This window comes from Heteronotia binoei, chromosome 2 (assembly GCF_032191835.1).
Source record: "Heteronotia binoei isolate CCM8104 ecotype False Entrance Well chromosome 2, APGP_CSIRO_Hbin_v1, whole genome shotgun sequence".
Classification (NCBI taxonomy): domain Eukaryota; kingdom Metazoa; phylum Chordata; class Lepidosauria; order Squamata; family Gekkonidae; genus Heteronotia; species Heteronotia binoei.
In genome coordinates, this window is record NC_083224.1 from 24,007,797 (window position 1) to 24,117,573 (window position 109,777).

Sequence of the window (109,777 nt, forward strand, 5' to 3'; positions counted from 1 at the left end):
ATCTATTTTCCTTCCTTTCTTCTCTCAAACATCTGAGGTTTATGTCTTGAGGCTCTCAAACATCTGACATTTATTCTATGTGGCTCTTACATTAAGCACATTTGGCCACCCCTGGCTTAGAGGGACCATTGGTTGCCTCTTCTGTTTTGGAAGATACCTGGAGACTTTAGGGGTGGAGCTGGAAGATGGCAGGGTTGGAGAAGGGAGGGACTTCAGTGGGGCATAATGCCATAGAGTTGTGTGTCATTTTTTCCCAGGAGAGCTGATCTCTACCAGCTGGAGATCAGTTGTAAAAGCAGGAGATCTCCTGGCCCCATCTGGAGACTGGCAACCCTACTTCCCAGGTCACTCATACATCTCCCAAACCCTTCACCTTTTGCTACAAACACAAGAGATTGCAGTTTCCACGTGCTGCAGTTTCCAGTATTCTCTGCATTGTTTTTAAAAAAGACCACTAACTTGAGGCCATTCATTCACAGGGTTCCCGTAAGTCAGAAGCGACTTAACTGCACATTCCATAGATGTGCCCAAGAGGAACCAAGAGGCTTATAAAATTTCATGTGGAGTGAAGAAAATGGAGTGGAGTGGAATGAAGAAAATGGGTAGGGAACAATGTTCCCTCTAAGCTGCAGAGTCTTGTGAGCAAAAATTCTACTTTGTGAGTTACTGGTATTAAAGTTGTGAGCTGCTGCATAAATTAGTGTGCTCTGGGGTCATCCATCCTGAGCTAAGACAAAAATGTGTGAGCTGGGGGCTAAAAATCTGTGAGCTAGCTCATACTAACTCAGCTTAGAGGGAACACTGGTAGGGAAAACTCTTTGCCCCATCTGGTCATCTTCCAAGGAGCCACTGAAGTTGATAGACAAGGACGGACAAAAGGATGTACTTCTTTAGTCAATTAATCCCATTGTTTAATGAACTGTGGACTAACTCTCTGGGGGTATTCACTGTTGGCAAGGAGGAGGAGGAGGCAAAGAAGAAATTGGATTTATATCCCACCCTCCACTCCAAACCTTAGAGTGGCTCACAATCTATCTTCCTCCCCCACAACAGACACCCTGAGAGGCAGGTGGGACTGAGAGAGTTCTCACAGAAGCTGTCCTTTCAAGGACAACTCTGTGAGAGCTATGGCTGACCCAAGGCCATTCCAGTCCTTACGAGTGAAGTGAAGTCTTAGACTCTTTATATAGATTTCTTTGCAATAGGGGTTCTTTAGCTCTGTCCCAAGGGTTGCCAACCTTCAGTTAATGCCTGGAGGTCTCCCGCTATTATAACTGACCTCCAGAGGCCAGAGAGCAGTTGAGCTGGAGAAAATGGCCTTTTTGGAAAGTTGACTGTATGACATTACACTTTGCTGAAATCCTGTCTCTCCCATGCCCTCCTCAGACTTTGCTCTCCCCACCCCCTCCAGATCTCCAGGTATTTCCCAACCCTGAGCTGACAACCTGGTGTAGCCCTGATATGCCTATTATGTGATTCGAGGGTGGGGTGGGGGGAAGGTTTTCTGGGCCAATGGACCTTTGGTATAATCCACCAAGGCAACCGTTCTGTTTCTAGATGCTGGAATGTCAGAAAGGAGGAGAGAAAAAGATATAAGAACATAAGAGAAGCCATGTTGGATCAGGGCAATGGCCCATCCAGTCCAACACTCTGTGTCACACAGTGGCCAAAGACATACAAAAATGTAGGGAGATCTATTTAAACAAGCTTACCTTTGGCAAGTAGAATTACCCTTGTCTTTCTGATAGGCTCTGTAGATTTAACAGAGTGCTTTTCCCCAGACAAATGAGTCTCATCCTAATCTAAGGTGCATCCTTCCAGCAAGGGTTGCCAGTTCTGGAATGTGAAATTCCTAGAGATTTGGGGGTGGACCTTGGGGAGGTGAGGGACCTGAGTGGAGTATAATGCCATAGAGTCCACCCTCCAAAGCAATCTTTTTTTTTCTCCTCCAGGCAAACTGATATCTGTCATCTGGAGATCAGTTGTAATTCTGAGAGATCTCCAGGCTCCACCTGGAAGTTGACATCTATACCCAGATCCTTGTCTGCCATTCTAGTCACTACACAACATCGGCTCTCATATGTGGATACAGGTTTTTAATAAAAATAAATTGTATTAATAGCTTACTGACCCCATAGCATCTTTACTGAGGCTTGTAGAGAAGTCACCAAAAGCCACACATAAATGTTTTCCTTTAGTGCGCTTGGTTTGGAAAGGCCAAAATGTGAAATAGTGTCCAGTTGTATCATTAGAGTTGCCAGTTCAACATTAGGAAGAACCTCCTGACCGTTAGAGCAGTTCCTCAGTGGAACAGGCTTCCTCAGGAGGTGGTGGGCTCTCCTTCCTTGGAGGTTTTTAAACAGAGGACTGCTGATCCTATGAATTTAGGGGGAGGCAGGGGTTTTTTTGAGCAGGAAGGCACAGGAACGCAGTTCTGGCTGGCTTGGCATCAGGGGGTGTGGCCTAATACACAAATGAGTGCCTGCTGGGCCTTTTCTTTTTAAAAGCTCTGTGTGAAACTAAACTATGGTGATATCAGTGGGTGTGGCCTAATATGCAAATGAGTTCCTGCTGGCTTTTTCTACAAAAAAAAGCCCTGGCGGGACGTATTTGTGAGTTTCCTGCATCGTGCAGGGGGTTGGACTAGATCAGGGGTGGCCAACGGTAGCTCTCCAGATGTTTTTTTGCCTATAACTCCCATCAGCCCCAGCCAGCATGTCTAATGGCTGGGGCTGATGGGAGTTGTAGGCAAAAAACGTCTGGAGAGCTACCGTTGGCCACCCCTGGAGGTCCCTTCCAACTCTATGATTCTAGAAACCACCCTTCTGTAATAACCAGGTATAAGTTCTGCTTCTGCCCAAGCTTCCAGTGTGCCAGGAAAACTAAATTCCAAATATAATTTTAGTGGTCACATCAAGTAGACTAATAGGGTTATATGCATTAAGGTCACCCTTAGTTACCTTATATCTCTACGTTCCTACCTGGATGGAACTTTAGCAGTACAAACTGAAGGCCTACAAGGACTTGCAAGGGGGGTGCATGCTGAGGAACAATGTGTGGATCCCACCCTTCCCCCCCAAACCTCCCTTCCCTTACCAAGGTTTTCTAGACCCTCGGGTGATTGGGTAGGGTAATTGTTCACTAGTGTTTTCTCGGAAATCATCCCAAGATTCCCAACAGTATTTTATACTAAATCCAAAATGCATGGTGAATTTATGAATTACTTATACACTTCTGTACTCACTGGTCACAGGTTGCCAGCCTCCAGGTGGGGCCTGGAGGTCTCCGGAATTACATCAGATCTTTAGAGATCAGTTTCCCTGGAGAAAATGGCTGCTTTGGACCGTAAACTCTATGACATTATACTTCACTGATGGCACTCCTCTCTCAGAGCCAGGGCTTTTTGTATAGCAGGAACTCCTTTGCATATTAGGCCACACTCCTCTTATGTAGCCAATCCTCCAAGAGAAGATGATGTTGGATTTATATCCCGCCCTCCACTCCGAATCTCAGAGTGGCTCACAATCTCCTTTATCTTCCTCCCCCACAACAGACACCCTGTGAGGTGGGTGGGGCTGAGAGGACTCTCATAGCCACTGCCCTTTCAAGGACAGCCTCTGTAAGAGCTATGTAAATAAAAAACCGCTAAGAGACACCATAAATTTTAAACAACAAAACAGTGTAATGTAAAGGTCAGTGATGTCCTGACAAAGCTTGCACATACAACTTCAAATAGACAAGAGCATGTAGCAAGAAGACATTAATGGAAGACAGTTCAAAAGCAGTCTTTCCAATCACCAAGGAGTGACAATTTTCCAGTATTTAGTTCATGGAACTAAAGAAGCCCTTCCAAAGATGTCTGCTCTAGATATCAAGATGTTTCGTCCATCTTTCTTCAGTTCAGAGGCTTATTTATCAATGGAACCCAATCCTTACAATACATTAACAGGAGACCAACAAGGTTCAGAACATGTCTATAAGATTTCCAGGTTCTCCTAATAATAGTAGTAGTAGTAAGATATTGGATTTATATCCTGCCCTTCACTCTGAATCTCAGAGCAGTCACAATCTCCTTTCCCTTCCTCCCCCACAACAGACACCCTGTGAGGTGGGTGGGGCTGAGAGAGCTCTCACAGAAGCTGCCCTTTCAAGGACAACTCCTGCCAGAGCTATAGCTGACCCAAGGCCATGCCAGCAGGTGCAAGTGGAGGAGTGGGGAATGAAATCCGGTTCTCCCAGGTAAGAGTCCACACACTTAACCACTACACCAAACTGGCTTACAAGGCTCTTATTACAGGGCCTACTGTAAGCTCTTGGAGGATTGGCTACATCAAGGGGTGTGGCCTAATATGCAAAGGAGTTCCTGCTACAGAAAAAGCTCTGCTCAGAGCCCTGCCCTCCCCGGGCTCCACCCCCAAATCTCCAGGAATTCCCAAACCTGGAGCTGGCAACCCTACCACCCAATGACACTGATGGCTAAGTAGCAATAGGCAACTAAAGAACCTGATCTAGAAATAAAACAAGATTTGACGTTTTGAAAACTAAGATTTACAACTGTTTTTTTTCTCATGCAATGAACTTTACTTGAAATATTTCAGATTATAAATGGAATGGTTATGTATCATTTTCATTAAATTTGCAATAAAATTAAAAAAAACAGACTTCAAACATGATTACACCAGTCCTTTTAAAAGTCTTTCCATTGTACGAAAAAGTCTCATTACTTGGCTTCACAATCCATTCGTTTTAACCTAAAAACCATTTTTTCAGACATTCTGTATTACAAAACAAAAATATGATAACAGTGAATGGAAAAAAGTCCAAATGCTGGCATCACCTTTTTTTTTTTGTTTCCACATCAATACATAAAAATGGACAACACCATTAAATATTTCATTATTAACAGTTAGAAATATTAACACTAAAAATCATGTATAAATTAGGAAATAATGTACAAACTATTTTCCAAAGCGCTCTTTCAAATACAGTATATACACAACATTCAAGAAATTCTTAATGTAAGACATTTCCAACTGATGCAATGTGGCTGTTTTGCTTTATTAAAAACGCTTGTGGTCTTTCGGAATTATTTTCGGCACTGCTAAAAAAACACACACACACATGAAAAACTAATATCAAAGCTGGCAAAGAGCAATTATGCAGGGCACAGTTTTGTTTTCTTTAAAAAAAAAACATGTTTAGCTATCTGTTAACTTCAATGTAACAAAGGCCGTATTTCTTCTAATGCTTTAATGGCACAGTCCGTATAAATTCTCCAGCAAGCTCATTGGATCTGCTCTTCCGTTGCTTGCCCTATGCTAGAGATAGCAGAAATCAGACCAATGAGCTCTGTAAGAGCCCAGCAATTTAAAAATTATTGCGCCACTGCTGGACGGGAAACAGTGGGTCTTACAACTACTCCCATCAGACAGCTGCCAATCATTCTGCAGCAGCTGGGCTATACCATTTCCTGAGACAGGTACGGTTGCTAGTCTCCAGGTAGGGCCTGAAGGTCTCCTGGAATTTCAGCTGATCTCCAGAGAGCAAATGACTGCTTTGGAGGGTGGACTCTATGGCATCTTACTCCATTAGGGCTGCCAAACACCGGGCTGGTGGGGGGAACCTCCCCCAACATCGCTGGCATGATGACATCACCAGTGAGTGATGTCATTGCACCAGCCACTCTAGGAGTTTCTGGGAAAACGCTATGGTTTTCTCAGATACTCTAGCATTTCGGGAAGCAAAACTCTATGCTCTGGCAGGGAGGGCAGGATATAAATCAAATCAAATAAATACAAAGAGATCAAATAAATAGAGCATCCGGGAAAACCATAGAGTTTTTCTGGAAACGCATAGAGCAGCTGGCGCACGACATCCCCCGCCGCCTCCAGCAACCCTCTATTCCCCTCCTGAATTCCTACACCTTTAGGCTCCACCCCCAAATCTACAGAAATTTCCCAACCCAGAGCTGGCAACCAAAGAGGCACAACTGAGCAAGTCAGAAGCCACCAGCCTAGAGTTGTGGATAGTGGTGGGCCTTTAATTCCGCTTAGTTGTATGGATATTTTAAAAAAAGGAAGACCAGGAGTGGGGAAGGTTTATGCCATATGATATTAGGGATGCCAGATCTCCCTCTATAGTAGGAGCGCTCTAAGCATCCCAGCGCTGAGGCAGCGATGGGAAGAAATGAAGCTCATGCCAGCATGCTGACATCCAGAAGTGACACGGTGGGTGCTCTCATGAAAACTCTATGGTAAAACCACAGACTTTTTGTAAATGCTAGAGCAGGGGTGTCAACCATGCGGCCCAGGGGCCAAATCATTAAAAAAAAATTATTATATTATATTTATATCCCGCTCTCCCCTGACAGGATCAGGGTGGCTTATTTATTTATAAATTATTATAAATTATAAATTTATAAATTATTATAAATCAGACCCCCGGAGGGCTCCTGTCAGGCCCCCGAGCAACTGGGTGTCATCTGCTTTTTTCTCCCTTTCTCTTGCTTCCTACTGCATAAAGCCTGCTTTGCAAGGCTTGCTCAATCGCACAGGAGCTACAGAGCAAAACCTCTATTTTCTCAATTGGCTGAGGCTCTTCCCTGGGGGAGGAAGGGGGGAGGCAGAGCTTGCTTTGTTAGGCTCTCTCAATCCTGCAGCACAGCTACTGAGCAAAGCCTCTCTTTCTTCTATTGGCTGAGGCTCCACCCCCTTCTGGTTCCCTGGGGAAGGAAGGAAAGAGCCAGAGCTTCCTTTGCCCAGTTCCCTGGATCCCATGAGAGAAATACAAAGAAAGCACCTTTAAGACCAATGAGTGCTAATGTTTTAAGCATGTTTAATTTTTTTTAAGTTAATTGTGTTTGTGTCATAGAATCATACGAGTTGGAAGGGACCTCCAGGGTCATCTAGTCCAACCCTCAGCACAATGCAGGAAATTCACAAATACCTCCCCCTAAATTCACAGGATCTTCATTGCTGTCAGATGGCCATCTAGCCTCTGTTTAAAAACCTCCAAGGAAGGAGAGCCCACCACCTCTCACGGTGTCCTTTATAAGGTTTATATCTCTGCTACCTAATCTTAAATAGGTACACATATGGCCTGGCCCAACATGGCTCAGTCCAACAAGGACTCATTTATGTCAGATTCAGCCCTCATAACAAATGAGTTTGACAGCTCTGTGCTAGAGGATCTAAAAACGTCACCTCCAGTTTTTACAGGAAGTGACATCAGCACACTGGTGTGACACCGGTGCACCAGGTCCCACCCCCAATTTCTCATGGGAGTCACTGGCTGCCACCTGACAACTCTACTTGATTGGCAGTCTAAACAGATTTATACCTTTCATCAAAACCCATAGTGGACAGAATATAACTCTCCACAGGATTGCTTTGATAAAACTCCTAGTTCTGAACATATACATACTTCTAATTCTGCCTCTGTCATTGTTTCCATAGGCGGATGGGATTTTATAGTGGGATTATCTTCTGGAATATATATATATATATATATATATATATATATATATATATATATATATATATATATATATATATATATATATATATATATATATATATATATATATATTTTAATCGGTATTTTGGCATCCAGAAATTTGGACAAAGATACAATGAAAATATCTCATAAAGTGTAAAATATTCTACATTCTTCCGCTCTGATAAAATAAGCATGGTCAGCTTCTAGAAACAGGTTCCTGGATGCCATCTACTGTACCAAGTGAGCAAGAGCTCTTTGCACAACAGTTTGTTGCACTCAGTAACACATGCACAAATGGCATGCATCGTTCGTCAAGCGCAACTCATGGCCCTGTTTACTTCCATGCACAACATCTTCCACATGGACGTCAGCTGTCCCCACAATCCTCCCGTTTGTACCAATTATTTAACGTCTTGGCAATTCTGTGCCTTTTAAATCTCTTTTAATCACAGGCAATCTTAAAGAATCATGCCAACCATTAAACATAAATTTATACGCAATAAAATCAAGCACAAAGTTACTTATTTGCAATTGGGAAGACAGGATGGAGTCAGGTAGCGTCTGATAGAGAAGGAAGGAAAGGTAGGCGAGTCCTCACAGCGCCAGAAAGAACAAGTGCAAAGTAATGCACATTGGGGCCAAGAATCCCAGCTACAAATACAAGTTGATGGGGTGTGAACTGGCAGAGACTGACCAAGAGAGAGATCTTGGGGTCGTGGTAGATAACTCACTGAAAATGTCAAGACAGTGTGCGTTTGCAATAAAAAAGGCCAACGCCATGCTGGGAATTATTAGGAAGGGAATTGAAAACAAATCAGCCAGTATCATAATGCCCCTGTATAAATCGATGGTGCGGTCTCATGTGGAGTACTGTGTGCAGTTCTGGTCGCCGCACCTCAAAAAGGATATTATAGCATTGGAGAAAGTCCAGAAAAGGGCAACTAGAATGATTAAAGGGCTGGAGCACTTTACCTATGAAGAAAGGTTGAAACGCTTGGGGCTCTTTAGCTTGGAGAAACGTCGACTGCGGGGTGACATGATAGAGGTTTACAAGATAATGCATGGGATGGAGAAAGTAGAGAAAGAAGTACTTTTCTCCCTTTCTCACAATACAAGAATTCGTGGGCATTCGATGAAATTGCTGAGCAGAAAGGTTAAAACAGATAAAAGGAAGTACTTCTTCACCCAAAGGGTGATTAACATGTGGAATTCACTGCCACAGGAGGTGGTGGCGGCCACAAGTATAGCCACCTTCAAGAGGGGTTTAGATAAAAATATGGAGCATAGGTCCATCAGTGGCTATTAGCCACAGTGTGTGTGTATATATAAAATTTTTTGCCACTGTGTGACACAGAGTGTTGGACTGGATGGGCCGTTGGCCTGATCCAACATGGCTTCTCTTATGTTCTTAAGAGAAATGCACCAAACTGGCATTTAAATTGGCTATGATGGAGAAATTTTTAAATAACACGGGATCTCGATTTCTCTGCCCTCTCTCTAAGGGTTGCTTTCAGGCCCGGCGTCAGCAATCAGAACACCAGGGCCCAGGTATTTTGGGTGTGCCCACTGCCATTACCCTCACTCTGCACCATCATAGAATCATACGTCTGGAAGGGACGCCCCAGGGTCATCTAGTCCAACCCCCTGCATAATACAAGAAATTCACAAATAACCTCCAATGCATTTGGTGCATACGGGTGGGAGAGCATGTGGTAGGAAAGCCTGCAAAGTAAGTGAGCTGGTGGGGAAGGACATATGGGAAATGAAGTTGTGGAAGGGCACACAGACAAGTAGATGAGATGAGAGGTGACGTGGTGGGGAGGGGTGGAAGGGTCAAGCACTCTCTCCACCCAGGGCCCCACGAAACCTGGACCCTGCCCCTGATCAGAGCCACTCTTCTGTTAAGAGTAATACAAATCCACAACGAAATCTGGATATCAGAAACAAGGGGTAGCACTCCTGAAGTACTCTTTTGCATATTAGGCCACACCCTTCTGATACAGCCAATCTTCCAAAAGCTTACAGGGCTTTTAGTACAGGGCCTACTGTAAGCTCCAGGAGGATAGGCTACATCACGGGTGTGTGACCTAATATGCAAAGGAGTTCCTGTTACAAAAAAAAGCCCTGGCCAAAATATCAAGGAAGATCTATAGAAGGAGAGTTTTATCACCTGATTTTTGTCTGTAAATGTACTTGGAAGCAACCTGTGCCCATTTGTAAGGCATCCCAAATTTACTTCGCGCAAACATCCTAATGAACGTAGTTCAATCTTGGACAATTTTGTATAAAAACTGTGTCCTGGCCTGACCACTATGGTCATCTTTGAAAACCCAGCTTCTGCCTTCTGAGATCCAGGAGAAGGCCTTCCTGGTCATGGCACTGAAGCTCTGGAAGATTTGTCTCTCTCCTTCTGTTGCCAATGGCCGCCATTGGGCGAAGACTTTTTGGATTCATTTGACACCCTCTCAATGATTCCTTCCAACCCTAACCATTGTTTTAATTGAAGAAGAAGAGAAGAGATTTGATTTATACCCTGCCCTTCACTATCTGAAGGAGTCTCAGAGCAGCTTACCATCTCCTTCCCCTCTCCACAACAGTCACCCTGTGAGGCAGGTGGAGCTGAGAGAGCTCTGACAGAAACTGCTCTTGAGAGGAACAGCTCTGTGAGAACTTGTGATTGACTCAAGGTCACATCCGCAGGTGCATGTGAAGGAGTGGGGAATCAAACCCAGCTCTCCCAGATAAGAGTTTGCACACTCAACCACTACACCAAACTGACTCCCAAAGATTGCTCTTTGAATGTCTTCTATGTATTTTAACAAGGGTTGAGAGGACAGCCAGTGGGGGATGGGGGGGCTTACTGGGAGCAGGGAGTTTCATCGCACATTTCATATTAGGCCACACACCCCTGATGTAGCCAATCCCCCAAGAGCTTACAAGGCTCTTTTTTGTAAGGTCTTGGAGGATTGGCTACATCAGCGGTGTGGCCTAATATGCAAAGGAGCTCCTGCTAGAATTCCACCCCTGGTAATCCCTACTTTTAACTCTGTTTTTAATCATTTTAATGATGTGTATTTGGGGAGAGGTTGGTTTTAATTGCTTCAAAATGTGATTTTTTGTGTGTTTTAAATTATTAGCCACTTTAGTGGCCCTTGTAAGGGCAGAAAGGCAGAATACAAATTTTGTAAATAAACAAAATATAAAATCTGTCTTGGATCTTAAGCAGCACCAACACAGCTACGCTCCAGGAAGGCAATTTCCTTTCCATTTTCCTTCCCACTCCAGCTTTCTGTGCCCTCCTCTGTGCTCCTGTCAAGCATTGGATGCCCAGCATGGGGGCGAAGTGAAAATCTATATCAGGACTGGGAGAAATTGGCAATAAATAAATAAACCCACCCTCCCCTCCTCCATGAATGGAAATGCCATTCCATCACAGGAACAGGATAAAAGGAAGTACTTCTTCACCCAAAGGGTGATTAACATGTGGAATTCACTGCCACAGGAGGTGGTGGCGGCTACAAGCATAGCCAGCTTCAAGAGGCGATTGGATAAACATATGGAGCAGAGGTCCATCAGTGGCTATTAGCCACAGCGTATTGTTGGAACTCTCTGGGGCAGTGATGCTCCGTATTTTTGGTGCTTGCGGAGGGCAACAATGGGAGGGCTTCTAGTGTCCTGGCCCCACTGATGGACCTCCTGATGGCATCTGGGTTTTTTCGCCACTGTGTGACACAGAGTCATAGAATCATAGAGTTCAAAAGGACCTCTAGGGTCATCTAGTCCAACCCCCTGCACAATGCAGGAAACTCACAAACACCTCCCCCTAAATTCACAGGATCTTCATCGCTGTCGGCTATCTAGCCTCTGTTTAAAAACCTCCAAGGAAGGAGAGCCCACCACCTCCTGAGGAAGCCTGTTCCACTGAGGAATCGCTCTATCGGTCAGGAAGTTCTTCCACTGGAATGTTGGACTGGATGGGCCATTGGCCTGATCCAACATGGCTTCTCTTATGTTCTTATATTGTGCTGACAGGATGGTCCCTTGGGATCCAACCCAACACACCTTTAGTGGGGCCTACTCAAATAAGACACCCTCAAAGTGCCTCACCGAATACCTTCAGTTTATATTCTACGGTACAGGGCTGAAGCCAATGTGGAGAAGTTTCTAAACCTACATAAAATACTCAGGGATGTACTATTCTATAGGGTTGCACGTCGTCTCAAGAAAGATGGATGTTTACCCGCCTCAGCAGGTGCATTATGGGTATGAAGGGACAGTTCTTCCCCTTAGCGACTGCAAGCTTCTTGGCCCATGCTCCAATACACGTTTGTCACATTCCCAGTGCAGCTAAGATAAAACAGTCCCTCCTCTCTGGCAGTTTAAGGTGAGCTCCTTGGAATTCCGGCTCACCTTTTTCCAATTTAATACTTTATTACTGATCTATTAATAGGAAACACGTGCATCTTATTCAGAACAGGATCTGTTTCCAGGTTAAATAGACAATAAACCCTAAAGGAAGACAACTCATTTAAAAAAGCTCCAACCTTTAACAAAGTTCCAATCGCTGCCATACGAGACTGTCGCTGGACACTGAAATACTCTGGCATGGTCGGCAGGAACGGAAGAACCCTCCCAATTAATCATATTTCATTGTTCAACGCAATTTATTTATCTAATTGTTCCATTTATATCCTGCCTTTTCTCCCCAGTGGGGAACCAGTGCAGCTAGCATCATTCTCCTTGAACATATGACGCTGACTAACATAGGGTTGCCAACCTCCAGGAGATCTCCCATATTAAGTTGTCCTCCAGATGGTCAAGGTCAGTTCCTCTGGAGAAAATGGCTGTGTTGGAGGGTGGACTCTATGGCACTGTACCCTGTTGGAGGCCCTCCCCTCCCCTCCCCAAAACCCACTCTCTGCAGGCTCCCCCTCCAAAATCTCCAGATATTGTCCAACCTGGAGCTGACAACCCAAACCACAGTTCTCCGGGGTCTCAGGAGAGTGCTTTAATATTGCATGATTGCTTTCGCTGGAGATGCCAGGGATAAAGTGGGGACCTTCTGCATGCCAAGCAGAGGTTCTGCTACTAAGCCACGATCCCTCCTCCTCAAGTTTCCCCTTTTATCCTTACGACCCTGTGAGGAAGGTTAGGCCGAGTGTGTGACTGGTTCAAGGTCACCCAGTGACTGGTCCAAGGTCACCCAGTAAGCTTCCATGGCAGAGCGGGGATTCAGATCTGGCTCCCTCAGATCCAAGTCCAACACTCTAACTGCTACACCACACTGGCTCTGAGCGTAAGCCACCTCTGGAGACCCTTTTGGGTTAAAAGGCAGGGTACCAATCAGTTAGTCAACTAATCAAAGCCACGCCTTTTTTTGCAGCAGGAACTCCTTTGCATATTAGGCCACACACCCCTGATGTAGCCAATCCTCCAAGAGCTTACAGTAGGCCCTGTAAGAAGAGCCCTGTAAGTTCTTGGAGGATTGGCAACATCAGGGGTGTGTGGCCTAATATGCAAAGGAGTTCCTGCTACAAAAAGAGCCCTGATCAAACCTATGCCAAATATGCACGATGCAGAACACAAACCCCAAACAAACAAAGAGAGAGAGGATCCTGTTTGCAGGGTGGCTCAGTTAAAATCTTTGGGTTTCAAAGGCAAGAATCTGCAAAATGCAGGACACACATCTGGGCTGATGTTTCATGCTCACCACTGAGGCCTCAATGAAGAATGAAGATGCCGCCGATGCGCATGTCTGATGTATTGCAGAATATTGTAGCCTTTTCCCCCCAAAAGAGGCAGGGGGCTAGGCACACCACTCTGATGACCTCTAAAGCTATTTAAAAACAACAAAGGGGTTGGGGGAAAGAGCCTCTGCATTGTATCAATGTACGATACTATACACAGCACCAAAAATATATCGAACCAGTAAAGCGTTGCCTCGTTACCAGAAGTGGATTGCTTCATATCCAGCGTGAAATGAATACTAGTTCACATACAGATGGTCCTTTGTGCTAAGGGGTAACCGACATATTACGAAGAACCAAAAACTGTCCGTACATCCAAAGTTCAAAAGACGGACATCAATATTGGGACAAATCCAACACAGGTGGGTGTTTTTTTTTTGTTTTTGCCTTTTATTGCTGATAGTTTCCATATTGGCCCTGTTAAATGACGACAGAAAAGGAGATGTTAGGATAAAGAGCAGTGCAATCATTTCTGCAGATCTTCAGAGCACCATGACAAATCAAACACAGGCTGCTTGTAGATAAGGGTTAATGGCCTGGGTTTCCCCCAGAGAGCCGTAAGAACCGATCTGGCAAAGGAGCTGGGAATTATTTCTTGGCTAGAGCTCTTTCAGAGACTCTGACAAACTACATTTCCCAGGCTTCCACAGGAAGGGGAAATGAATGCTACATAGGCTTAATTCTATAGTACTGTGAAGAAGAAGGAGGAGGAGGAGGAGGAGGAGGAGGAGGAGGAGGAGGAATTTATATCCCCACCCTTCACTACCCAAAGGAGTCTCAGAGAGTCTTTCCCTTTCCCTCCCCACAACAGACACCTTGCTAGGTAGGTGGCGCTGAGAGAGCTCTAACAGAAACTGCTCTTGTGAGGAACAGCTCTATGAGAACTTGTGAATGACTCAAGATCACATTAGCAGCTGCAAGTGGAGGAGTGGGGAATCAAACCCGGTTCTCCCAGACAAGAATCCGCACACTTAACCACTACACCAAACTGGCTTAGCAGGGTATATAATTCCTTAAGAGTCCAGCCTCTGATAGATAGGTGAATAGCAGTGTTCCCTCTAAGCTGGGCTAGTGTGAGCTAGCTCGCAGTTTTTTTAGCCTTTGGCTCACACATTTCCATCTTAGTTCAGGAAGGCTGGCCCCAGAGCAAGCTAATTTATGCAGCAGCCAAATGACTCACTCACAACTTTAATGCCAGTAGCTCACGAAGCACAATATTTGCTCACAAGACTCCACAGCTTAGAGGAAGAGTTGGTGGGTAGCCATGTTGGTCTGAAGCAACAAAACAAAGTTTGAGTCCAATAACACCTTTAAGACCAACAACGTTTGATTCTAGAGATAAGCTTTTGTGTACATATGAAGCTGCCTTATACTGAATCAGGCCCTGGGTCCATCAAAGCTCTCCAGGGTCTCAAGCTGAGGTTTTTCACACCTATTTGCCTGGACCCTTTTTAGTTGGAGATGCCGGGGATTGAACCTGGGGCCTTCTGCTTACCGAGCAGATGCTCTACCACTGAGCCACCGCCCCTCCCCAATCTGAAGATTGTATCTGAAGAAGTATGCCTGCACACCAAAGCTTATACCCAGAATTGGTCTTAGAGGTGCCACTGGACTCAAACTTTGTCCTGTGATCCCCTAATGTGGTGCTTGCAGATGTGTTCCATTGTGCCCACTTGCTTCTTTCCCCACACATCTCGCCCCACAAACAACCAGCTAATCTAATCATTCCTCTTTCCTTCAGAACAGTCCTGGGGGTGTCTTGAAGAAGCCCCCATTTGGAAACAACTGCCCGCTCCACAGGAAAGTGCTCGCCTTGAGATCTCCTCTGACATTTTGAGAAACATCCCAGTGTTTCTGTGATAGGACCCAGACCTCGTAGCACCCATTTTGTAAGCAGTCCCACCCCCCCTTCCATGGCAGCTATTTTGTTACAGGGCCCATTGCCTGCTCTCAGAATTCCAAAAGTGCCCACAGGTTCAAAAAGAGTTGGGATCCCTGCTGTAGTGTATATAACTCCTATAAAGGCAGGGTCAGCAAAACTCCTGGAATAAAACTGAGACACCTTTCCATTACGGAGCAAAAACCTTACACACACACCCCTTTTTACACGACTGCAAAAATGCCATTTCCCACTGGCCATTCTATCAAGACCTTTTTTTGGCGTAGGGATGCCACTAACCTGCACATCAGTAACCACCAGTGTTCTCTCTAAGCTGTGTTAGTGTGAGTTGGCTCGCAGTTATTTAGCCTCCGGCTCAGACATTTTTGTCTTAGCTCAGGAAACATGGCCCCGGAGCAAACTAATTTATGCAGTAGCTCACACACTTTAATGCCAGCAGCTCACAAAGTAAAACCTTTGCTCCCAAGATCCCACAGCTTAGAAGGAGCATTGGTAACCGCATGAAAGCGGTTGAAACTGCATCAAGACTATTGTCAAGGTCAGTATAGTCTATGCAAACTGACAGTTGCTTTCCAGGGTTTCTGGTGGAGGTCTTTTGTATCACCTGCTACCTGATCCTTAACTGGATATGCTGGAGATTGAACCTGGGGCCTTCAGTATGCCATGCAGATGCTCTGCCACTAGGGATGCCAGCCAGGGGGCACCAGGAGATTTCCTGCTATTACAACTGATCTCCAGGTGACCAAGATCAGTCTCCTTGGAGAAAATGGCCACCTCAGAGGGTGGACTCTGTGGAATCATACCCTGCTGAGAACATAAGAGGAGCCCTGTTGGATCAGGCCAGTGGCCCATCCAGTCCAACACTCTGTGTCACACAGTAGCCAAAAAACCAGGGGACCTATTGGAGGTCCACCAGTGGGGCCAGGACACTAGAAGCCCTCCCACTGTTGCCCCCACCACCACCAAGAATACAGAGGATCATTGCCCCAGAGAGAATTCCAACAATACGCTGTAGCCAATAGCCAATGATGGACCTCTGCTCCATAAGTTTATCCAATCTCCTCTTGAAGCTTGTAGCTGCCACCACTCCCTGCAGTGGTGAATTACACCTGTTAATGACTCTTTGGGTGAAGAAGTTAGAACATAAGAACACAAGAGAAGCCATGTTGAGTCAGGCCAATCACCCATCCAGTCCAACACTCTATTATCACAAAGTGGCCAAAACCCAGGTGCTATCAGGAGATCCAGCAGCAGGGCCAGAACTCCAGAAGCCCTCCCACTGTCATATCCCCAAGCACCAAGAACACAGAGCATCACTTGGCCCAGACAGAAAGTTCTCTCTATATCCTGTAGCTAATAGCCACTGATGGACCTCTGCTCCATATGTTTATCCAATCCCTTCTTGAAGCTTTCCCCTTCCCAAACCCTACCCCTCCTTAGGCTCCACCCCCAAAATCTCCAGGTACTTCCCAGCCCAGAGCTGTCAACCTATCCACCTCCCGACAGCCACATGCCTAACTTACCTGTTCGTAGCCGTAAGGCCTCTGTTGCTGTGCAGATGGTCCTGTCTGTGATGCTCTGTAAGTTCCGTACTGTTGCCCCTGGCCCTGTTGGTAGCTGGAATATTGCGATGAGGCTCCTTGGGTGGGGCCTGTGAAGAGAAGAGGCAAACCCTTGACAATAGTTCAAGAGGCAGAGCTTTCAGAATTATTGCTGGAGATTGAACCTGGGGCCTTCAGTACGCCATGCAGATGCTCTGCCACTATGGGTGCCAACCACCAGGGGGGACCCGGAGATTTCCTGCTATTACAACTGATCTCCAGGTGACCAAGATCAGTTCCCCTGGAGAAAATGGCCGCCTCAGAGGGTGGACTCTGTGGAATCATACCTTGCTGAGAACATAAGAGGAGCCCTTTTGGATCAGGCCAGTGGCCCATCCAGTCCAACACTCTGTGTCACTTAAAAACATAAGAGAAGCCATGTTGGATCAGGCCAATGGCCCATCCAGTCCAACACTGTGTCACATAAGAGCAGCCATGTTGGATGAGGCCAATGGCCCATCCAATCAAACACTCTGTGTCACATAAGAGAAGCCATGTTGGATCAGGCCAATGGCCCATCCAGTCCAACACTCTGTGTCACATAAGAGAAGCCATGTTGGATGAGGCCAATGGCCCATCCAGTCCAACACTCTGTGTCACACAGTAGCCAAAAAACCAGAGTTCCTGTCTACCAAGCAACTGTCTACCTAGCAGAGAGCTAGTTTCATAGAATCAAAGAGTTGGAAGGGACCTCCCAAGGTCATCTAGTCCAACCCCCTGCACAATGCAGGAAACTCACAAACACCTCCCCCTAAGGTCACAGGATCTTCACTGCTGTCAGATGGCCCTCTAGCCTCTGTTTAAAAACCTCCAAGGAAGGAGAGCCCACCACCTCCTGAGGAAGCTTGTTCCACTGAGGAACCGCTCTGTCAGGAAGTTCTTCCTAATGTTGAGTTTGGTGTAGTGTTTAAGAGCGCGGACTCTAATCTTGGAGAGCTGAGTTGGATTCCCCGCTCCTCCACATGCAACCAGGTTGTTATCCAGGATTCACGGAAAATGGGGTTGCCGGCTCATCAAATGTGCTGTCCTTCCTTCTGGCCTCATGTTTCCCTTCGTCACACGATGCCAAACTTCTCCATCTTGGCACCATGAGAGCAGGATGTGAATCCTGTATTTCCAGTCATCTTAGTTAGTTAGACTAGATTAGAATCCTGTCTCTCCGCTATCCTGCCTAGAATGGAGTTCCTGAAATAAAGGGACTCAAATGGATTTTGCAAAGATAAAATGGCTCCATGTAACTTTGCTCCTGGGACAGATGCGCTATGCCCAGAACATGCTGCTAAACTACTGGAAGTAATTCCAACAACCCCGCATGTTCCAGGCTTCACCCTCCAAAATCCCCAGGTGTTTCCCATCTTGGAGCTGACTATACCCCCAAGCCATGCTCATAGATCATTTTAGACTAGCTAGGCTGCTGCCTAAGAGCACCGAGGCACAGAGTGGTGAAGCTGCAGTACTGCAGTCTTAAGCTCTGCTCATGACCTGAATTCAATCCCGGCAGAAGCTGGGTTCAGGTAGCCAGCTCATGATTGACTCAGTCTTCCATCCTTCCGAGGTTGGTAAAAGGAGTACCGAGCTTGCTGTGGGAAAAGTGTAGAGGACTGGGGAAGGCAATGTAAAAAGTCTGCCATGAAAACGTTGTGATGCGATGTCACCTCAGAGTCGGAAACGACTGGTGCTTGCACCTTTACCTTTTGAGGCTGCTGCCTAGTCACAATGTCTACAAAGGTCCCATCTCCTCTCTTGTCCTAACTAGGAGATTCAGCACCGAGCAAGGGGACAGATCAGCAGTAGTGGATTCTGGGCCTTCCTCTCCTTCAGGGTGCATATGCCATGGGCATCCTGAAGGTGTGGCTTACCTTAGGCTGGCTTTGCTACTGCCCAACTAGCCCTGCTGTGCTCCACCTGTGCTGGTTCAAAGCTGCCCTCTCCCACAAGCAGCAGTGCCTTCAAAAGGCCGGGCTTATTGCTTGCCCTTGATGGAAGCTTCAGCACTGAGTGCGAGAGAGTAAATCAGCAGCAGTGAGCCAGTCAGAGAGGGGATCTCTTGTTTGCCTGCCCACAGCAACTGGTAAATAAGTATGCAGATAGGTCTTCTGCCCACAATGGATATTGCAAGCTGCAACAGGCAATGGTTAACTGAGTTGTCTGGATAAAAAAGTTTCGGCTAACACGGCTTTTACTGTACTTAGAGAGAGCCAGTTTGGTGTAGTGGTTAAGTGTGCAAACTCTTATCTGGGAGAACCGGGTTTGATTTCCCACTCCTCCACTTGCAGCTGCTGGAATAGCCTTGGGTCAGCCATAGCTCTCGTAGGAATTGTCCTTGAAAGGACAGCTGCTGTGAGAGTCCTCACAGGGTGTTTGTTGTGGGGAGGAAGATAAAGGAGATTGTGAGCCGCTCTGAGATTCGGAGTGGAGGGCGGGATATAAATCCAATATCTTCTTTCTTCTTAGCCAGACACACAGCATATTTTGGATCTAGATATAATTTGGCATGAGAACAAGTGATAAAATTGAGAATGCTTTTAAAATGTCAGCATGAAACATCAGCTATTTGCCTTCCCATGCATATACATGGGACTGTGACTGCAAAGGATGGAATGATCCTTGCATCATGTCTAATCCTAAAAGCTGCATTATGCGCAGGGTCCTAATGGTGTACGAGGGCACGTAGGGGAGAGTTAATGCTCAAACTTCCATGCTCAAAAGTGTGTGTTTGTGTCAAGTGCCATCAAGTTGCTCCCAACTTATGGCAATGCTATGAATTCAATGACCCTCCCAAAGCCCTCTTGTTAACAGCCTTGCTCAGGTGTTGCAGATTGAGGGCCATTGTGACTTCCTTGATGGAGTCCATCCATCTCATGTTGGGTCTTCCTTTATCCCTGCTGCCTTCCACTTTCCCCAGCATTATTGTCTTTCCCAATGACTCTTGTCTTCTCATAATGGGACCAAAGTCTCAGTTAAGTCATTCTGGGGAGAGTTCAACCTTGATTTTGTCATTTTGGCAGTCCACAGAAGCCATGTTCCCTCCAAGCTGCAAAGTCTTGTGAGAAAAATTCTACTTTGTGAGCGACTGGCATTAAAGTCCTGAGCGATTGCATAAATGAGTGTGCTCTGGGGTCATCCTTCCTGAGCTAAGACAAAAATGTGTGAGCTGGAGGCTCAAAATCTGTGAGCTAGCTCACACTAACTCAGCTTAGAGGGCCGGATCTGACATAAATGAGACCTTGCTGGGCTGGGCCATGTCAGGTTGGGCAAGCCATGTTGGGCCAGGCCATGTGTGTACCTATTTAAGATTAGGTAGCAGAGATAAATTTTATAAAGAACACAGACAAACACAAATATATATTTTTTAAACTTAAAACAGGTTTAAAACGCTAGCACTCATTGGTCTTAAAGATGCTTTCTTTGTATTTCTCCCATGGGATCCAGGGAACTCGGCGAAGGAAGCTCTGGCTCTTTCCTTCCTTCCACAAGGGACTGTGGGGAGAGCATCAGCCAACAGAAGAGAGACTTGGCTCAGTAGCTCTGCTGTGCAATTGAGAGAGCCTTGCAAAGCAAGCTATTCCTCTCCAAGGGAGGAGCCTCAGACAACAGAGAAAATAGAGATTTTGCTCTGTAGCTCCTGTGCAATTGAGCAAGCCTTGCAAAGCAAGCTGTGACGCAGAAGGAAGCAAGAGAGAAGGAGAAGGAAGCAGATGACAGCCAGTTGCTTGGGGGCCTGATAGGAGCCCTCCGGGGTTCTGCTTTGGCCCTGGACCACATGTTTGACACCCCTGGCTTAGAGGGAACACGGTATAGAAGTACTGCAGTCAACATTCTATTTTTAAACCACTGCTGCTCTACAAGAGGGACCCCACCTATTTTATTTTATCTTCTTGGAAAGCGTCTATGCTGCTGCCTCTCTAGGGAACTTGTCTGAGGAGGTCCTGATGGCTTCCATCTCGCCCTTCAGCGTACTCAGCCATAGCCTGTGCCAACTAGACTATCCCCCACCTTTGCTTTTGGGGTCCAGTAAAGGAGTTGCTGTGCCTAGCAAAGTAGTCTGGTGTGCTACTGTGTTGCATGTGCAGTGCAGGTTGCCTCCCCTGCAACAGTCTTTGCCTCAACATTACCTTTATATTCAGAGAACGTGCCAAAAGTAATGATGCATTCTTTTAGTTCTTTCAGCAGCTCCTTTATAATGAACTGCAAAACCGGGTACAAGATCATTCTGTCCTTCTGCTGTGCTTAGTGCGTGGACAAAGAACTGCTTTATTAGATTCAGGGACTGGATGGCAAAGGCATCCGCTTCCCAAACTCACACAAAGAAGAAGGAGAAGAGGTTGGATTTATACCCTGCCCTTCACTACCTGAAGGAGTCTCAGAGCGGCTTACCATCTCCCTTCCCTTCCCCTCCCCACAACAGACACCCTGCGAGGAAGGTGGGACTGAGAGATTTCTCCCAAGAACTGCTTTTTGAGCAAAAGAGTTCTGAGAGAGTTATGACTGACCCAAGGTCACTCCAGCAGGTGCATGTGGAGGAATAGGGAATCAAACTCGGTTCTCCCAGAGAAGAGTCAGTGAACTCTTAACCACTACACCAAACTTGACTCCAATAATTATGATCGTAAAATCAGAGTTGGAAGGGACCTCCAGGGTCATCCAGTCCAACCCCCTGCCCAATGCAGGAAACTCACAAATACCTCCCCCTAAACTACTGGATGATAGGGGACATCTGATAGGAAGGACTAGATATTTCTTTGAAATCTCTTGATAGCATCGCTTTTATAGAGTCAGACGCATACATTTGTCGTCCACTGTTTGGATTCCCCCAGTGGAAACGGCTGCGCCTCCAAGCTCCAGACACATGGCTGGATCCCATCTGTTACAATTAATATTCTGGGTTGGACATGAATTTCCATCCAGGTGTCTGTGGAAACGGACTCCTCAAAGGACTGACCTAGCAAACCCAGCGCTGTGCCAAATGAATTTGCCTATGCAAATCATCAGAAGAACAGGTACACATCCATTTGCATATATTTTCCTTACAACAGAGGGTTTGTAAGCCCACTGGAACACACCCAGTTGGACCAATCAACAGGCTGGCAGAGAGATCTATGAAGAACAGTGGATGGGATCTGAAGGACCAACCGAAGAATTTTCTTCTGGCGTAAAGACCCTTCTGCCAGTAGAAAGAGCCTCCGGCGCTAGAGGAAACCTTTGCAATTCGTAGAATGGATCCAACTCTCTGATTTATATTGCTCAAAAACTTTGAGGAAAGTCATCTTCACTCTCTCCCTTTTCCCTCTAGGACCATGAGATGCAAAAGAGGAAACTCTCCTGTGTGCTTAATGGCTTTATAGGGAAAAGGATGCCAGCAGATGCAGCTGGTTCTGGACAGGGCGTGAAAAGCGATACTTGTTGAAATTCTGCCTTCTGCACACCTGTCAGAAACCCAAAGAGACCTGTCCCGGTTTGCATCTGGTCACCCTTCCTCCCTCTCTCTTACAAAAAAAAAATATATATATATATAGCGGCAATGCTGTCCCAGTATGACCCTCTTTTAAGGAAGAGCACAACTCAATGGCTGAAGCCCAACCAAATAAATTCTAGCAGATTTACTTTAAAAGTATATTTAAAAGAGTCCCGTGGCGCAGAGTGGTCAGCTGCAGTACTGCAGTCCAAGCTCTGCTCGTGACCTGAGTTCAATCGAGGCGGAAGCTGGGTTCAGGTAGCTGGCTCAAGGTTGACTCAGCCTTGCATCCTTCCGAGGTCAGTAAAATGAGTACCCAGCTTGCTGGGGGGAAAGTGTAGATGACTGGGGAAGGCAATGGCAAACCACCCTGTAAAAAGTCTGCCGTGAAAACATCATGATGTGACGTCACCCCAGAGTCGGAAATGACTGGTGCTCGCACAGGGGACTTTTTAGATGTACTTAGGGGATGTGTATATGTAGGAAACAGTGGCTATTCTTCACTAAGACAGAGCTCTTCCGCCAGGCTTTTCTGCTAGGCTTTTAATTGATCCAGCAGGTGTTCCCTGAAATCATTGCTTCCCCCAGCACCTTTACCATCTAGGTGTTTATGCTATGCTGAACACTACCAGCCTATATGTGGTTTATGATTTCTTGCCAATGGTGTGGATCATGGCTTCTGTTAATTCTGTAATCATGAGATTATTTCGTTGGACGTTGTTTGTTTGATGTTTTGTAAGGTTTTTTAATGTAAGCCGCCCCGAGTCTGCTTGCAGGATAGGGAGGGGTATAAATTGAAAAATTAAATTAAGAGTGCCACACTAGGTGTTCTAGGTGCTTTCAGAGATACAAGATGGCTTTTTGCCTACCTAAGAACTGGACTCAGCTGCTGGGGGGGAAGACACATGAAGACGCGTCTCCTGGCTACGGTTCCCAGGTCTGGGTTGGGAAATACCTGGGGGTGGAGCCTGAGCAGGGTTTGGGGAGGAGAGGGACTTCAGTGGGGTTTAATGCCAGAGAGACCACCTTCCAAAGCATCCATAGGAGAGCCAGTTTGGTGTAGTGGTTAAGCGTGCGGACTCTTATCTGGGAGAACCGGGTTTGATTCCCCACTCCTCCACTTGCAGCTGCTGGAACGGCCTTGGGTCAGCCACAGCTCTCGGAGTTGTCCTTGAAAGGGCAGCTGCTGTAAGAGCTCTTTCAGCTCCACCCACCTCACAGGGTGTCTGTTGTGGGGAAGGAAGGTAAAGGAGATTGTGAGCCGCTCTGAGACTCTTTGGAGTGGAGGGCGGGATATAAATCATCATCATCTTCATTTTAGTATCATCATCGTCTTCATTTTCTCTAGGCAAACTGATCTCTGCAGTCTGAGGAGCTGTAATTATGGGAAATTCCCCAGGCCCCATCTGGAGGCTAACAATGCAAAATGGGAGATTCACGGAACGAAGCTACAATACAAAATAGTCCCGTGAATATTTAACAAACACACAGTTTCACCACATTACAAATCTGTTCTCCAGTTCCAATTCCAAAACCCTTAATGGCATAACAATAACTTCACAAAAAAGGGAATAGAATAAAATCTAGTATAAATACAGTGTAAAGTACTAACATGACATAATGTAGTAATAGTAAAAGACAACTCATTGATCTTAAATATTACAGTAATTGGCACAACACAATACCATAAGAAAAGCTAAACATGAATTTATTCTCAACAACATATATAAATCTATCTCACATGTATACAAGTCTATCTCCAAATATCTTAAAGAGTGGCATCATACATTGTTTCCTCGAGATACGTCATCTATAGGTGACTGAAGGTTCTATCTGGAATTGTTTACACTACCAACTTTGGCATAGACTGCAATGCCAGGACTTTGAAAGGTATAAAAGGTACAAAAATATCAGCGTATTTGGCAATTTGACTATGTATCACTATGAAGCAATGTATGATGTTATTTGGATATAGACTTGTATACATGTGAAATGGATTTATATATGCTGTTGGGAATAGATTTATAGCGTGGTGAAACTGTGTGTTTATTAGATATTCATGGGACTATTTTGTATTGTTGTACGCACCTGGAGACTGGCGTCCCTGTTTGGGGGTAACAGCCTAGGGAGGGCGGGGTTTGGAGAGGAGAGGGCTCTCAATGGGATACAATACCATAGAGTCTGTCTTTCCTAGCAGTTATTTCGGAGCGCTTTGAAATTTATCCAGGAAGAGACTTTTTGGCATTTGAAATTTATCCAGGAAGAGACTTGAGTAATAAGGCACAAGCCATTTTGCTGAATTGTGGTATGATACAGACTTTGAGAATAAGTGACTTGAGTGGACTTTATTTATTAACACAAGTTTATATATCTTGAGGTTTATGAACACAAGTTGATACATACTGAGGTTTGATTTATACTGAGATTCAGGACCTTTTTTTGTAACAGGAACTCCTTTGCATATTAGGCCACACACCCTGATGTAGCCAATCCTCCTGGAGCTTACAGGGCTCTTAGGACAGGGTCTCCTGTAAGCTCCAAGACGATTGGCTACATCAGAGGGGCGTGGCCTAATATGCAAAGGAGTTCTTTCTACAAAAAAGCTCTGCAGATTGCTACAGTAAGGGAACTGGAAGCCCTTTGTCCATCTTTGGGTCCAATTATAGACCACTTCAACCATCGCTCTCAGGAAGATGTTGACAGGATCCTGGCTGCAATGAAGCTCACCACTTGCCTCCTTGAACCATGACCTTCCTGGCTTATTAAAGCATGCAGGGATGGCATCTGGGAACCCAAATGGGAAAATTCTTGGAAATTTGGGAGTGGAGCCTGGGGAAAATGGAGTTTTGGGAGGAGAGGAACCTCAGCGGGGTATAATGGCATAAAGCCCATCCTCCAAAGTAGCCATTTCCCCCCCCCCCCCAGGAGAACTGATTTCTGTACTGGAGAGAGAGGGTTGCCAGCCTCCAGGTAGAACCTGGGGATCCCCCAAAATTACAGCTCGTCTTCAATCTCCTAAAGAAAACGCACCCCACTGAGGTCTTGTCCTTCCCAGGACAACCCCCAAATCTCCAGAAGTTTCTCAATGTTGATCTGGTAACCCTACATGTCCTCCCATGCCCCACTGGTGACCAGGAGGGATCCAGAAATCCTTTATGGAGATCAGTTCTAATTCTGGGAAATCTCCAGGCCCCACCTGGATGCTGGCAACCCTACATGGTACTCATGATGACACCATAGCCAGCCCGTGCAGTGAACATATGAGCATATGAAGCTGCCTTCTACTTAATCAGACCCTCAGTCCATCAAAGTCAGTATTGTCTACTCAGACTGGCAGTGGCTCTCCAGGGTCTCAAGCTGAGGTTTTTCACGCCTACTTGCCTGGACCCCTTTTAGTTGAAGATGCCGGGGAATGATTGAACCCAAGCAGATGCTCTACCACTGAGTCACCGTTCCTCCCCAGTGTGCCTAGGGGTTGGCAGCTTACCTGGAGAAAAATGTCCTGTCCCTTTACTAGAGGCTTTCTCTGCACCAACAGTTCAGACAGAAAGTCCCTGACAAGACAGAATTCCTGAGAGGAAACTGAAACTCCTGTGCCAATGCCAATGAAGGCTCTTTGGCTATTGTTCAAGGTATTTTAGTTCAGTCAAGGTGCACTTAGACACATCACTCTGTTCTCTTGCTGTAATCCCTTTCTAACAAAAGAGGTGTTAGTGACATGAGCCTTTAATTAATAAAGTACTATGTTTTATTTGTACCATTCACCTCCTCTTAATTCCTGGTTTTGCAACTAATACTACATCTCTCTCACACACCTCCTTCCCTTCCCACCTCTAAGAAAAGGGCTTCTACTCTCAAATCTTGGTATCTGGAAAAACCACCTGGCTTGAGACAAACAAAAACACTGAAGGAGGAAGCAGTGCCTTTCAGCAAGAAAATATCAGGGAAGGAAAGGGTTAAAGGGGCTTCATGTAGGGCTGCCAACCTCCAGGTGTGGCCTGGAGAACTCTCACTATTACAAAATAGTAAAGCGTCCAGTAGCACATTTAAGATCAGAACTTTTTTTTTTAGCAGGAATGCACACAGAAATGCCGTTCCAGCTGGCTTGGTGCTGGAGGTGTGGCCTAATATGCAAATCAGGTCCTGTTGGGCTTTTTTGTAGATTGGCTACATGGGGGGGAGTGGCCTAATAAGCAAAGGAGTTCGTGCTTTTTTGTTGTTGGGCAAAACAACAGTGATGTTGGGGTGTGTGGCCTAATATGCAAATGAGTTCCTGCTGGGCTTTTTCTAACAAATTTTGTTGTAGCATAATCTTTTGAGAAACACAGCTCTCTTTGTCAGATGCATCTTTGGTTATTGCTCAAGGTATTGCATCTGACGAAGAGAGCTGTGTTTCTCGAAGGCTTGTGCTGCAACAAAATTTGTTAGTCTTAAACGTGCTACTGGACTCTTTACAATTTTGCAGCAACAGGCTAACATGGCTTTGGATCTCTCACTATTACAGCTGATCTCCAAAGAACAGAAATCTGTTCTCCTGGAGACAATGGCTGCTTTAGAGGGTGAACTTTATGGCATCATACCCTGTTGAGGAGTGCCCACCCCCCAACTCCCTAAGCCATGGCCTTCCCAGGCTCCACCTAGATTTGGCCACGGATGCGAGATGGGGGAGAGATTATGTTGCCAGATCCAGGTTGAGGAACTCCTGGAGATTTGAGGATGAAGCCTGGGGAAGAGAAGGTGGGGACCTTAGTGGAGTGCAATGATCTATGCAGAGCTTTTTTGTAGCACGAACTCCTTTGCTTATTAGGCCACTCCCCCCCCATGTAGCCAATCCTCCAAGAGCTTACGGTAGGCCCCCTGTACTACGAGTCCTGGATGCTCTTGGAGGACTGGCTACATCAGGAGGGTGTGGCCTAGTATGCAAAGTTCATGCTACATAAAACTACAAAGTTCATGCTACATAAAAAGCCCTGCGTCTCTGTAGTCTAGAGATGAGGTTTAAGTCCATGGGACAAAGAAGATTGATGATGATGACTGATGGTGATTGATGATGATATTGGATTTATATCCCACCCTCCACTCCGAAACTCAGAGTGGCTCACCTTTATCTCCCTCCTCCACAACAGACACCCTGTGAGCTGGGTGGGACTGAGAGGGCTCTCACAGCAACTGCCCTTTCAAGGACAACCTCTGCCAGAGCTATGGCTAACCCAAGACCATTCCAGCAGCAGCTGTAAGTGGAGGAGTGGGGATTCAAACTCGGTTCTCCCAGATAAGAGTCCACACATATAACCACTACACCAAACTGGCTCTTTTGTTCACTGAAACAGGCAATTCTCCAATCTTTTCTCATTTTTTTTTCTTTTGTGACCAAACTAACTACGGCCCTCCACCCTTTCCCTCAGACACTCCACAGTCAAGCACGCTGGCCACCCATTTCCTCACCGTATGCTTGCTGCTGCCCAGGATAGCTTTGCTGATTTGGGTACTGCTGCTGCGTGTACGTCTGCTGTTGCGCAGCTCCCTGTTGGTATCCCGCTTGCTGCTGGCTGTACTGGGAATTTCCTAAAGAGAGAAAACAGATAGTATTTATTGATTGGCTCAGCAGAATCCAAGAGAGTCGGCTGGTTGTCATCAGAATGCCAAATTTGGATCTGAGGGTCCTGAGTTCAAATCTGCATTCCGTCAGAAAGCTTGCTGGGCGGGCCTTCAGCTAACGCCCCTGTCTTAACCTACCTTACCTGCTGTAAAGACCAAATGAAGAAGAAGAGGAGGAGGAGGAGAGAAGAAGAGATTGGATTTATACCCTGCCCTTCACTAGCCAAAGGAGTCTCAGAGCAGCTTATAAATCTCCTTTCCCTTCCCCTCCCCACAACAGACAGGCTCAGGGGAGTGTGGGATATAAACCTCTGTGTCTTTACCAACAAAACAAAGGAAAAGAGGGTGTAGCACCAATTTCTGGAGGAAAAGAACAGGCAAAGCTATAAAGGATAGAATGAAAACATTATTTTTAACACAATAACACCCTGTCTCTGTCAAAAACATGTAATACAAATCCCTAACACATCCTTCACGTGTGCTGCCTCGTTTCCTCTTTCCTCCTACGGGTATAGGAGCTTAGTCATTATTGTCGTTATATAAGGAAACAAATAGATTGGGTTGGATCCAACAGATCTGTTCTGCTGATAGTGGAACTAGAGGCTCCCCTTAGTGCAGGGTGCCAAACTCATGAGGGCCAGATCTGACATAAATGAGACCTTGTCAGGCCGTGCCATGTGTGTCATAAAATGTAATGCCAGGTAGCAGGGATATAATCTTTATAAAGGACACAGATAAACACAATTATTTAAAAACCAAAATAAAATATGATTAAAAGACTAGCACTCTTGCAATATTTTGTTTATTTAACGGTTTATGATCATTGATACTTCTGAATCGCTCTGAATTATTGCATCGAAAACTGGAGACAATGTCTGTACTGTAGCAATCTTGAGTATGCTGTTCTGGCGTTCAGATGTGTGACTGTAAGTTGGAAACCTACTTTTGATTTATTGACATTCATTACAGAAATCTCAGTCAATGCTTTGAGCCTAAGACCCGGGGGGGGGGACATGAAATGGCTGAGCATTGTGAGCTTTCGTACATAAGTTGCTTCATGTGCTGGTCAGCCAATGGAGAAAACAGAGGCTTTGCTCTGTAGCTCTTGTGCAATAGAGCAAGGCTTGCAAAGCAAGCTGTGATGCAGAAGGAAGCAAGAGAGAGAGAAGGAAGCAGATGACAGTGAGTTGCTTGCAGGCCTAATAGAAGCCCTCCAGGGGCCTAATCCAGCTCTCAGGCCGCATGTTTGACACCCCTGCCTTAGTGCAACAGGGAAACTCAGCTGCAAATTTAGCCTGGAGAGGAGATGACTGAGAGGTGATATGATCACCTCATATAGAGGATGGTATGGAGTTGCTTTCTGTTGCCCCAGAAGGTCAGACCACAACCAATGAGTTGAAATTAAATCAAAAGAGTTCCTGGCTAAACATCAGAAAGAACTTCCTGACAGAGTGGCTTCTCCGTGGAACAGGCTTCCTTGGGAGGTGGTAGGCTCTCTTTTGGAGGCTTTTAAACAAAGGTTTGATAGCTCTCCAGGAGCCCTTCCACTGTCATCTCCCCAAGCACCAAGAACACAGAGCATCACTTGCCCCAGACTCCATCTGTACCTTGTGGCTAAGAGCCACTGATGGACCTCTGCTCTGAACTTGTTCAGGTTCCTCTTTATTTCATCAAAAGCCATTCCCTATAGCTGCTGTGTGGCTGGGAGAAACCTGAGCTGGGCCCAGGGAACCCAGACCCAACTCTTTAAAAATGCAAGCATCTAAGTTTGACCTCAGAAACTGTCTTGGCATGGGGGTAATGCAGGGCCAAGGTATTCATGCCTGGTCCCCACCTCTGCACCTACTGATTTCAACATGCATAGTGCTATGTACAGGAGGGGAGGTGGCATGACACACCTCAAGTTGTGTGGGTACCTCAAGTCTGACACAATCTGCCAGAAATGCTCCCTTGATGCCTCCTTACCTCCCTCGTAGTAGTGCTGTGTAGAATCCTCAAACGACCTGTCATAGCTTTGCTCTGAATAAGACGACTGTTGATACGCGTAATCAGTGTGACCTACGCATATAAAGAAGGGAGGCCCAAAATGGAGTAAGGACAGTTATGTGAGGGTTTAAAACAACAACAGAACAATTAACTTAAAACCAAAAGGGAATGTTGATACTACAAACATATATTGGCTCAATATCCAGTGGGCCATCATGGGTTTCCTCAAAGAAGCCAGGGAACTAGTAAAGTTCTGACATTTGCTTAAGAATAAACCCCTAGGGAAATGAAGAAGAAGAAAGAAGAAGAAAAAGAGATTGAATTTATGCTCCACCCTTCGGTACCCAAAGGAGTCTCAGAGTGGCTTACAATCTCCTTTCCCTTCCCCTCCCCACAACAGACACCCTGTGTTCCCTCTAAGCTGAGTTAGCATGAGCTAGCTCACAGATTTTTAGCCTCCAGCTCAAACATTTTTGTCTTAGCTCAGGAACGATGACCCTAGAGCACACTAATTTATGCAGTAGCTCACAACTTCAGTGCCAGTAACTCACAAAGTAGAATTTTTGCTCACAAGATTCTACAGCTTAGAAGGAACATTGTGAGGTAGGTGGAGCTGAGAAAGCTCTGACAGAAACTGCCCTTGAGAGGAACAGCTCTGTGAGAACTTGTGACTGATTTAAGGTCACATCAGCAGGTGTATGTGAAGGAATAGGGAATCAAACCTGGCCCTCCCAGATAAAGAGTCCGCACACTTAACCACTACACCAAGCGGGCTCTCAGTAAAGACTGCTTTTTTCATTCCATTCTAGATGGGAGAACCTTCTGGCGCTTCAACAACACAGGTCTGCCAGCTCTGGTTTGGGAAATACCTGGAGATTTTGGGGGTGGAGCCTAAGGAGCGTGGGGTTTGGGGAGGGGAGGGAGCTCAGCAGAGATAATACCATGGAATCCACCCTCCAAAACTGCCATTTTATCCAGGGATACTGAGCTCTGTTGTCTGGAGACCAGTTGTAATTCGAGGAGACCTCTGGGCCCCTCATGGTGGTTGTCAGCTCCACCATGGCATGAGAAAAAGAGTGACCCAAACTAAGCAAAATTACCGTCGGGATAATATTGCTGATTCATGGGCTCTGAGGAACTCTGCCCGTGACTGTACTGTTCACTGTAGTATTCTTCCTGCCCCATGTATTGCTGAGAGGAACCTAAGAAGCAGAACAGCAGTATCTTCGTTAAATAAGAAGGTGTTGATTAATCGTACGAGCATTCACTGAATTAACATCTTCGCAAATCTGCATACCAATTAAAAAGAAAACACTCTGGAGAAAACAGCATTCTCCATTTATTCTGAAGGGGGAAATGAAACAAAGACGTCTCACAGAAAAAGATACGCAAGGCCTGGCCTTCCCAAGCATAAAAATGAGATGGCAGAATTCTGAGGTGGTAGTGGGGGATGTATCTCTTCAGATGGTTTACGGCCAATCTTCTCCACACATCCTCACAAACCCAATTACTGTACACAACATGGGTCCTGTGAGAAATCTTGTGTGAAGTAGACTATTTGGACATGTATGCCCCAATCTCCCTCTGAAAGAGTCTATAAGCTCTCAGCTCAAGAAAACTCACTTCTCACCCTTTATTCATTTTTATCATTTAACTGACTCACAGCTGTTCTCACCATTCTGACCATCTGGAGCATGTTCAGTGTTCAATCGGTGAGTTTTGAGGGCCTCCCCTTTCTTTTGGTTAATGTTCAAAGGCTTTTTTTTGGGGGGGAAGGGGATACCTGGGGATACCACAGAGAAACAATCCTGTCTTGTTTGTGTGTGGCGCCACTGCATTATCCTCACAGAAGGAAGAGGACTGGCCTCTCTCTCATTCAGTCTAAGCTGCATCACAGGGTTAATGATGGTGATATTGGATTTATATCCTCCCCTATACTCTGAAACCCAGAGTCTCAGAGCGGTCACAACCTCCTATACCTTCCCCCCCCCACAACAAATATCCTGTGAGGTAGGTGGGGCTGAGAGAGCTAGTTTGGTGTGGTGGTTAAGTGTGCAGACTCTTATCTGGGAGAACCAAGTTTGATTTCCCCACTCCTTCACTTGCACCTGCTGGAATGACCTTGGGTCAGCAATAGCTCCAGCAGAGGTTGTCCTTGAAAGGTAGCTGCTGTGAGAGTCTTCTCAGCCCGACCCACCTCACAGGGTGTCTGTTATGGGGGGAGAAGATATAAGAGATTGTGAGCTGCTCTAAAACTCTGAGATTTGGAAAGGAGGGCGGGATATAAATCCAATATAATCTTATTCTTCTTCTTACAGCAGCTGCCCTTTCAAGAACAACTCCTATGAGAGCTATGGCTGACCCAAGGCCACTCCAGCAGCTGCAAGTGGAGGAGTGGGAATCAAACCCAGTTCTCTCACATAAGAGTCCACACACGTCACCACTACACCAAACTGAAGAGCCCTGCCAGATCAGACCAGTGGTCCATCTAGACCAGCATCCTGTCTCACATAGTGTCCAACCAGTTCTTCTGGAGGGCCAACAACAAGGCATGGAGTCTGAGGTCTACATAAGGAGGTTGTTGTGAGGACAAAAATGAAAAGAAGGGAGGACCATGTATGCTGATCCAAGCTCCTTAGAGAAATGGTTGGATTAGATAGACAGTCTGAAGAGGTAGCAAGCACAATACAGACCAACAACTTGTATCAATGATAGGCAATGCTATACTATATGATAATAATTAAACACCATCAAGTTGCGACTGACTCATGGTAACCCATGGTGACCAAGGCAAGTGATGAGCAGGGGGTTTGCCATTGATTGCCTCTGCATAGCAAACACCAGTCTTCCTTGGTGGTCATCCATCCATGGCTGACCTAGCAGTTTTCAAGACATGATGAGATCAGGCTAGTCAGAGATATTCAGGCTGCTATGAATTACGATACATAGTATTTAAAAACACTACTTACAAAAAGATGGTTTTGCAAGCCACCACAAATGTTCTGAGAAGGGAGATTTTTGTTGTTGCCTAATAACATAAGAAGAAGCCTGCTAGCTCAGACCACTCATCCATCTAGTCCAGCATCCTGTCCCACACAGTGGTCACCCAGATCCTCTGGAGGACTGACAACAGGCCTTCATAAGAACATCAGAAGAGCCCTGCCAGATCAGACCAGTGGTCCATCTTGACCAGCATCCTGTCTCACATAGTGGCCAACCAGTTCTTCTGGAGGGCCAACAACAGGGCATAGAGACCAAGGCCTTCATAAGAACGTCAGAAGAGCCCTGCCGGATCAGACCAGTGGCCATCTAGTCCAGCATCCTGTCTCACACAGTGGCCAATCAGTTCTTCTGGCGGGCCAACAACAGGGTATAGAGGCCAAGGCCTTCATAAGAACATCAGAAGAGCCCTGCTGGATCAGACCAGTGGTCCATCTAGTCCAACATCCTGTCTCATACAGTGGCCAATCAGTTCTGGAGGGCCAGCAATGGGGCATAGAGGCTGAGGCCTTCATAAGAACATCAGAAGAGCCCTGCTGGATCAGACCAGTGGTCCATCTAGTCCAGCATCCTGTCTCACACAGTGGCCAACTAGTTACTCTAGAGGGCCAACAACAGGGCACAGAGGCTGAGGCCTTCCCTTGATGTTGCCTCCGGGTTCTAGTAGCCATTGACAGACTTATTCTCCACAAATCTATCTAATCGCCTTTGAAAGCTGTTTATTCCTGAATCCATCGCTACATCCTCTGGCAGCGAATTCCACATTTTTATCACTCTCTGTGTAAAGTAGCCTAGTGAGCTATTTTACTCCCTCCCTTTTGGAACGTGTAGCAAAAGGAGTCAGGATCTCATACAGCAAAATCTAGTTGCAAAGTGCATTGAAAGTGGATTATTTAGTGTGTGTGAAAGATACTGACTAACGTTGCCTTTCTGGGCCCAGGGAAATCTTGCTGTTTTTGCAAGGACATGCCCATCTGCAAAAGCAAGTCCAGGCCTGCAGTTTAAAACTTTACCTTGCTGCGAGGGTCGGTAGGGGCCCATCGGTCGCTGGCCCATCATGCTGTTGCCTTGGTTACTCTGACTCATCATGGCGATGGAAGACTGGCCTTGGTAGTGTTGGCTCCCTCCTTGTGCTGAGTTGTAATGCGACGTGGCTGCTTGCTGGTGCATCATGGAAACTGCAGATCACACATAACACTGGGGTATATTCTCAAATACATGAATCTGAACACAAGAAGGTGCCCCTATACTGAATCAGACCATAGGTATATCAAGGTCAGTCTTGTCTCAGACTGGCAGCAGCTCTCCGGAGCCTCAGGCAGAGGTCTGTTGCCAGAACCATCACCTGTTGCCAGAACCTCAGTGGAGATGCCAGGGATTGAATCCAGGTTCTTCTACATGCCAAGCAGATGCCCAAACAATGGGCAATGCCCCCTCCCTATATAACCCCCTCACACACTGCTACCACCCAACCCCAGTTAGCCCGAAACTTCCAATCAGGTACTTCCTTTTATCTGTTCTAAGTCCATTGCTTATTAATTTCATTGAGTACCCAGTAGTTCTTGTATGGTGAGAAAAAAGAGAAAAGGACTTCTTTCTCTGTCTTCTCCATCTCATGCATAATTTTGCATCCCTTGCATACTTTCTGGGCCAAGAAATCAATTCTTGCCCAAACCAAAGCAAAGAACTTCCAGAATTATAGAGGATTCTTCATTGACCTGAACCTGACATCCTACCCCTGCCCCAGTCCCACAAATTGCTCCGGTGTCCCCAGCATGTTCCCCCACCCCCATCCCTGTAATGACATATCGCTAGAACAGGAGTGGCCAAACTTGCTTAGTGTGTCACATAGCATAAACATCCAACGTTTAAGAGCCGCAAGACATGAATGTCAGATGTTTGAGAGAAGGAAGGAAGGAAGGAAGGAAGGAAGGAAGGAAGGAAGGAAGGAAGGAAGGAAGGAAGGAAGGAAGGAAGGAAGGAAGGAAGGAAGGAAGGAAGGAAGGAAGGAAGGAAGGAAGGAAGGAAGGAAGGAAGGAAGGAAGGAAGGAAGGAAGGAAGGAAGATGAGTGAGACAAGTGGAAAGAAAGCAACTTTAACTTCAAATGCATTCTCCAAGCTGCCAGCTGGTTAGGCTTGGAGAAGTGATTTCAAGAGAGAAATGCCTGCTCCAAGCTGGCTAACAAGGTGGTGGGGGCTTCAAGAACTGTAATATGTGTGAAAGAGCCACATGTGGCTCCTGAGCCACAGTTTGACAACCCTCATGCTAGAACAACCATCCTACCGGGATTCGACTGCATGTTGATATTTGTTCGTGCGACGTAGTTGCCTATGGATCCCTGGCTTTGCATTGGTACATTCTGAGATGCAGGCACGGCGTGGCTGTAGCCGGGTCCGCTTCCGTGGCTACTGACGGTCATGCTCAAGGAAGTCGTGGGCATGGTGCTCTGTCCTGACACTTGCATAGACACATGATTGGGACCTAGCAGGAAGTAAAGAGGGAAACAAAAGAAATTACGTACACAGGCCTATGAAGCTGCCTAACAATGTATCACGCCCTTGGTCCATCAATGTCAGTATTGTCTACTTAGACCGGTAGCAGTTCTCCAGGGGCTCAGGAAAGAGGTTCTTCACATCATCTACTGGCTGCTATTTTTTAAAATGGAGATGTCAGGGATTGAATCTGGGACTTTCTGCAGGCTCTACCACTGAGTCACAGCCCCTCCCCACTATAGACCATTACTCAGATGTTATAAGGTTTTCTTTTTTGTAGCAGGAACTCCTTTGCATATTAGGCCACACACCCCTGATGTAGCCAATCCTCCAAGAGCTTACAGGGCTCTTAGTACAGAGCCTATTGTAAGCTCCAGGAGGATTGGCTGCTTCAGGGGTGTGTGGCCTAATATGCTAAGGAGTTCCTGCTACAAATAAAGTCCTGGATTTTATACTTCTTCACTCTCAAATTGCTTGCATCTAGGGAGCATTGGTCATGCACGTTCTATGGATTTAAAGCTGCTTACTTCTGAGCAAAATCCAAAACCAGAAGACAGACACGTATGTGTTAAAAACACACACACACACAAAGATGTTTTAGGCCCTGATCCTGAGGTCACTTTCCCTGAAGAGTAAAGAAACATGAATTTTGTCCAGTGCCTCCTAAGTCAGTGGGAGCAGACATCAAAGCTCAATTTCTGGCCAAAATGCACAACCCTTTTTTGTATTTTTTGTATTGTTTTAGATATGCGAGTGTCAGTGTTCCCTCGAAACTGAGCTAGCTCACAATTTTTTAGCCTCTGACTCACACATTTTTGCCTTCGCTCAGGAAGGATGGCCCCAGAGCAAACTAATCTATGTAGCAGCCCAAGAGATTGCTCACAACTTTAATGCCAGTAGCTCACAAAGTAGAATTTTTACTCACAAGACTCCACAGCTTAGAGGGAACATCGGTGAGTGTGTGTGTGTGTTCACCTGGAAGTCATGGCAACCTCTAATGACTGACCCCTACTGGGGGCCTGGAGGGCATTCAGGGAAATGGCTGAATAAAAACTGCCCCTGCCTCCCAACTGCTGGTATTCCAAGGAGGTCTCCCATCCAAATATTTGCCAGAGTCGACCCTGCTTAGCTTCTGAGATCTAAGAAGATTGGGCTAGCCTGAACCAGCTCAGAACATCCGCACATCCCTTTTAAATACCTACCCTGATGAAAAGTTCTAGAGAATCTGAAAGCTCCCACTTTGTTTTCTCGCCATCTTGATTGGTCCTAATGAAAGGTATTATATTGGAACCCGTTTTCCTCTTGAGTGAACACGCATAGGATTGGGCCATGCGATTCATTGAGGGAAAGACAAACACAGGCTCAGCTTTTCCTCTGGAATCACTGGTGTTTCAAAGGGCTCAATCATGTCCTTTGAGTGACTGTAAGGCTCGGAGTTCCCAGGGCCAGCTATCAAGGCGTGCCTGCTTGAGAAAGGCTCCAGAGGGATGCAGTCTTCAGAAAAAGCTCTCAGGATTGGGTTGCTGCTGCAAAACTTTTAAACCAGTGAGGTTGCTCCATAGCTTCTCCCTCTCTTCAGCAACAACCACGCTCTCAGGATCTCCTGCCCAACTTCAAAATGCTCAAAGGAAAATCAGAGCTGATAGAGCGATGATATGACTCTGGCATCCCCAATGCTTTTATGCAGCCTGAATCCCATCCAAGCCCTCCCTGGTCTAGAAGAGCACTGGTGTATGCTAGGGTTGTGAGTCTCCAGCAGCAACCTGGAGAGCGACAGGAATGACAACAGATCTCCAGGGTATGGAGATGAATTCCCATGGAGAAAATAGCTGCTTTGGAGGGTGGACTCTATGATGCTATACTCTATAGGGTTCCTTCTCCAACCTAGGCTCCACCCACAAATCTCCAGGAGTTGGCAACCCAATAATCTACTTCTCCTAGTAGAGTTGTCAGGTCTGGGTTGGGAAATACTTGTAGATTTTGGGTTGGAGCCTAGAGATGGGAGGGTTTGCATGAGGAGAGACCTCAACAGAGTATAACGCCATACAGCCCAGCCTCCGAAGCAGCCGTTTTCTCCAAGGGAACTGTTTTCGCTCGACTGGAGATCAAATGTAATAGCAGGAGATCTCCAGGTGCCACCTGGAGATCTCCAGGTGCCACCTGGACATTGGCAACCCTACGTCCAAGAGACACCACCCCGTTGCTGGATACAAGTAACAAACGCACCAATGGGAACCAATCTCTGCATGTGGAACCCCCTGCCGGGGTTCTCCACAGGCCCAAGCAGCCCTATAAAGAGCCACAAAACGGCTGCTTCCGAAGCAGTATTTCATGATGCTGCTGTTGCCAAGCAACCGTGAAAAGCTCACCATTGCTAATTTGACTCTGCATGAGGGAGGAGGGAGGGAGGCCTGTGCCGATGGCATCGCTAAGGTTGCTCTGTGCGTGAAGAGACTGGTTGGATGCGCTCTGATTCATTCCTCCAGGGCCCAGGTTCATGTTTTGCGTCGGCGGCTGCAGATGGGAAACAAGGAGGGAGGTATTTTCAGCAAGAGGGATTTGAGCGGGGACAGGCCGGGGTTTTGCGTGTTGGGGGAAAGGGGGGGAATTTTCAATCTGGCAGAATTTGGGCTGCTGTTATTGTTATTTATTCAGGTGTGAATCAGAGCGAGTCCGCTCACAAATTCCGGAAGGCAGTAATGGGCAAATCAACAGCTCTGGTAATAGAGCACATATGACCACCTCTTTTACCAAAGAAGGAGCGCAGGTAGAATCCAAGGTTGGGAGAAAACGTGCAAATTGGAGCTTGGGATTTGAAAGGTCACATCGGACTGTAAAGACCTGTCTATCTAAGGGGCCGCCTTTCCCATATACACCCCAGAGTGCTGCGTTCGGGAGCCCAAAATCTGTTATCCATCTCCGGACCAAGGAAGGCCAGGCTAAGCTCTACACGGGTCAGGGCCTTCTCAGTGGCAGCACCAACAAAATGGAATGCTGTCCCAGAGGCCACAAGAGCCCTGCGGGACCTCTCCCAATTCCACAGGGCCTGTAAAACTGAACTCTTTCAACAGGCCTACAACAACTAATGTGGGATGAGGCTGCCACTGCTATGCCGCTGAGTAATACTATCTGTAAGACCGCTAAGAGATTAACAGAGGAACTGAGAACGCAGATATTGATATAAACCGCTGTGTTACAAAATCTCTTTTATAGCACCAAATGTTTAATTTTTTTAAACTGCTTATGTATGTTTTTATTCTTTATAACCATAACTTAAATTATTTTATCATGACTGTTAGCCGCCCAGAGTCCGTTTGCGGAGTGGGCGGCATATAAATCCAAAGTAAAGAAAATAAATCAATAAATAAAAGGTTGAATGAGCGGTGGATAAAGGTGGCTGTGCTGTTTTAGAATCTATTTGAATTTGAAGGAATGTTGTTGGGGGACGTAGAAATGCACAAACGAAGCCCCGAGTTGGTTGTTTTTTAATCACAGGTGGGACTTTGCTAGAATTTAACCAGGCAGTTCACAAAACAGGCAGAAACATTCCATGTTCGGTTATCTCTTTGTTTACTTTATACCCCGCTTTTCTTCTTAATGGAGACCTAAAGCGGTTATGTCATTCTCCTCTCCTCCATTTTATCCTCACAACAACCCTGTGAGGTAGATTAGGCTGAGAAAGAGTGACCAGCCGAAGGTCACAGAGCAAGTTTCTGGCAGAGCAGGGGTTTGAAATTGGGTTTCCCAGATCCTAGTCCAACACTTCAACCGGTATACTACACCGGCTTTCTGTTCAACCTCTCAACCTGAACCCAACTCAAAAAATGAAATGTGTAGTTGGCCCATAGATTTTTTTCTCCCTCTTATCCTTTGCTTTACATTTTAAACTTCACTGACAAATAAATAGCTATATCAGTCAAGTAACAATGTCATAAGACTTGGCAGATCATGTGTAACAGCACAGACAATATCTGTTTTCAATAACTCCAGGGAAGGGAGGCCTACTTACCCTCCTTTGCCACCACTGCGGAGCAGTGCCACAGTCTATCACAGAGGCAGAAAAAAACTGCACCGTTGCAAGATCATCAAGGAGTTGGCTGCATCCCAGCAGTGCCTCCTTACCCCGAATTCTTTGTGAAAAGGAACAAGCCCTAACTCCAGGTAAAGATGTGTCTAGTAGTTTCCCTAACGAGCAGTGTTTGGGGCTCAGGCATGCCCCCCCACCCTGAAATCACATCCCCTTCACTCGTCCAGGTACATTCAGACGATTGCTGAGGGAAAGTACTTTGCATGTCTCTAGTATAGTCCTTAATAATGACATTTTTTTCTGGGTCTGTGTGGTGCAGTGATTAGACTAGGCCTGGAAAGGTTCAAATCCCCATTTTGCCATGAATACCACTGGCCAGTCTCAACCTAGCCTACCTCACAGGACAGTTGTGGAGATGAAAGACAGAAGATGACCTTCTGTGTTTCCTGAGGAAGGGTAGAGAGTAACAGGAATTTATTTTTCTCCATACAGACATTGGCGGAAATGGTTTTTGCTCCAAGTTATTAGCATCTTTAAATTAAATTAAATTAAATTTTTAGATTTATATCCCGCCTTTTCCTGCAGATGGGTTCAAGGAGGCCTTACAACAAAATTCAACACACAGATTAGAATATAAAACACATTATAAAACACACAGTGTAAAAGTCTGAGGGCAGTTTAACATATCAACAACAGGCTTAGAAAGGCATGGCAACACAGCAGTATGGAGGCCAATAACTGGCAACATAACATGGTCACAGTGATGGTAAAAAATATTGGGGAGTTAAAAGCCTGGCAGAAAAGCCCTGCAGGCCCTGCTAAACTTTAATAAGTCCCACCCAGTTAACTAATTTTTATCCCATCCTTCCACCAAAGAATTCAAGGTGGCTGGCGGGTTTCTCTCCATCTCACGTGATTAGCACAACAACCCTGTGAGGTATGTTAAACTGAGAGAAAATGACTCGCCGAGGTCATTCAGCTGACCCCCAGGGTGGTCATTCAGCTGACCCTCAGGGTGGAGATTTGAATTTGTCTCTCTCCATTCCTAACCTTACGCTTTAGCAACCAACCAATATATGAACACTCATTGGATTGCATTTGGTGTGTTGTACTTACAGCTGGAAGCAGTGACTGCATATTCTGGTTAGAATCTGCTATCGTTGCCAAGTAAACCAGGTTTCTGTGCAAGATTTGTTGATATCTACAGGCAAGAGAAAATAGCATTTGGAAAAGATGAACCATGTTGGAAAGCTTCTCCATCCTTTCATAATTCTTATTATTTCTCTTTCTCCTCCGCATGATATCAGTTTATTCTAATTTACCTTGCCTTTGGTATTCTGTACTCAGATGCTAAAGTTTTGTGTAGATTCAGAAGGAACTGAGCTGCAAGCAGGCTGTACCACTTCAAACACTCATACTTCTTCACAGGAAAACCCCCAATTATCCGAAATTGCCAGCCCCCAGGATGTGACTAGAGATCTCCTGGGATTACAACAGATCTCCAGACAACAGAGATCAGTTCCTCTGGAGAAAATGGCTGCATTGGAGAGGGGGACTCTATAGAATTATGCTCGATTGAAGTCCCTCCCTCCCCAAACCCCACCTTCTTCAGGCTCCACCCCCCAAATCTCCAGATATTTCCCAGCCTGGACCTGGCAACCCTACCCTGCACTAACATGTCAAGCAGAAGAGATCTAGCCTCTTTCTCCTTGATAGGCTAGGTTTCTATGAGGAGGGGAAACATTTTGTATGGATGAAAGATCTGCTGCAGTATATTTCCTACACCTGAAGGCCGTACTGGTGAACAAGACGAAAAAGAAGGAGATGAAGAAAAAGAAGGAGAGAAGGAGGAGGAGAAGGAGGATGAAGAAGAGAAGGAAGAAGAGATTGAATTTATACCCCGCCTTTCACTCAGAATCTCAGAGTGGCTTATAATTGCCTTCCCTTTCTCTCCCCCCAACAGACACCCTGTGAGTTAGGTGGGGCAGAGAGAGCTCAGAGAGAACTGCTCTTGAGAGGAACAGCTCTGAAAAAACAGTTCTGAGAGAACAGTGACTGGCTCAAGGTCACCCCGCTGGCTGCATGTGGAGGACTGGGGAACCAAACCCAGTTCTCCAGATTAGACTCTGCCACTCTTAAACACTACATCTCTATGTGGAGGTAGAAGACAAATAGAAGGGTAGAAGGCAGATTTTTGTATGGATGTGTCTGGCTGATCTGCCTATGGGGCAGAGCTCTCAGTAGGAAAAAAAAAGTAGGCAGGCCCGACTTGGGATTGGTGGTACATGCTGTAAACTTGGTAGACAAAAGGGCACTGAGCTGCGCATGACTACTGCAACTGCTAAGCAAACAGTGGCATGCATAAGAGAAGCCATGTTGGATCAGGCCAGTGGCCCATCCAGTCCAACACTCTGTGTCACATAAGAACATAAGAGAAGCCATGTTGGATCAGGCCAATGGCCCATCCAGCCCAACACTCTGAGTCACATAAGAACATAAGAGAAGCCATGTTGGATCAGGCCAATGGCCCATCCAGTCCAACACTCTGTGTCACACAAGAACATAAGAGAAGCCATGTTGGATCAGGCCAGTGGCCCATCCAGTCCAACACTCTGTGTCACACAAGAACATAAGAGAAGCCATGTTGGATCAGGCCAATGGCCCATCCAGTCCAACACTCTGTGTCACACAAGAACATAAGAGAAGCCATGTTGGATCAGGCCAATGGCCCATCCAGTCCAACACTCTGTGTCACATAAGAACATAAGAGAAGCCATGTTGGATCAGGCCAATGGCCCATCCAGCCCAACACTCTGAGTCACATAAGAACATAAGAGAAGCCATGTTGGATCAGGCCAATGGCCCATCCAGTCCAACACTCTGTGTCACACAAGAACATAAGAGAAGCAATGTTGGATCAGGCCAATGGCCCATCCAGTCCAACACTCTGTGTCACACAAGAACATAAGAGAAGCCATGTTGGATCAGGCCAGTGGCCCATCCAGTCCAACACTCTGTGTCACACAAGAACATAAGAGAAGCCATGTTGGATCAGGCCAATGGCCCATCCAGTCCAACACTCTGTGTCACACAAGAACATAAGAGAAGCCATGTTGGATCAGGCCAATGGCCCATCCAGTCCAACACTCTGTGTCACATAAGAACATAAGAGAAGCCATGTTGGATCAGGCCAATGGCCCATCCAGCCCAACACTCTGAGTCACATAAGAACATAAGAGAAGCCATGTTGGATCAGGCCAATGGCCCATCCAGTCCAACACTCTGTGTCACACAGTGGCCAAAAAAACCAGGCACCATCAGGAGGTCCATCAGTGGGGCCAGGACAGTGGAAGCCCTCCCACTGTGCCCCCCCACCCCCGCAAGCACCATGAATGCAGAGCATTTGGCAAAGGGATTCGGAATTTCTCAAAATAAGAGGATCTTCCCCTGCCACTCCCAGACGACAACCAACAAAGAAACAGTAGCCCAAATAGCAGTTCAACAAGCATAAATACTCACTGAGTACATTCCGCTGTCTTGCCCTTGCTTTGATAGTCCATAATACATTGTATTAGGTGGTGGTTCTCATCCAACATCTGCATTAAAGGGAAGAGGGAAAAAATAAAGATCAAAAGATCAAAGAAAGGGGAGAAAAGATCAAAACATAGAGGTTTTTATCCTTTCATTATGCAAAGTTTTCTGCCATCTTTCTCTCTCACATGATCTTTATGCAAGCGTAATCAGGGCTTTTTTGTAGCAGGAACTTCTTTGCATATTAGGCCACACCCCCGTGATGTAGCCAATCCTCCTGGAGCTTACAGTAGGCCCTGTACTAACAGCCCTGTAAGTTCTTGAAGCATTGGCTACATCAGATGGTTGTGGCCGGATATGCAAAGGAGTTCTGCTACAAAAAAGCCCTGCTGGTTACCTTATTGACAAGCACAAGAACATCAGTTTTTCCACTGGGTAAAAATGTGTAAGTGTGCATTCCTCTAGAACTGTGTGCCTGAATGGCCAGCTGCTTCTTACAACAAGCAGGAGCTGCAAAGATCAGTCTTCTTACTGCAGAGATACTTCTCCATGGTATGCATAGGGAGGGGAGGGGGGGGTTAGTGGTCAGAGGAGCTGCCATATTGAGAACAGCATGAAATCTGCATCAATGACTATACTGATGCTGCAGTCCAAAGGAGCATTACATTCTCAGTGCGTCCTTTCCTCCTTGGAGACATTTCCCCCCTTTTCAGAGAGAGAGAGAGAGAGAAGAAAGGTTTTGCCGAACTGTGCACTGGTAAAATGGCTCTTAGGAGCAACTCAAAAGCTATGATTGTCTGATTTCTGCCTCAGGCCAAACTTACTGTTTCCAGGTATTGCTGCTGGAAGGGGGAAAATGCAAAGGAAACCTAAGGCAATGGAGTCAGGATATTTTTATTTGTCTAATGTCTAAGAACGCAGAAAGCCCCAACATTTGTTTTCTGGCTCTTTTCTTTTTTAAGATTTAGAAGTATGCAGCACAGCTGCAGATTTTATACCTGGAGAATTTGGGGGCGGAGCCTGAGGAAGGCAGGGACATCAATGGGATCTGATGTCATAGAGTTGCATCTTCCAATGCAGCCATCTTCTCTGAGCAAACTGATCTCTGTCACCTGGAGACCAGCTATAATCCCAGGGGAACTCCAGTCACCACCTGGAAGTTGGCAACCTAGAGATTAGGGTTGCCAGCTTCCAAGTGGAAACCAGTTAACAGAACTGTGGGAACTATAACAAACAGCAATAATGTAAAGGTAAAAAAAGGTAAAGGTAGTCCCCTGTGCAAGCACCAGATGTTTCCGACTCTGGGGTGACATCGCATCACAACGTTTTCACGGGAGGTTTTGTATGGGGTGGTTTGCCATTGCCTTCCCCAGTCATCTACACTTTCCCCCAGCAGCAAGCTGGGTACTCATTTTACCAACCTCATAAGGATGGAAAGGCTGAGTCAACCCTGAGTCGGCTACCTGAACCCAGCTTCTGCCGGGATCGAACTCAGGTTGTGAGCAGAGAGCTCAGACTGCAGCTTTACCACTCTGCGTCACAGGACTCCTAAGTAAAACTGTGGAATCACTCAAATAGTTACACAGTATTCATAGCCAAAATTTATATCAAGCACAATAACCACAATACCTACACAATTACATATATCATTCTAAAAGTGAAATGGACACAATTTAAATACTAAGTCACAATACTAAAGGTACACAGTTCAGTATTACTTAAAAAAACCCAGTCTTTTCAGTCCTTTAGCATCCAATCCAATAAAGACCTTCAAAGGAATAGAAATTCATTGCTGACAATCTCACCTGCAGAATGATTTAAAGTGCAAGTGCAGATGTTGGTTCTGTTGACAAATTCCTGGAGAGGGCAGGGACCTCAGTGGGGTACAATGGCATAGACTGAGCCCACCCCTTTGTAATGTCTCCCTTTGGCTGTCGGTTCCCAGGTTCCCCCCTGTAATGTCTCCCTTTGGCTGTCGGTTCCCAGGCACCCGTTCTTGGGTCCATTCAGCAGAGACAAGCTGGCTCAAAACGTCGGCCATTTATTTGCAAGGAGACAGCTCTAACCACTAAAAACATCAGCTAACATACAAAACTGGAAACTGAAACAAGAGCTCCACCCAATAGGACCAAACCAAATCACACAGATGTTAGGGGAGGAGCAGACTGTTCCGTTACCAGGGCCGGCGGCGCTACCCAATAGGCCAGGTAGCTATCTTGAGCTATCTTGCACAGTCCCTTTGAATTCTAAGGACAAAAAAAGTCCATTCTATGTAACATCATCTCCTCAAGGCCTACAGAATGCCAAACTGTTTGGAAAAGAAATCAGATCAGACCTGAGAGGGAGCCGGGAAGACAGGAGGAGGTGGATAAACAGGACAGCTGAAAGACCAGGAGTTGCACGTGCTCAGGCCAACCATGGAAAACAGCTCCAAAACTTTATAGTAGGCTAGGAGCACCCCTTCTCCCTCTGGCACTTTTCTGCCAAAATGACCACATAACCAAGAGGAAGGGTGCTACTCCTTCAGTTCTCCTGCTGCAAAGCGTTTCTCCATTTTTTTCCCTTCTTGATGCTGACATTTGTTTCTATTGAAAGTTTTGTCATCAACAGCCTAGCTTCCTTGCTGAGACTCAGCATGAATTACAAAGTTATGAAACCTTTTGAGCTGTTGGCAACAGATAACTAATTCTGTTGTCATGTAATCAGCAGTGGTTTGTAGCTGAGGTTGTGTGTATTAATGTTCCCAATTACTTAACTAAATCATGAATGTTAACTATTTAAAACTGCCATGTAAGACCATAAGAAGACAACAATGGCCCATCCACTCCGGCATCCTGACTCACACAACGGCTGGCCGACTAATCCCTCAGGATGGCAAAAACAGGGCATAAAGGCTGAGGCCTTCCCCAGATGCTGCCTCCTGGCTCCAGGATTCAGAGGCTCACTGCCTTTAAATGTGGAGGTTCCCCTCAGTCACCATTGCTAGTAGCCATTGATAGACTTATCCTTCAAAAACCTATCTATTCCCCCTTTAAATACCTGTGGCCATCACTACATCTTCTGGCAGATAATTCCACATTTTAATCACTCTCTGTGTAAAGTAGTCTTCCCTTTTCTCCATCCTGAACCTACTGCCCGCCCATCGACTTCATTGGATGCTCTTGAGTTCTAGTATTTTGGAAGAGGGGAGAAAAATTTCTCTTTGTCAGCTCTCTCCGCCCCATGCAAAATTTTACAAGTCTCTATCATGTCCCCGCTAAGTCATCTCTTTTTGAAACAGAAAACTCTCAGGCTCTTCAGCCTTTCCTCATAGGGAAGGTACTCCAGCTCCCTGATCATCTCGGTTGCCCTCCTCTGCACATTTTCCAGCTCCACAAAATAAAGCTCTGCATAGAAAGAAGTACTGCTCAAGAACCTCTGGACTCAGTACAAGAAGAATGCTATACTCTTTCAAGGCACTTTTCTTCAGTGTCTGAATTGTTCAACTCCTGACCCGCTAGTGTCAATTTTTAGGCAAGAGCTATGGTCATAGCTAGGAAAACAAAATCCATACAAATTCCCAAGCAGCAACATCCCGTTTTTCTCCTAAGCAGGTGATCAAGCCCTGGGGATCCTTCTACTCTGCAGCTCATCAATTACAAAGACTTTCCTAACACTGAAAGTCAATCTACCCTTCTGTGATTTAAATATATTGAGTCTAGCCCTATCCCCAGCGGAGGCCGCAAGCAATTTTTCTCCTACTTCCGCTTAAAAATATTTTAAAACAGTCACGATGTGCCTCCATCATTCGTCATTTCTCTTGGCGGTCCCCCCGGGTCATATTTTTAAAGTGAGATCAAAATACAGGATCTATGCTAGTGATGCATTAAAACGAGGGCTTTTTTTTTTGTATGCAAAGGAACTCCTTTGCATATTAGGCCACACACTCCTGATGTAGCCAATCCCCCAAGAGTTTACAGGACTCTTAGTATAGGGTCTACTCTAAGCTCCAAGAGGATTGGCTACATCAGGGGTGTGTGGCCTAATATGCAAAGGAGCTCCTGCGGCAAAAAAAGCCCTGATTAAAACTGACTCTGTTCTTCTTTATACCTCGGCACAAAATGCCAAGCTAAACTTCTAAGAGTCTGGAGTTTGCTCAGATTTCAAGTCTGCCCTATTGGTCAACTTCCTATTTGTAACCTTCCTGGGATCTCCAAACATCCAGTGTTTGTGGCCTTCCTCCATCATTGGAGGGGACATGATGTATTTTGCCTTTGCGAAATTCACTTCTAGCTCACTTTTCTCCCCAGTTGGGACTCCAAGTGGTTCCCCCCTCCTCCATTTTCTCACAGCGACAACCCTGTGAAGTAGGTTAGACTGAGAGTTTGTGACTGGCCCAAGGTCACCTAGCAAGCTCCCATGGTAGAAGTGAGATTTCAAAACTAGTGGGAATTCAAATCCGGAGCATAAGCAGGACCCTGTTGGATCAAACCAGTCCATCTGGTCCAGCATCCTGTCTCACACAGTGGCCAAACAGTTCCTTTGAATGGCCAACAACAGGGCATAGAGGCAGAGGCTTTCCCCTGGTGTTGCCTCCTGGCCCTGGGATTCAGAGGATTACTGCCTCTCTATATGGAGGTTCCCCTCAGTCACCCTCGCTAGCAGCCATTAATAGACTTATCCTCCATGAATCGATTCCCCTTTTAAAGCTGTTTGTTCCTGGGACCATCATGACATCCTCTGCCACATCGCCTACAGCCTGATCCACATTTTAATCACTCTCTGTGTAAAGTGGTATTTCCTTTTGTCTGTCCTGAACCTACTGCCCATCAGCTTCATTGAATGCCCTCAAGTTCTAGTATTTGGGGAGAGGGTCAGCCGGAGAGACCACAGAAGAGAGGGAGCAAAAGGAGGTTAATAGAGAACAAGTTAAAACATGGAGGTATAATGTAGAAGCCAGTGTTCTCTCTAAGCTGACTTAGTGTGAGCTAGTTCACAGTTTTTAAGCCTCCAGCTCACACATTTTTGTCTTAGCTCAGGAAAAACGGTCCCAGAGCAAGCTAATCTATGCAGTAGCTCACAACTTTAATGCCAGTAGCTCACAAAGTAGAATTTTTGCTCACAAGACTCCACAGCTTAGAGGGAGTACTGGATGAAACAGTAATAAAACTGCTTGCCCGTGATTATGAACGTAAGTACAGCCATGTTGGATCAGACCAAAGGCCCATTGAGGGCAGCATTCTGCATTCTGTTCACCCAGTGGCCAATCAGATGCCAGAAACCCATGAGCGGAATCTGGAACAGCATCCTCCCACTCACGCTCCCCACCGATATAAAGAGGCAAATGCCCTCTGCTTCTGGAGTTGGTAACAACAGACAATTTAAGTTGCGCTCCACAGTCTACATCAGGGGTCCCCAACCCCCAGTCCGTGGCCTGGATCCGGTCCGTGGCCTGTTAGCAACTGGGCCATGAGTTGTATAATTATCTCATTGTATATGTCACGGCTGGGGCCGGGTCAGGCAAAGTCCAGAGGCAGTCCGAGGTCTGTAGCCAGTAAGCAGGAGGGTCCGAGGCGCCAAATCCGAGTCACTGTAGAAGTATCGCAGGTCTGAGGTCCAGAAGCCGAGGTCAGGGAGTCCAGAAGTCCAAAGCCAAAGTCAGGGAGTCAGGAACCAAAGTCAAGCCGGAGTGGATGCTAGAATGTCAGGGAGATGACTAGTTGCTTCCACAGAGCTTCCTCCCAAAGCCCACAGCTATATAGCCCTCTGCTGGCTGTTGCCCGTTTGGGCTAATTGCTGGCTCAGGGAGGCAGCCAGGATCCTGTTACCACTCAAGCATCCTTGCTCTTAGAAGGGCCAGAATCCTCTCAGAACTCAGGGCTCAGGGAGCGTCTTGCTTGTGAGCGTGCCGCCCTCCTCCGATCCCTGAGGTCCTGCCGGAGGCGGTCACGCACACGAGCCACCCGAGAGGGCGAGGCAGGGGGGCTGGGATCTTCTCCAGCAGGAGGCAGGGGCACTGGTGCAGGTGGCAGGGGCACAGTTTCCTCATCAGACTCAATTTCCTCTGAAGGGTCCCCAGCACCCATGACACTATCCCCCCCCCCAGGGCCCCCCTCCGTCGAGGGACCTGGAAGGTCGGGGTGGTCGTTGTGGAACTGGTGCACCAAGTCCGGGGCATGAAGATTGTCCTCGGGCTCCCAAGACCGGTCTTCTGGGCCGTATCCCTCCCAGTCCACCAGGTACTGGAGGCCTCCACGATGGTACCGGGAGTCCAGGATCTGGCGCACCTCATATTCTTCCTCGTCATCCACCAACACTGGTGGTGGCGGCGGTGGGGAAGGAGTCCGAGCTGGGTCAGGGGGTGCAGCCGGAACAAGGAGGGAGCGATGAAACACGGGGTGAATGCGGAGGTGGGGTGGCAACTGGAGCCTGAAGGCGACGGGGTTTATTTGTTCAACGACGGGGTAGGGTCCAATGAACCGTGCATCCAGCTTGTGAGACCGACCAGGCCGGCGCAGGTAGCGAGTTGAGAGCCACACCTGATCCCCCGGCTGCACTGGAGGGCCTTCTTGCCTCTTTCGGTCCGCAGCCCGTTTATATGCCTCCTTGGCTTGCTGTAGCTGCTCTCGGAGCAAGTCTTGGCTGGCACGGAGTTCTTGCAGGTAGGCATCGACGGCGGGGACATTCGTGGGTGGTAGGATCGCTGGGAAGAACCGAGGGTGGTACCCGTAGGTTGCAGCAAACGGGGTCATTTGGGTGGATGAATGGACCGCGTTGTTGTATGCAAACTCCGCTAGGGGCAATAGAGTGGTCCAGTCATCCTGCTGGTAACAGGTGTAACAGCGGAGATATTGCTCTAGCGTGGCATTGGTGCGCTCTGTCTGGCCATCTGTCTGTGGGTGGTAGGCCGAGGACAGGTGCACTCGAGTACCCAGGCTGGAATGGAGGGCTTGCCAGAACCGAGAGGAAAACTGAGGGCCCCGATCGGAGATCAGATGGGCTGGGAGTCCATGCAGACGAAAGATGTGTTGCAGGTAAAGCTGGGCCGTCTCCTGAGCTGTGGGGAGTTTCGGGCACGGAACAAAGTGGGCCATCTTGGTAAATAGGTCGACGACCACCCAGATACAAGTCTGACCCTTGGAGCGTGGAAGTTCCGTGATGAAGTCCATCGAGATGGTATCCCAGGGTCCTGAAGATGTGGGCAAGGGCTGCAGCAACCCTGAGGGTTTGGCTGGGATGTCTTTGGCCCGTCGGCAGACATCACAGGAGCTGACATAGCGGGCAACATCAGCGCGAACTCGTGGCCACCAGAATTCCCTTGTCAGCAAGTGGGTGGTCTTATGCTGTCCAAAGTGCCCGGCGGGTAACGAGTCGTGGGTCAGGCGTAGCACTTCTGCCCGCAAGGGCCCGGGCGGCACATAGAGGCGTTCGCGGTGTAGCAAGAGGCCGCCTCGAGTCGTGAACTCCCCTGTTGGGTCATCTTGGAGAGCCTGGAGGTGTTGCTGGACCCAGGGATCATTGGCCTGGCTAGCCCGAATGTCCTCCACGAGTGCTGGTGAAGTGGAGGTGGCTGCAAATACTGAGGGCGGCAGGATTGGAGCAGCGGGCGCGGTCTCAGTTGAGGCAGGGGCGTATTCCGGTTTCCGGGAGAGCGCGTCTGCTTTCCGGTTCTGGGTATGGGGGATGTAGGAGATCCGGAAGTCGAAGCGAGAGAAGAATAGGGACCACCGGATCTGGCGCTGGTTGAGACGGCGGGTGGTCTGGAGGTGTTCCAAGTTCCGGTGATCGGTGAGCACTTGAACAGGGTGGCGAGCCCCTTCGAGGTAATGTCGCCAAACCTCAAACGCCGCCTTGATCGCGAGCAACTCCCTCTCCCAGATGGTATAGTTCCTCTCTGCAGCAGTGAGCTGCCGCGAGTAATAGGCGCAGGGCTGTAGTGGCTGGGACGGCTCCTCGCGCTGGGACAGCACTGCTCCCAGGGCCACGTTGGAGGCATCAGCTTCCACCGTAAAGGGAAGCTGGGGGTCGGGGTATCTCAGGAGTGGCCCGGTGGCAAAGCGAGTCTTCAGGGTGGAGAAGGCGTTATCGGCCTCTGGGGACCAGTGGAAGGGTTCTTTGGGGCGGAGTAGTTGAGTCAGGGGTGTGGTCAGGGATGCGTAGGCCGGGATGAATTGCCGATAGTAGTTGGCAAAACCGAGGAACCGCTGCAGGTCTTTGCGATTCTGAGGAGCCTGCCAGGTCAGGACCGCTTCTACTTTTTTCGGGTCCATGAGGATCCCCTGCGGTGACACGATGTGCCCAAGGAACTCGACGGAGCGCAGGTCGAAGTCGCACTTCTCCAGCTTGGCGTAGAGACCATGGGCTCGTAGGCGCTGCAGGACCTGGCGGACGTGCTCGGCGTGCTGGGCAGGATTGCGGGAGTAAATTAGGATGTCATCCAGGTATATGATCGCGAAGCGGTCGAGCAGGTCCCGGAATATGTCATTCATGAACCTCTGGAAGACAGCGGGGGCATTGGTCAGTCCGAAGGGCATTACCAGGTGCTCGTACTGCCCGTATCGGGTCCCAAACGCGGTCTTCCATTCGTCTCCGGGCCGTATGCGCACCAAATTGTACGCTCCACGGAGGTCCAGCTTGGTGTAGATTTGGGCCCCCTTTAGGCGATCCAAGAGTTCAGGGATCAGTGGTAGAGGGTACCGGTCGCGGATGGTGATCTTGTTCAGGGCCCGGTAGTCATTGCACAGCCGGAGCTCCCCACTTTTCTTCTTCACGAAGAGCACTGGAGCAGATAGGGGAGAGGTTGAGGGTCGGATGAATCCGCGTTTCAGGTTCTTGTCCAGGGAGTCTCGCAGAGCTGCCAACTCCGGCTCCGACATTGGGTACAGACGCCCCACCGGGAGTGGTGCCCCAGGTACCAAATCAATGGCACAGTCGTAGGGCCGGTGAGGGGGAAGCTGATCAGCTCCTGTCTCTTCGAAGACATCAGCAAAGTCCACATACTTCTGAGGGAGCTGAGGACCACCACTCGGGATGCCAGCTGCTAGAGTGGTGGGAGGAGTCAGATGGGGGCATGGGTCTCGGAAGCGTAGTTCCTGCTGGGCCCAGTCCACGATGGGGTTGTGCAGCTTCAGCCAGGAAAGGCCTAGAATCAGCGGGAAGCGAGGCATGCGGGCGACATCAAACCGCAGCTGTTCTTGGTGCTGCTGGACGTGGAAGGTGATGGGACAGGTCTCCTGGGTGACGGGGCCAGAACGGAGGAGGCGCCCGTCAATAGCCTCCACCAGCGACGGAATCCCTTTTGTCTGCACAGGGATCTGGTGCTGCTTCACAAAGGCGGCATCTATAAAACAGTGGGCCGCTCCCGAGTCCAGCATGGCATACACGAACAGCCAGCGTTCGTCAGGCAGACGGAGTTTGACTGGTAGCAGGAATGGCCCTGGGGTATCAGCCCGCTGTTCGGAGGACCCAGCTAGTCGCCCCAGGCTGGGGGGTCCACTTACGCCTGGGGCTGCCCTTTTGGCGGCGGTGGCAGCGAAGGTCCAGGTATCCGATGCTTAGCAGGGCAGCCAGAGGCATAGTGGCCTGCCGTGCCGCAGTAGAGGCACAGATTCTGCGTGCGGCGTCTGGTCTTTTCCTCTGGGGTCAGGCGGGGTCGAGCAGCTCCAAGCTGCATAGGCTCATCCTTGGTGCTGGTACTAGCTGGGGACGGGCGAGGAGCCAGGTAGCACGGCGCAGGGAGCTGGCGCCCTCTGGTCTTGGCTTGGCGGCGACTTTCCAGGCGGCCATCGATGCGGAGGCAGAGGGTGATAAGTTCTTGGAGCGTGGGTGGCTGCTCCACCCTGGCCAGTTCATCCAGGACCTCCTCTGCCAACCCCTCAGTAAACTGGTCCATCTGGGCAGCCTCATTCCACGCCAAGTCCTGGGTCAGGAGCTTGAATTCAGTGGCATATTGAGCCACCGAGGAGTTGCCTTGTTTCAGTGCCCTGATCTTCCGGTTGGCTGTGGCTGCTTGGACTGGGTTTGAGAAAGCAGCAGACAGGTGGGCCTCAAACCCCTGGTAATCAGTCAGTAGGGGAGAGGACGCGACCAGTAAGGGTGTGGCCCATTTGGCCGCCTGCCCCTTTAACAGACTGATGACGAAACACACCTTGGTTTTGTCATTGAGGAAGTCCCGTGCTCTCAGTTCAAAGTACAGCCGACACTGTGCTAGGAAGGCAGGAAATTCTTCCACGGCACCCCCAAATCTGTCAGGTGGGGGAACTGGGCACTTGGCTGGAGCACTGGCCGCAGGTTGTTGCTGCAAGTGCACTACTGCCTGTGTTAGCTGCTGTACCTGGGCTTGGAGCGCAGCCAGTAGTTCTGTGGTTTCACTTGCTTCAGCATCCATCCTGTGGAGTGGGTGGTTGTCGGTGGAAGCAATCTGTCACGGCTGGGGCCGGGTCAGGCAAAGTCCAGAGGCAGTCCGAGGTCTGTAGCCAGTAAGCAGGAGGGTCCGAGGCGCCAAATCCGAGTCACTGTAGAAGTATCGCAGGTCTGAGGTCCAGAAGCCGAGGTCAGGGAGTCCAGAAGTCCAAAGCCAAAGTCAGGGAGTCAGGAACCAAAGTCAAGCCGGAGTGGATGCTAGAATGTCAGGGAGATGACTAGTTGCTTCCACAGAGCTTCCTCCCAAAGCCCACAGCTATATAGCCCTCTGCTGGCTGTTGCCCGTTTGGGCTAATTGCTGGCTCAGGGAGGCAGCCAGGATCCTGTTACCACTCAAGCATCCTTGCTCTTAGAAGGGCCAGAATCCTCTCAGAACTCAGGGCTCAGGGAGCGTCTTGCTTGTGAGCGTGCCGCCCTCCTCCGATCCCTGAGGTCCTGCCGGAGGCGGTCACGCACACGAGCCACCCGAGAGGGCGAGGCAGGGGGGCTGGGATCTTCTCCAGCAGGAGGCAGGGGCACTGGTGCAGGTGGCAGGGGCACAGTTTCCTCATCAGACTCAATTTCCTCTGAAGGGTCCCCAGCACCCATGACAGTATATTACAATATAATAATAACAAGAAGGCGTCGGCGATGACATTGGATTTACATCCTGCCCTCCAAATTTCAGAGTCTCAGAGCGGCTTACAATCTCCTTTATCTCCTTCCTCCACAACAGACACCCTGTGAGGTGGGTGGGGCTGAGAGAGCTCTCACAGCAGCTGCCCTTTCAAGGACAACTCTGCGAGAGCTATGGTTGACCCAAGGCCATTCCAGCAGCTGCAATCTCTCAGAGAAGAGTCTGCACACTTAACTACCACACCGAACTAATAGAATCTCTCAGATAAGAGTCTGCACACTTAACTACCACACCAAACTAATAGAAATAAAGTGCACAATTGTATCATTCCAAAACCATCCCTCCCCCACCCCCACCCCGGTCCCTGGAAAAATTGTCTTCCACAAAACCGGTCCCTGGTGCCAAAAAAGCTGGGGACAGCTATATGAATTTCAGCGAGGATCGCCAATTTCCAGGGGGTGGTTGGAGATCTCCTGCTTTTGAAACTGATCTCCAAGAGACAGAGATTAGTTCACCTGGAGAAAATGGCCACTTTGGAAGTTGGACTTTCTGGCATTATATCCCAATCCCTGCCCTCCCCAGGCTCCACCCCCAAAAGCTCCAGGATGTCTCAACCCAGAGCTGGCAACTTGGTGATGGAAAGTGCCACCAAGTGGCAATCAATTTATAGTGATCCTCTACCCCATAGGGGTTTTAAGGCAAGAGACCAACAGAGCTGGTTTGCCATTACCTGGCTCTGCATAGCATTCCCTGGACTTCCTTTGTCTTGTCTCCCACCTGAATACTAACCTGGGCTGACCCTGCTTATTTTTCAAGACAGGGGTAGCCAAATGTGCTTAATGTAAGAGCCACGAAGATTAAATGTCAGATGTTTAAGAGCCTCAAGACATGAACCTCAGATGTTTGAGAACCACAAGACGGACGGACGGAAGGAAGGAAGGAAGGAAGGAAGGAAGGAAGGAAGGAAGGAAGGAAGGAAGGAAGGAAGGAAGGAAGGAAGGAAGGAAGGAAATAGATGGGGAGGGAGCGATGAAAAGAAACCAAACTTTAACTTTAAATGCATTTGCCAAGCTGCTAGCTGGCTTGGCTTGGCAAAGTGATTTAAAGAAGAGAAAGAAGACTATAGATTTATACCCTGCCCTTCTCTCTGAATCAGAGTCTCAGAGCGGCTTACAATCTCCGTTAGCTTCTTCCCCCACAACAGACACTCTGTGAGGTGGGTGGGGCTGAGAGAGGTCTCACAGCAACTGCCCTTTTATGGACAACTCTGCGAGAGCGATTTCTGACTCAAGGCCATTCCAGCAGGTGCAAGTGGAGGAGTGGGGAATCAAACCCGGTTCTCCCAGATAAGAGTCCGCACACTTAACCACTACACCAAACTGGCTTGTAAAATGCCTTTTACAAGCTGGCTGATGGAGTGCGGGGGGCTTCAAGAGCCACACAATATGTGTGAAAGAGCCATATGTGGCTTCTGGGCCACAGCTGGGCCACCTTTGTTTCAAGATCTGACAGCATCAGGCCTGAGCCGCTCCAGAGCCATCCAGGCCAGGGCCGTTTACATTTAGCCCAGTTATCCTAATGAATGCTTAATTACACAGTACACTGATCCAAATCCACTCCAGGGCCTCTGTGGATCTGTCAAGCAGAGGTATGCTGAGAGCTCCAAGCTGGAACTTAAGATTATTTGGCATTGATGGGCTACATTTGCCCAATGAAGACAGATGGGTAAATTTGCCCAGTGATGAAAACAGCAGTTCCCCTGCACAGAAGGAAGGGAAGGTGTAAGCCCCAGGGTCCCAGCTATTGCAAACACACAAAAACACATGAAGCGAGCTTCTACTGAATCCGACCCTCAAGGTCAGAATTGCCTGCTCAGACTGGCAGTGGCTCTCCAGGATCTCAGTCACATCACCTACTGCCTGGTCCTTTTAACTGGCAATGCTGGAGATTGAACCTGGGACCTTCTGCATGCCAAGCAGATGTTCTACCACTGAGCCGCCGCCCCCTCCTTTTGAGACAACAGGTGTTGTGTAGTATGTCCAGGACTGAACTGTGAGCCAGGATGTCTCACTCTCTACCTCAGTGTCAACTCTTTAAAAACATAAGAGAAGCCATGTTGGATCAGGTCAATGGTCCGTCCAGTCCAACACTCTGTGTCACAAAGTGGCCAAAAAAACCAGGTGCCATCAGGAGGTCCATCAGTGGGGCCAGGGCACTAGAAACCCTCCCACTGCTGCCCCCCCTAAGCACCAAGAATACAGAGCATCACTGCCCCAGACAGAGAGTTCCAACAATATGTTGTGGCTAATAGCCACTGATGGACCTCTGCTCCATATATTTATGCAATCCCCTCTTGAAGCTGGCTATGCTTGTAGCCGCCGCCATCTATCCTCTACCATGAGCTTGCTATCTCTACTCCCACTAAGTAGGGACAAATCAACAATGTATCAAGTAATTATACACATTATGGTTATGATAAACTTAAAGTGCTTTGAAGTGCTATTAAACCCCTGCAAATATTATTATTATCAACGACTCCTGAGCTGCTTGCATATTTACGGGACAAATCAGAGACCGAAGGGAGCTGAAACAGATTTTGGTTTTGGACTCTCCTATATCCTGGAATCGCAACTCTAGAAGTCTTACATTGCATGCCCGGCAGGTGAATCAGAAGTTCTAGTGAGAGGATAGGGTGTCTCCAGGCTTTCTCATTTATCTGCTTTTTGCTCGGGGATAAGCAGCCGCAGCCCAGAACCAATCCAGAGTCAAGAAATACCTGCATGTCAAGCGTATTCTTAACACTCCAAATCAGCGGGACTTAAAAGGGTTTAACTTTGGCTGGGTCATGCCCCACGTAAGCCGTTATGGCCTTGTTATCTCTTATTAGTATAGTTGCAGAGAATCACGGTATCACATGAGCTGTGCTTGCATGGCTCAAATTCTGGAAAACCTTGGTTGTGCATATTGGAACCAATGTTCCCTTTAAGCTGCAGAGTCTTGTGAGCAAAAATTCTACTTTAGGAGCTACTGGCATTAAAGTTGTGAGTTACTGGTATATAAGTTGTGTGCTATGGCATAAATTATTGTGTAACCTCTAGACACAGAATCATAGAGTTGGAAGGGACCTCCAGGGTCATCTAGTCCAACCCCCTGGACAATGCAGGAAACCCGTAAATACTTACCCCAAATTCACAGGATCTTCATCGCTGTCATATGGCCATCTAGCCTCTGCTTAAAAACCTCCAAGGAAGGACAGCCCACCACCTCCCAAGGAAGCCTGTTCCACTGAGGAATCGCTGTAATGGTCAGTAAGTTCTTCCTAATTTTGAGTCAGAAACTCTTTTGATTTAATTTAACCCATTGGTTCTGGTCCTACCTTCCGAGGCCACAGAAAACAATCCCACAACATCCTCTATATAACAGCCCTTCAAGTACTTGAAGATGGTGATCATATCACCTCTCAGCCACCTCCTCTCCAGGCTAAACATGCCCAGCTCCTTCAACCTTTCCTCAAAGGACTTGGTCTCCAGACCCCTCACCATCTTCGTCACCCTCCTCTGGACCCGTTCCAACTTGTCTATATCCTTCTTAAAATGTGGTGCCCAAAACTGAACACAATACTCCAGGTGAGGTCTTACCAGAGCAGAGTAAAGCGATATCATCACATCACGTGATCTGGACACTATACTTCTGTTGATACAGCCCAAAACTGCATTTGCCTTTTTAGTCACCGCATCACACTGTTGACTCATGTTCAGCATATGATCCACTAAGACCCCTACATCCTTTTCACACATACTACTGCTAAGACAAGTCTCTCCCATCCTATAACTATGCATGGGATTTCTCCTAGTGAATTGCAGAACTTTACATTTATCCCTGTTAAAATTCATTTTACTGGTTTTAGCCCAGTTTTCCAGCCTGTCAAGGTCATCCTGTATCCTGTTTCTGTCTTCTACTGTATTTGCAACCCCTCCCAATTTAGTATCATTGGCAAATTTAATAAGCATTCCCTCTACTCCTTCATCCAAATCGTTTATAAAGATGTTGAACAAAACAGGTCCCAGGACAGATCCTTGAGGCACTCCACTTGTCACTCCTCTCCAAGAGGATGAGGAACCATTCACAAGCACTCTTTGGGTGCAATCTGTCAACCAGTTATAGTCTCCATTTTAAGATGTTCCCTCTAAGCTGCAGAGTCTTGTGAGCAAAAATTGTACTTTGTGAGCTACTGGCATTAAAGTTGTGAGCTACTGCACAAATTAGTGTGCTCTGGGGTTATCCTTCCTAAGCTAAGACAAAAATGTGTGAGCTGGAGGCTAAAAATCTGTGAGCTAGCTCACACTAACTCAGCTTAGAGGGAACACTGGTTACAGCGATTCTTGCTTTTTTGTAATAATAATAATATGACCGGCAGAAGTTCTTCAGAATTTCAAGCAGCAAAAACTCAAGCCCCAAACCAGCTGAGATCTTTTCAGCTGGAACCTGGAATTCTCTGCTTGCAAAGTTCTACTGCTGTAAACAGGGGCCCTGGGATAACCACTAGACATAGCAGCCTCTTTGGTGCAGAAAGCCAGTTTGGTGTAGTGGTTAAGTGTGTGAACTCTTATCTGGGAGAACTGGGTTTGATTCCCCACTTCTCCACTTGCAGCTCCTGGAACGGCGGTGGGTTAGCCACAGCTCTCGCAGAGCTGTCCTTGAAAGCGCAGATACTGTAAGAGCTCTCTCAGCCCCACCTACCGCACAGGGTGTCTGTTGTGGGGGAAGGAGATAAAGGAAATTGTAAGCCGCTCTGAGACTCTGATTCAGAGAGAAGGGTGAGGGATAAATCTACAGTCTTCTTCTCTGATTATTTCAGTACCCACGTTGGTCTGCAGTGGTTTCAAGCTTGCCAGAGGGAGCTTTGACTCTTGAAAGCTTACATAGAACTATCTTGTTGGTCTGTAAGGGCTACTGGACTCAAATTTAGCTCTAGCTTCTCACTGTGTGCGTGAGAAATGCATCATTAATAACTGGTATGGAAAAGATCGGTATTAAGGGGTGCAATGGGACACAGTGAAAAGCTTACACTGAAGCAAGAGTGCCATTATGTCAGTTTATATGGAGAATGAATCATGACAGTGAAATGGAACCTCCACATACAGGGACAGTATATCTTTGTAAACCAGATGCTGAGGATACTCAACAGGTAAGACCCAGCGTCTGCAGACTCCGTTTGGGTTTAAATCCACAACTACCGATGGCTCAAAACTCTCACAGTCCCAGCAGCCTGAGTTCTCACTTTCTTCAACTTTAGACAGAAGAAAACAAGCTGTACTCACCTTACAATAGATTCAAAGTATAACAGCGAGCTGTTTAAATGAGCAAACTGTTTTCACGAGGCCCTGTGGCACAGCTGTGAAATATTTTGCACTACAATCCAAGAAGTGTGTTGATTTATATCCCGCCCTTCTCAGAGCGGCTCACAATCTCCTTTATCTTCTTCCCCCACAACAAACACCCTGTGAGGTAGGTGGGGCTGAGAGAACTCTCCCAGAAGCTGCCCTTTCAAGGACAGCTATGGCTGACCCAAGGCCATTCTAGCAGCTGCAAGCGGAGGAGTGGGGAAATCAAACCCGGTTCTCCCAGATAAGAGTCCGCACACTTAACCACTACACCAAACTGGCACAATCCACAGAGCTTCATGTCACAGATGAGGCCATTCTTGTCATACAGCTCATTAAAAATACTAAACACTTTGAGAACCCATAACACCCAGTATATGCTGAAAAGTGTAAAGATCTGCTTCCCAGAGTTGACACACAAAGCTGCCTTTAGTGGAGACAGGCCCTTGGCTCTACCAAGATCAGTCTTGTCTGTCCTGGCAGAAGTTGTTTCCTTCACCTATTATCTAATCCTTAGAAATGCCAGGGATTGAATCTGAGACTGGAGATGCCAGGGACTGAACCTAGGGACTGGAGATGCTGGGGATGAACCTGGGACCTTCTGCATACTACGCAAATGCTCTGCCACTGAGCCACAAGCGGCCCCAAAGTCTTGTGACAGTACTATATCGACTTTACCAGTAAGCCCTGGCAACTAAAACTCCAGCGCAATTCCTATTCACAGCAAACTCAGCCCCATGGGAAGCATTTTTCTCCCCCTGAGTTCAGTGAAAGAGTAAAGCATGCGCTCAGACTTCTCTCAAGGAAGTCTACAGGCTGGGTGAAAAGCTCTTGTGGTGACTATGTAGTTTCCCAGGCAAGGGGCTTTCGGAGATGGTTTGCCATTGCCTGTCTAGCGAGTCGACCGTGGAACTCCTTGGTGGTCACTCATCCAAGTACTAACCAGGGTTGGCCCTGCTCAGGCTAGCATGGGACCTGCAGGTCAAGGCACTATAGGTTTACTTGAGCCAGTTTGATGTAGTGGTTAAGTGGGGGACTCTTATCTGGGAGAACCAGGCTTGATTCTCCCCTCCTCCACTTGCACCCGCCGGAATGGCCTTGGGTCAGCCATAGCTCTGGCAGAGGTTGTCCTTGAAAGGGCAGCTGCTGTGAGAGCCCTCTCAGCCCCACCCATCTCACAGGGTGTCTGTTGTGGGGGGAGAAGATAAGGGAGATTGTAAGCCTCTCTGATTCGGAGAGAAGGGGCGGGGTATAAATCTGCAATTCTTCTACTTGGAAACACACACTTTCAGCAATCTATCCTACCTCTTAAGTAGGGGTGACCAAACCGTGGCTCAGGAGCCATATGTGGCTATTTCACAGTTATTGTGTGGCTCTCCAAGCCCCCACTGCCCTGTCAGCTGGCTTGGAGAAGACATTTCTCTCTTTAAATCACTTCCCAAGCCAGTCAGCGGCTCAGAGAATTTATTAGAAGTTAAAGTTGCTTTCTTTCCACCTCTCCCTCCCCTTTCCCACCATCTATTTGTCTTCCTGCTTTCCTTCATGTCTTGCGGCTCTCAAAGAGCGGACGTTCATGTCTTGCAGCTCTCAAACATCTGACATTTATTCTATGCAGCTGTTACGTTAAGCAAGTTTGGGCACCCTTGCTCTTACACATGTCCAGAACTGGGATCTTTTCCAAAGTGTTGGCTGGCCCTTGTACCCATAAACACCCATACCAACGATGCAAGCCCCAGAGGCAGTCAGGGACATCCTGGAGCCAAACCCCTCCCTGCCACCCCCAAACGACTCCCTGGCATTTTGCAAACGCCAGCCTCCCCCCCCCCCCCCCCCAACCTAGGTGGGAGAAAGGCCTGAAGACTGTGCCCCGGATTTCTGCTCCACCATCCCATTCTGGCACTCTCCATCCCAACTGACGCTTAGATCTCCGAATCCAGGGCCCTGAAAGCCAAACTCTAGCAGCAAACGCACCTTCTTCTTTTGGGCTAGCGCCTTGCCTTGGAAATGGAGGGAAAGCTTGACTGGCATTGTTTAGGCGTTTAAGCACATCAATTACTCGCGACGGAGAGCTCCACACCTCTCTCATTATTTACGGCTCCCGAATTGGGAGGATTTCATTCCCGGGGAGGGGGGATCCTTCCCAGAGCGGCGCTGCCAACTGGCCCATGGGGGAAACACCTGCCTGGCTTTCCCCTCCCAAAGCTGGCGAGGGTTACTGCTCATGCCCACCGTCAGAATAAAGCCCATCGGCGTTTAGGGAATACCCCACCCCCACCCCCGGCCGCGCTCAATTAAAACCGAGGGAGGGGGCGTTCCAAAGCAATCCCCCTCCCTTCCAAACCTTCGACCTTCGCATTTGCTTCGGATTAATAAACTGGAAGGGAGGGGGGTTGCATAGAAAAAGCGGCGATCCTCCCAGATCCTACTTTCTCACCCCACCCCCCATTTCCATTTGGAAAACTGCCCCCCTGCAGTTCCAAGCCTTCGACCTTCGCATTTGCTTCGGATTAATAAATTGGAGGGGGAGGGGGAGTTGCATAGAAAAAGCGGCGATCCTCCCAGGTCCTACTTTTTCACCCCACCCCCCATTTGCAATTTGCAAAGCCGCCCCCCCCCCCCCCCCCAGTTCCAAACCTTCGACCTTCGCATTTGCTTCGGATAAATAAATTGGAAGGGGGGGTTGCATAGAAAAAGCGGGGGTCCTCCCAGGCCCTACTTTCTCATCCCACCCCCTATTTGCAAAGCTACCCCCCCCCGTTCCAAACCTTCGACCTTCGCATTTGCTTTAAATTAATAAACTGGAAGGGGAGGGGTTGCACAGAAAAAACGGCGATCCTCCGAGGCCCCACTTTCTCGCCCCCTCCCCATTTGCAATTTGCAAAGCCCCCCCCCCCAGTTCTAAACCTTCGACCTTCGCATTTGCTTCGGATTAATAAACTGGAGGGGGGGGGTTGCATAGAAAAAGTGGCGGTCCTCCCAGGTCCTACTTTTTCACCCCACCCATTTGCAATTTGCAAAGCTGCCGCCCCCAGTCCCAAACCTTGGATCTTCGCATTTGCTTCGGATTAATAAAGGGGAGGGGAGGGGGTTGCATAGAAAAAGCGGCGGTCCTCCCAGGCCCTACTTTCTTACTCCCCCCCCCATTTGCATTTTTTTTTAAAGGTGACAACCGATGCGCAGGATCAAGGAGAAAAGGCGACGATCCCGCTGCCTTCCCCTCTCCCCGGGGGCCTTTGCAAGCGCGACCTCGCTTCTCCGTGCCACCCTCCGCCCCCCCCCACTCCCCCGGCCACGCCAAAGCCGGGTCCGCCGGCGACCGGAGGGTTGATCGAGGGTGCCAGGCGGAAAAAAATGTCACGCGCGTCTCGGGGGTCGTGCGGCTGCTGATCCCTCTCCAGCCCGCCTCCCCCCCCCCCCCCCTTGCCAGCCGGGATGGGAAGGAACACCTTGGCTTTGTTTCTGCCGCCTCCTTCTCGCCGGGGACCCCCTTTGCAAGCCTTGGCAACAATCACGACTTCGCAGGAGCAGCAGCAGCAGCAGCGGAGGGGGGCTTCATTCAGCCTCTCTCGCCTCGCAGATCGTGCAGGGATCAATAGATCTCTCTCCGTAGATCGATCGATCGAGCATGCGCTTTTTTTTTTTGCACCCTCTCCATCCATTCCCCAGCCCGCTTTCGACCCCCTTTTGAACGTTACCTTCTGGATAGTTTGCTGGGTGACCTCTCCTTTGGCTCTGGGTCGAGCCGAAGCAAAGGCAACCGACATGATGGGCTGGTCTGCGCGCCTCTCTCTCCTCTCCTCTCTTCCTTCCTTCCCCCTCCCCTCCTCTCCGATGTCAATAATCTAGCGGCTTCCCAGCCTGCAATAATATTGTTATTATCTGGCTGCTATCGGCTGTGCAATAGAGAGGCACAGCCTTCGCCGCAGTGCACGGGGAGGGGAGGCCCGGCAGATGGTACGATCCGCGCCTTGCAAGAAGCCGGGGGCATTGCAGCAAGGCACACCGCGCACCCCCCCCCCTCTTTTTTGTTTTTTTACCTGGACGGGTCTATTTCCCCAGTGCAAGGCGGAGAACTTGCACTGGAGAACCGGCCCTGCCGCTAGGCAAATGAGGTGATCGCCTAGGGCGCCAACCTTCTGGGGGGCAACAAATTGGGCAGCCCCATGTGACTTGGTGATGTTATCAGTGCTGGGGGGCTTCAGAAGTTAGCCTTGCCTAGGGTAACAGACAGTCTAGGGGCAGCCCTGGGAGAAGCCGGCTGGCGAGCTTTGGGGAGGGAGGAGGAAGCGGAGCCACCTGAGCCGCTTGGCTTGCATTCTCTCTCTCTCGCCCCCTCCTCCCCGCTCCCAATCCGCCTCCCCCTCCGCATTGCACATGGTGCATCCCTACTGCTGAGTTTCCCCTCGCAAGCGAATCGCATCTCTCGCGCTCTCTCCCTGGCTTTGGCCAAGCTAGAGCATCTCGGTGCGCCAAGTGCGTAGGAAAAGGCGATCGTTCGCCAAGTGCGTGGGAGCAGCAGGTGGAGGGGAGGGAGGGAGAAGCCGCGGGCGAGGCGGGCGCACGTCAGCGGCGTTAGAGAATGCCGTCAGTTGGATGGGAGTGACCCCCACACGCGCTATCGGCGGGTCGAGAGGCCCGATCGCTTCCTTACGCATTTGGCTTAAGCGGAGAGGAGGAGGAATGGGTGTCGCCTTGGCGAGCTGACCAATCGGAGCAGCCGCAGCGTTGCGCTAAGAGCGCAGGCTTGTCCTACTTTCGGCGTTGGCCCCGCCTCCTCCCCGCCGAGCTTAAAACCGAACTCTATGGTAAAAGCGGGCCGGGTCGGCGTAAAGGCGTTACGTGAATTGAGGCGGAAGGAAGAGCCGCGCGTGCGCACTAAGGGAAGGTGACGGTGCTGTTTCGCTCTTTCTGAGGGGAGCGGAGAGGACTCTTTTCGATCGCTCTTTCTCGCTTAGTCTGGCCGCGGCCATGAGCTACGACCGGGCTATTACCGTTTTCTCCCCTGACGGGCATCTCTTCCAAGTCGAGTACGCCCAGGAGGCCGTGAAGAAAGGCTCTACCGCGGTACGCGGAGGGACAGGCCATGGAGACCGGGGGGGGGGGGGGAGGCCGGCGGGCGAAACCAACAGTGAGGGAATGGGGGGGGGGGATGGTTGGGTAGGCCTACGAAGGGAGCCCAGAAGTTTGCTTCATTCTCCCTCAGCCCGGCTGCTGTCGCCTTCTCCAGGCTGGGTCATGGTGAAGGCCGGGCCGGGGGGGAGGGAAGCAGGAATAAAGGATATTCCTCATTTTTTGGGGACGGGGTCTCGTTCTCTTGTCTGGCGAAAAGTAGGTGTGCAACTTTTACATAGGCTGTGCCACACTGTGCATTTTGTACAGTGCCAGTTTGGTGTAGTGGTTAAGTGCATGGACTCTTACCTGGGAGAACCGGGTTTGATTCCCCACTCCTCCACTTGCACTTGCTGGAATGGCCTTGGGTCAGCCATAGTTCTTGTAGGGGTTGTCCTTGAAAGGGCAGCTGCTGTGAGAGCCCTCTCAGCTCCACCCACCTCACAGGGTGTCTGTTGTGGGGGGAGAAGATATAGGAGATTGTAAGCCGCTCTGGTTTGGAGAGAAGGGGCGGGGTATAAATCTGCAGTCGTCCTTGTTCTCTTCTTCTACATGTGTTTATGCCCAAGTGGCAGAGGAGTGTGGGTTACATTTTGACTCCATACATGGCTTTGGCAAGAGGGGAGAGAACACTTCTAGGGTTGCCAGCTCCAGACTGGGGAAATTCCTGGAGATTTTGAGGGGGGTGCGCTCAGCAGGGTATAATGCCACAGAAGTCCGCCTCCCAAAGCAGTCATTTTCTTCTGAAGAATAGATTGGATTTATATGCCACCCTTCCTTTGGAGTCTCAGCAGTTTACAATCTCCTTTCCCTTCCCACAACAGACACCCTGTGAGGTGGGTGGAGCTGAGAGAGCTCTTGCAGCAGCTGCCCTTTCAAAGACAGCTCCTACGAGAGCTATGGCTGACCCAAGGCCATTCCAGCAGGTGCAAGTGGAGGAGTGGGGAATCAAACCTGGTTCTCCCAGATAAGAGTCCGCACACTTAACCACTACACCAGGTGGGGCTGAGAGAGCTCTTGAGAGAAAATCTCTGAAAGAACTGTGACTGGTCCACAGTCATCCAGCAGCTGCATGTGGAGGAGTGAGGGATCAAACCCAGTTCCCCAGTATTAGAGTCCACTTATTTAATCACTACAGCAAGCTGGCTCTCCAGGGGAATCTATCTAGATTGCCTAGAGATCAGTTGTAATGTCAGGAGATTCCCAGCCACCACCCGGAGGTTGGCAAGCCCATCTGTTTCACTTTTCCTCAGGCTGGGGGAATGAGAAGGAGGAGTGGGGGGGGGTGCATGACTAAGTTTTCTTTTTCCCCTTAAGAGTAGAAGGAGTGCAGGGGTGTCTGCTTTTTTCTGTCTCAGTGACATATAATATGTTAATTGGCGTTATTTATATTAATATATGTAATGTAATAAGTGAGCTTTACTGAAACCATACCACTTTTCTCTAGGCTGGGAGGGTTTTTTTTATTAAACTAAACTTCCTTTCAATTATTGAGGGGGAAATGGCATTTAGAAAGTTAGGCTTTTCAACCTGGGATAGGAGGTGGCCTTACAGAATAATATCAACCCTCCTCTTCTCCCCCCCCCCCCCAGCCTCCATTTTAAAGAGAGAAATGGTGTGACAATTAGTCTCCCCACTCCCCAGGCTGCCCTATCTTTTTGTTTCCAGGCTGGAAGTGGGGTGGCTTACATGATTGCATCCTCTTCTCCCCTCCCTTTTCAAGTCCTTATAGAAATGAGCCTTTATTTGGTCTGTACCACTTTTTCTTTTAGGTTCTGCGTGTCTTTAAAAATATTTTAGGCAAGAATTTGTTTTCTGATATGATGCTCCAACTACATTTTTATTAAAAAAAACACTTTACAGAAGTGTTAAGGCATTATATGCGAACTAAAAGTGCTGAGCGTGCACAACTGGGAGAGACGGTGGCTCAGTGGTAGAGCATCTGCTTGGTAAGCAGAAGGTCCCAGGTTCAATTCCCAGCATCTCCAACTCAAAAGGGTCCAGGCAAGTAGGCATGCAGAACCTCAGCTTGAGAGTCTGGAGAGCCACTGCCAGTTTGAGTAGACAATACTGACTTTGATGGACCCAGGCAGCTTCATATGTTCATATAACTCTAAAGCAGTAGCAGAGTCTTGTTGACTTCAGTGGGTTATAGCTGCATTACAAGTCCTTAGTCCAGCCTGAGAAACTCTTAAACATACAGTGATTCTATCAGGGTAGTGTTAAATGTATTGGTCTCAAAAGATGATTTCTAATGTAGGGTGGGGTAAGTGCCATCAAGTTATGCATGACTTTTGGTGATTCCATGAATTAATGACCTAAATGAATTAAAGGGGATTGGGTAAACACATGGAGCAGAGGTCCATCAGGGGCTATTAGCCACAGGATATATATGGAACTCTCTGTCTGGGGCAGTGATGCTCTGTGTTCTTGGTGCTTGGGGAGGCAACAGTGGGAGGACTTCTAGTGTCCTGGCACCACTAGTGGACCTCCTGATGGCACCTGTTTTATTTGTTTGCCACTGTGTGGCACAGAGTGTTGGACTGGATGGGCCATAGGCCTGATCCAACATGGCTTCTCTTACGTTCTTATGACCTCCAAACTATCCTGTCGTTAACAGCCTTGCTCAGGTCTTGCAAACTGAGGGCTGTGGCTTCCTTGATGGAGTCCATCCATCTCATGTTGGGTCTTCCTTTATCCCTGCTGCCTTCCACTTTCCCCAGCATTATTGTCTTTTCCGTTAACTCTTGTCTTCTCATCGTGCGATCTCTAATAGTTTATCTAATATTAAAGGTTGGCGTACGTGGGAAAAACATTGTGGTCCTTGGTGTGGAGAAGAAATCTGTGGCGAAGCTTCAGGATGAAAGGACCGTCCGAAAAATCTGTGCCCTGGATGACAACGTCTGCATGGCTTTTGCAGGTGCGGTAATAAGTGAACGCGAGGTTAAATGGGAATGGAACCAACTTGTTTGGAACTCAGCCACGACATGGCAAAAGGACACAAAGTCATATTTGTTAAACCCATGGGGTTTAACTTGCTCGCTTCCCCATGCCTGCCCCCCCAGGAGCAGCATTTTGGGCTGTGGAGAGCGAGTGAGAAAGTCATGCTGTGTGGAGAGAAATGCTCTGGGGGATCCAAGTCAGTACAATGTTTTATTTGGCTGATTTTCTTGAATATCTTTATCGCAACCAAGGGTAAATAAAGAAGGTAATTCAGGCTAGTTCTTCTACAGATTGAAAATCGTACAGATGATATGGAATCTCAGGTGCTGTTTTAAAGACTGCTTTTTTTCCCTACATGTCTGCATTAGATTATAAGACCTATGTAAAGCTAGGAGAAAATGTATCCGTATATTCAAAATAGTCTTGCTTCGTTTTTGAAGTCCAGGCCTTTGAGTGTGGATGTCAGTGATCATGTACCTTCCCCCCCCCCGCCCTGTTTTGATGGAAAACTGATCATTTCCTTGGGTGATTTAGGTTAGTCAAACCTGCCTAGATTGCCTTTACAGCCTGCGTTTCATGGATAGGTGCCATGGGTATTGTTAACCAGCAGGATAACATGCTGATATTTCTTACATGCTGTCATAGAGTTTGGTGTATTCTGTCAATCAAAAGTATCCTCCATGGGCTGCTGAGGTGAGGGTGAGGAAAGACTATTTTATCCCCTCCCCCCTTTTCTTTTTACTTTCGAGATCAATCTCTCCGAGTTGCGTATCTTTCTGCAGAGGGAAAGCCCATGTATGTTTTCATCTCTGGACTGGGATGTGGCTCAACACGGGTGACAAACAGCAGAAAGGGGAAGGGTTAGCAGTGAGGGATTCAAAATGTTAACGTTTGATAAATTATTACAGACCAGTTTATGCTACTCTGTGTAACTGGTTGAAAGTAGGAGCCTACTGTGTAATTTTTGCATCATTTAATGTGTAATGTTAATACTTTTCATTGCTTCAGTTCTCTGTTTTCTAGGTTCCTGTTAGTTCCAGACTTCTGCAATTGTAATTGCTTTTTTATTGAATGCCCCATTTGGTGATTGTACTGACTCACTCTGTGTAATCTGTCTTGAGTCTCTGTGCGAAAGGTGGACTATAAATAATGTACATAAATAAAAGAGAAGGGGTTAGCACCCTTGCCTTGTCATTTTCAGTTACAAATTCTAGCTCTGTTTCTTTTTTAAAAAGAGAGGTGGAACTTTGTTTCATGTTTACTTTTTCCTAATGTTAAACATCATTGTTCTAGTATATTAGAAGATAAACACTGGGTGCTCGCTCTACTACTGTTCATTCTCCGCCTCCTCCAAACATGGGGAGAGCCAATATAAAGCCGATAACATTTTCATTTACCCCAGGGGTCCCCAACTGGGCTGTGAGTTGTATAATTATTTCATTATATATTACAATGTAATAATAATAATAAGTTGACACTGGATTTACATCCTGCCTTCCATTCCGAGTCTCAGAGTGGCTTACAATCTCCTTTATTTTTCATCCCAACAGACACCTGTGAGGTAGGTGGGGCTGAGAGAGCTCTCATAGAAGCTGCTCCTTCAAGGACAACTCTGTGAGAGCTATGCCTGACCCAAGGCAATTTCAGCAGCTGCAAATGGAGGAGAGGGGAATCAAACCTGGTTCTCCCAGATAAGAGTCTTCACACTTAATCACTACACCAAACTAATAGAAATAAAGTGCACAGTTGTATCATCCTGACACCGCTCCCCCCGGTCTGTGGAAAAATTGTCTTCCACAAGACTGGTCCCTGGTGCCAAAAAGGTTGGGGACCACTGATTTACCCTATTTTCCTGCTCCTTTCTCTTTCGGTAATGTTTTGTAGTGTAGAGACCCTTCCTGTACACTGTTGAGTGCTGCATTTCATTAATTATTCCTGTTGTTTGCAGGGCTTACAGCGGATGCCAGGATAGTTATAAATAGAGCTCGGGTGGAGTGTCAAAGCCATAGACTTACAGTGGAGGATCCTGTCACTGTGGAATATATTACACGTTACATTGCCAGCCTGAAGCAGGTATGTATAAAGATGACAAAGATTGTCTCTGTTAAGTGGAGCCTGATTTTTAGCGCAGGTTCCCTTGTCTTCTGCCAGTGAACTCCGGACAAACTGAACGTAAAGCATTTGCTTTGTCTAAGAGAAAGTGAATAGATGTCTCAATAGTGGAAAACAAATGTGAAGTTGTCTTTGCCCTTGGCCGGTGCGTGAAATCACGGTCCTCTGTGTAATGGTGATTTCAGCGACAAACATGCCTCTGCTCCCGTTTAGCTGTGTTGTACAGTAAGATCTTTTGAGCATACAATTTTCAAAGCCTGCAAAAAACCTTACACATGCTAAGAAATATAATATCCAACTTCTAGTCATGCATGTCTTCCTGTCTGCTCCCACACGATTCAGTAGATCAGAAGGCCTGATAAAGTCTCTTAAAGCCTGAATGTTGTTAATAAACTGATTACTAAATGAATGTTTTGGGTAGCAATAAGTGTAGCATTGCCAGTCGGTTTGGTGCATCGCTCCGTTAAAAAGGAACCTTGTGCAGCTCAAGCCCTCAGTTGGCTTTCTTATCCTAAGGAAAGGGTTCTGCAGACATTTGCAAGTAATGGCTGTTTCCCTCCGTAAATCAGAATAGGTTAAGAAAAAGTGTCTTGTTGCCTTACCTTCTCACAAGTGCTAGATGAGAAATTAACAAGGTTGTAACATACAGTTCTGCTAAAAATGTTATTTTTTTCAGCGGTATACCCAGAGCAATGGCCGCAGACCTTTTGGTATTTCTGCCCTGATTGTGGGATTTGACTTCGATGGAACTCCAAGGTTGTATCAGACTGATCCCTCTGGTACCTACCATGCTTGGAAGGTGAGAGTTACTCTGCTTCTCCTCCTCCCCCCCCCCAAAAAAAAAGAAGAAGAAAAAAGAATAGAAGTTTGCTTTTATACATAGTCATCATTAACTCTTTGTCATTGATAACGAACAGGGTAAGGCAATACACCATCTTACCTAGTATTATTTCTTTTCATGCTCTGTTTGTGCCTTGTTCTGGACTACTAGTGGTCCCTTTGGAAAAGCTTGGTTAATAATAATGTGCTAATTAAAACTTCAGCACGCAATTAGACTGAACAGATATTTTAAAAATTATGTGGCATGTGGCACCCCAGGCATGTGCCCCACCACCACTGCCCCCCACTCCGCAGCACTGCAACCCCCCCAGGGCACCGCACCTTCTCCCTCCTTCCCGTCACCTCTCCAGCGTCATCACAGGGTGCTGCGCCTGGGCCGTGGCACGTTTGTTCCGAAGGACCGCTGGAGAAGGTTTGGCTAGTGGGTGACGCAGCCTTGATCACAAATTGAACTCAGCTTCAGAATTCAGGTACTTTAACATGACTATTGGAATACACAGTACTATTCACATTTGGTGAATAACCAAATTTTAGTTCTCCTTTTTTTTCAGATTCCACCATAAACTTGGATTTCTTTCCCTTGTGGCCTGCCTGTTTTAAACATTACCAGCTTTGAGCATTAGAAATACTAAGGCAAAAAAAATATGCAAAGATGAAAAATAAATCATAGCTTATGTTTTCTTTTAATCTTTTTTTTTAAACTACCTTAGGCTAACGCCATTGGCAGAGGAGCAAAGTCAGTGCGTGAATTTTTGGAAAAAAACTACACCGATGAAGCAATTGAAACAGATGATCTGACCATTAAGCTTGTTATCAAAGCCCTTCTTGAAGTAAGTATGAGCATCTGAACTCCTGTGTCTTGTCTTGGTTACCAGTTGGTTGTTGAATTTTTATGCCATCTGTTAGAACATTAAGTAGCACAAGAGAACCACGGTGGTAGGTAGCAAAAAAATAAAGCACAAGGCAATATTATCAAAAACGTAGTGTATTCTATGTAACATAAAGCACAGACACAACTAAATAATTTAGGAAACATTAAGTTGGATTAAGTTGCTCACAGTGACTTGAAGTTTGGAGACTTGAATTTCTTGGCATTCATACCCTTGTATCTGAAATTGATTACTTGATGCTTGAAGAAGCAATTGTAAAACAAGGCAATAGTACATCCTTGTCGCCATAATTGGACTGCTGGCTGCCTTAAAATTTGAATCTACTTGGACATGACTCATAATTCTTCTCCAGGGCTACATCAGACCTTTCGACAAGGAAACAGCATTGGACTGCTTTAAAAATTGGACTTCATTTCTGATGGCTTATCTGTTACAACACTGGCTGTTGAAATAGCTTGACATTTCACATCTAACAAGTTTAAATGTATTTATGTAACTCAGTAAGCATTAAACTGACACATCTAGGTCCAGTGCTCATGGAAAGGGGTAAAGGTGTTCTGATTGCATGTGTGTATTGCTTGCAGCTGGGTTTGAAATTTAAAATTGCTTACACTGTTTAACATCAACACTGCCCTCAAAAGCTTATATCTAGAATTAACCTTTGTTGGTCTTACTGGTGCCACTGGACTCAAACTTTGTTCTGTTATTTCAGACCAAATCAGCTAGCCACCTGAATCTAATACTTTCTGGCTAATTTATTTTCTTGGTTTAAGGTTGTACAGTCTGGTGGGAAAAATATTGAGCTAGCTGTTATGAGAAGAAACCAGCCTCTCAAGGTAAGATATTGTTAATACTTTTTTTTCTTTTGAGATCTGATCAGTATTGTGTGGTCAGTTTCCAGTAGTTACAGGATCTGCATTGCAGCTTATATGTATGTGCCAGTTTGTTTTAGTGGTTAAGTGTGCGGACTCTTATCTGGGAGAACTGGGTTTGATTCCCCATTCCTCCACCTGCACCTGCTGGAATGGCCTTTGGTTAACCATAGCTCTGGCAGAGGTTGTCCTCGAAAGGGCAGCTGCTCTGAGAGTCCTCTCAGTCCCACCCACCTCACAGGGTGTCTGTTGCGGGGGGAGGTTGTGAGCCGCTCTGAGACTCTGAGATTCGACGTGGAGGCCGGGATATAAATCCAATATCATCATCATGTATTGCAATTAGTTCATTGACATTTACACAGTGACTCTAACCAGAAAGAGGTTGCTTTCAAGCAAGCTGCACATTCCACCGCTTCAACTTGTTTTCTAACCTCTGTGTGCACAGAAACCCTGTCCTGCCTCAGTGGTGTTTTTTCACCAGTTTTAACAGTACATCTAACGGTCTGGCAGTCATGACCTTGATCGTCCCTTCTGGAAATCCCAGTGCATTTTTTGGCCCAGTGCTTTGGAAATTGCGTCCTCCGTTCATAAGCCTGATGGCTAGCAATAAAGGCCACAATTGTTTGTCCTTTCACCCTCCTTTCTACAATGCAGTTCAGCAGTGGAATCAGCCACCTAGGGAGATGGTGAACTTTCTTCACTGGCAGTCTTCAAGGAGCAGTTGGACAAACACTGGTCAGGGATGCTTTTGGCTGATTGAGCAGGGAGTTCAACTGGATGGCTCCTTCCAGTTCTCTCTCTCTCTATAAAAGCAAGGGTCCTGACAGATCATTTAACACCCAGCCATAACCTCTGGACCAAGAAACCCAACATTCAGGGAGTGCATTTCTTCCATGACATCAGTGTCCACTAAAAAGGGATTTTTAGAAATTCAACCCCTAAGTGGGTGAAAAGAGGTTAAATGTGTTTTCCCGATGGGGTAAAGCTTTGGTATGTGCCTTGTAGCCTGCTTTCCACCCTGCGCCCCCCCCCCCCCCCCAGGTTGGTCAGTTCTGGAAGCTCTGTGTTCTGAGGTGGCAGTCAGTAAACTGAGACTACAGACAGTTGAACAGGTGTCCTGAGTGACTCATCAACCCTCAGCCCAGACCCCTGGACCTGAGTAATACTGCCCTTGCTGCTGGAAAGGACATAGGGTTGCCAACTCCACATTGGAAAATTCTTGGAGATTTGAGGAGTGGAGCATGCAGAGGATGGGGTTTGAGAAAGGGTGGGACTTCAGACAGATGCAATGCCATAGACTCCACCCTCCAGACCAGTCGCTTCTTCCTGGGGAAGCAATTGCCACTCTCCAGGTGAGGGCTGGAGATCACTCAGAATTACAACTGCTCTCCTAGTGGCAGAGATCAGTTCCCCTGGAGAAAATGGCTGCTTTGGTCCACACTGAGTTCAGACCACTAACAGACTTTCTTCCTAATCTACCTCACAGAGTTGTTGTGCAGACCAAAAGGGGAAGTCGGCTCTAAACCAGAATAGGAATTTTTCACAAGTCGATATGGCAGTTGAGTTTCTAAGTCTTCCAAAACCAAAGCATCTTTCCTACTTAAAACGAACAAACAAAAATAAGGGTAGTTAAATGCCATAGCGAAGCACAGGTTTCGGCCTAGTGGGTCTATAAACCTGCAAGCAGTCAGAAAGTACTTCTGAATACATGCAGGGGTGTCAGCAATTTCTGTGAACAGTTGTGCACCCCAGCTGCATTATGAGCACTCTAGAAGTTTCCCAGATGCTTAGGATAAGTAGTGTTGAGGGAGGGGTCATAGTGTGGAGGGGGAGCTGTTAAAACTCTTGAGTTACCTTCATGTAGTCCTTTGGTAACAGGGCTCTGATCATGTCACTTCTGTGTTGCAGATCTTGAGCCCTGAAGAAATTGAAAGATATGTTGCGGAAATTGAAAAGGAAAAGGAAGAAAATGAGAAGAAAAAACAGAAGAAAACATCGTGATGAATGAAATCCAATTCCCAAATTGGTTTTAAAATCAATCATGAGTTAACTCTGTATAGATATGTAGGCATTCCATTTTCTTGTTCTGTGCCCCTCATAAAAAGACAACAATAAACCACCTGGTTTTTTAAAGCTTGTTCCTGTAACGTTTTCCTTTCTTCAGCTTACATTGTAGTGATCACCATGCTGGGCCTTTCTGTAACAAGCTGTTTGTAAAAACTTCATCATAAAAATGCTGTTTCATGCTTTGTGCTTTTGTATTGCTCATGGCTTTCTTCTTTCATGCATGTTCATTTGTGCTGCCCTGATCTGGCTTAATGTTTGAGCCCTTCATCGCGTAATTCTTCTCTCTTTAAGCTGTACCAGATGATTCAAACATAAATTTAGGATAATTTGTCAGTCATGCCATTCCCTTGACTGAGTAGCACAATTTAAAACTGGAATGGTGAATTTGTAGTCTGCATGTTAGCTTAAAAAACAAACAAACCCAAACTCTAGATATAGAATAACCTGACTGTACGGCTGATGACAGAGGTGTTATAGTCTGTTGGTGCTAATTTCTATAACAGAATCCAGTGTACAGGTAGCTGAGTTTGCCCTTGAAACAGGCAGCTGTATGGGAATAGGGGCTGCATGTTGCAAAACGCACTGTTAGGGGAAAAGTAGAGCCACTGAAATTACAGGTGCTGTAGCATTTTGCCTGTTCAAAACTGACTTATGCAGGCACCCCTCTCTTTAAACCAATGGGCATCATATGTGGAAAACATGTATGCGCGCCTAAGTGGGAAATGCCAAATTGGCTATATACAGTTGTCTGCCTTTTTGTACGGGGCCTGCTTCAATCTGAGGGAATCCTGTTTCTAAGACCTGGACTGCCTTTGTAGCTACCATTGATGCGGTGGATGTCGTGTGCTGGTATAACAAGCTAGATGCAGTTCTGCCGGTTACACTTAACCACTGCAGTCTCAAAAGGCTCAGGGATGAAATCGGCAGGCCATATGAAAGTTCAATACAAGGTAGTCTGCAGGTACAACTGTATCCTATCGATCAGTGTGACCTCAAGCTATTATGAATCGGCAAAAACTCAAGATATTTGGCTTTAGATTTTCCCCAACTGCACTTGCTAGCGTTTGCTTTGTTTATACCGTCCTTCATTTTATCCTTACAACTACCCAGGAAGGTAGGGTAACAGAATACGAGTGGCCAAGGTTACCCAGCAGGCTTTCATGGCACAGCAGAGATATGAACCTAGGTCTCCCAGTTCCTTATTTGGCATTCTTGATTACACCTAATTGGCTCTGGTGTTGCACTGCTGGACAGGAAAGCATGAATCTGGTTTACATATTCGCCCAGTCTTTGTGCCATGTGCTAAAAAACCTGGAATTACATATGAAGTCCCCTTAGAAATGCACCTTTTGCTTTACTCTTCCCATTTTGTTAGGTATAATCTTGGAAAAAAAAGTTCTGCACTTCTAACCACAGGCTTTGCACACCATACAATTGGGAGAGTTGCATTTGATTGTAATCCATATTTACCAGCCTAAACCTTTCCCCTCAACTATTTGTTGTTGTTCGGTCGCACAATCGAGTCCGACTTTGCAACCCCATGGACAAAGTCACGCCAGGCCCTCCTATCTTCCACCATCCTCCGCAATCTGTTCAAATTCATGTTTGTCACATCAGTAATAGTCCAGCCGTCTCATCTTTTGCCATCCCCTTTTGCCTCGTTTTTCCCAGCATCAGAGTCTTCCCCTCAACTATAGTGCCTGTTACATTAATGCAGTCTTCATGCTTAAGACAGAAAGCACCCAAGAAATAAATAAGTTCCAATGTAGGCTCTTTACCAAGGGGTGGCCAAACTTGCTTAATGTAAAAGCCACATAGAACAAACGTCAGATGTTTGAGAGCTGCAAAGACATGAACGTCAGATGCTTGAGAGCTGTAAATAGATTGGGGGGGGGGGGGAAAGAGGTGGAAAGAATGCAACTTTAAATGCATTCTCCAGCTGGGCAGGGGGGACCTCAAGAGCCACACAATGTGTGTGAAAGAGCCACATGTGCTTCCCAAGCCTCAGTTTGGCCACCCCTGCTCTTTACTGATGCTGGCATGATCCAGTTCTGATCACTTGATATAAATAAGGCAGTTACAGATTTAGGTTGAACCTCATAGGTCAGATGCAGGGGCAAGTTAGATGGCAAAGCCTCCTAGATCAGGAGCACTCTGAAGACAAAGGGAGAAGGCTTAGAAAGGGGAGCAGGGAATGCTTAGATGATTATTTCTGGTTCTTTGCAACATAGCCTTTCATAAAATACCTGAAAGCGGTTGTTTTTCCACCTTAAATGTTCCTGGCCTGGGGCAAATCCATGACAGACAGTGCTGCTTAACCATCAACCATCTGTGTCTTGGGTCTCTTTAGTCTTACATATTTAAAAAAAAAATTAGAACCAGGAAAGTGAATGGATGATGGACCTATAGTTGGAGCATGTGGTCATACTTTTTGTACCAAGTTGTCTTAATTTTGTCCATATTTTCCTGCCTTTTCAGCTTTGTGGTCCTTTCTAACCTAGCAAATGAAACTGATCTTGCCAACATAGAAGGGTCCAGGCTTTCTGTATTTTCCTAGCTACTCAAGCAGTTATACAAATGCTGTTGAAGGAGGTAATATGCCTAATTTTGGCTGTACCGTGTATTGTCTTACTAATTTACATGGAACGGATGTACCTGAAATTTCATATTTTTACGTCTCACCATTTCACAAGACTATAGTGCCCATCAGTGGATAAAAGGAATTAGCTCAGAAACTTTAAAACAGATTTATGACGTGCCAGCAAAAGCATTTTGCTAGGGGCAGAGGCAGCTGGCTGGTAGATCCAAGAGAATGACTGTATATATATCAAATTCCCAATTGTTACCTGCTTGGAGGTAGAACAGTCAGGTGCTACAGGAGACCAAGGGGCAGGCACTTAACAGGCTTGGGGATCTCGTCACCTCTTATCTGGAACATGGAAGTGACAGGGTGCTGAAGGACAGCAACCAAGCACAGGGTTTAAAATACTTGAACACAGTTTCCAATTTTATTTCATTCAACCCTCTTGAACAGCCGCCCCTAAACTCCTCAGCAGGTTGAGTGAGTTGGATACCAGTTCAAGCAACTTTTCTGCAATACAGGCTGTCATGGCTGCTTAGGAGAAAAGCAGTTGCGCGTTAGCTTCGACAAGGCCTCAAATTCCTTGCAGTGTGATATGACTGGGTTGTGGTGTTTGTGCACTTCGGTAGGGTTTTGCATTTTGTTTGCTTGAAAGTCTGAGTAATTAGTTTTCTAGGCCTGTTATGAACGTGGCCAAGAATACACAGCCTGATCCTTTGCCTGTTTCTCCACCCCAGTCAATTCACTTTAATGACTGAAGCATGGACACTGGCTCCAGTTTTCTTAAAAGCCAGCTGTTTTTTCCAGCTTTCCCTTACAACAGCAGTTTTGAAGACAAACTACTCAGGCTAAATTACCTCACAATATTTTTTTCTGGGCATAAAATAGGATCACGGGACCATGTGTACTGGCCTGAGCTCCCAAAAGAATGTGATACATCAATATGATAAACCCTCCAGAAGAGTAAGAGCTAGAAACTTTAAATTGAATTTGTGTGCCAAACCACCAATTCCTCCAACAGTTATATGAACACATGAAGCTGCCTTAAACCGAATCAGACCCTGGGTCCACCAAAGTCAGTATTATCTGCTCAGACTGGCAGTGGCTCTCCAGGGTCTCAAGCTGAGGTTTTTCACACCTACTTGCCTGGACCCTTTTTTGGAGATGCCAGGGATTGAACCTGGGACCTTCTGCTTCCCAAGCAGATGCTCTACCACTGAGCCACCGTCCCTCCCCAAGTGTTCCTTTCTACTTTTCCTTCAAGCATTCAAGGCAAGGAATACTGGAAAGCAGTAACAAGACCATTGCCTTTCTTGGGTACGTTAAAGCATTCAAAGGTGAAACTCAGAGCTAATCTTTGGGTAGCAGGGAAAGTTGAGTATGGGTGTCTGTCATCTACGGTTAGCACCTTCTCTCAGCGCTGTCGGTCACTGGGAATATTCTCTTTCATTCTGAATCAAGTGGGATTGCTTAGGAACGTCTGGGAGACAGAGACAAGAAGGTGGGAAGCTTCAAACATTTACATGTTTTATTCAGAATGATTCCAGGAGCAGCCCCACCACAACATTTCAATCCTTAGTGATGCAGGCCTACAAAACACCCCCCCCCCTTTACTTTTACAGCAACTTAATACCAAGGGGGGTGGAGAGGAAAAATAAGGCTAGCCACTGGAGGGGGGGGGGGTAGGGTTATGGGATCCATCAAAAGCCTTTCAACAAAATACTCCTATAAGCTAATAAAGGACACATGCCTAGTACTATAAAGGCTTAACTTCACTTTCATGCAAAAGTTTATAATCCCAGCACACACCCTTTAAGCACCCCCTCCCCAACGATTAAAAAAAAAACCAAAATATCAAGTTATTTACAATTTGGGGAGAGAAGTAGAAAACTGAGCATGCTGGTTTCACTCTCTCTCCCCCCACGCCCTCCCACCCACACCCCGAGTTGACAGCCCAGCATACAACGCACACCTTCTCAGGGCTTTTTTGTCACGAGAGTCCAAGGCCAGAGGCAAAAACTTTACCCTTTGAAGGGAAAAGGGGTAATTTCTATCTCCTCAAAGTGTTAACTCTATAGGCATCCCGTAATCCCAGCCTTCCTTAAGTAGAAGGCTGTTTTGTGTTGTTAAACTCATGAGTGGACAACAGAATGGCCTTCTACTGTAGGCCATTCAGAAAAATTTCGACAGCATTCCTTTTTGAGGGGTGACCAGCACTCCAAGTGAGCTTGTTGCTAAGTCCTATTTCTCAAGTGGTGAACCCAGAATTACATGATTAGCAACTTCCCCAATCACTTCACTACACACAACTCTTTTTCGCACCAGAATCCCGTTTTTAGACACCAAAAGTAATCTGCTTGAACTGAGGCAGGGGTGGCGGAAGCAACAGAAGGAGACCTGCGAGATATTGGGTTTCTCAGAACAACAACAAAAAAACCACACACTCAAAAAACAAAACACGGGAGTTGCTGGTTTCAAGTGAGCTTTGGTTCTTCTCGAAGAACTGAGAATTATTCCTTCAGAAGACAAGAACAGGTGTCGTGGTTCAACTGCAGCAGCCTTTGGAAACCTCAAAGCAGCATGTTTAAATTCTTTGCGCTTCTTAAAAAATGAAAAAAAATAAAAATATTTCCTTGAAGAGGTGGTCATTCCGCACTCTTTCAAAACTACAGCTGTGCTCCAATCCTGACCCAGAAGCAACAGTGCCTTCGGAGTATAAGCAAATAAACATTGCGCTCATTCATCCCACACTTATGCAGAGCTCTTCAGGCTGTCCCCTCCTTCCTATGTACACATCTTTCTTGCAGTCTGCGTGAGAACCTACAGGAAGAACACACACATTTAAGCTTTACATACATGAGCATCCCCTTTGCTAGTTACTCCTTAGTGCCAGGGCGGACCCTTCCTGCTATTTATAAGAGCAGAAAACGCCACTATCTAGGGGAGGGACGGTGGCTTAGTGGTAGAGCATCTGCTTGGAAAGCAGAAGGTCCCAGGTTCAATCCCTGGCATCTCCAAAAAAGGGTCCAGGCAAATAGGCATGAAAAACCTCAGCTTGAGAGCCTGGAGAGCTGCTGCCAGTCTGAGAAGACAATACTGACTTTGATGGACTGAGGGTCTGATTCAGTATAAGGCAGCTTCATGTGTTCATTTGTTCTAGAAATGGATCTCTCCTGTACTGTTAAGTCATTTATTTGCATGAATTTCACCAATTCTTAGCGGAAACAAGAACAAATGAGAGGTGTTTTGATTGGTCAAAAGCCAAGGGGGCATAACTTGAGGAGTCTTTGAGACAGCGAACACTGATCAACTACTGAGGAGGACTCGGAACTCCGGAGTCTTTCATGGTTTGATTCCTTGCCTGAAAGGTTCACACCCTTCCTGTCCCCACTCTGGACGTTGCTTGAGTCCGCCGCACAGCACCAGATCCCCTTCCACCACGAAACCCCCCTCGGAAGCTACGGCCACGAAGAAACCGGCCAGACACGCCAAACGTCTCTGTGTTCAGCTTCCGCTCTTCAGCCCATGTTGTACGCCTGGAACTAGACAAAGAAGAGTTGGTTCTTATACCCTGCTTTTCTCTACCTGAAGGAGTCTCTAAGTAGCTTACAATCACCTTTCCTCCCTCCCCCACAGCAGGCACCTTTTGAGGTAGGCGAGGCTGAGAAAGTTCTGAGAAAACGGTGACTGGCCCAAAGTCACCCAGCTGGCTTCATGTGGAGGAGTGGGGAATCAAACATGGTTCCTCAGATTAGAGTATGCCATTCCGAACCACTACACCACACTGGCTCTCCACTAAACAAGACAAGATCCGTTACGCTGCTGTGGATGTGTTGTCCCCTTAGACTGTGTTAGAAGTTTTTGTCCCAAAAAAGTACAGAAATAAAGGAGAAAGAGCTGCTTTAAGGTTGCAGTGCTGCTGTGATGAACATTAATCTATGCTTTATATCAGGGGTGGCCAACGGTAGCTCTCCAGATGTTTTTTTGCCTACAACTCCCATCAGCCCCAGCCAGCATGGCCAATGGCTGGGGCTGATGGGAGTTGTAGGCAAAAAACATCCTGAGAGCTACTGTTGGCCACCCCTGCTTTATATACTCTGGGTAATCCACAAGACATAGTTCAATATTGTAAGGCTCCCCCAAAGATGGTTTAGAGCAGGGGTGTCAACAAGCTCATTTCTTATGAGGGCTGAATCTGACATAAATGAGACTTTGTGTGTACCTATTTATGATTAGGTAGCAGAGATATAAACTTTATAAAGGACACAGCCAAACACAAATATTTTTTTAAAACCCTTAAAACATCCTTAAAATATTAGCAGTTGGTCTTAAAGGTGCTTTCTTTGTATTTCTCCCATGGGGCCCAGGGAACTGGACAAAGGAATCTCTGGATCTTTCCTTCCCTCCCCAGGGGGCCAGGAGGGAGAGGAGCCTCAGCAGCTCTGCTGTGCCTGGCAAAGCAAGCCCTCCCTCCCTAAGGGAGGAGCCTCAGCCAATGGAGAAAACAGAGGTTTCGCTCTATAGCTCTTGCGCAATTGAGCAAGCCTGGCAAAGCAAGCTGTGATGCAGAAGGAAGCAAGAGAGACGAAGAAGGAAGCAGATGACAGCCAGTTGTTTGGGGGCCTGATAGGAGCCCTTAGGGGGCCCAATTCAGCCGCCATGCCTCATGTTTGACACCCCTGGTTTAGAGAACTATTCACGTCTGCCTGAAGAATAAGGTGGGAAGAGAGTCTGACTGTTTTTAAATCCTAATGCTTAAAAAAAGTTGGTGAGTCAAGACCAAGGCCAAAGAGTCAATGTCAGGATACCTGGATTTCAGTTCAGATGAAATGTTGTCGAAGAACGACTTTGATTTGTCGTAATAGCAGTTGGGTCCGAGGAGGTCTTCGTCTGCGTTGCCATCGCAGTTCTCAGCAGCCACAGTGGGTTCCCCCTTCTCTTCTCCCGTCTCAACTTTGTCATCTGAAAGAGGAGATGACAAGCAATCGTTTTTCCAACTAGAGGTTTGTTTCATCTGCTCCAAAAAAGAGTGGACCAGTGTCCACGTCACCAGATGTAAAAGCAGAGCTACGGACCTTTGAAGTTAAGTTTCTTCTTGAATTCCTTATCCAGCTCCTCTCGGTTGAACTGTGCATTTGCACTTTCAAAGTCAAAGTCACCTTCAAACTTGATTGTATTCTCTTTTGCAGTAGCTGGCCGGTTTTGCCCCCTGGAACGATTCCTGGTTCGCCTGTTTCCTGAAGAAAAATAAGAGTTAAAACACAAGAGTTTTTTTTTTTAAAGGCATGTTTATGGCCCTAAGCGAGCCACGACTTTGAGTGAAGAGTTCCGTGCATCTAAGTAAGGTAATTACACTGCACTTCTTAAAGGTTAACTCCACTGAAGAGGTAGTCCTAGCAAACTCTTTGCTCTGGGCACTTACAATCTTTGCATTCTGAGCTTGCAATGCATCATGAACCCCCTCCCATGTGAAACTCACATACTAAAAGCCACATGTCCATAACTATTTACTCCATAAAATGTGCATTTCCCACCTGTGATGCACTTTATTATTGTTCTTACTCTGTTCAATTTTAATGCATTGTTTTAGCTCTGAATCGTAGGTTTTTATTGTTGTCAGTTTATGTTGTGATCTGCCCTGAGCCCATTTATAGAAAAGGGTGGAATATAAGCCATACACACACACACACTCATTCATTCATTCTAGAGCAGGGGTGTCAAATATGCTGTCCAGGGGCCAAATCAGGCTCCCAAGCAACTGGCTGTTATCTGGTTCCTTCTCCCTCTCTCTTGCTTCCTTCTTCATCACAGCTTGCTTTGCAAGGCTTGCTCAATTGCATAGGAGCTACAGAGCAAAGTATCTATTTTCTCCATTGGCTACGGCTCTTCCCCTTAGGGAGGAAAGGGGGAGAGAGTTTGCTTTACCAGGCTCGTTCAATTGTACAGCAGAACTACTGAGCCAAGCCTCTCTTCCTTCTATTGGCTGAGGCTCCTCCCCATCCTGGTCCCCAGGGGAAGGAAAGAGCCAGAGCCTCCTTTGCCCAGTTCCCTGGATCCCATGGGAAAGATACAAAAAAAAACACCTTTAAGACCAACAAGTGCTAATGTTTTAAGCATGTTTTTAAGTTAAAAAAAATATTTTGTGTTTGTCTGTGAACCTTATAAAGTTTCTCTCTCTGCTACCTAATCTTAAATAGGTACATGCATGCCCTGGCCCAACATGGCCCAGCCCAACCAAGTCTCATTTATATAAGTTCCAGCCCTCATAACAAATGAGTTCAACACCCCTGTTCTAGAGTTTGTTAAGCTGGATGGGAGGAGGCCTCTCAAGTAATAAACCCCTCCCCATCCAACTGTGTGGGGCTTGAACTCTTCTGTATGACACTGCTGCCTGCCACTCTCCTTTACGGAAAGCCTTAAGTTACCCCCACAAAGCTTTCAAACAGATAACTGGAACCATCATTCCCTTGAAATCCACTGACAAAAAGGTATATCCATCCTCAGCTCAAAGTTACGCTAACAGATCCCACTGCTTTAGGGATCATTACAAGCTGCTTTCATTTATATATGCACTTATTATTTCAAACAGTAGAATGAATTGCTGTGCCTCTTTTTTCTAGCCCTTTGTATAACCAGGCCTGGCTAGCCATACTCCATGTTCCTTGGTCCAGTCTCTTACACTGCAAAAGCAACACATGGGGAAAGAGTTCTGAAAATTCTCCAAATCTACATGTCAGGTTCACATACCTGATCTCCTCCTCTGGGGCCTTCTATTCTCATCATTCACCTGCACTTGCGTTTGGACAGGTGCTGGATCAACTGTATCTAAGGCAAAACAGGAAACAAAACCATGTAACCAGTGCACTGAAAAGGTAACAGGCAGAAGTAAATTCAAGCAGACGTCAGAACTCAAATTACAAAAAGAGGAGGGGGAGGCTTTTCCAAAGGGAATTTTGTACCAGTTGTCTTGCTGCTTTGTGGAATTGGCCGTGCGTTGCGCTGGATGGCAGGGGTGACTTTGATTGGAAGAGCCTTTTTGGGATTCAAGTTGTCAATGGGACCCGTCTGAACCGCTTGTTCCACCATTGGACTTTTACGCACTGAATGAACAGATGCAAAAGCAGCGCCTGGAGGGAAAACCGAGAAGTGTCAAAAGCTACTGTTGACCCTCGACTGAGAGAACCACTCTCCTGGTTCTAAGGCCAATCAGGTTCAGAAGCCTTCAGCCCCCACCCACCCTGCCATCAGACCAGAGAGCTCTCCAGAAATTTTTTAAAAAGACTAGAAACCATTTTCTATGAGTTTGAAACATCTAAGGATTGGACAAGTTTGGTTTTACTGCAGCTCACAGGAAAAGATCAAGCATCTTTAACTGTCAATCGATTAGCAAGATTTTAACTGACACACTGCAGTCACACAAAATGTTTCAACGGATTTGTCAGAAAAATCCACACGAAATGAGCGCATACAATTCTAGGCAAAGGCATTTTGTTAAAACACAACAGTATAGCTTAAGCTATTGTATGTAGTCATGCCAGCAATGCAGTTAAAAGATGAGATAGCCGGGGACAGCCCCCCCCCCCCAGCCTAAGAGTTCTCAACTTCTCGTCCATTAAAAATTACAAATGTTGAGGTGCGCTTCTCGTTGCCTTTTGCCATCAAGTCACAGCTGACTTATGGCAACCTCGTAGGGTTTTCAAGGCAAGAGACACTTGGAGGTGGCTGCCATTTCCTGCTTCTGTGTAGCATCTAGAGATGATGGACTGGACCAGAGACCTAATTTCCCCATGAACCAGGGCCCAGTTCGTGGTCTGTGAGCCATCTGTGCCAGCACAGACCTCCCCTAACCCTCCCAGGAGGTTTGTAAAGTCCCTATGGGTGGGGCTTGCAAAAGCCATTTAAAGGGAACATGTTCCCTTTAAAATGGCTTTCGCAAAGCCATGCAGCACACAAGTGAGTGCTGCGCAGCTCTGCATGAAGGCCATTTAAATTTAAAATGGCTTCTGCACAGACCAAATGGACCTCATGGAGGTTTGTGGTCCAGCGGTCCATAAATGTGGAGGTTTGTGGGTCCATAAACACTGCAGACCATGAACCCACGTGGTACATTTTTTTTCCTGGACCGTGCCCATCCCTAGTAGCAATCCTGGGCTCCCTTAGTGGCCCTCCCATCCAAGGACTACCCAGAGCCAGTCCTGCTTCGCTTCTGAGATCTAACAAGATTCAGGCTACCCTGGCCCATCCAGAGACGCTCTAAATAACTTTAGTGAAACGTTCTCTTTTCACAATGAGGTTTTACTCAATTTATAATGCAAAGGCTTAAAGACTCTCTTCAGTTAACAGTACCTCCCTGGGCACAAATTAAACATACAGAAGTTTACAGAAACTTTGGTTAAATGTGACCAATGAAGCATTCAGTGGTTTCTCCCTTCAGTACCCAAATATGCTGCCAGTCTTACAGCAACAGCACAAGACCATTGCAGATATACAGCCTTTTGCTTACAATGAGTTGTTTATCGTGTTCAGCTTCCCCCTCCCCCTCTCTGGCAAAAACTAAGATACATATGCAAAGGCAACATATGGTAAAGCAGTTTACAGTTTGCTGTGAAGAACTGGGTATATTGGCAATTTTGCTGGTAGAAAACTAAGGCATCCCAACCATTAAAATTCTATGTATATGACAATTCCATATGCTCAGTTATAAATGATGCATTTTATGTTGATAAAGCAGTAAAATAAATGTAGGCTTGATATTTCAATTTCCACCAACATTTGTTTTTTTTTTTTGCTGGAAAAACAAAACAGCCTCCATGGCTTCGAAGTCTCCGGAAATGTTCCACCTAGCTCCAGTTTGGAATCTTCCCCTTTGTTCTCCAATAAAATATTCTCAGGATCTGTAGCGTTCATGAAGAGGCTAAGGATCTATGGACCTTTTTGATCGTCAAAGAACAGTAGGGCATGATCTGGGGCAAAGTGTGAGCATTAAGCTGCTTTAAACGTCTATGTGCTTTTCCAACGGGAGGATTCATCTTTCTGCTTTTCCACACAAGCAAAATTTAGTGCAAGTTCAGACCGGTTTTCACCCCCTCATAGTTCTAAGTTATATCAAACATGAAGCAGATTTCTCTCCATACCACACCTTCAAACCATCCATGGTAAGACAAGAACACCCCGCTTAGTATTCTACTGTTTGTGAACTTCCCCATCTAATTTATAGCTCAAATTTGCTCTAAACACACACACACAAACTACAGCTATACTGACAAAGTGCACAAATGAAGCTGCTGAAAGGGAAAAAAAAGAAATAATGGAATTTTTCTGTGGTTTGGGTACAGAGTTTCGTCCTCCCTGGCATATAGACAGCACCAATCAGTGTGTGTCTTATTTCAGAAATTTAAAGCACAAGTATGTTCCTATCTCTGAATACCGGGCAACACTGCCTGAAACTCAGCTGACAGGCATTGTCTCAAGCTGCCACCTGCCACAGGTAGGTTTGTTTCCACTATGCACACCTGGAACTGTCAGCAGGACTTTCATGCAGCACATAACTGCATGCATCTTCTCCAGGGACCTAGAATTCAGATTCCAGCCACTCAGCCATAGCCTACACTACTTTTTACTGCATTTCATCTAGCAGTTAAAGGACCTGGCATTTTAACACCTTTAAAAGCATTCATTTTAGCAGCAGAACCAAGTATATATACAAAAACAATGGTTTTGTAGCTGTTTTGATGCAGTATCTTTCTCTTTGCTGAATGCACAGCCCTGTCTTGAGTATCTATGGAATAGATAGAGGAGTTTAAGTTAAGGACTGTGGTGCAAAGTCTAGTTTATGCTTATCAGTAAGCGGTATCACAACGCCCTTTTATAGTTGCTTCATACACAAAATACGTTAAGTAGATCATGTTCTACCATGCACAACTACTGCGAATCTGTCATGCAGGTACCTTCAGTTGGCAGATTTAAACTTGAACAAAGAACTCTCTTGATCTGTCACAACTGCACTATGGACTTGCGCAAGTTACTGCCAGGGAAAGCAACTGAGCGGTTCAGTATACTGGGTTGGATCCAGCAGGTATTCCCCACACACACACCCCCACCAATCACCAAAAGTACATTTCCAACAGTGTAATCAATTCCTTTCTCCCAGTGCAGACGTCTCTAATGTTGTTCCTTCAGGTCACCTGAGCCCTGCAGACACCACAGAAGCTGTTCTCTGCATTTGAGTCAAAGCATCTTAAAGTCTTGCTCAGGTAGCAACTTGGAAGGAAGAATCAGCTCGCGTTCTCCACAACTTACCTCTTGTGGGTGGAAATGTGTTACAGCAGGGGTGGCCAAACTGTGGCTTGGGGGCACACATGTGGCTCTTTCACACATATTGTGTGGTTCTCAAAGCCCCCACCACCCCATCAGCCAGTTTGGAGAAGGCATTGCTCTGTTTAAAATCACTTCTCCAAGTCAACTCAGCTGGCAGCTCGGAGAACGCATTTAAAGTTAAAAGTTGCTTTTTTCCCCCCCATCTCCCCCTTTTCCTTCCTTCCCTCAAACATCTGACGTTTATGTCTTGCAGCTCTAAAACATCTGCCATTCATCTCATGTGGCTCTTACGTTAAGCAAGTTTGGTCACCCCTGTATTCCAGTCAGGCAGTTGCAACATTTACTTCTGAATGATTTGCTACAAGAGGGCATTACAAGGCTTCTGAACAGGCCTGAACTAGAAATGTGAAGGCCTCGAAATGGGGGGGGGGGGGGAATTGGAAATCGTTTCCCCCTCCCTAAAACTGTTTTCCCCCCATCACAGCTTTACACTTTTTAAAAATGTTCCATTCATAGTCTCAACATAGCCTTCAGGTTGCTTAAGGAACACAACTGCTTTGGCATATTTACGACTACGAAGTGCACTTAGATAGACCTCTAATCTGAAAAGGCAAACACACAAAGGGAGCGCAAGCTTCTACGCTCAAAGCAAGCATGCATTAATGTTTTTACACATACGCCTAGAGAACTAAGGCAACACAAGACAGAATTTTGAGAGGCTTAAGCAAAAAAATAACAAAACAGCCACACAGAGCATGAGCACGCAGTACCTCACGAGGTGATTTCATCTGATCAAGTGTAAAGAGACTTCCCCACCCTTTCATTCTTTCCCCTTCACTAAAAGGTAAAAGTAGTCCCCTGTGCAAGCAGCAGTCGTTTCCGACTCTGGGGGGACACATCACATCATGACGTTTTCACAGCAGACTTCTTACGGGGTGGTTTGCCATTGCCTTCCCCAGTCATCTACTTTTATCCAATTTAGGGCTCTGGTTGTGGGGAGAAGCGAAAGTTTCCACTGTAGGAAATACAGCTTCAGGCTTTGGCACGAGGCTTTGAAACAGGGTAACTACCGAGAAGCAGAATGCTCTGTGAGAGGCCTGACTGGGATCTGTTCTGTGCGTCTTATCGGGGGCGGGGGGACAGATTTGCCACAGACATGAAAAAAACATTGGCTGGCTGGCTCTGTTCTCAGAACAGGTCGCCCGCAAATAAGACACTCTGTGATTGTTTCATGTATCAGCTGGCAGTCACTATCATAATCTCCTAAACAGGGTGGCAATCTTGACCGTAACTCATTGTACGGTTTCCAGCCCTCACAGATACACAGGCAATGTCTTCTGGAAGCTGTGAAGCTAAGATGAGCCTTCCGGAAGACTCCGCTACTCCTCAACACTGCTCCATGGCTTCTAGTTTCCTTCGATTTCTCCTACGCTACACAGTTTTATTCCCTCTAATCAACACTGAACAATTACAAACACTGTCCAGAAGTCAGTCTCTTCTTCGTCCACTGATCCAATACCTGGAGTAGAAGGTTTCAGAAACAGAACACTGAAGTAATCCTTGCCAATGTTACTCTGTTCAGGAGCAAAGGAGGGGTTAAGACAACATGTTTTGCAAACACCATGCAGTTCTTCAAAATACTTGGAATCCTCAAGCTGCTGTTACCCTTAGAAGACAGCAGATGTGGCTCGGACGACAAGTCAGGCTCTGAAACTGGCTGAGGAGACGAAGAAGTGCTAGGACTGGAAGCAGCTGCTGATGCTGGAGGGCTTACCAATTTCTCTAGAAAGACAGAAGGGAGAAGACAAAGCAAAGAGGGATACCAGTAAGACATGAGGCTGTACAGACATCCCGACAGATTAGGGGAAAGAGAGATGTTCAAGAGTTGGCGCTACATGGCCTTAAGGCTCCAGAGAATTTGACCTGGAACAAGGAAAAATCTTTGAGTCATTCTTAGAAGAACATTCTGCAGCATCAGGCTCAGCAGGAGTTGAAGAGGCTATCAAGTCGCAGCTGGCGACCCCATAGGGTTGTCAAGGCAAGAGACAATAGAGGCGATTTGCCATTGCCTGCGTCTATGTAGCAATCCTGGACTTCTTTGGTAGTCTTCCATCCAAGTGGCACCCAGGGTTGACCCTCCTTTGCTTCCAACAGCAGGCTAGCCTGAGCCAGCCCGGTCAAGTCACTACCCTCAGTAGCCAATGTTAACAATAGACCATGTAGCAAACAGATCTGTACAAGAACAATTAAAGGGACTACAACACTTCAACAGGCAGTAGGATTTCTCCCCCTTTTCAATTTATCTCAAACTTAGAAAATGAGTAACTTTCTGCAGCTGAATGAAGACATCTAATGTGCATCACCTGGGGACACGCAGTACAATCCTTCTAATTCACACTAAGGTTCTGAAGCCAATCACCCCATTACATTTTCACAGCTGAAGAGCAAAGGCCGAGAAGTGGCAATTATTCAAGACCACACACAGAGTTTATTGATGGAGCTGGAATTAACACCGCCATCCCACCGCCAGCCTCAACAACCTCTCACACACCTTGAGCAGCCGCTCTAAAGACCAATTACTTTTTACAAAATTCTGTTCATAAAACCTGTTTATGCCCCATCAGCAGCTAAGGAGATCTGCCATGTAATTTAGTAAGAAAAAAATATATATTTTTTTTAATTTTCATCTGACAAAGAGAGCTGTGTTTCTAGAAAGCTTTTGCCACAATAAAACTTGTTAGTCTTAAAGGTGCTACTGGACTCTTCATTAATTCCGATAAGGCACCGGCTGCTATGAAAACGAGCATTAGCCACCAGGAAACCCTTGCATACCTTGCACCTGGTGCTCACCAAGATGGCCAGGCAGCAGGTGCAGGATCACATGACAGAACGCTTCTCGAGGACAGAGGATGGGGAATTCCATGCATTAAGTCAGGGAGAACTCTAGGCCGGAGCCTTCTCCGATATCTGTTTTCTACGTGGAAGTTTTTGTATAGAACGTTCAGTCTGAGCCATGACCTGCTGTCTGAAAAGCTACACCCCAAACACAAGCTGCCCATTTCAGCAACGGCTAGAGGCCCGCGTTAACTCACCTAGACCCAGGGAAGCTGCGTACTGCTGGCTAATTAAAGAGCTGGCGGCCAGCTGGCTGTACGGAGGCATGCCTCTGAAGGGACTGTAAGGCACGTGCGGCTGGAAGGAGGAGGCCGAGGCAGAGCTCAGGGAAGACTGCAAAGAAAGAGAGCGGCGTTAACCTAAGGCTCGAGGAACTGCTCTTATGCCCTCCCCCCGTTGCATTAACTGAGCTTGGCCGTTTTATCTTGGAGCATAATTAAACAAGCGCCAGTTGGTTTTATTTGAAGTACTTATGTCCAGCAACTCTTCACAGACACGTTTCCCAATGCAAGTTCCATCCATTCAAGCGACGCAAACGCTGGAAGGAGATGCTCAGTAAGGATGTCTTTTTATTGTAAGGCCAGCAGGGAAAGAAAAAAACTAGCCCGGTAGCTATCCCTCCCATCACTTCAAGTGGCCTGTCCGGCATCAACCAGAGACCAGGCCTTTTCCATTGTGGCTCCTTGTCTCTGGAACAGGAGCCACCACAAGTCACCTTAAACGAGATGTTCTAATAAATAAAGGCAGCACTGCTCAGATCTTATGGGTTAAATGAGTTGTATCATTTAAGTAAATAAAGGCAGGCGATAAAAAGAACAGACGGAAGCACCAACGCAAGATCCTGGAGGAAAGTGAAGATTCTCTTTGGTGACTAAAGCTCAATGTCAGGCAAACCTGTGTTTATCCTGCTCCTCCTTCCTGCAATGGGAAGGGAGTTTTTCAGCTGATGCACCTTTTTCTCAGGTGTTCACCTATCTTCACCCTGAAGATGAAGGCACTCAAAGCCAGGCATCCAAAGTTGACCTTACTTGCTAAGCAGACTCATGTGAGATACCTTTATGTATCCACACCTGAGAGCATTTAGGGCTTTATAGGGAGCCAGTAGCACTTCTGAATTTGTGCCTGGAAGGGAATCAGCCACCAGCGTGAAGCCTTCAAAACCAGCAAGGTGCTCCTTACACTTCCCAATAGCAAGAGGTAGTGCTCTGTGTCTTGAACTAATTGCAGCTTTTGAACAGTTTTCAGAATTAGTCTCATATAGAAACAACCCAGATGTAATCAGGGCACTGGTAACTGTGGTTCGCTGCACCTTGCGCATCAACTGAAGTTGGCTACGTGCTATGTGGAGGTGGCAAGACTCCTCTCCGCAGGCACAGGTCTACAGCAAGCCTGCTCTTTAAGGAGGGGATGCAATAATCCCTGGCTATATTACTGACCAAGAGCTCTTTGGTTTCATTTAGACTGAGCTGACTGGCCTTTATCCAGCCCATTACTGAATGAAGAGACTTGTTTAGGATTTTGACATCTCTGCTAGGAGGAGGGAGTAGAACCGAGCACTAGAATACCAATGCAACTCCAGTTCTCTGGATGACCTCTCCCTGTGGTTTATCATGTAGATGATTAAAGAACTCTGAGAGACGGTAAAGCTCTGCAGGATCTGAGAGCAAATGTGGCACACAGCTATTCCCAGCACCAACTTTTGATACTTCCCAGTCAGACGGGACTGATGCTTCTATAATACAGTGCCCATGACACCCATGTTGGTCAGCTGGTCCAAAAGAACATTATGATCAATGGTATCGAAAGCTACCAAGAAATCAAGGCGAACAGACCCTTGCTCTGCCAGCAAAGCCAGAAGCCAGGCCCAAACGGATCTTGTTAACCCCATTACTTCAGTGTGGAACAGACGATTATATATGCCGGGAGCTACAGTAGCACACAAATGAGAGTTCAAGTCAACTGTCTCTACTAGTGCTTAGAGTTCAGAATTCAGATTTTGACTGATCAGCTGTACAATATTTTATGTATACCTCAGCAGCAAAAGAATGCTCTTGTTAAAGAGGAGAACATAACGGTCTCCAAAGTGACTTTCAGTGTTAATACCAGTCTTTTCCCATATGTACTGGATATGTTCGAGGCTAACTAGAAGCCAGGTACACAGAGCTCCAAAGAGCTGCTTCAAGTACAATCATCTTGATCGAGTACAGTCCTCATACTGATCTGTGTGGGATTGTAAAGTGCTTTTGAAAGTTTTGTAAGTTTCAAAAGCAGCTAGCAACATGGCAAGGGAAGAGATTACGATCTGAGAAGCACCATCAGCAAGGCCCCCTTAGGCATACAGAACTAGTTGTGCCACTCACTGTATCCCAGCTGTTGTTTGGCCCACTAGCCAGGCAGATATCTAGAAGGACAAGGAAGTTTCAGAGATGCCTTATTTGGCTCCATACAAAGCCTGTGATTTAAGGCTTAAGGGAGAGGCAGCACTGCTGCTTGCAGTCAGCAGAAATTGGGAGGACAGGAACTAAATTTATCTATCAATTGATTTTTTCATGTAATTTAAAAAGGGGATTAGTCAGATTAGTGGAGGATAGGTTTACCAGTGGCTACCAGTCATGGTGACTGAAGGGAACCTCCCCACTGGCACTAAACCTCTGAATCCCAGAGCCAGGAGGCAACATCAAGGGAAAGTCTCATCCTCTCTGCCCTGTGTCCCTCCAAAGCAACAGGCTGGCCACTGTGAGAGACAAGATGCTGGACTAGATGGACCACTGGCCTGACCCAGCAGGGCTTTCTTATTTTCTTATAGATGAAAATAGCAGATCTCCACCCTCAAGACACAGTCAGGATTACCAGCATGCATTCATGTTCATTATCAAGACTGCACACCTCTGTGGTTCCCTTCCATATGCTGGATTTTAGTAGAAGGCATTCTGTGAAACCCACCAAGAAGAATCTCCTTGCCAGACAGAGCAGGGCTGCGTGCCAGAGTTGGGAAGGCTGCCCGGTGCCAGCAAGCAGCATGTGGATTTATAGAGCCCCACTTCTAACTAGCTATAAAAACCAACTACTGTTTCTAATTAATAATTAAGTCACCCTGGGCTAGAGCTAAATTGGAGTAACGAACTATCCAAGGCAAAGTGGACTTTTATTCCTAGGAATATTTAGGGTCCACTGTCATTTTGCTGGAAGCTCTTGAAGAGATGCAGTGAGTTCACCTTGTGGAACGAAACTGCAGCTGGCACTCCAGGTGGGAAACCTCGCCCCCACTTACTTGGACAATAGCAGGATCCTGAGGAAGGTTATGCTGCGCTTTCGGAGGCTCACATACAGTGATATCCTTGATGTCACTGCCACGGAAGATGATGTATTCATAAACTTCCTCCCTTGGGGGAGCAGGACGATCTGTGGGACGATCTTCAGTTCCAAAGGAGCGCACTTAGCATGTGAAAACAAACCAGATGTTAGCACTTGACCTAACAAGCTGTATCACACTGCCTTTATGCAAGCGGCCTACTTAGAAAACTGCCAGGCTCCTCATTGAAATACACCCATCTCAATTCTCAAAATGAACTGGCCTCCCTCTTAAAAGGAGCTGGGATGTCCGCTCCAGATCACGAGTCAGCCAGACCACTACATCCTGACTGGACCAAACAATTACACCAAGCCAACTGGGCCCCCAATAAATGCAGTGTAGGTAGCCATTTGTTTGAGCCAGTTAGATGCTGCAAGCTCTCTTTTTAAACTATGTGTCTTTGGGAAAAGAGCCCCGTAGTGCAGAGTGGTAAAGCTGCAGTACTGCAGTCTTAAGCTCTGCTCACGATCTGAGTTCAATCCTGGTGGAAGCTGGGTTCAGGTAGCTGGCTCAAGGTTGACTCAGCCTTCCAAGGTCAGTAAAATGAGTACCCAGCTTGCTGGGGGGGGGGGGGAGTGTAGATGACTGGGGAAGGCAATGGCAAACCACCCCATACAAAGTCTCCTGTGAAAACGTTGCGATGCGATGCCACCCCAGAGTCGGAAACGACTGGTGCTTGCACAGGGGACTACCTTTACCTTTTTTTTTAATCTTTGGGAAATTTGCACAAAGCACCTGTTCAAATACAAAGCCATCAGTGGCCACAGTTTTCAAGGACAAGTTCTATTACAGACAAGGAGAGCAGCAGCCATCAAGAAAGTTCAATTCAGGAGCATCATTGCAAGAAGAAAGGGAAAGCTCCAATCTAGACTGTTAAGCTAAGGGTAAAAATGGAGGTAGGCAAAGAATCAGGAAAGCAGAAAAATTAGAACAAGCACAAGTCTTGCAGGGCAGCCACCTGCTCATTGCTTTTTTCCCTTTACTGTGTCACAGAGACTGTTGCATAAACTGGGATTCTGATAACAAAAATAAAGAGTGCTGCAAGTGATCTGCAAAACAAAAACAATTCCAAACTCCACCAACAGGTCTAGGGCACGCTCACACCCCACATCTTCTAATGCACATGCAGTTTTCTGACTGATATGAACACTGAGTAGTCTCTTCCCTACCGAATACGTTCTCAGACAGCACTGCCCACAGCCCACTGAACTGCCTTATACTGAACTGGATCCTTGGTGCATTGAAGGCAGTATCAAGGACTCAGACCGGCAGCAGCTTTCCAGGGTCTCAAGCAGAGATCTTTCACATCACCTACCACCTGGTACTTTTAACTGGAGTTGCCAGGGATTGAATTGGGGACCTTCTGCATGCCAAACAGAGACTCTGCCGCTGACCCATTGTCCCTCCCTTCTTCGAGCCTCAGTTCCCACTGGACGCTGACCTCTCTGCACTTAGAAGGCAGTCACCCCTGTAAACGCCCTGCTTAGTACGGATCAAGGTCTGAGAAGGGGAATGGGAGAACATCCTCTGCACGGTAGGTGGCCTTTGGAGAACTACTGCAAGGCAGTTTGGACTGCCGATGCCACAGCAGGAGGGATAAATGCTTGTGAGTGGTGGAGCCCTCCCATTAAGGTCAAAGCCCCTGCTGCTGTTCACACTGGACAGAGAAGGGTTTGCCTCTACTGGTGCAGAACTAAATATTCACCAAGGAATAATCTCTGCTGTGTCAAAATCTAAGCAAGTTTTGAAATGGCAGGAAAGAACTATTATAGCGCGGCAGTGGTCATACTTCCTATTTCCCCCCAAATATCAGTATTTGAAACGTCTACTTTCTCTTCCAGCCTTACTGCTTTAAGAACAAAGTACATCACTGATAACCTAGTTAGCCTATAAAAATATCTGGCATATTTATGAAATCTGAAAAGGACAAATTAGCTTTGGGGCATCTGAACTACAAAGCATCCAATACGAGAGGAAGAACACCAAAAACTTCCTTCCTTGATGCCTCTCATGAAGACGGTGGCACCCACTGGGTTCAGCAATACTTCTTGCCTAACATTTGTTTAAAGTGCAAAATATCAGTAGGCAAGTAATAAATGGATTGAAGAAGACTGGGGTATCACGACTGGGGTATCACTACATTCACATCTAGCCCTTGATCAAATTAGAGGTGGGCAGCTCCATGTCCTCCATTATTTATTTACCCTATTTATATCCCACCTTTCTCTCCAAAAGGTACCCAAAGTGGCTTACATAGCTCTCTTTTCCCCTGTTTGACCCTTACAACAACCCTGTAAGACAGGGGAGAGGCTGGATGTGCAACTGGCCCAAGGTCACCCAGCAAGCTTTCATGGCAGAGTAAGAATTTGGATTTCCAAGATCCTCATCTATCACTCTAACTACTACATCACACTGACTCTAAAGAATATGTGCTTTAGTCACTTTTACACCATAGTTGGCTTTCTCTGCTACTACAACAGCACTAGAAGCTTTAGTGAAGTCCTCTCTAATCCAACTTAGTTATCCACTCTCATTCACTTGTGGGCGAGTGGTAGATCCCTCCCCTTAGGGCAAAGCCTCTGTCACCATCCTCACTGGAGACAAAGGCTCTGCTTTTATTTACACACAACTGAAAATTCAGATAGGGTCAAGTAACTTCATTGCACATTTTGTTCAAAATAATGCTTCCTCTAGTCACTCAGGAGTCCTCTATACAGGGGTGACCAAACTGTGACTCAGGAGCCACATGTGGCTCTTTCACACATATTGTGCGGCTCTCGAAGCCCCCACCACCCCACCAACTGGCTTGGAGAAGGCATTGGTCTCTTTAAATAACTATTTATGTTAGCCTATTGTTAGTTTTAATTGTTTTATCATGTTGGAATCCACCCTGAGCCCACCGTGGGAAAGGGCGGACTATACATTGACAGAAATAAATAAATAAAATCACTTCTCCAAGCCAAGCCAGTCAGCGGCTTGGAGAATGCATTTAAAGTTGCTTTCTTCCCACTTCCCCCCAATCTATTTGCCTTCTTTCCTTCCGGCTCTCAAACATCTGATGTTCACGTCTTGGAGCTCTCAAACATCAGATGTTTTATTCTATGTGGCTTTTACATTAAGCAAGTTTGGCCACCCCACTCTATAGTCACTCGTGGCTCAAAACCAATTGAACAGAAAGATTTAAGGCCAGAGCTCTTGTCCTGAGCTCTAAGATCAGGTGTTGCACAGCTTTCTGTCTTTGAACAGCATCGACATATAGCCACCATACAGTCACTACTTCATAAACAAGGCTGATATGGAAACAGAGGTCAGAGATAAACTGAGGGCCTTTTTTTTAAGGAAATGGGACCCAGCAATCCTGGAATCCCATGAGCAATTTACTCACAACTAGCACAGAAATGAGAAACTCTAGCTAAGAAGAGCAACTGACCCTGATCTTGGTAGTCCAGGCTAGCCCAACCTCATCAGATCTCAGAAGCTAAGGGTCAGTCACCCTAGTCAGTACTTGGGAGGGAGACTGCCAAGAATGCCAGGGTCACTACACAGAGGCAGGCAATGGCAAAACCACCTCTGTTCATCTCTTGCCCTGAAGACCCAACAGGGTCCCCCGACGTCAGCTGCAACTTGACGGCACTTTCCACCACCAAGCGAAAAAAACCCTGGCCTGGATGATTCAGGCTAGCCCGATTTCATCAGATCTCATAAGCTAAGCAAGGTCAGCCCTGTTTAGTATTTGGATGGAAGACCAAGAAGGAAATCCAGGGTTGCTACATGGAGGCAAGTAAACCACCTCCATTAGCAGTCAGACCCTTCCTCTCACTGAGGAAGAGTTTATAGCTAGAAAACCATAAACATCCTCCCTAAAATAAATAAATAATATATATATATATTCTCAAATATCTTAAGCGCCTGGCCGAAAATGACACAAAATTTACGCCAGTCAGAAACACACCTAGACCCTTCGTTTAGAAGTATAGGAGTGGCTGGCTAGCTAACAACCTCCTCCCCACCCTAGAGACAACCATAATCTAGGACAACGGGTCTCCCAAGAACCTACTGACTAATCTCATCAACACCCAGCCTCACTTCCCTGCACCCACATTTACCCTAATTAAGGAACACTTAATTCTATTAACTAAAACCTGGTAGCTTTTCTCATCTGCTACTTGCAGGGTCAGCAAGCACCATTTACACCTATAGTTCTCAGAAAAATTCATCAAGCTTCTCCCAGATCATTGCCCACCTCCAAAACCCCCCCTCAAGTTATTGTTCCGGGGGCAAATATGTCAGTTTGCCCCAGGGAGTATTTTGCCCTATAAATTATGGGAGGGCTTTTTTTTGTTGTAGAAACTCCTTTGCATATTAGGCACATACCCCTGATGTAGCCTATCATCCTGCAGTTTACAGTACCTCTGATGTAGCCTATCCTCCTGCAGCTTATAGTACTAAGCGCATTGTAAGCTCTAGGAGGAATAGCTACATCGGAGTGCGTGGCCTAATATGCAAAGGAGTTCCTGCTACCAAAAAAGCCTTGAATTATGGCATTCTGCTCCACAACAGTATGTTCACAGTATGCACACATCACATCTGGGATTCTCTTCTCTCCATGAAATGCTGGTCATTTTGCTGCTGCCTCGGCAGACCTCTTGTTTTAAGACTGGTAATTATAGCCTATTCCTGAAATTACTTTCTCCCCTCTCCTGATTTCCCCTTAGTTAGCCTTGTATGTATTTTCAATGTGTTTGTATGCATGTTTTATTCTTTTATCCTCCTTTGATAAAAAAAAACCTTCTGGTTAAACATCTGCCTGGTTTATTTTGAGAGTTCTCTTAAGGGAAAAATCCCTGTAAACATTGGTGGAGAATCTCAGTTACCCACTCTTGCTTTGTCTCCTTCAAAGTTCATTTCCCCCAACAAACTACCCAAATAGCCTGCCTTGAAGACCCTACAGGATCACTGTAAATCAGTTGCAACCTGACAACAAAAAAGAACTCATGTCTTAGCAGCACACATCAACCAAAACAAGAAAAATGTCTCAATCATACTTCTTGCAGGAAGCTGCTATGAGGCAAGGGGACAGCACCAAGGACCTTTTGAGGCAATGATGCCAGCAGAGGGGAGGGGCTAAATTGAAGCTGCCCACAAGGTAAAGCAACTGGAGAATACACAGAACCGTACAAATGAATGGCTGGGTGCTGCCATCTCTGTTCTGGGTCACAGAGAACAAGATATGATAGCAGGCTGCACCAAACAATTCCCTCCTACCCTTTGCTCTTCTGTTGCCTGGCTACTGGGTTTTGTTCTTTTTAAAAAGCAGCAGGGGGAATAGGAACATTTCTCTACCCTTATACAAGAATCAGAACACTAGCTTACAGTTCTGCCATCTTTTCTTTTTTAAGAGGCTGTGCCGCTCTGTGAAGTTGGTGGAAAAACTGAAGAGTGTTTCACGTCCCCACCCTTTGTGTGGCTAAGATATCTAGCAATTAAACTCTCAAGACACTCTGGATTTCCACCGCTCCGCAGCCAGGGCTTGCCAAGCGACTAACCACCCCTTCTGGCTCCACACTGCCATACATCAAAAGCTGATTCATGAAAGCAGCGAGCTACAAGCTGAACTGAAGCAGTTCTGCCCACTTAAAAGACTGGCTTTGTTCTCTCTCCTTGGCTCACAGCTTTGGCAGGTTGCAGTCAAATCACACCTACAGGTCAGTCCCTAAAGCCAGAGCACAGGCACCCCGTGCCCCTCCCCCAATACACACTTTTAACCTTATCCTACAACCTGGGGAAAAAACCAACACAGCAGGTATGCCAACTTTCCCAAAACAAGGTGGCTGTGCTAAGAAAAGCCACTTTAAGCTGACACATGACTGACTCACCAGCTAAAGGCCATTGATCAAGCATGTGGAGAATTTGCAGTGCTTTATGGTGCCCCTTTCCCATTTACAACCATCAGAAGTGTGTGTGTGGGGGGGAGGGTCCTGCAGAGAACAAGGCTTAAGAGGAAAGGGGGGCTGTGGAGGACAAAGCTGAAGAGGAAAGAGCAAAGATCTTCCAGAACTTACACAGGACCTGCAAAAATCTAGGTCACTTTGCAATGATCAAGTCAAAGACCCTTACAAGACTATTTAGAGCATCCTGGGTGTATCCATTAAGCCTTTAGAACACAACTCTAGGAATATTCATCTAGGCCACTTACTATCCACCCCATTAGAATGAAAGCAAAAACACCAGCAGCCATCCTCCCAGCTTTCAGAGCTACATGGGTGAAAGGAATATGACCTACTTATTTCTCCCTCCCAATTTTTCAGAGTAGGGAGGCTCCCCTTCGCCACTAAAACTTCCAGCTGAAAGGGGGGAGGCAAGCTGGAGGAAGTAGGCATCCTTACAGTCTTGGGCTTTTACAGGGTCAGTCTAAGCGGCAAGATGCCAGAGTACTCTCACTTGAGCCATCTGCTAACAAAACACAGCATAATAGGCAGATGCTTTTTATCTGGCAGCATTGCACAAAAAGAAGGGAGGACAAGGACAAAGTAGTGAGACAAAATTGCGGGGACCCTTCCTTTCCTGATGTATATTCTATGGCGTTGGTGCGCCCTCTTTCCTGGGTATCCAAGTTCAAGCTACTCTTCTGTATTGTAATGGCTCGAAAAGATACAGAAAATGCACCTGCTCGTAAAGGAAGTGGGTGGGGTAAAAGGAGTCACTGCACGCTCCTACACTGGCAGGTAGAAGACCAAAACTATTTTTTTTTAAAGCTACAACTCGGGAGGACACCACATCTTTTCTCAACAACAAAATCCTTATGGAATTCTCAACAACAAAATCCTTATAGAATTGAAGGGGGGGGGGGAGAGAGATGTTGAAGCCTCAAAAAAAGCAAGGAGGAAGGAGGCTGCCTGTTGAGAGCAGCAACTCCACTGCAGACACCCTTGTATCATTAAAGACTTTTTAAAGGGGAAAGTGCAATAGCGGAAAGTGGCCCAGAGATCCTTTTCTTCCCCAGGATGTATGCAAGCAGTCACAAACCTCCAGGAAAAGCCATAGGCTAAAAAGAAAAAGGCGAGGTGGGGTGATGGAAGAGCCACAATACCTAGAGACTGAGTGCAGTAGCACCCCCAAAACCAACAAGATTTCCAGCATATAAGCTCTGCAGAGTCAATGCTCTGAAAAAGGGGAGCTTTGACTCTCTTCAGCAGTTTGAAGCCCTAAAACCTCGTTGGACTCCAAATGTGTGCTGCGTGTCTAAAATGGAGACGTCGCAGCCAATTTATGGCAATCCCAGAGGGTCTTTCAAGGCAAGCGAGTAAAAGCAGGGGTGGTTTCCCCACTGCCGCCCTCTGCAAAGTTTCCTGAGCTTGAACCTGGCTGCCCCTACTACAAACGAACACGGCTACCCTTTGAAAAGATCTCCAGGGGTATCCCCCTCCCGCCAAGGGTCATCAAATTTCTACGCACCACCACTGTAATGCCTCCAATGCTCCCTCTAAGCTGTGGAGTCTTGTGAGCAAAAATTCTACTTCGTGAGCACTGGCATTACAGTTGTGAACTACTGCATAAATTAGTGTGCTCTGGGGACATTTATCCTGAGCTAAGACAAAAAAGTCGTGAGCCAGAGGCTAAAAAGTTGTGAGCTAGCTCACACTAACTCAGCTTAGAGGGACCACTGGATGCCTCCCCGATGAATGGGAGGGTGAGAAAAAGAGCCCAGGTTGGAGAGCCAGTTTGGTGTAGTGGTTAAGTGCGCAGACTCTTATCTGGGAGAACCGGGTTTGATTCCCCACTCCTCCACTTGCAGCTGCTGGAATGGCCTTGGGTCAGCCATAGCTCTCGTAGGAGTTGCCCTTGAAAGGACAGCTGCTGTGAGAGCTCTCTCAGCCCCACCTACCTCACAGGATATCTGTTGGGGGTGGGAGAAGGTAAAGGAGATTGTGGCTGCTCTGAGACTCTGAATCTCAGTATCATCTTCTTTACTTCTGCAGGGCCTTCTTAACCAAGAGACGCCCCTCCAAAGAGGCAAGGTGGGGAAGAGTGGGGATCTGAACCTGGGTTTCCCAGATCCCTAGTCCAACACTGTAACTGCTATGCCAGTTTGGTGTAGTGGTTAAGAGTGCGAACTCATATCTGGGAGAACCGGGTTTGATTCCCCAGCCCTTCACTTGCAGGTGCTGGAATGGCCTTGGGTCAGCCATAGCTCTCGTAGGAGTTGTCCTTGAAAGGGCAGCTGCTGTTACAGCTCTCTCAGCCCCACCTACCTCACGGGGTGTCTGTTGTGCGGGGGGGGGAGGTAAAAAGGAGATTGTGAGCGCTCTGAGACTCAGAGTGGAAGGTGGGATATAAATCCAATATCATCTTCTTCACTTCTTCTGCAGGGCCTCCTTAACCAAGAGACACCCCCTCCGAAGGAGCAAGGTGGAGGAGACGAAATGCAATAGCCGAGGAGGGGGTCTGCGCCTTTGCCGCCGCTCCCCGAACTCACCTAATTTAACTCCCTCTCCCCCTCCCCTTTGTTAATAGGAACAGCCATTCATGGCGCGGGGGAGGGAGGGTGTGTGTGTGTCTGAATGGGAAGCTATTGACGCCGCCGCCGCCGCACACACGCCCCCTTTTTCCAGGCCCGGTGGCTTTTCTCCTTCCATTTGCTTCCCCCCCCCTCCCTCCAGTAAAGAAAAGGCAATTGAGGGGAGAGGGGGGAAGAGAGGCCGAGGCGATTCCTTCCTGCCTCGCCGCCCCCACCAAGGCTGGGGAGAAGCAGCCGAGCCCGAGGAAGGCCCCGAAGGCCGCCCCCTCCCTCCTCGTCCTCCCCGCCCGGCGCTCCCCCCGCGAGGGCCTACCCGGCCCCAGAGAGCCCCCGCCTTGGCCTTACCCTTGGCGAGGGCGACGGTGGAGTTGTCGGTGTCGATGGTGTAGAGGATGCCCTCGTAGCGGATCTGCGCCTTGGAGATGAGGCTGATCTTGCTGCCCAGGTACGGCGTCCCCGAACTCATGGCGCCGCCGGGGAGGGGCGCGGCGGCAGAGGAGAGGAAGGGCCCGTCAGGCGGCACCTCCCGGGGGAGCCGCAGGAACTCGGGGCGGCGGCGGAAGAGGCCGAGCGGCGCTCGAGGGGAGGACGACGACGACACTGTTCAAGGCCCGGCGGCCGCCCTCGCCACCGTCGTAGTCCGCCCGCCTGCTTCTCCCTCCCTCCCTCACGCGCGTCGCTTTCTTTTCTCAGCCGAGTCCAGCCGCGCTCGCCTCTGCAGCGGACTCTGAAAGGAAAGCCCGGCCGGCCGCGGCTTTTATAGGCCAGAGGCAGACGGCGGGGGGAGGGGTGAGGAGGAGGGGGGATCAAAAGGGGGCCGTGAGAGAAAGAAGACGCGGGGGAAAGGGGTGGGAAGGGAGCGGAGCCGCGCAGGCGCACCTGGCTCCTCGCGCGCCAGACGACGCGCGCGCGCGCTAGAGAGAGAGAGAGAGAGAGAGAGAGAGAGAAGGTCAGGGTGAGGGAATGGCGGGGCGGGGTAGGAGGAGCGGAGGGGAGGCGGCGAGGGAACAGGGAGGGGCGGGGCGGGGACGCCCTGGAGGCAAACAGGCGGGCGCGTGGGCGGGAGGCGGTCACGTGACGCCCGGGCTGTCAGCTCGGCAGCGGCCACGCGAAAGCAAATGGGCGGAATGCCCTTCAGCGTCGGGCTTGGAAAAACAGGCTTAGAAAGGCGGCGGCAGGTCGTTCACGGTGTTTTTTGTTTTTTTAATGGAATAAAAGGAGTCTAGCGAGAGTGCTCTCTCCCGTCAGCCGTCTCCTCTCATTGCAACCTTGCTAAAACGTACGAGGGTTTCTTCCCTGCTTTTTCTTTTGCATTCCCCAACATCCTAAAACACAGATTCCCCCCCTCCCCCATTTTTGTAAGAAAATAGACTTCAAACGGAAAGGGGAGGGGGTCTTCTTCCAGTAAGGGGCGCGCAGCAAAAATGACAGTCCTGTTGCAGATCCAGGTGGGCAGCCGTGTTGGTCTGAAGCAGTAGAACAAAGTAGGAGTCAAGGTGCACCTTTAAGACCAACAAAGTATTCAGAATGTAAGCTTTTGTGTGCTCGAAGCACACTTCATCAGGCGAGGGATCACGTACAGTGAGCAGAGCCACGTATGGTTGGTAGGCAGTGGTTTAGAATGCAAAAGGTACGCATTTAAGATCCCATTCCTGTTGCAGAAAGCTCTTCATTCAGGAAGCAGCAGGAAGTGACCTGGATTACAAGAATCGGTGACAAATCATCCCTGCCTCAGACGAACTGGTGTTCCGTTTGGTGCTAGGCTGCTTTGCCTGTGCAACAGAAAAATGGTATAAAATATAACAACAACAAAAATTACTGGAGGGTAGGGGACTGTAGTCTTCTCTGTGACCACGAAGGCTCACCTTTAATTTTTAGTCTGCAAATCAAATCAGTGTGGGCTTGCTTTCCTAGAGAACCATACAGATGAACTTCCCAACGATGCCGTTTTTTTCAATGGCAGAAATTTTAAACATGCACCTTTAATGTTGAACTCAGGTACTGCTTGGTTTATTTGCACTGGAGAGTGAAAGGTAGGATTCTATCATGCAAACAAGGATACCTCAAGAGTAAATGTCACATGGAGCAGTAGTTGTGCTCCATGTGAAATTATATGCTCCCATTATGTACAAATTTAGATCATGCCAGTGAGAGGTACTTGTGAAAAAGCAAATTCTATTGGGATGCAAGGTACATTTATAATGTGGGCTTTTCTAAACAAAAAAAGCATGGACGCTTGGGAGTTACTTTGAGAGTTGTCATCACATATATATATATATTTTGTCTGAGGAAGTGCACATGCAGACAAAAGTTCACACTTTGAATAAAAGTTTGTTGGTCTTAAAGGTGTTGCTGGACTCCCACTTTGCTCTATCATCACAACAATTTGTTGTGGGTGACTTTGACATGGATGCAAAGAGCTTAGGACATCTGAAATTTCTTAACTTGGGTTACAATTGTTGGGAGTATCAAAGAAACACTATTACCATGGCCAGATAGCTATCTCTTGAGATTTTAAATCCTGCCTACATCCACACTGAGGCAATGGGCAAGTTAGGTTGGTAGTCTGCCTTTACAGGCCACAGAAACAAAGATACCTCTTTGGGAAAGGTACCAAACCTCTTGACCTTGAATGAGTGAACACAGGGGTCATTTTGTAGAAAAAAAGGTACTGGAGCTCATTAGCACAACTCATTTGCATATGCCACGTACCCTTGACATCACCAGAATGAGAGCCAGTTTGGTGTAGTGGTTAAGTGTGGGGACTCTTATCTGGGGGAACTGGGTTTGATTCCCTACTCATCCACTTGCACCTGCTGGAATGGCCTTGGGTCAGCCATAGCTTTCGTAGGAGTTGTCATTGAAAGGGCAGCTTCTGTGAGAGCTCTCTTAGCCTTGCCTACCTCACAGGGTGTTTGTTGTGGGGGAGGAAGATAAAGGAGAGTGTGAGCCACTCTGAGTGGAGGACAGAATATAAGTCCAATGTCGTGGTCGTCTTCTAGTTTACTAAATTATATCAGCTCAGCATCTACCTTAAAATGCTTCTTGAATTATAATTCTCATACTAAAACCTTACTCCCATCATACTTTTTACATTAGTTTCTCCCACAAGGCTACAGTGGCATGATGAAGATTTTCACTTATCTGCTTTTTCTGTTTTGGTTATTTTCCCATTTTTTGTGGGAGGAAATATTACAAAGTTTGTCAAACTCTTTCAACAAAATTCTCACTGGAAGTTTGAACAATGGAGCCCAGAAGCAAGCATTTTGGGGGGGGGAGGGGGAGGAAGAAAGAGCACAATAAAATTTAGATGTTCCGGAGCTCCACTCCTGTTAGCTCCTGCCCGAAATGAGGCCTGAGTGAACAGAAGATCAATTTGGTCATTTTCATGGTAGCAGCTGAGTATCTTTTCCAGGTTTCTTGGGTTTACAGGGGAGCTGAGGTGGCTGAATTGGAAGGGGCAGGTAGATGAAATGAGTGACAGGTGCTTTGTATCAAAGTAGTAAGGTCTAATTTGATACAGGGACTGTGGTATAGGTCTTTGCTGTCACATGGCAGTGCTTACAGCCAAGAAACTGTTCATCTCTACCATAATTTCATCTGTCAAGTGATATCTAGCAGAATTGCTTCAGGTGTTGGAAAGCAATAAAAGTGTAGACTGACATTCCCTGGAACCTGCGATGGGTTCCACCCACTGTATGTCTCAGACCAAAACAGCACCTATTCAATGTGCCCCAGTGGTCTTAGTTTGGCTGCAGCAGCTTACGGAAACAGGACTGCTAAGATTCTCAAAGCAGTGATCGTTTGGCCCTCTCTCAAGAAAGAAAACTCTCGATGTTGGCCACCTACCGATTTTCCATTTGGAAACAGAATAGTAGAACAACCTGTAATTTCACAACTCAGATGCACTTTGACGGCATCGCGTTTCGGGGAGATACAGCCCAAGATACAGTAGTGCGGGAGACAGAAAACCCAAATGACACCTCCCTCTCCCATGGTGATAAAAATCTCACAAATGATATTTTGCTACCCTTTAATCGTCTCCCCAAAACTGGTAGAAAGCCCTGTTTCCTGACCTACTCCAGACAGCCCAGGTGTGGTACAGAGATGGACATTGCTTGGGGATGATCTTCAGCTGGAGATAAGACAGGGAATCTGTAACCAGATGGCCCTAATATTGAATACCTATAGGATCATTGCTGTGACCTGGATAGCCCAGGCTAGCCTGATTTTCTCTGGTCTCAGAAGCTAAGCAGGGTCTGCAGGGTTAGTATTTGGATGGAAGTCCCACAGAAGTGTCAAACATGAGGCCCGGGGGCCAAATCAGGCTCCAAAAGGGCTTCTATCAGGCCCACGAGCAGCTCACTGTTGTCTGCTTCCTTCTTCCTCTCTTGCTTCCTTCTGCTTCACAACTTGCTTTGCCAGGCTTATGCGCAGTTGTGGAAGCAAGAAAAATACCAGAGAAATGGGATTGGATTATAAAAGTTATGACATGGAGTGAAATGGACAAATTAACAAGAACATTAAGAGACTATGATTTAGAAGTTTTTAAGACGGAGTGGAAAGTTTAGAAGATATGTAGAAAAAGAGTGGAAAATAAAAGGACTTTGGACAATTTTTGATAATGATTAAGTTTTAGAAAACAGAAGAATATAAGTTTTTGTTTTAATAGTTAAGGGTACCTTTAAATATTAGCATTTTTAAGTAAATAACACCGGCGGGGGTCAAATAACGGGGGGAGGGGTGGATAGAAAGTAATATATGGGGTAGATAAAAGACGTTATTAAGATGTAAGAAATAGATTTGTTACCATATGTTACCAATAAAATTGTTTTAACCGACAACTTGCTTTGCCAGGCTTGCTCAATTGCACAGGAGCTACAGAGCAAAGCCTCTGTTTTCTCCATTGGCTGAGGCTCCTCCGTTGGGGAGGAAGTGGGCGAAAGAGTTAGCTTTGCCAGGCTCTCTCAATTGCACACCAGAGCTACTGAGCCAAGCCTCTCTTCCTTCTGTTGGCTGAGGCTCAACAAGCCTCAGGTGGATTAGGTGGGTGTGTGTGTCTGTGTTCTTTATAAAGTTTATATTTTACCTAACTGGCATTGCATTTTATGACACACACGGTCCGGCTCAACCAGGTGAAGATTCAGCTCTCATAACAAATGAGTTTGACACCCTTGCTCTAAGGAATACCAAGGTGGAGGCAGGCAAAGGCAAACCACTTCGGAGTTCTCATGCCATTAAATGTTTATGGGGTTGCCCTGTCAGCTGTGATGACAAACACGTCCCCTAAAAAACCCCCAGGATTACTGATACAGAAAATCATAAGCTACAAATGATGTGACTAATGGGCCAACGAGCCAACCAGATGTTCGTGAAAATGCTCTGGAAGATTCTTCTTAAGCAAAACATAATCAAAGGAGAAGTATGGCAACAACGGAGGACAACGGCCAACGCTCCCTACTGCCTTTTATTGACTGTGATTGCTGATGCTGACATATATAAAGGGCTGGATAATACTTGTGGACATTTCTATCTTCTATTTTCTTGTATGTGATGTTGTCTAATGTGTAGGTTTGCATGCAGGTTTTTTTCCCTCTTTGTGCAACATCCTAGGTTGCTCCGGGTGATGCAGGTGGTGTCTGTGTTGCCATGGAGACCCAGGCCTGTGTCGTTTTAGTGTCATCATTGTTGTGGGTGTTTTCCCTCCATGTCCCAGTAGATGTTATTGCGTATGTGCTGCACTCGCCTGGCTTTGTTGTGGGTGCTTCTTGTGGCAGTGGTGAGGTCATTTAATTAAATTCTGGGACTTTTCAAGCTTTTCTGCAAATTTAGTCTCAAGGAAAAAGAGAAATAACTTGGACACCCACCTGTGCCCTCTGATACACGAGCTCTTAAATCTTCTTTTTCCCATGTTTGGTTAGCATGTTTTATGAAAAGGAGGGCACTAAGTTCCGTGCCAATTCTTTGCATTTCACTACCAGAAATAGAAAAGGTCTGAAACTTATTACTAATGATACCAAACAGGTTTTTGAAACAGTGTAGATTTAGCATTGGGGTGTGTGTGTGTGTGTGTAATTTTCAGTGATTCTGTGATCATATTTCCAATTAGAAAGTGTTCACAGGGATTACTGTTTGTTAAATGACAGTAGAAAAGAGCAAGAGTCTGGTAGCACCTTAAAAATTAACACAATTTGTGCCAGGGAAGGAGCTTTACTCATCCCCTGCCACAAATTTAAGGTGCTATGGGACTCTGGCTCTTTTCTGCTGCTACAAGATAGACTAACACAGCTGCCCATCTTGTTAAATGATGGCTGATGTTCCTATTCAGGGGCTAGCATACCTTCAGGACAGCGTCTCCCTGTATGAGTCTTTACGATCAGCGACCCAACACCTTTCCGTGGTACCTGGCCTAGGGTTGCCACTGCCAGATCCCATTCAAGAAATATCTGGGGACTTTGGGGGTGGAGCCAGGAGCAAGGGAGTTCTGGCCATCACATTGAAAGGGACCACACACCTTTTAAGTGCCTTCCCTCCATTGGAAATAATGAAGGATAGGGGCACCTACTTTGGGGGCTCATAGAATTGGACCCCCTGGTCCAATCCTTTGGAAACTTGGAGGGTATTTTTCAGCCGTGGCCTCTGGCTGGTGGAATGAACTCCCCTTGGAAATCCAGGCCCTGTGGGACCTATCCCAATTCCGCAGTGCCTGTAAAACAGAGCTCTTTCACCAGGCTTTTAGCTGAGACAGCAGACATCACTTGTTATTGGCCTTCCTCCTTCTTTTACACCTCAGTGCAGTAGGACCTGGACAATAGGCCATGAATTTGTGAGGCAGAATTTGTCATTTTTAGCTTCTGATGTTTATTCTGTACTTTTAGATTCTATATATATTTAATTTGGTTTTACCTGTTGTCTTCTTCTGTGATGTAACCCTGTTCTATGGGAAGGTCGAGCTACAAGTCAAAATAAATAAATATTCACTTCCTTGCCTTCTGAAGCATATTATATAATTTTACTATAATCCTGATGATAAATTTATTACAGTAAACACGAGGAAACAGAATTTTAAAAAATTAAGGTTTATTGTGATTGTGTTGTTTATGCAGGGCAAAGCACAGGGCTGTAGCCAGGATTTCATGTTTGGTGGGACTCACAGCGGGATTTGTTGTTTGGGGGGCCGAGGGGGCCACCCAGTTTGGTGGCCCTGGGCTCTCAGCACTGTAAGCTGCCTTGAGTTCCACAAACTAACCCTCCTCCACTTGGGCAGTCACAGCAGCTCCACTCCCCTCACCCCTTCCTTATGTGCCCCTCTCATAGCAGAGAGATCGGCAGCAATGCTACTACCTGTTCAGAGTGGCAGTGAGCAAAGGGGACAGATTGGGGGCCCTCCAATGGAGGGGCTATATAGTTGGAAGGGGGTTGGAAAGGATGGACCTGCCCCCCCCCCCAGGCCCCACTGTAGCTATGGCCTGGCAAAGCATACCAATATGGAGCAGTAATCCTCTATCTAATGCTGAACTTGGCCCTATGCAGACTGATAGACCCAGAGAATAGGGCCAAGTTCAGATGGGGGAGTATTATTATGTAGACCTCGGGCTTGCTGGAGCATGTTAAATCCTTCACCCCCCCAAAGAGGGGGATTTAGTTTGCACATGCAGAGAAAATATACAATAACCATGAGCAAGGAGGCGGCGGCAGCCACACCTTCACAGCTGGACACAGCTGGGGTGCCAGTTCCATAGAGCTCCAGCAATATTCACCACACGACTACCATCTTGACAGAAATGGATGGAACAGCAGCACAGTGAATGTGGTTTAAACCAGTGCTTAGTTGGGATCAAGCTAGTCTGAAGTAGCACTTATATAGGAACCAAACAATTGCTCATCACACTTCTTGGAGTTACTGCCCATGAGTTATCCAGGGAGACCTGGAGTTGTTCCAATACTGATCTCTCAATTACTTTGTCTGGTAAAAGGAGATTAGGCACTAGGCAATAATTAGCTACATGATTTTTATCTAGGGTTGGGTTTTTTTTAAAGTAATG

At 47.0% G+C, this 109,777-nt stretch overlaps 3 protein-coding genes and 1 non-coding gene across 5 annotated transcripts; 2 read left to right on the forward strand and 2 right to left on the reverse strand.

The window, feature by feature from the left end:
- Positions 1-13,304: 13,304 nt before the first annotated feature.
- Positions 13,305-63,011, reverse strand: SS18L1 (SS18L1 subunit of BAF chromatin remodeling complex). Its single transcript, XM_060233223.1, has 11 exons — positions 62,932-63,011; positions 42,824-42,900; positions 40,421-40,505; positions 37,647-37,791; positions 35,069-35,266; positions 33,798-33,962; positions 30,885-30,986; positions 29,764-29,856; positions 27,646-27,765; positions 16,668-16,795; positions 13,305-13,661 (listed from the first exon to the last, which is right to left on the reverse strand). Exons 1-11 carry the CDS (start codon positions 62,998-63,000, stop codon positions 13,635-13,637), a joined length of 1,209 nt encoding a protein of 402 aa, XP_060089206.1. The 5' UTR covers positions 63,001-63,011; the 3' UTR covers positions 13,305-13,634.
- Positions 63,012-63,976: 965 nt separating this feature from the next.
- PSMA7 (proteasome 20S subunit alpha 7) lies at positions 63,977-74,135 on the forward strand. The gene is made up of 7 exons (XM_060230692.1): positions 63,977-64,300; positions 67,139-67,265; positions 69,237-69,361; positions 70,077-70,199; positions 70,951-71,070; positions 71,904-71,966; positions 73,911-74,135. Exons 1-7 carry the CDS (start codon positions 64,205-64,207, stop codon positions 74,001-74,003), a joined length of 747 nt encoding a protein of 248 aa, XP_060086675.1. The 5' UTR covers positions 63,977-64,204; the 3' UTR covers positions 74,004-74,135.
- A 5,465-nt stretch (positions 74,136-79,600) lies between these two features.
- On the forward strand, positions 79,601-79,667 carry TRNAS-GGA (transfer RNA serine (anticodon GGA)). Its single transcript has one exon. It is a non-coding gene; the product is annotated as a tRNA-Ser (tRNA).
- Positions 79,668-79,983: 316 nt separating this feature from the next.
- Positions 79,984-102,621, reverse strand: LSM14B (LSM family member 14B). Of its 2 annotated transcripts, XM_060230687.1 has the most exons (9): positions 102,078-102,461; positions 93,134-93,297; positions 90,060-90,195; positions 88,633-88,749; positions 83,610-83,777; positions 83,398-83,475; positions 81,726-81,887; positions 81,459-81,612; positions 79,984-80,192 (listed from the first exon to the last, which is right to left on the reverse strand). In XM_060230687.1, the coding sequence occupies exons 1-9, from the start codon at positions 102,196-102,198 to the stop codon at positions 80,021-80,023; spliced, it is 1,272 nt and encodes a 423-aa protein (XP_060086670.1). In that variant the 5' UTR covers positions 102,199-102,461; the 3' UTR covers positions 79,984-80,020. The 2 variants fall into 2 exon arrangements, with proteins under 2 accessions (XP_060086670.1, XP_060086671.1); XM_060230688.1 differs by lacking the exon at positions 88,633-88,749 and having other exon boundaries at positions 102,078-102,621.
- Positions 102,622-109,777: the final 7,156 nt, after the last annotated feature.

Excerpts from the sequence above, each read along its gene's own strand:
- SS18L1 (XM_060233223.1), bottom strand. The coding sequence starts at position 63,000 with ATGTCGGTTGCCTTTGCTTCGGCTCGACCCAGAGCCAAAGGAGAGGTC. Across the intron at positions 35,267-37,646 it reads GCAGAGTCAAATTAGCAATG|GTCCCAATCATGTGTCTATG; the intron begins GTGAGCTTTTCA and ends ACTTCCTGCTAG. Across the intron at positions 27,766-29,763 it reads ACAGCACTACTACGAGGGAG|GAAATTCCCAGTACAGCCAG; the intron begins GTAAGGAGGCAT and ends TTCTCTCTTTAG.
- LSM14B (XM_060230687.1), bottom strand. The coding sequence starts at position 102,198 with ATGAGTTCGGGGACGCCGTACCTGGGCAGCAAGATCAGCCTCATCTCC. Across the intron at positions 83,778-88,632 it reads ACATCTGCTGTCTTCTAAGG|GCGCTGCTTTTGCATCTGTT; the intron begins GTAACAGCAGCT and ends TTTTCCCTCCAG. Across the intron at positions 80,193-81,458 it reads TCATCTGAACTGAAATCCAG|TTCCAGGCGTACAACATGGG; the intron begins GTATCCTGACAT and ends TTCTTTGTCTAG.
- PSMA7 (XM_060230692.1), top strand. The coding sequence starts at position 64,205 with ATGAGCTACGACCGGGCTATTACCGTTTTCTCCCCTGACGGGCATCTC. Across the intron at positions 70,200-70,950 it reads GTACCTACCATGCTTGGAAG|GCTAACGCCATTGGCAGAGG; the intron begins GTGAGAGTTACT and ends AAACTACCTTAG. Across the intron at positions 71,071-71,903 it reads TTATCAAAGCCCTTCTTGAA|GTTGTACAGTCTGGTGGGAA; the intron begins GTAAGTATGAGC and ends TCTTGGTTTAAG.